Source organism: Salmo salar, chromosome 17, assembly GCF_965601325.2.
Source record: "Salmo salar chromosome 17, fSalSal1, whole genome shotgun sequence".
Classification (NCBI taxonomy): Eukaryota; Metazoa; Chordata; class Actinopteri; order Salmoniformes; family Salmonidae; genus Salmo; species Salmo salar.
In genome coordinates this window covers 6,768,700-6,901,079 of record NC_138307.1, presented here as the reverse complement: position 1 = coordinate 6,901,079, position 132,380 = coordinate 6,768,700, and the positions used below count along the sequence as shown (strand labels likewise).

Below are 132,380 nucleotides of genomic sequence, written 5' to 3'. Positions count from 1 at the left end.
AATCACAGTAATATATGGATGGATTAAATACTGTATGCAACAGGATCTCACAAACAAATTTCCAGTCTTGACGTCCGTCCAACTTGCAACCAAGGTCTAATTGCAAGTCAAACGCCAAATTATGCTGTCAAAAAGTGAGATTGGGTTGCAGCAACTGTCTGTTAGATACATTTTACATTTTAGTCATTTAGCAGACGCTCTTATCCACAGCGACTTACAGTTGGTGCATTCATCTTAAGATAGCTAGGTGAGACGACCACATATCACAGTAGTAGTAAGTCAATTCTTCCTCAATAAAGAAGCTATCAGCAAAGTCAGTGCTAGCAAGACAAGTGCAACTTTATTAAAAAATGTTGACATGGGAAAACTTGGGAAGGTTGAAAACCAGATGGGCTGTGGCATTCTGGATAAGTTGCAGGGGTTTGATAGCACAAGCGGGGAGCCCAGCCAACAGATAGTTGCAGTAGTCCAGACGCGATATGACTAGTGCCTGGATTAGGCCCTGCGTCACTAGTTGTTTGAGTTCGTGGGAGGCCTTGGTTGATTTGAGTTAAAGCGATATGAGAGTGGCTACCCAAGCCGAGGTATTACACATAGTTCAGTAGAAGGATGTTTAAATGTATGAAACTTTCTCTGTGCCCAATATTGAAGGTAGAGCTCTCATTAGACCCTAGCAAAGGGCACTGCAGCAGTTGAATCAATGTGATTTCCATAGGTCTGATCAAAATGTGCCACCCCCTCACCTCTCCACAGTCTGGACAGAGAGAGGACAGGCTCGACGTGCATCTATCAAAAGAGAGGAGGATGAAGGAGAAAGAAGGGGAGCAAAAAAGAGATGGAGAAGAGTGGCCAGAAACCAATGCATTCCTAAACGTACAGATCACGTCTATTACTGTGTAGCTGTATGTCCTGTCGCACCTTTATATAATAATAATGGGGTTAATTAATTAAACTCAATCTCTGATAATTATTCCTCCCTAACGGAGATAGACTCCCCATGGCGATGGGGGGGCACCTGCAGTTCCCTTCTTCCTGCTTCCATATGAGTCACCACGGCGATAAACATTCCTCCCTGCCCGTCGCCTGGTTACAGCTCAATGGCCTTCACCGTGCGTGCTCAGAGAGAGGGTCACACCATTGTCTGGGGTTCGACCCTCTGCTTGTGAATCATGCATAAACCAATGAATGCCCATGAGACATTAAGGCCAGTCCAGACCATACACAGTGTATTGGGACATTGAGGATTGCTGTGAAAGAAATCCTCACGCAAATGCAAAGTACAAATGCAAAGCAGGCCTACAATCGTCACTTTCTCAGATAAGCTGAGGAATTGAAGCTTGGGACAGGGCAGGGGTTTAGTTTCCCAGGCCCATGTTTCACCTCATGTGTTCTTTTATTTCTCAAATTGTAAATGAACTGTTCCAGTCAAAAGAGGTGCCTAGGCTAGTGGGTTTTATAACTGAGGAAGCCCGTCTACAGATGGAAGATGTTGTGAGCTGAAGGCGATGCTTGTCCCATTTACTAAATGTTGTTTGATTTCATATCCTGTCTCCCTGGGATCATGAATAATCACATCTGTCCCCGACTCCCTGTGTGTGTGTGTGTGTGTGTGTGTGTGTGTGTGTGTGTGTGTGTGTGTGTGTGTGTGTGTGTGTGTGTACACGTGTGTGTGTGTACACGTGTGCGCGTGTGCGCGTCCGTGCATGTATGCACGTGTGTATGTGACTCCATGGTGTGTGCCAGTGTGTCCATGTGCCAGTGTATGTGTGTTTACTCATAAAGTACTGTAATTTATAGGGAGGGAGAACATATTGGCTGAATGTGCTGCTTTGATGATTTGCTGTCTCCATGGTAACCTCTCCATATAAACACTTGCCAAGGGAGTGAGCTTGCCTCTGTCTGAGAACAGGGGGAAAGCACTTGAGTTTCTACTGCCAACAGCCTGACACTGAGGGAGAGAGAGGGGGAGGGTCTAGTCACTCTACAACACTACACACAGTGATCATCTTAAATCTTGTTGATTTCAATTCAATGTTTCTACAATATTCAAATATATTTTATCCGTGCAAAATAAATAACCTAACCAGGCAAAAAAAGCCTGCTAACCTAGTTTCAGGTGAAACCAGTGTAGGATAGTTATAGTAGTCTTACTCTCTAGGCCTGGTCATATAAAAATGCTGTGCTAAAGCAGTAAACCAAATGGCCTTGTTGTTACTTTTCCTGTTCACGTTCTCACTAATGTCCCATGGAGTCTTGTAAAGTTCTGTAAATTATACTGTCAGCACATGAGAGAAAGAGTACAGTCAGGAGGAGGACAGGACAGGAGGGAATGGCCAGAACACCCATGGCACAAAGGGGACACTCTTTAATTAAAGGTCTCACTGGTTCAGCAGCGAAGGGAGACTGGTACTCTCTCACACTCTCTCTCCCTCTCTCTCTCTCTCTCTCTCCCTCTCTGTCTGTCTCTCTCTCTCTTTCTCTCTACAATCCAGGCTGCATCACATCCGGCCGTGATTGGGAGTCCCATAGGGCGGCGCACAATTAGCCCAGTGTCTTCCAGGTCTGGCCGGGGTAGGCCGCTATTGTAAATAAGAATTTGTTCTTAACTGACTTACATTTAAAAATGTAAAATAATCAATAGGAGGTTATTAGACAATCCCCTCTTCTAACCTCTCCAAATGAGAAAGTGATTATTATACTAGGAGTGCTGTAGTAAATGTTTCTAAAAACATGACTGGAGTTTCATTTAGCCTACAGTAGATTTCTGCCACACATTCATTCTAAATAAGTTGACCTATTTGCTTATGGTTTTGCCTACACCTAGGGACCTGCTTCTTAAATTATACGAGCAAAGAATATTCAACTTCATTTGGAATGGCAAGCCAGACAAAATTAAAATGGCCTATTTATATAACGAATATGAATTCGGAGGGCAGAAATGATTAAATATTAAAGAATTAGACCTCTCACTAAAGGCATCAGTCATACAAAAGTTATACTTAAATCCGAAATGGTTCTCTAGTAAATTGGTAGGAATGTCTCACCCCATGTTCAGGAATGAATTCCCTTTATTCAGATTACAACTGCTCACTTTCGGTTGTTTGAAAACGAAATCATCTCCAAAAGATTGTTCTTTTTTTAAACAAGCCTTAGAAAGTTGGTTGCAATTTCAGTTTAATCCACCTGAAAAGACAGAACAAATAATACAACAAATATTGTGGTTTAACTTAAATATACTATACAAAATACATAATACAAAATTCTTGCAACCAATAGAATGTTATATATATATATATATATATCTGCAGCTCTGCAGAATGGAGCTGAAGGGTGGGACTAATAACAACAAGAGAACCAATGTAAAACATACAGGATCTGTAAAATGTATATAGGTTCAGAAATCTTGTGAAATAGCACAGTTACAAATAGAAATCAAACTGGATGGACATCAGAAATAGAGGAAGGACTAAAAACAAACAAAATATAACTATCGTAAAATAGATTGTGTCTGTAAAATGTGTATAATATGTATAAACTGAAGGTAGAAGTCTTAAGTGTTATTGTTTATTAGTTTACTCCAATTGGGGGAAAGGTGGTAGGGTTTGCGGGGAATAATAAAGGTATATTCTAAAAAAAGTATGTACTGTATCTGCATGTATGTATATATATATATATGAATGTTAATGTCATATATGGGGGATTGGAAATGATGGAGACAATTACATTGATGGAAGCAAAAATCCTTCCGCAATATTAAAGCTGATCCACCCCTTAAAATGTTTTATTAAATTAAATTAAAATTAAAAATAGGCTGTTCAGTGTTTTAGCCACAGAATGAATTTGCATTGTATTGCATTGCATCTCTATGGTTTTTAACCTTTGTCGTTGCTTAACTCTGAGCTCAAAACTAAGTCTACTGGGTGTTACTATTCTCCATTGATTGCATCCTTGTGTCTATACCTTGACACGTTTCCTTTCGTCTCAGGAACACTTCAAGGCTCTTGAAATTGCCAGTGCCTAGCAACAGAATGGGTCCCATGTGTTCAGATGTGTTGAGTGTTCTGCTTACCATTTCAATATGTATATTATTCTAATCCACACACCATTTCAAGCTCCTCTAAGAAAGTGTGTGTAGGTGACAGGCTGACACGTTTGATTTAATCTATAAACAAATATAATTTAATAGAATAGTATAGAATAGAGTAAAGTACATTTTTTCCTGTTAACTACATTTTTGGTTAAAGACGATATGCAAATCCTGCTTCACAACAGCTTGCATGTGTGTGTTTCTGTGCATGCGTGCGTGCTTGTGTGTGTGTGTGTGTGTGTGTGTGTGTGCATGTTTGCGCATGTGTTTGTGTGTGTGCGTGTGGTCTCCATTTTACTCCGGTTTACCTACTGAAAATAGCAGCAGTGTTTGAGCACTCTTTCTCCCTCCACCTGTAGTGTACCCTCTCCTCTGCAGGCAGGCTGTGTCCACTGGACCATAGCAGAGGCAGTACCAGGTACACTGGAAATGGAGTGGAAGACAAAGTGAAGGGACTTCTGAGTGTATGGGGGCAATTTCAGAGAAGGAGAAATGTCAAACCTCGCTGAACGTAGAACTAGATAAAGCAGAAGTTAGAACATTAAATGTATCCTCATTTAGCTGTTAATCAGGCTTTCAGGTGTAATATACAGAAACCGTAGGCTACTAAAATCACTTTGTTTGGCACCAAATGTTCTTTAAAAACTAACAAAAACGAACAGTCACAACTGCGTCCCAAATGGCCCCCTATTCCCTACATAGTGCCCTACTTTTGACCACATCCAATGGGGCTCTGCTAAAAAGTTGTGCACTTTATAGGGAAAAGACAGCCAGTTGAGACGCAAACTGAGAGAACTGGAAGGAAATCAATGTTGCTGATGTCTCTTTATGCCACTGAAGCACTTTACATCAGAGCTACTGTAAAATGCATGAGCTGGCCTGGCTGGAAGGATGTCTCAGGTGTCAGGCAGTAGGACTGCTTAAACACCAATAAAGAACAAGTGACATTTCACATGGAGAGAGAGAGGGGCAGAGAGAGAGAGAGAGAGAGGGAGAGAGAGAGAGAGAGAGAGAGAGAGCGAGAGAGAAAGAGACTCCTTTTGTCTTCCTATAGGGAGCTGGATAGGGCAACATTATTTGCAATGTGTTGATTTGTGATGAGCCTCAGCTTTCTTTCTTAATTTTATTGATCCCAGCTCCCACCACATGCTGCATCAATGAGCCACGCAAGGATAAAAAGCAATTCGTGGGGAACAGGGCCCTGTTGAGTCAGGTTGCACAGTTAGATAGTTAGAAAGGCTATAGGCCTCCCTTGACTGGATCCTAGTAGGAGCATCATTCTTTACTCTCTCTCTCGCTCGCTCGCTTGTCCTCTCTCTCTCTCTCTCTCTCGCTCTCTCTCACCTGCCTTGAGTTGAGCTGTATAATTAGTTTGCTCTTTGGGATAAAACGTTTTTGTATGAAGAAACAAAATATATAGCCTATTAGCCAAAAAGTCTATATGTTGCAGTGTGTGTATTTATGCATAAACTATTTAGTTACAAAGCATATGCATACAATAATAGACCTACCCTAAATAGTCTCATGTACAATTAGGAAAGGCTGATCCGAAAATAAAATGCAGCCCTGGCTGAACTGTGATAAATGGAGAAAATATGAATTAGGTGCTTAGTAAATAACCCCTGAGGCAGGCATTAAAGGCCCACACAATAAAACGGCGGCCCTGCCACTTGGTTTGTTATGGAAGCCTGCTGAGGAGTTGTCCTGACATCTAGTGGTGAATCATTGCAGCACATGCATTTTTTGTAATGTGATGTAAATGTAACTTGCCATGAGTCATAAAAAAAAGGCAAAAGGCCTACCTTGCAAAAAAAGAAAAACACCTGGTAAAAATGTGTCTAAACTCCACCTCCTCAATTATGGTGCAGTATTCATGTCATAGGCCTACATATTCTTCATTTGTATCTTTATTTGTATGTGTATGTCGTATGTCATAGCTTACATAGGTGTCAGGAATGTATTTTAATAAATAAATAAATATAACACTGTGCAAAGTTTTGTAACCTTGAAGTTTCGTTTCACTATTGACCGGCAAGCACATGGCACGGGTAATGGGAAGTTTCGCCCCTCCATACTGAAGTCTATAACATTTCTGATTCCTGATTTGTCTGCTGCGCGAAGGCGGAGTCTCCAAGTGTAGTAGACTAATATGTGTGCGCAACGCTGAACGGTAACCACTGTGGCAACCTTGTGAACCAAGTCTCTCCACAGCGCTGGGCTTCAGGATGTTCTTTTTTTCGCTGATAACAGAAATGTTCTGAATTTGGGCTACCTGGCCTCCTCAGAGAAGGTCGGCATTTGCATATTAATTCATTTCAAGATGAGACGTTAATACAACAACCCGTGGTGGATTGTTAGGCAGCATCCGATTATTGAATAAGCATTTGTTGGCTGCAGCTGTATGCGACGGGAGACAACGTGCCAGAGGTGACTGCATCTCATCGCAGCATTTATTGATAGATCAAGGGGGACTGATGACAATAACAATTTCAGATAGTATTTCATTGTGGTCGTCTACAATACATACAGGTTATCTACCTCGAGAAATGCGTGCTTGCAGAACGCAATAGCAGAAGATGGAACAACAATGACTTTTTTCATATAGATCTCAGAAAGATATAGCCTATAGCCCATGTGTATGCTTAGCATAAAGCAGGTCCCTCTTATTGGACTTCTCATTCACTAGTGCGTAAAATGGGCAACAGTTTTTCTAACATAGCTGCTTTTCAGTCCCTGCATATTGTAATGCTGGGTTTAGATTCTGCCGGTAAAACGACTGTCCTGTACCGCCTGAAATTCAACGAATTTGTGAACACTGTTCCCACAATCGGATTTAACACCGAGAGGATAAAACTGAGTAACGGTACCGCCAAAGGGATTAGTTGTCATTTTTGGGACGTCGGGGGACAGGAGAAGCTAAGACCGTTATGGAAATCGTACAGTAGGTGCACAGATGGCATTATTTACGTAGTGGACTCAGTGGACGTGGACAGACTCGAGGAAGCCAAAACAGAACTGCACAAAGTTACCAAATTCGCAGAAAACCAAGGGACTCCACTACTGGTGATAGCCAATAAGCAGGACTTGCCCAAGTCTCTACCCGTCCATGAGATTGAGAAGCAACTGGCGCTGCATGAGCTGAGCCCTTCTACCACTTACCATGTCCAGCCTGCATGTGCCATCATAGGTGAAGGGCTCCATGAAGGCATGGAGAAACTGTATGAAATGATTGTGAAACGAAGGAAATCATTGAAACAAAAGAAAAAGAGATAAAGACTCATTACTGAGAAGTTGACCGCTATCTTCTGAGCTGCCTGCTACTGTACCATGACTTTTACTATAGTAGGCACGTCAGGTGATTCTTGTTATGCAGACTGTTACACTCGCAGTGGTTTATTACGATACACTGTATAGCTTTGGGCTTATTGGTGAAGTTAGTCACTTTTAGCCGTGCTGTTACATTCAATCACACAGAGGGAGGAAAATAAAAACTTGCCTCTTGCTATCAGAAATGTACTTGACAGGCTGGTACCTGTTTGTTGCTGCGTCACAGTATTTTCTTGTCAATACTTTTCTTCTCCTGAAGAGTGAATGGCCTACACAGCACTTTTTGACAGACTGGAGTAGCCCACATTATTCCCTGATTGGAATGAACGTCATTAATCAATATCAATGTGCTTATAATTTTATTTTTCCACTTTGCACGCTCTGTTTATGTTACTAACACATTTTGAGATAGACCGTCCATTTCGTTCTAATATTTCCTCTACTCCTTTGATAACTGGGCAAACAATGCTGTTTTATAGTAGAATACAATATCCTATATTGGGTGTAAGGTGTCTTTCAAATAAAGCAGGCTATTCATATTTTGAACGTTTGTTTTATGACTGATGCCCATTCTACTCAATGCAGTGTCAATAAGTGCGGATGAAGATTTAGTCTGAAGTGCATTACTGTGGCTTGGAAACACATGACATTCCGAAAGGAGGCTAATAATTAGTAGGACAAGCTTTTGTCATTATTGTTATGTCGCCAGATTGACTTTAGATGCAGTATAACTTTAGCTAGCTAGCTAAGATTGAGGGGAGAGTGCAACGTTTTTGCTAGCTAACATTAGCATTGTTACCTATTTCTGACAAACGTTGCTATTTCACGGCAACATTGCCATCTCTCTCAGTAAACTTGACGACATCATAATGATGGCAACGTTGTTTTCTACTAATTATTTGTCTTCTTCAGCAATATCATCATATTTCCAGGCCACTATAGTGTAATTTTTATGAAACAGTCATTAGCCCTGTTCAGAAAGTCTGAGACTGCGATCCAAATACTTAAAAGACACACCCTAGTCCACTTACTTTCGGTTGCTTTGCAAAAATAAATGTAGAAATCTATATTATTCAATTATTGCACCCACAATAGAAATCAGTTCTATTTGTGACTAAGATCGTGCTGCAAGTCCTGCTTCTCCCATCTCCTCACTGGTTTATAGAAGCAGGTGCCATCTCGTCATTGGTTATACCCACGTGGGTGACTGAAAGGGCGGTAATGCACCCAGTTTATGAAAGTTGCCAATAGCAATATAGAATCCAGAGAAGAAAAGGCCTGGAAGGAGGAGAGATGACTAGAAACGATTCGGTTGACCGGTTTATGTGTGGATTAATTGTTGGAGTAGAGAACCATGTGCATTTCAGGTAAAACAATGTTTATATCCCAGGACAAATTAGCTAGCAACAGCAAGCAATCCAAATAGGACAAATTAGCTAACAAGTGCAAGCTAGCTAGCTAAATTGCCATAAATGTTTTATGCTCTTCGACCTGTCCCCAAATTAATGTAATTGGTTCAGAGTTTGTTTTGATATGTTAACCTACGTGTCGTAATCACATTTGGTATGAGGGGACAAAATAAATGTATACACGATGGCGCACGCGCGCAGCTGGTTTGGGTTCCGTGTTACATGCTGACCACACCGCTCGCGTTGCGTGCACGAGCGTCGCAAAATAAACTTAAACATACAGTTGAAGTCAGAAGTTACATACACCTTAGCTGAATACATTTAACCTCTATGGGCTAGGTGGGACGCTAGCGTGCCACCCGTGGTGCACTCCATCAACAGCAGGTGCATTTCAAGAGCGGCAAATTTGAATCCAAATAAATGTCAAAATTCAAATTTTTCAAACATACAACTATTTTACACCCTTTGAAAGATAAACATCTCCTTAATCTAACCACGTTTTACGATTTCAAAAAGGTTTTACGGCGAAAGCATAAATTTAGAGTATGTTAGGACAGTACATTTACAAGAGTTGTGTGTAATGTTTTGTCAATTCAAAGACAGCGTCACCAAAACCATAAAACCAGCTAAAATGATGCACTAACCTTTTACAATCTCCATCAGATGACACTCCTAGGACATTATGTTAGACAATGCATGCATTTTTAGTTCTATCAAGTTCATATTTATATCCAAAAACAGCGTTTTACTATGGCATTGATGTTGAGGAAATCGTTTCCCTCCAATAACCGGCAGTCAAGTCAGCGTCACAAATTAAATAATTAAAATTAGAAAACATTGGTAAAATATTATATTGTCATTTAAAGAATTATAGATTTACATCTCTTGAACGCAATCAACTTGCCAGATTTAAAAATAACCTTACTGGGAAATCACACTTTGCAATAATCTGAACACTGCGCCCAGAAAAATACGCGTTGCGATACAAACTAGACGTCATGTTGGGGAGATCTAAAATCGAAAATACTATGTAAATAATCCATTACCTTTGATTCTCTTCATCAGATGTCACTTCCAGGTATCACAGGTCCATAACGAATGTAGTTTTGTTCAAAAAAGCTCATCATTTATGTCCAAAAATCTCCGTCTTGTTAGCACATGATCTAAGCCAGCCGGACTTCTCGTCATGAACGAGGGGAAAAAATATATTTACGTTCGTTCAAACATGTCAAACGTTGTATAGCATAAATCATTAGGGCCTTTTTTAACCAGAACATGAATAATATTCAAGGTGGACGAATGCATACTCTTTTATAACGTATTGGAACGAGGGTACCCAACATGAACTCGCGCGCCAGGTGTCTAATGGGCCATCATCGTTCCATGGCTCTTGTTCGGTCAGATCTCCCTCCAGAAGACTCAAAACACTTTGTAAAGGCTGGTGACATCTAGTGGAAGCAATAGGAAGTGCCAAAATATTCCTCAGCCCCTGTGTTTTTCAATGGGATAGGTTTAAAGGTAATACAACACATCAGGTATCCACTTCCTGTCAGAAAATGTCTCAGGGTTTTGCCTGCCAAATGAGTTCTGTTATACTCACAGACACCATTCAAACAGTTTTAGAAAATTTAGGGTGTTTTCTATCCATATGTAATAAGTATATGCATATTCTAGTTACTGGGTAGGAGTGGTAACCTGATTAAATCGGGTATGTTTTTTTATCCAGCCGTGTCAATACTGCCCCCTAGCCCTAACAGGTTTTAAACTCCGTTTATCACAATTCCCTGACCTCAATCCGATAGAAAACTTGTGGGCAGACCTGAAAAAGCGTGTGCGAGCAAGGAGGCCTACAAACCTGACTCAGTTACATCAGCTCTGTCAGGAGGAATGGGCCAAAATTCACCCAACTTTTTGTGGGAAGCTTGTGGAAGGCTACCCGAAACGTTTGACCCAAGTTAAACAATTTAAAGGCAATGCTACCAAATACTAATTGAGTGAATGTAAACTTCTGACCCACTGGGAATGTGATGAAAGAAATAAAAGCTGAAATAAATAATTCTCTATTATTCTGACATTTCACATTCTTAAAATGAAGTGGTGATCCTAACTGACCTAAGTCAGGGAATCTTTACTAGGATTAAATGTCAGGAATTGTGAAAAACTGAGTTTAAATGTATTCAGCTAAGGTGCATGTAAACTTCTGACTTCGACTGTATTTATTGTAAGTAGACATGCACTTGTAATTGACTGTAGCCCATATAAAGCAACCACAAGCTACCGGTGGCTGAAAACGCAATCATTGTGGGATGAACGAGTATCGAATTTCCGGCCAAGGGTTGTCCATTTAAAAATCATTCCTTCCTCCCTCGCCCCTTGCCCTGCAAGCGTATACTCGTCAGAAGTCATGATACGTCGGCAGAAGTGTCCACTTAATTTCTGGCCTGAAGAGATAGGGTGTGTCTATTAAGTGTTTGGACCGCAGACTGAGCATTAAATAAGTCTGACATCAATATGTTGCAGTATCTTTAGAACGTTGATAACAATGGTAACGATGTGACCGAGTGACGGAGGTGCAACCCATGAGACATTATGGTTGCGGTCCAAACACTTTTTTGGTCCAAACACTTTTTTAAATGGACAACCCTTGGCCGGAAATTCGTCACTCGGTCATCCCGCGATGATTGTGTTTTCATATAATGATTGTGTTTTCATATATGCCATACAGTCAATTTTGAGTGCATGTCTACCTATATTAAATATAATTATTAATATACGCTTACTGTATGATAGCTAGCAAATTAATTAGCTAACTGATGTTAGCCTGCCTATTGTAGCTGGAACTTCTGAAGAAGGAAAATGTTTTATTTCTACAATTTCTAAAAGATAACCAACCAAAACATATGTACTTTTTACGAGACGTGCTTGTGCCTTCATGTGCATTAGTAGCACAATTTCAAACTTATTTGCATTAACTTTTACTTACACTTTTGGACTTCTCCATTGATGTTGTTTTTTGGTTTTCGCTGACTTTTCTTAGCAGATGTGCAATCGTCGCGAATTGAATTATGGGGAGTTTCAGGCCCCGGAGTGAACATAATTGTACACTCGCAAAGCCAACAAAACGAGGGCGAGGGGCTTAAGTTGCAAACTTCCCTTGCTTGGGTAATCATTTGGACCACCCGCCAAGATGGCGACGGGGATTCTCCCAAGGGCATAAGGCGAGGGCAAGTGGACGAGGGTGTGTCTTCTAAGTGTTGGGACCGTGAACTATGTGTTCTCACTTCAATAGCATGATACTTACCCCTGTTCTTGTTTCTACTTCCTCGTTTACATTGGTAGTAGTTAAATTAAGGTTAAAAAAACGATATATATATATATATATATATATATATATATATATATATATATATATATATATATATATATATATATATATATATATATATATAATAATTATTGGTAGAATAATAACTAGCCAACAATAGAAAAATCAAACTGTAAGACACATTCATTTTTTTTTTCGAAATTAAAATGTTTGTTAACAAAACTTGTACACTTTTATTTACTTCCCTGAGAGGTATTGACACTTAATGGTATGCTAGTAAGTGTGTGGAGGTAATTTTATTTTACTGAGTAATTTAAATGTGGAGATTGTCGGCTGATTGTCCAATGCAGATAGATTTGCATTGAAACTGTTTTTTTTCTGAGTATATCTATGCAACTGTGTTGTGACAGGATATCTTTTTAGTAGTAGGTAGAATATTTAAAAAGTGAAGAGGTATACAAAATAAATCATTAATTCTTACATTTTAAAACTGCTTGTACAGTGTGACAAAAATGTGTGCGCACAGTCACGTACAGAGGCCAACGATTTTTTATTTATTTTACCTTTATTTAACTAGGCAAGTCAGTTAAGAACAAATTCTCATTTACAATGACGGCCTACACCGGCCAAACCCGGACGACGCTGGGCCAATTGTGCACCGCCCTATGGGACTCCCAATCACAACCGGTTGTGATACAACCTGGATTCAAACCAGGTTGTCTGTAGTGATGCCTGTAGCACTGAGATGACCGCTGTGCCACTCAGGAGCCGGTGATGATGGGATGTCCCAGACCAGTTCATGCTAACCAACCACACACTTTACCTTTCAAAGAAAGGGGAGTTTAAAAGGAGGGACACAAAAATATATCACACCGTGATTTTAGTATTTATTATTTTCAGTATTATACAATAAACCGAATACTAAACTATTCATTATTAAAACAGTAAATTGCCGTAAGTTGCAATGGACTCTGGTTTTAGGCATAACTGGTAAATTATACAAAAAATGCCAAAGAACAGTAGTTGTTTAACAGTAAATTACTGTAAAGACGTGCTGTATTTCGAATGGTCCTGTAATTTCACTCCACAGAATACAGTACCCTACTGTATTTTCGGAGCGCCTAAAACCTTTTGGCTCATTAACATATTTTGAGGCGTGCCTTGTAAGAGGGTGCGTGTATTGCACCCGTTAGTGAGAGTGATGTTCCCATTTCATTGATATGTGGTACTGTAGTAGTGTACCAACAATTACATGTGTATTGGGGATAGATTGGAGTGTCAGTAAGTAATGATTGAGTATTTGCCATGTCCTTTGGTCTGTTTTGCACTGTAGTCATTGCTAGTTTGGAAGCCTTTGATAAGTCCTCTAAAAATGCAAGTGATATAAAAGACCAGATATTCATAAATATTTTATATATATTTTGGCCAGTTTATTAGGTACACCACCCTGTTCACGAAAATGGTTCACTCCTACAGACAATGAGTCACGTGACCGTGGCTTGCTATATAAAGCAGGCATTGAGGCATTCAGTTACTGTTCGATTGAATGTTAGAATGGGCAAAACGAGTGACCTAAGCGACTTTGAGCATGGTATGATCATCGGTGCGCTGGAGTGTGCAAAGCTGTCATCAAGGCAAAAGATGGCTACTTTGAAGAATCTATAATATAATATATATTTTGATTTGTTTAACACTTTTTTGGTTACTACATGATTCCATGTGTTATTCCATAGTTTTGATGTCTTCATTATTATTCTAAAATGTAGACAATCGTAAAAATAAAGAAATACCCTTGACTGAGTAGGTGTGTCCAAACTTTTGACTGGTACTGTATATTTAAGCAATAAGGCATGAGGGTGTGTGTATATGGCCAATATACCACGGCTAAGGGATGTTCTTAGGCACAACGCAACGTGGAGATCCTGGATACAGCCCTTTGCCGTGGTATATTGTCCATATACCACAAACCCCCGAGGTGCCTTATTGCTATTATAAACTTTTTACCAACGTAATTAGAGCAGTAAAAATAAATGTTTTGTCATACCTGTGACATACCACGGCTGTCAGCCAATCAGCATTCAGGGATCGAACCACCCAATTTCTAAATATATATATTAATATCATTATCTGTCACGCCTGCACCCGCTCCCTCTCTCTGGCGCTCGAGGACGCCAGGCTGCCCATCATTACGCACACCTGTCACCATCATTACGCGTATCAGCGCTTCATTGGACTCACCTGGACTTCTTCACTTTGTTTGATTGCCCACTCTATATCTGTCTGCTCCTCAGTTTGTTCCCCGTGCCAGCATTAATGTCATTTTGTTTCCCCTGGAAAGATGCTGTCTGTGTTCTGATTCATGTCCGTTATTTATTAAATGTTTACTCCCTGTACTTGCTTCTCATATCCCAGTGTCTGTCCTCACAATTATCAGTACCATTATCCTCACAAGGTGAGGTATTGAAAGGTATTGAAAACAGGGTTGTCAATCAATTTAACCTATATGAAATAAATAATACAAATACTGAGCTATATTGTATTCTTAAAAAAAGGGGGAAATTACATTTTTTTATACAAATTATTTTATTGCTCAGAGAAAGATTTTTTTGAACAGGTAATAAAAAAAAATCTTGAAAAGATAACGGTTAAATTTACTGGCACCCCTGTTTTCAATATATATAAATATATATTCAATATAATGAGCCTTTTTCAAAAATATTTTATGTGAAGACATTGGGAGGGATCTTAGACCATTTCTCCATACATAATCTTTCCAGATTCTTGATATCCTTTATCGTCGCTGTCTGATGAAAACCTTGTAACTCAATTTGTGCAAAATGTTGCATGTATTGAAAGCAGTAACTCTCCTCAATGTACTCTGATCATTTAATGACTCTAGGACCAAGACAATGTATGAAAAATAGCTTCTTCAGTTTGGTAATTTTATGTTTGTAAAATGTGGCCATTTTTTCAATTTCCTGAAAAGTTTCTGTTTTAGAGATGAGGTTGTCATCAGACAGAGACAATATTTTACAGTAGGTATGAGAGGCGTCGCTGGAGGCCCCGGGCTGAGAGGCGTCTCTGGAGGCCCCGGGCTGAGGGGCGTCGCTGGAGGCTCCGGGCTGAGGAGCGTCGCTGGAGGCTCTGGGCTGAGGAGCGTCGCTGGAGGCCTCCTGCATGGAGCTGGGACCGGTCTCCCCGGACTGGGGAGACTTACAGAAGACTGGGTGCGCAGAGCAGGCACGGGGCACACTGGGCCGTGGAGGCGCACCAGCGGTCTGGAACTCAGGGCTGGCACACCCCGTCCTGGCTGAGTGGTCACTGTAGCCCGGCACGGGTGGAGCACTGCCACAGGGCGAACTGGGCTGTGCTGGAGAGTGAGGGCTGCTGTGTGTAGAGCAGGCGCAGGGTAAGCTGGACCGAGGAGACGCACTGGTGGCCAGATGCGCTGCACCGGCGCACTTCTCCCTGGCTGGCGGCCAACTCTCTCCCGGCAACGCTGCGGAGCCCTTATTGACCGCACCGAACTGTGCGTGCGTATGGGCTACACCGTGCGCATTTCTGCATATCTTGGTGCTCTTTTGGTCACCCGCTCCCCACGGTAAGCACGGGGAGTTGGCTCAGGACTCCACCCTGACTCTGCCCAACTCCCCATGTGCCCCCTCAAAAAAATTTTTTGGGGCTGCCTCTCGCACTTGCCTTTGGGCCTATACAGCGCCTCATAGTAGCGCCGCTCTGCCTTTGCTGCCTCCAGTTCCTCCTTCGGTCGCCGGTACTCCCCAGCCTGCCTCCAGGGTCCTTTCCTGTCTAAGATCTCCTCCCTGTCCACGACTCCAAATATTTCTCCTGCTGCTCCTTCTTCCGATGCTTGGTCCTTTTTTGGTGGGTGGTTCTGTCACAGGTGTCGATGAAGGGGGACCAAAACGCAGCGGGTAAAGTGCTCATCTTCTTTTATTATTTAAATAAAGTGAACACTTAAACAAAAATAACAAACCGACAATAAACAGTTCCGTAAGGCACATAGGCTATACCGAAAACAACCACCCACAAAAACACAGGAAAAACAGGCTGCCTAAGTATGGCTTCCAATCAGAGACAATGAAAGACACCTGCCTCTGAATGGAAGCCATACCTGGCCACACATAGAAAAAGAAACATAGAAATAGAAAACTAGAACCAAAATCCCCTAGAACCAAAACCCCAAAACACACAAAACAAACACCCTCTGCCACGCCCTGACCATACTACAATTACAAATGACCCCTTTACTGGTCAGGACGTGACAGGGATCCAATCATTTTGACCCCCATTTTTCTAAAGATTTTTTTATTACTTGTTATACAAAAACTCTTTCTCTGAGCAATTGTATTAATATAGTAAAAAAAAAAAATGCATACAATAAAGCTGAGTATTTGTGTTATTTATTTTATACAGTCTTTTTTGCTCATCTTTATCAAGGGATCCAATAATTCCGTATATACAGTGCATTCGGTAAGTATTTAGACCCCTTGACCTTTTCCACATTTAGTTACGTTACAGCCTTATTCTAAAATGGATAAAAAAAATGTTTTTAAAATCCTCATCAATCTACACACAATAACCCATGAGGACAAAGTCAAAACAGGTTTTTATAAAAAATATCCTAATTTATACAAATTAAAACAGAAATACCTTATTTATATAAGTATTCAGACCCTTTGCCATGACACTCAAAACTGAGGTCAGGTGCATCCTGTTTCCATTGATCATTCTTGACATGTTTCTACAACTTGACTGGAGTCCACCTGTGGTAAATTCAATTGATTGGACATGATTTGGAAAGGCATACACCTGTTTATATAAGGTCCCACAGTTGACAGTCCACGTCAGAGTGAAAACCAAGCCAAGAGGTCAAGGGAATTGTCTGTAGAGCTCCTGGACAGGATTGTGTTGAGACACAGATCTGGGGAAGGGTAACAAAACATGTCTGCAGCATTGAAGTCCCCAAGAACACAGTGGCCTCCATCATTCTTAAATGGAAGAAGTTTGGAAGCACCAAGACTCTTCCTAGAGCTGGCCGCCCAGCCAAACTGAGCAATCGGGGGAGAAGGGCCTTGGTCAGGGAGATGACCAAGAACCCGATGTTCACTCTGAAAGAGCTCCAGAGTTCCTCTGTGGAGATGGGAGAACCTGCCCGAAGGACAACCATCTCTGCAGCACTCCACCAATTAGGACGTTATTGTAGAGTGTGGCCAGACGGAATCCACTGCTCAGTAAAAATGCACGACAGTCCACTTGGAGTTTGTCAAATGGCACCTAAAGGACTCTCAGACCATGAGAAACAAGATTCTCTGGTCTGTTTAACCTGTTTGGGATAGGGGGCAGTATTTTCACGGCTGGATGAAAAAAAAGTACCTGATTTAAACTGGTTACTACTCTTGCCCAGAAATGAGAATATGCATATTATTAGTAGATTTGGATAGAAAACACTCTAAAGTTTCTAAAACTGTTTGAATGGTGTCGGAGTATAACAGAACTCATATGGCAGGCAAAAACCTGAGAAGATTCCAAGCAGGAAGAGGCCTGTCTGCGAATTTGTAGTCCTTCTGTTGCTTCTCTATCGAAACTACAGTATCTGAGCTGTTACGTGACATTTTCTAAGGCTTCCATTGGCTCTCTAAAGCCTTCAGGAACCAGATTGAGGCGTCTCCTGTCTCTGGGCAGATAATAGCAGCTCAGTTTGTCAGTGGACTGCCTGGTGACAAAGAGATTGGAGATGCGCGTTCACATGATCACGCCATTTTTTTACATTCCTCTTTGAATGAATATAGCATTGTCCGGTTGGAATATTATCGCTATTTTATGAGAAAAATACCATAACATTTTATTTTAAACAGTGTTTGACATGCTTCTAGGTACGGTAATGGAACATTTAGATTTTTTTTTGTCTGGAAATGCGCTTGCGCGTTACCCTTTGGATAGTGACCTGAACGCACGAACAAAACGGGGGTATTTGGACATAACTATGGATTATTTGGAACAAAAACAACATTTGTTGTGGAAGTAGCAGTCCTGGGAGTGCATTCTGACGAAGAACAGCAAAGGTAATACAATTTTTCTAATACTAATTCTGAGTTTAGTGAGCCCCGAACTTGGCGGGTGTCAAAATAGCTAGCCCTGATGGCTGAGCTATGTACTCAGAATATTGCAAAATGTGCTTTCGCCGAAAAGCTATTTTAAAATCTGACATAGCGATTGCATAAAGGAGTTCTGTATGTATAATTCTTAAAATAATTGTTATGTATTTTGTCAACGTTTATCATGAGTAATTTAGTAAATTCACCGGAAGTTTTCGGTGGGAATACGATTTCTGAACATCACATGCTAATGTAAAAAGCTGTTTTTTTATATAAATATGAACTTGATTGAACAAAACATGCATGTATTGTATAACATAATGTCCTAGGAGTGTCATCTGATGAAGATCATCAAAGGTTAGTGCTGCATTTAGCTGTGTTTTGGGTTTTTGTGACATATATGCTTGCTTTGAAAATGGCTGTGTGATTATTTTTGGCTGTGTACTCTCCTAACATAATCTAATGTTTTGCTTTCGCTGTAAAGCCTTTTTGAAATCGGACAATGTGGTTGGATTAACGAGAGTCTTATCTTTCAAATGGTGTAAAGTAGTCGTATGGTTGAAAAATTGAAATTATAGCCTTTTTGAGGTATTTCGCGCCCCGTTCTTCCATTGGATATTTGGCGAGGCGTTCCGCTAGCGGAACGTCTAGATGCAAGAGGTTTTAAACCAATATTGAACTCTTTGGCCTAAATGCCAAGCGTCATGTCTGGACGGAATCTGGCACCATCCCTACAGTGAAGCATGATGGTGGCAGCATCATGCTGTGGGGATGTTTTTCAGCGGCAGGGACTCTGAAACTGGTCCTGATCGAGGGAAAGATGAACGGAGCAAAGTACAGAGAGATCCTTGATGAAAACCTGTTCCAGAGCGCTCAGGACCTCAGACTGGGTCGAAGGTTCACCTTCCAACAGGACAACAACCCTAAGCACACAGCCAAGACAATGCAGGTGTGGCTTTGGGACAAATCTCTGAATGTCCTTGAGTGGCCCAGCCAGAGCCATGACTTGAATGCAATCGAACATCTCTGGACAGACGTGAAAATAGCTGTGCAGTGACGCTCCCCATACAACCTGACTGAGCTTGAGAGGATCTGCAGAGAAGAATGGGAGAAACTTCCCAAGTACAGGTGTGCCAAGCTTGTAGCGTCATATCCTTGAAGACCCGAGGCTGTAATCACTGCCAAAGGCGCTTCAACAAAGTACTGAGTAAAGGGTCTGAATACTTATGTAAATGTGATATATATATATTTTTTTTCTTATATATTTGCAAACAAAAATAAAAACCTGTTTTTGCTTTGTCATTATGGGATTTTGTGTTTAGATTGATGAGAAAAAAAAACGATTTAATCAATTTTAGAATGATGCTGTAACCTAACAAAATGTGGAAAAGTCAAGGAGTCTTACTTTCCGAAGGCACAACATAGTATATTACACTGAGTGCACAAAACATTAGGAACACCGGCTCTTTCCATGACAGACTGACCAGGTGAATCCAGGTGGAAGCTATGATCCATTATTGATGTCACTTGTTAAATCCACAGGTTAAAGAAGCTTTGAGACATGAATTGTGTATGTGTGCCATTCAGAGTGTGAATGGGCAAGACTACGTTATTAAGTGTCTTTGAACGGGGTATGGCAGTACGTGCCAGGTGCACCGGTTTGAGTGTTTCAACAACTGCAACACTGCTGGGTTTTTCACGCTCAACAGTTTCCCGCGTGTATCAAGAATGATCTACCACCCATTGGAGTAAAAGCTCTGACGAAGGCCTTGAGGCTGATACGTAAAGCTTAATAAAGAGCAGTGATACAAGCAAGAGCAGTGTGCGGGTTTCTTCTTTTTTCTTAAGCATTAACATAGGCCAGCATCCCTGTGGAACGCTTTCGACACCTTGTAAAGTCCATGCCCCAACGAATTGAGGCTGTTGTGAGGGCAAAAAGGGTGCAACTCAATATTAGGAAGGTGTTCCTAACGTTTTGTACACTCAGTGTATATAAAATAAGATAGTACTTTATTAATGCCCCAGAGGAGAAATTTGATTGCACCAGCCAATACATAGAGTACATCACCAATAAACACACAATTAAAACACAACAAGGACACACAGACACTAATAGCAGCACATCATCAATGAATATAAAAAGTAAGAATTCATGTTAAAAAGTCTCATAGCATAACGTAAAAATGATCTACAGTATTTTGGACCTTGGTCAAATTAATCTGTCTGATATCACACTGTGATGCTCCAAGCAGAGACTGTTGGGTGGGTGGCCAGTGTTGGCCTCTATACTCAAATCAAATAAAATTGTATTTGTAACATGCGCCGAATACAACAGTGAAATGCTTACTTACAAGCCCTTAACCAACAATGAAAAATACAAAAGAAATTTACAGGAGGGAGGGACAATTCAAACAGTCTGGGTAGCCATTTGATTAGATGTTCAGTAGTCTTATGGCTTTGGGGTAGAAACTGTTTAGAAGCGTCTTGGACCTAGACTTGGCGCTCCGATACCACTTGCTGTGCGGTAGCAGAGAGAACACTCTATGAATAGGGTGGCTGGAGTCTTTGACAATTTTTCGAGCCTTCCTCTGACACCGCCTGGTATAGAGGTCCTGGATGGCAGGAAGCTTGCCACCAGTGATGTATTCACTACCCTCTGTAGTGCCTTGTGGTCGGAGACTGAGCAGTTGCCATACCAGGCAGTGATGCAACTAGTCAAGATGCTCTCGATGGTGCAGCAGTAGAACCTTTTGAGGATCTGAGGACCCATGCCAAATCTTTTCAGTCTCCTGATGGGGAATAGGTTTTGTCGTGCCCTCTTCACGACTGTCTTGATGTGCTTGGACCATGTTTGTTTGTTGGTGATATGGACACCAAGGAACTTGAAGCTCTCAACCTGCTCCACTACAGCCCTGTCGATGAGAATGGGGACGTGCTCGATCCTCCTTTTCCTGTAATCCACAATCATCTCCTTAGTCTTGATCACATTGAGGGAGAGGTTGTTGTCCTGGCTCCACACGGCCTCCCGTGTGGCTTACCACTGTTGTGTCATCTGCAAACTTAATGATGGTGTTGGAGTCGTGCCTGGCCGTGCAGTCATGAGTGAACAGGGAGTACAGGAGGGGACAGAGCATGCACCCCCCCCCCCCCCCCCCCCCCCCCCCCGAGGTGCCCTCGTGTTGAGGATCAGCGTGGCGGATGTGTTGTTACCTACCCTTACCACTTGGGGACGGCCCATTAGGAAGTCCAGGATCCAGTTGCAGAGGGAGGTGTTTAGTCCCAGGGTCCTTAGCTTGGTGATGAGCTTTGAGGGCACTATGGTGTTGAACGCTGAGCTGTAGTCAATGAATAGCATTCTCACATAGGTGTTCCTTTTTTCCAGGTGTGAAAGGGCAGTGTGGAGTGCAATAGAGATTGCATCATCTGTGGATCTGTTGGGGCGGTATGCAAATTGGAGTGGGTCTAGGGTTTCTGGGATAATGGTTTTGATGTGAGCCATGACCGGCCTTTCAAAGCACTTCATGGCTACCGTCGTGAGTGCTACGGGTCGGTAGTCATTTAGGCAGGTTACCTTAGTGTTCTTGGGCACAGGGACTATGGTGGTCTGCTTGAAACATGTTGGTATTACAGACTCTGACAGAGAGAGGTTGATAATGTCAGTGAAGACACTTGCCAGTTTGTCAGCGCATGCTCGGAGAACACGTCCTGGTAATCCATCTGGCCCTGCGGCCTTGTGAATGTTGACCTGTTTAAAGGTCTTACTCACATCAGCTGCGGAGAGCATGATCACACAGTCGTCCGGAACAGCTGATCCTCTCATGCATGTTTCAGTGTTTCTTGCCTCGAAGCGAGCATAGATGTAATTTAGCTCGTCTGGTAGGCTTGTGTCACTCGGCAGCTCTCGCCTGTGCTTCCGTTTGTAGTATGTAATAGTTTGCAAGCCCTGCCACATCCGACAATCGTCGGAGCCGGTGTAGTACGATTCGATCTTAGTGCTGTATTGACGCATTGCCTGAGCTTCTTGAGGATCCGATTATCCAGGATGGGCTCTAGATTTTCCTGGTGGGTGCCGATGACAGATCCAGCCTTCTTGATGATTTTGTTCAGCCTGTTGGCATCATCCCTTAGGAGGTTTTGTCATTTTTGTGCACCTTTTAATGAATCACATTGTCTGAAATTGTTGAAAATACACTGAAAGCATCAAAAATGTACAATGCCATGTAAAAACAAGTTGACATTGAGGTTAAAGAAAGTATGCTTCCTCAATTTAAAAAATGTTGCCAACTATTACTTCAGACAAATTTAAGACATCAATATTCTTGTAAAGATTTTTGTATAAAAAATCTTGAATTACAGCTCGCTTTGAGCAAATTCTGAATTTGCAATTAATCGCGATTAATCACAGCAAATTCTGCAATTAACTTGATTACATGTTTTTATCATTTGACAGCCCTAATACATATTTGTATGCTGTAAAATGAAAACACATTAGCTAGCAGCCAACAATGCTTGCACCAATCCCAAGTAATTACTGTAAAATACTGTAAAATACAAGCCTGACCTCCCCTCAATTAATTAAATTAATTAATCCATTCATTCATTACAATTAAAGTAGAATTTACGTTTTTACAGTATAATACAGTACATTTTACAATAGTGTACTGTGTGCTGTTGTTCAGATTTTACAGTAACTCTCTGGCACTTAAAGTAAAACAACGGTACCAAAGATTACCATAACAGTATTTGTTATTGTAAAGCGACTACAATATAATTATTGGTACTGTAAATCAATTACAGAAACAGTATGGATAGCGTAAAATACGGTATGGTAACATACAGTACCTTTTTTACGGTAACTTACAGACAACTGGCTGGCAGTAAGTTACCGTAAAAAGAACAGGACATTTTTGTACTGTGCAGGTTGCAAAGGGAGGTAATATAGCTTTCTTAACCTGACTTAGTCGACAATATTGTGTGTTCTTTTGAAAACCAAAGAGATATTGTTTTGTTTGCCATTATATACTACAAGATTACAGTCAAAGTGATATCCACTATTATTGTGGTGGTTATGCAATGTCTTGCACAAACAGCATTTAAAACCCCTATTGTCATCTTCAAATTGCATATATACATTTGGGTTGTGAAGCTGTTGTTTACAATGGGTTATTAAGTTTCTAGATTGAAATAGCAATGTGATAACATGTTTTCCTTCATACTCATGCATGCCAATTGAAAAACACAATGCTTGTCATTTGGCATTGCAATCACAATACATCTATTTAAAACTATGTACAACCATAACATTAGTGTACTAAATGCTTATTCCTCCTGGACTGTAGCTATTGGGTTACAGTCTAAAGTAAGACACCACAGCCAATTAAATACAACATGAAAGGGAATTCTGGATCTCTAAAGGAGTGGTTCCTCTAGGATAAACTACTGTAGGATACCATGGCTGAGTCCCAAATGGCACCCGATTGACTATTTAGTGCACTACTTTTGACCAGGACCTATAGGGCTCTGGTTAGAAGTAGTGCACTATATAGGGAATAGGGTGCCATTTGGGACACTACCCAGCTAGGGATTGGACTCGGGCACTCATTCTCACTTCCTGAAATATTCAGGAGCTATCGCTTCCCTCACATTCCATCACACAACTTTGCTACACTCGTATCTGAGTGAGAGTGGTGTGAAGGCAGCCCTCTAGTGCACATCTAGTGCACATTTTTGACACACTTTCTCTCTCTCTCTTGCTCTCTCTCTCTCCTCTCTCCTCTCTCTCCTCTCTCTTTCTCCCACAAACTCGTCCTGAAGTGCACACACTCTGCTCCTGTCTCCTCTCACATCCTTTCACCTGTCATCCATACTCTCTTCACTGCCTCTCACAGAGGCTTTTAACTCTCATCTCCTAACACACAGACTCCATCCTCCATCCCGGCCGTGCCATTTCCCCTTGGTAGGCTTGCCTTGCCCTGCCCTTACAGCAGGGCAAAGAAAGGGGATGTCAGTGAACACATGTATCTATGGGGGCATGTAGAGGAGATGCACTCACTTTCAGGAGTGAGGACTGAAAGGCCCCGGAGGTATGTCTGCCGGGAGAGTGCTGTTATTCTGCTATAAGGAGCCCATTAGATGTTGGAGTTGAGTACTAGTTTCTGCCCTCAATGCCCTTTTTCTCTTCTTCTACTTCTTCATCTTTAACTGAATTTCCTAGTAGATTTAAATAGCTTGATTTCTCTAATAGGTCTACTTCAGGTGGTAAGTATTTCTAATGACTCCATAGGAGTATAATTGTATATACTTTATGTTTCTCTATATAGTCAAGTACATGGCTGGTAAAAAGTGGCCATTTATTAAACTGCCTCCTCAGGTAGCTCCAGTGAGAGTCACAAAAACTCATGTTAAAACATTTCCTCACCTATTTCTCTCTGACTCAAGCAGAGACAGACAGGGGAGCTACAGAAAAAGATAATTCCAATTGACTGTGTTATTTTGTTGCCCTAGTTTTCCCTGCGTCATTTCCCACCCACTCACATATATAAAACTCTTTCTGTTTTGCTGTTTCTCTCTCTCACGCATTCATTCCTAACCTACTGTAAAATAAAGACCTACTTATCCACATTTATATACTGTACTCTCTCTTTTGTTTATCCATCCAGGTCTTACATATTGAATAATCTTGCTTTCTCAGCCCCCTCTTCTTATGGATTATGTCGGTGGTCATGAATGAATGTGGGGATATTTAAATCTCTCTTTTTATTTCTTCAGTAGATTAATCCATTGACTTTCATCTCCAGCGACATCAGCTGAGCTCGTTCCGAAAAGAGAAGAGAGACTGTGCTTTTTTTTTCACTGAGCTTGAGGCTGCTTTATTCTCCGCAAACAATGATGATAGGGATGGGAATTTGCTTAAGCCATGTGGTTCAGTGATTACGAAGACATCATAATGGTATAGTTGTAACGAGCAGATTGCACACGTTCTGTCACTCGGAGAACACGATGGCTGTTTTGACATGCAGGTTGTACATGTTTAGTCAGGACATTTTTATAGTCACTTGGACTACACATGTGTTGTCCTCTCGGGGCCTGATCATTCCGTTATTCCTCTATTCAAATAGAACACTACACTCTTCCCCTCATTCCTCTCCTCTTTTATATCTCAAACCATGAGTCTTAATCTTCACATTAGCCATTAATCATTTGCTGATCAAAGTGTAAGGAAAAGAGCCAGAGGAGACACTTGGACTCTGTCAAAGAGCCTTTGACTTGGTTGACTTGTTATAACCCTTTATAGACTATATACTAATTAAGGGCCCTAAAGCTCGTAACTATCCTGACCCTCGTTCTTTTGAGAATTTGCATAAAAGAATGTTAAAGTCCTTTCAATATGTTTTATTATGTATTTTTCCATGTTATGTAAGTTCCATTACCGGTCTGGGATTTTCCCATGTTTGCCAGAGGCTTTCAGACAAATACACCATTGAGAGATGAGGAAAGTATAGCCTGAAATCCAGTTTGCTATTTAGACAGGATAGAAATCAACTGCAGTGTTATGTAAGCAAAGTACATTTTGAGTAACTGCCTTGTGACAAACCCTAAGGATGTGACATATCAACAAACAGGGGCTTTAAGGACAGTTGTTATGAACCAAGAGTTCATAGGGAGACATAAAAGGTTATACAGGTTTATAGGGTTCATAGAGGGTCATAGAGGTGAGCATTGCTGGACAAACAATAACTGAGACTTCCTCCTTCATAAACAAGTACATGACATTAGACAGCCATTTGATGAAGCATGTTTCGAAGGGGGACAGAAGCATGATATAATTATATTCCAAAACACTTTTACGAGTTTTAACATAGTACACAAGCTGTAACAACTGAAGTCTGAGAGAAGGAGTATGATCTATGGCCAGTTCTGTGTTGAATTCCCCACAACAACTCAACAGATTATGAAGAGCAGAGGGAGAGAGAGGGGGGGGGAGACTTAATGTCATCTGTCTGTGGAGGCTCAGTCAGACTGAATCCAAACCCTTGCTGTCTCTCTGGAGTGTGGGTTAACACAAAGAGAAGAAAGACCAGCTCCTTTTATGTGGAGCTACTGTCTGCTTTGACAGCCACGGTAGGTTACATATGCAAGAGAAGTGAGGAAAGACTGTTAAAGTGAGGAAAGTCAGACTCTCACGGCTTTCTGGTGAAGCCTGATCTTGCCCATGCACTTCAGAGCAAACTATGGCATAACAGTGTTCCACGTGCAGAAACAAAAAAATCACTAAAGAGGTCACACTTTATTTTGATTTAACCTTCATTTAACTAGGCAAGTCAGTTAAGAACAAATTCTTATTTTACAATGACGGCCTACCAGGGCCAACCCCTCCCCTAACCCTGAAGACGCTGGGCCAATTGTGTGCAGCTCTATGGGACTTCCGATCACGGCCGATTGTGATACAGCCCCGGATCGAACCAGGATCTGTTGAACATCACAGTAGGCTCTGGTGGTAATCACTCTTATTAATATTCTCATCTATAATTCTGTTGAAGACAAGATGAATCAGAGTTCAGACGCAGGGTAACTCGCTGCTGGTGTATTTCTTGTTTCTCTGTTGATCCTCTCTGAGAAGCAGCAGTTGTGGGGAGTTTAGTTTGCTGGGGAGATGGAGTAGCATCGTTTGCGTCAGAGAGAGAGAGACAGACAGAGAGACAGAGAGAGAGAGAAAGAGCGAGAGAGAGCTATAAAAATTATCCGGAGCTATAAAAATTTCTCATCATTTTCATTATTAGCGTAGCAGAGACAGAGATGGGAATGGAGACGGAGATGATCCTTCACAGAGCCTTTAATTAGGTGGTAGTGGTGAAGGCTGCAAATCCTCTTCTCAGAGGCAACGAATAAAGACATGTGAGATGGGAGAGCAAGAAAAACAAGCTAAAAAGTGACTGAAGAATCAGTGATGAAGTCCATGTGATCTCCAAGTCAATGTGTACTCTTCTCTGTTGTGACAGTTTTGTCTTGTGATGTATCAGATATACAATTGCACATGCTTTACAGACCTGACCCAACAAGTATCTTAGCATGAGTTCTATTGTCAGATTTATCGTCTAAGCCGCAGGGGTGTCAAACTCAATTCCAGGAAGACCGTGTGTATGCTGTTTTTTATTATTTGCTTTCAGTTTGGGTCCAATTAAGACCTACACAACCAGGTGAGGGGAGTTCCTAATTAATCAATTACCTTAGTTGATCAATCATATACAAGGAAGGAGCGAAAACCCGCAGACACACAGCCCTTGAGGACTGGAGTTTGACATGTGTTCTAGGCCAATGTCATCTGGTTGAAATGTGCTGATACCACATTTCATGTTTTTGTAGTATGGCCCCTTTAGCCATATGTGACTGGTGCATTTTAGAGGTTTTAGTTATGCAGGATCTGCCGTTTACAGAAAACGGAAACAAGAGAGACCTCGTTTGAGTACCAAATGGCACCCTATTCCCTATATAGTGAGACTGTGCCCCATTGGGCTCTGGACAAAAGTGGGAATAGGGTACCATATGGAACTCAGTCCTCCTCTGCAGCTGTTATTCTCTGACATCTAGGTATTCCCTGGTTAGTGTCAGTTCAGGTTATCATTTTCCTATGTAGCCACTACATTTAAGCAGTATGAGCAGCACCAAGGTCTAATAGCATAAGGCAACATTCATGAATCTGACTCAAACTGATGCCATGCTGCCTCAAGACACTCATTTTGTGCATACATGTATCGTGATATGCATAGTAGTTTCTGATCTTTGATTCACTGCCACAAATTCACCCATCAATCTTGCTGCATATGGGAGTGGATACAGTAAGAGTCCTGAGGAGAGGAGAGTCGCCTAACTCTACTTCACAAGATGCCATCAATCTTCTCACAACACAGGCATTACTAAGTCATTTCAGGACCCATTCTATAAAGGGCAGGCTGAGTTAAATAAGGTAAGAGAGAGAGAGTAAGACATCAGTTGTCAACACTTTCTCTTTCCCCCCCAACAGTCCTGTCACGTCATGAGTGTATATCATGTGATGATTGTTTGGGATTGGGTTGATTTTTCCCTGAGCTCAGCTGAAATCATGCAGAAAAACTCTAACTCAATCTCCTAGTTTGTTTTATGCTTGATGAGTTACAGAACACGGTAGTAGTGTATCATAATTGCTTTTGTGTACAAGATATGTGGTCCAAATGGTATCCAATATCAAGGCACAAGGCGAGACCCAAATGCAGACACAGGAGGCAGATGGTTGGAGTTTTACAACGTTTATTAATCCAAGAGAATGGTTGTGGACAGGCAAAAAGGTCAAACCCAGATCAGAGTACAGGAGGTACAGCGTGACAGACAGGCCCGTGGTCAAGGCAGGCAGAATGGTCAGGCAGGCAGGTACAAAGTCCAGAAACAGGCAGAATGCAAAAAAGCAGGAGAACGGGAAAACCACTGGTTGACTTGGAAACATACAAGACAAACTGGCACTGAGAGACAGGAAACACGGGGATAAATACACTGGGGAAAACAAGCGACACCTGGAGGGGGTGGAGATAATAACGAGGACAGGTGAAACTGATCAGGGTGTGACAATCCAATATCTGTCTAGGTCAGCTGTTGGGTGAGTGTATTGTAAATGGAATGGACCAGAGGAAAGCTTGCTCTCAGAACGTCCCCGGTCATGAAAGTTCATATCCTAAAAAGCTCTCTTTTTCTCCTCTTACAGATATCTTGTTTAGAGGCAGGTGGATCATACTTCGCAATGAGACCAGGAAGGTGTCAGTACAATGCCCCTTCTCAGTCTCAGTGCTCCCAGCATTAACTAGTCATTTGGCAGGAATGTGAGATGTGAGTGTAGAGCAGAGCTATCTCCTTGGCTCCCTGTCAACAGCAGGGATAGACCAATCCCACCACACACACACACAATCCAGGTGGAGCCTGGTGAAAGCACTGTCTGTTCTGTACCCTCCAGAGGAATTCACTGCATGGGTAAAAGAGATAAAAAGAGATACACCGATACTCAGAATCCTACAGTGGTTTACGGGGCTTTGTACTTCATCAAAGGGGTATACTACAAAGCAGGATCAATGAGGAATAATCAGGAATAACTATAGATTTTCTGGTTCATTAAGAAAGCTACGCTTAGATATGTTGAGTCAATTAGACCATGCCCATTTCAAGCTTATTTTTCCCCAAAAATAAAAGTTATTTCAGAATATTTAGTTAACTTGCTAATTCATTGATCCTGCATTGGGGTATACCCCACCGGTTGTTTCACTTCATCCACCGCAGACATATTGTAATATTACAATGATCTGACCCTTGAGGTAGTTATACCTCAGGTGTTTAAGTATTCAACTCTTCCCAGTTTAGACAATACAGTGTCTGAGCTGTTTTGGTTCTTCACATTCTAAGGAATGGTAATCATGGGTTGATTATTGAGCTTATCTCTTTAATATTTTTTTTTAACATAATGATAGAGCAGTTTGTTCATCTAGGTCTAGGTCAGCTGTTGGGTGAGTGCATTGTAAATGGAATGGGCCGGAGGAAAGCCTTCTCTCAGAACGTCCCCGGACATGAAAGTTCATATCCTAGACCTAGATCCATGCCCACCATAATGCAGCTGCACTTGCAAAAGCTCTCTACTGTCACAAGTAGGCAGTAGGCAGGAGGCAGTCGCAGGTTTAGAACTACAGAATATATTAAAGCACTATATAAAAGCGGGACAAAACCCAAAGTGCAAAATAACAAAGTACTCAGGAAATAGTAGGATAGATTTCTCTCAGGGAAACAAGCAACATTTACAATGACCGACAAAAACAAATTACAGAGGAAGTGGATAGAGTGGGGATTGGAACCAAGGGTGTGTAATGATCGGTCGGGACGACATCCGGGTCGGTCGGGACGACGCCTGTGGAAGTCCTGAATGAGAGAATGGTCCAGGATGTCCCGCATCAGAACCCAGCACTGCTCTTCGGGACCGTATCCCTCCCAGTCGACCAGGTACTGGAGAGACCCCCCATGACGCCATGAGTCCAACAGGCTGAGGACGGAGTATGCTGGGGGCCCCCTCGACGTCCATGGGAGGGGGAGGTGTGTCGTGGGGTCCAGCACTAGCCAAGGGACCAGCTGCCACCGGCCTGAGGAGAGATACATGAAATGAGGGTGAGATACGGTAATTGACGGGGAGCTGTATGTCACCTCATTGGCTCTCCTCAGGACTTGGAACTGCCCCACAAACCTCGGGCTCAGCTTCCAGCAGGGCAGGCGAAGGGGCAGGTCCTTCATAGAAAGCCAGACCCTGTCACCGGGGTGAAAGACCGGGGCCACACTGCAGTGACGATCGGTCTGCCCCTTCTGCCGGAGGACGACATGCTGGAGACGGGTGTGTGCTGTGTTCCATACCTCCTCGGCGCGCCGGAGCCAATCATCCACCGCAGGAGCATCGGTCTGACTCCGGTGCCAGGGTGCCAGGGCCGGCTGATAGCCTAGAACACACTGAAAGTGAGGTTAGTGGAGGAGTGACGGAGTGATGGAGGGAGTTTTGTGCAGAAACGCAGCCCACTCCCCCGGCCGGTCCTGACCTTTAACTACGAAGGTACCTACCCAGTTCCTGATTTACCCTTTCCACCTGCCCATTAGATTGGGGACGGTACCCGGAGGTGAGGCTGACCGTCGCCCCCAGTCGTTCCATGAAGGCCTTCCAGACACGGGAGGTGAACTGAGGACTACGGTCAGACACGATGTCCTCTGGGATCCCGTAGTGCCAGAAGATGTGAGAGAAGAGAGCCTCCACGGTCTGCATGGCCATAGGGAGACCAGGCAGAGGAATCAAACGACAGGCTTTGGAAAACCGGTCCACAACAACTAGGATGGTGGTGTGCCCCTACGAGGGGGCAAGGTCTGTGACAAAGTCCACGGAGCGATAGGACCAGGGTCATTGTGGAACCGGCAGCGTGTGGAATTTGCCATAGGGGAGGTGTCTCTGTGTCTTGCTCTGTGCGCAGGTGGAGCAGGAAGAGACGTAAACCCGGACATCTTGGGCCAAGGTGGGCCACCAGTACTTGGCAGAGAGACAGTCGATAGTATGGCCTATACCCAGGTGCCCCGACACAGGTGCTGTGTGTGTCCAGGCGAGGAGACGGTCCTGCACATCAGAGGGGACGTAGGTACGCCCCTCGGGACAGTGAGCAGCCACAATGCAGAACAGGGGAACAATGGGTGTCACTTTCTCCCTCCGATCCTCTGTGTCATACACCCGGGACAACACATCAGCCTTGACGTTCTTAGATCCCGACCGGTAGGAGAGGGTAAAATCAAACCAGGCAAAGAATAGAGCCCACCTGGCCTGATGCAGGTTCAGCCTCCTCGCTGCTCGAATATACTCTAGGTTCCGGTGGTCTATCCAAACAAGGAATGGGTGTTGAGCACCCTCCAGCCAGTGCTGCCATGTTTTCAGCTCCTTCTTGACGGCCAGCAACTCACGATCCCCCACGTCATAATTCCGCTCCGCGGGAGACAGCTTCCATGAGTAGAAGGCGCATGGATGGAGTTTAGGTGGCGATCCAGTGCATTGGGAGAGAACAGTCCCTACTCCAACCTTGGAGGCATCCACCTCCATGATGAAGGGCAGAGACGGGTCAGGATGAGCTAGAACAGGTGTGTTTGTAAAACGTTCCTTGAGCGCATGGAAGGCTTCGTTGGCCTCATCAGTCCAACACAGCTGTCTAGGACCTCCCTTCAGGAGGGAGGTGAGAGGGGCCACCCCTGCGCTGAAACCCCTAATGAAGCACCTGAAATAGTTGGCAAAACCTAGGAAGCAAGGCACCGCCTTTATGTTGGATGGAACAGGCCACGACCATACTGCACTGACCCTCTGCCCTTCCATCTCCACTCCCGCGGTGGATATCCGATGGCCCAGGAAGGAGACCTCCCTGTCAGCCTCTCCAAAACGGTGATGCCCTGTCAGACTCTCCAAAACGGACCTGACATGAGAGAAATGTTGCTCGCGTGTAGTGGAGTACACCAAGATGTCGTTTATGTACACCCCTACACAGCGACCCAACATGTCTCTAAACACCTCGTTAATGAAGGATTGAAACACCAAGGGTGCATTTGTCATGCCGTAGGGAATTACCCTGTATTCATAGTGCCCGGTGCTGAAGGCGGTCTTCCATTCATCCCCCTCTCTGATGCGCACCAGGTTATAGGCACTGCGTAAATCCAATTTGGTAAAGTACTGAGCACCGTGCATCTGTTCGATCACAGTGGATATGAGAGGCAGGGGATAACTGAATTTAACAGTTGCCAATGTTAGGGGCTCGAAAGTAATTGGATAAACTAACATAATCATAAAATTGTGAGTTTTAATACTTGGTTGCAAATCCTTTGCAGTCAATGACTGCCTGAAGTATGGAACCCATAGACATCACCAGATGCTGGGTTTGTTCCCTGGTGATGCTCTGTCAGGCCTTTACTGCAGCTGTCTTCAGTTCCTGCTTGTTCTTGGGGCATTTTGCCTTCAGTTTTGCCTTCAGCAAGTTAAATGCATGCTCAATTGGATTCAGGTCAGGTGATTTTGGCCATTGCAGAACATTCCACTTCTTTGCCTTAAAAATGTATTGGGTTGCTTTCGCAGTATGCTTCGGGTCATTGTCCATCTGCACTGTGAAGCGCCTTCCAATGAGTTTTGAAGCATTTGGCTGAATCTAAGCAGATTATATAGCCCTAAACACTTCAGAATTCATCCTGCTGCTTTTGTCAGCAGTCACAGCATCAATAAATCCAAGGGAACCAGTTCCATTGGCAGCCATACATGACCACACCATAACCCTACCTCCACCATGTGTCACAGATGAGGTGGTATGCTTCGGATCATGAGCAGTTCCTTCCCTTCTCCATACTCTTCTCTTCCCATCATTCTGGTACAAGTTGATATTTGTCTCATCTGTCTATAGGATGTTGTTCCAGAACTGTACAAGCTTTTTTAGATGTTTTTTTGGCAAACTCTAATCTGGACTTCCTGTTTTGGAGGTTTACCAATGGGTTTACATCTTGTGGCAAACCCTCTGTATTTACTCTGGTGAAGTCTTCTCTCGATTGTTGTCTTTGACCCAGATATGCCTACCTCCTGGAGAGTGTTCCTGATCTGGCCAACTGTTGTGAACGGGTTTTTCTTCACCAGGGAAATAAATATTCTGTCATCCACCACAGTTGTTTTACGTTGGTCTTCCGGGCCTTTTGGTGTTCCTGAGCTCACCAGTGTGTTCTTTCTTTTTAAGAATGTACCAAATAGTTGATTTGGCCAAACCTAATGTTTTTGCTATCTCTCTGATGGGTTTGTTTAGATTTGTAAGCCTAATGATGGCTTGCTTCACTGGCAGTGACAGCTCTTTGGACTTCATATTGAGGGTTAATGCAAATGCCACACTTGAAATCAACTCTAGACCTTTTATCTGCTTACTTGTAAATGAACTAATGAGGGAATAACAGATGCCTGGCCATGCAACAGCTGAGCAGCCATTGTCCAATTACTTTTGGTCCCTTAAAAAGGGGCGGACCACATATAAAAAGTGCTGTAATTCCTACACCGTTAACCAGATTTGGATGTAAATACCCTCAAATTAAAGCTGAAAGTCTGCACTTTCAGCTCATATTCATTATTTAATTTCAATATGCTGTGGTAGACAGCTAAAACAATAATAACTTGGTCAATGTCCAAATATTTATGGACCTGACTGTATGCTATACCGTAGATGCATTTCTATCCTCCTCTCTCACGTGAAAGGGAGGAAGGAAATCCTTCAACAGGAAGAGTTTAAGATGTGTTTATTACCACTGCTGTGTAGGTGGTAGCCTGTTTCTCTCCCTCTCTCTCTCCCTGTCTATGTCAATTATTTCTGATGTGACACTAAAGGAAGGCCGGGGATGAATAATGAGGAGCTTTGCATGTAGACGTATGCTCAACGGAAATCCGATTTGCAGGGATGGAATGTAATAGTCGTTCAAAAATGGGCAGCCGCTCATAAGTCGACTCAGAAACATGAGAAATGTGGAAGTTGGGAGACAAGTGGATTGGAAGAGAATACACACACACAGCAGTAGAAGGATGCCTGAGGGTGCAGCACACCCACCTCTCTGCAGGGACACGGTGAGCAGTAAGTCAATGGAAATGGGGGATCTACAGCGTCAGATAAAAAACAGCTGCTGGGCTTTGCTACCCAAAGGTAAGTTCAATTACAGGTATTCGGCAGGCAAAGTGCTGCAAGATGAGAGAGACTGGCATCCCTTCAGAAAATGAATGAACCCCCTGGGTTAGACTACACACACACACGCATAGGCACGCACGCACACACACACAAACACACCCCTGTTTGCTGCCACCAAATGCCTTTACGTAGGTAGAGAGGAGTCTGGGATATGCTTCCCCTTCACACCAACACAGTGGGAATGATACTATTACAGCAACCAGCTCTGACGGCTGAGGTAAGCAAACGGGGAAGGGAGTGTAACCACAGCAACCACCATAAGCTCACCATATGCAGAGAGGTGGGATCCAATACTAACTGATTGACTGCAGATCCAGTGTATATGTTTGCATATGGGTGCAATGTGGTCTTCGGGTAGGCCTATAAGCTTTTGATCCTCAATGTTCTGTCTGTCTTTTCTGTTGGTTCCCTTCCTCCTATTGCTGATCATTCCATTGCGAGACATGAAACAAGTGAGCACACAAAAGCTTCTATTTTAATAACCCTTTCAAATCGACATAGATTTAATGCTTCCTATATTTCACGGTGGTTGTCGTTTAACCGTTGGTATCTTAGGTACTTTTAATATCACTCTAGCCATTATTGTTTGTGGATTTTCATTCCCAGATAAGATTTTAAGGTATGTGTAAAATTCTATGTCTGGTATGCAGTCACAACAACACAATACCCTAAAGTGTTCTTTGGCCAATTCCCTTTTCTGTCTGAAGGGCACACTTGTGTATCTTTTGTAAAAATAAAAAAAAGTAAAAAAAACAACAGAAAGATAACAGAGCTACGTTAAGTAAACAAAGCAAAGCACAGTATCTTGAATGTAGTTGACCAGCGTCATACATCAGGGAAGCGCTTTATGAATGTAAATGAAAGACAAAGTGTTATCGTGCTGCCTATATTTTCGCAAAAGCTTCACTCTCTGTGGCTTATGAATGATACCATGTTGCTGTGGAGGGGTGAAAGCATGTCATTTACATCCTACAAGCCTGAAGGCTCACCACCGCTGAATTCCCCCCAGATTAATTGTACAGCAGAGGACTGTAATTCAGAGGGTAGTATGTCAAGATTTAGGTGCACTCACACTCAATACGAGTCCCAGAGGGCTTGGAGTGAGGCTGTGAGAGAGATGAAATAGTGACTGACTCTAGTAGTGTCAGACTAGATAGTACCCCATACCCCCATTAACTATTATCATTAAGGTTATTACCTCTCTGGATAGAGCACTGCACAATGCAGAATGGGGATGGTGGTTGGTGTTCCACAATCACACTGCCCTACCCTGTGCTTTGACCTCTTTCTCCCCTCTCTCTCCAGATGAAATCTCGCGTCTTGTGACGGCCGGCCGCCCAACAACCTGCCCGCTTGACCCTATCACCTCCTCTCTTCTCCAGACCATTTCCGGAGACCTTCTCCCTTACCTCACCTCGCTCATCAACTCATCCTTGACCGCTGGCTACGTCCCTTCCGTCTTCTAGAGAGCGAGAGTTGCACCCCTTCTGAAAAAACCTACACTCGATCCCTCCGATGTCAACAACTACAGACCAGTATCCCTTCTTTCTTTTCTCTCCAAAACTCTTGAACGTGCCGTCCTTGGCCAGCTCTCCTGCTATCTCTCTCAGAATGAACTTCTTGATCCAAATCAGTCAGGTTTCAAGACTGGTCATTCAACTGAGACTGCTCTTCTCTGTGTCACGGAGGCTCTCCGCACTGCTAAAGCTAACTCTCTCTCCTCTGCTCTCATCCTTCTATACCTATCTGCTGCCTTTGATACTGTGAACCATCAGATCCTCCTCTCCACCCTCTCCGAGTTGGGCATCTCCGGCGCGGCTCACGCTTGGATTGCGTCCTACCTGACAGGTCGCTCCTACCAGGTGGCGTGGCGAGAATCTGTCTCCGCACCACGTGCTCTCACCACTGGTGTCCCCCAGGGCTCTGTTCTAGGCCCTCTCCTATTCTCGCTATACACCAAGTCACTTGGCTCTGTCATATCCTCACGTGGTCTCTCCTATCATTGCTATGCAGACGACACACAATTAATCTTCTCCTTTCCCCCTTCTGATAACCAGGTGGCGAATCGCATCTCTGCATGTCTGGCAGACATATCAGTGTGGATGACGGATCACCACCTCAAACTGAACCTCGGCAAGACGGAGCTGCTCTTCCTCCCGGGGAAGGACTGCCCGTTCCATGATCTCGCCATCACGGTTGACAACTCCATTGTGTCCTCCGCCCAGAGTGCTAAGAACCTTGGCGTGACCCTGGACAACACCCTGTCGTTCTCCACTAACATCAAGGCGGTGACCCGATCCTGTAGGTTCATGCTCTACAACATTCGCAGAGTACGACCCTGCCTCACACAGGAAGCGGCGCAGGTCCTAATCCAGGCACTTGACATCTCCCGTCTGGATTACTGCAACTCGCTGTTGGCTGGGCTCCCTACCTGTGCCATTAAACCCCTACAACTCATCCAGAACGCCGCAGCCCGTCTGGTGTTCAACCTTCCCAAGTTCTCTCACGTCACCCCGCTCCTCCGCTCTCTCCACTGGCTTCCAGTTGAAGCTCGCATCCGCTACAAGACCATGGTGCTTGCATACGGAGCTGTGAGGGGAACGGCACCTCCGTACCTTCAGGCTCTGATCAGGCCCTACACCCAAACAAGGGCACTGCGTTCATCCACCTCTGGCCTGCTCGCCTCCCTACCTCTGAGGAAGCACAGTTCCCGCTCAGCCCAGTCAAAACTGTTCGCTGCTCTGGCACCCCAATGGTGGAACAAGCTCCCTCACGAAGCCAGGACAGCGGAGTCAATCACCACCTTCCGGAGACACCTGAAACCCCACCTCTTTAAGGAATACCTAGGATAGGATAAAGTAATCCTTCTAACCCCCCCCCTTAAAAGATATAGATGTACTATTGTAAAGTGGTTGTTCCACTGGATATCATAAGGTGAATGCACCAATTTGTAAGTCGCTCTGGATAAGAGCGTCTGCTAAATGACTTAAATGTAAATGTAAATGTAAAAGTGTTTATCGAAACCAACCAACCACTGCCAAGTAGCTTTCAGTGATGCTCTGTCTTGACCTCTTCTGATGGGGCTGAGCCTTAAAGCCTCTGTCTAAAGCCCCTTTAATATGTGTAAACAGACAGTTTGGGCTGTAACTCTGAGATGAGGTGAGCTGGAGTGTATTCGTTAGGCACCAAAACCGACTGAAACCGGGAGGGACTACCTGAACTTGTCCAATAAGAAACGTTTGTTTTTTCGCTTTCCATTGCAAAGCGTTTTGCTACGGCGTGCCCTAATGAACACGACCCTGGATAGCTACTGTACCTACTGCAGCTGGAGCCAATCCGACCCTGCAGGCCAGCCCTAACCACAGCTCACAGGACCAGGCTGTGCAAACACCTGCAGCCCCACATCAAACAGCAACACTCATAGGACGGCCCATGAGAAGGACCTGAGAACTGGTAAAGCCTCGGGGCAACGTCTGGACTAGATTACCAGATCCCTCTGATCCTATAGGTCTAATGGGCTTTGCTACTTGTCCCCCCTGTTATTCACTTCACCCTCTGATCATGTAGCTTCCAGGCTTTCCCAAGGTGAGATGTTACTTCTCAAGACCAAAGGCTCGGGCTGGGCAGGTAGAACAAGAGCCACAGCTCTGTAAAGGGCTCTGAGTAGAACTGCAGTATGTAGCAGTATGATAGGCTTTGTGTGTTCCAAACTTTGTATGTTCCAAATATGATCCAGGAACAGATTGTCAATGTGAAGGAATTTTGTGTACGTACTGTATATCAAAAGTTGTCTCACATGGAACTGATACTGTATGTACAGCTATAGCAGCTGGGTTCTTCTTGAATGCTTTGATACTCTGGACTGCGAGGTTTATTGAGTTTCTTTGTAGTTTTGATCTTTTCATGGTATATTAAATCTTCAAAGAAATATCCATGCAGGCTTTCCTCTTATTTTTACATCATAAACTCCTGAGCTCTTTGAATAAATCTAGAAAAAGGCCTGTGATTGAGAAATATTTACCAGTCTCTCTCTTTCTTTGTCTTGTCTGATCAGGTTCTCAAAGCACTAGTACTTTTTATCTCCATCCTTCTCTCGCTCTCTCTCCGTCTCCGACTGTGTAAGCGGTCTCTTGCCTGCATGTGAGATTACACTGTGTACAGTGCACATCCTCAGGGCACTTCACTTCTTATTTAACATGCCCGTACACTGGCTGGCTGCTGACATTAAGCTGTTCTCCTCTGATCTAAATTAATTACAAATGGTCCCTGGCAGTGACCGTTTTGCCTCTTGCTACTTTCTCTCACTTTGCAATATCTTCATTCCCTTTCTGTCTCAATAACTCAGAGTAGACTTTCTGTTTGCAGCCTTGAATACTAGACTTCATAACTGAGAATACGAGGGACAGTTTGAGAGAACGAGCAAGAGAGAGCGAGTAGTAGAGCACTGCTCAAAGACTCTGTGATTGTAAATGCCACGACTGAGGCCTCTGTTTTGTGTCACTGTTTGCATGTTTTGAAAATAAAGTTAATTCTAACAGCCTTCGCCCCAGCTGAAGCTTTATAAGTTAGATTTGAGTGAGGGCGGGAAAGGGAATGCTCTCTAGCTAGCCACATGCAAGAGCTTTAATTAGTAAGTAATGCAGATCTGAGGTGCCTTCAGTTTGAGTGAATGTTTTCTACGTTGCGTAACGATTTGGACTGAATGACATGTTTCCCCAAAACGCTCTTGTCCTTTCTTGAACAGATTTGAGGTACATTTGCTCCATTTGGTGAATGTGGCAGGTGTGGCTTGAAACAATGAGTGATGTCTTTAAAGGGCAGCAGTGCATTTTGAACCCCCAACCCAACACCTCCCTGTTTTTCAACTGGTCACTCAGTGAGCAGCTTCATTTTTTTTAAATGTTGCACTGCGTGTTTGCGAACTGAACGCAGCCCAGATCTGTGTCTTGTTGGATGTGCAGCTGTTTCACCCTGGGAGAGAAGCTAAGACCATACATACATAAATATGTGGTGGAATGGGAAGCAGATGGGGATTTGGAAGGAGTGATGAGGTAATGGAAGGAGGAAACAACTATGCCAGGATGATAGATTGTAACGTTTCCGCGACACTGACCCACAGGGGCATGACTACAATACAGGGACCTTGTCACGCTATGCCATACACTTGAACAACACTGCCATCCTGAGAGAAAGAGAAACCGTACATATAGCTTTAAGTTAGAAAAGTAGATGTTTGAACTGAGGTTGAGAGAGACACAACAGACACAGTGGGCATGAGCAGTTGAGTACTAATCCCAGTATGCCTACAGTGAGGGAAAAAAGTATTTGATCCCATGCTGATTTTGTACGTTTGCCCACTGACAAAGAAATGATCAGTCTATAATTTTAATGGTAGGTTTATTTGAACAGTGAGAGACAGAATAACAACAAAACAATCCAGAAAAACGCATGTAAAAAATGTTATAAATCGATTTGCATTTTAATGAGGGAAATAAGTATTTGACCCCCTCTCAATCAGAAAGATTTCTGGCTCCCAGGTGTCTTTTACACAGGTAACGAGCTGAGATTAGGAGCACACTCTTAAAGGGAGTGCTCCTAATCGCAGCTTGTTACTTGTATAAAAGACACTGTCCACAGAAGCAATCAATCAATCAGATTCCAAACTCTCCACCATGGCCAAGACCAAAGAGCTCTCCAAGGATGTCAGGGACAAGATTGTAGACCTACACAAGGCTGGAATGGGCTACAAGACCATCGCCAAGCAGCTTGGTGAGAAGGTGACAACAGTTGGTGCGATTATTCGCAAATGGAGGAAACACAAAAGAACTGTCAATCTCCCTCGGCCTGTGGCTCCATGCAAGATCTCACCTCGTGGAGTTGCAATGATCATGAGAACGGTGAGGAATCAGCCCAGAACTACACGGGAGGATCTTGTCAATGATTTCAAGGCAGCTGGGACCATAGTCACCAAGAAAACAATTGGTAACACACTACGCCATGAAGGACTGAAATCCTGCAGCGCCCGCCAGGTCCCCCTGCTCAAGAAAGAACATATACATGCCCGTCTGAAGTTTGCCAATGAACATCTGAACGATTCAGAGGACAACTGGGTGAAAGTGTTGTGGTCAGATGAGACCAAAATGGAGCTCTTTGGCATCAACTCGACATGTTTGGAGGAGGAGGAATGCTGCCTATGACCCCAAGAACACCATCCCCACCATCAAACATGGAGGTGGAAACATGCTTTGGGGGTGTTTTTCTGCTAAGGGGACAGGACAACTTCACCGCATCAAAGGGACAATGGACGGGGCCATGTACTGTCAAATCTTGGGTGAGAACCTCCTTCCTTCAGCCAGGGCATTGAAAATGGGTCGTGGATGGGTATTCCAGCATGACAACGACCCAAAACACACGGCCAAGGCAACAAAGGAGTGGCTCAAGAAGAAGCACATTAAGGTCCTGAAGTGGTCTAGACAGTCGCCAGACCTTAATCCCATAGAAAATCTGTGGAGGGAGCTGAAGGTTCGAGTTGCCAAACGTCAGCCTCGAAACCTTAATGACTTGGAGAAGCTCTGCAAAGAGGAGTGGGACAAAATCCCTCCTGAGATGTGTGCAAACCTGGTGGCCAACTACAAGAAATGTCTGACCTCTGTGATTGCCAACAAGGGTTTTGCCACCAAGTACTAAGTCATGTTTTGCAGAGGGGTCAAATACTTATTTCCCTCATTAAAATGCAAATCAATTTTTAACATTTTTGATATGCGTTTTTCAGGATTTTTTTGTTGTTATTCTGTCTCTCACTGTTCAAATAAACCTACCATTAAAATTATAGACTGATCATTTCTTTGTCAGTGGGCAAACGTACAAAATCAGCAGGGGATCAAATACTTTTTTCCCTCACTGTATGTATGCTAGGCTAATCCCAGTCATCCCAGAGGAGAGCAGCCTTCCACAGCCTTACAGCACCATGAATTAGCAGCACTGTGATGAGCGCACCAGGAGGCACGCTGCCCATGATCATTCCCCAGCAGGGGGCCAGCAGGGAGCCAGTTGCAGTCTGGGGCTCATCCATAAACATGAAGCGTAGTCCCACTGAGCATCCATGGTGGTGCCCCACCACCACTACTCACTCAGCACCCAAAAGTGTCTACCCTGTCCTTCACCACTTAACATTGCTTTAATGGTTATTTTGATGTAAGTCTCCCCTTCATTTAGATCATGTTTCCCCTTCATTTCAATTCCAGAGTTTGGCTGAATAGTAACACCACTGGGTTAAATTCCCGAGTCTGGATTCCTGAGAGGGTTTGCTTCTTAAGTGAGGGAAAGAAATGAAGGAAAGAGGTTTTCAAGTCAAATTCAGAGTCATGTTCTTCACTCAACCTCTTGGTGAAGTCAGACTGAATTAGAAACAAGCTGTGAACTTCAATCCGTCTGACTGTGCTCTAGTCATCTGAGCATTATGTAATTGTGTTCTGCAGTCCTGATCCTATCTTCAAAGTTTACTGTTGAAACAGCATGTAAGACACCACATTAAACCCAGCAGCACGGCTGAAATCACTCAGATCTCCTAGCTGAGTAACCAAAGACAGAAGCTAGACTGTACTGTATGTACACTGATGTTGTTTTAGGTAGGGTACAACCAGTATCACAATAAAGGAATAATATCAATGTGAACCCCTTAGGGGAAAAGGGAAAAGCACACTGATGTGGTACCTACCATACCATAACATTATTCTATCTCCCTATTCACACAAACAACCCAGAAGAAGCTCATATTCAGCTGACATGCTAATTGTATGGTTTGGGGCTTATCTACAGTAACCCCTGGTACACAAAGTCATGAACTCGATGGGGTCACTTTAATGAATTAATAGATTTATTCATTAATACTAATTTCCGTGTCTTGTCATACAGAATTATTAGACACCATTTTCTTGTGAAAGTGCTCTCAGTGCATTCCTCATTCTCAGTCCCCTGGGACAGACCTGTCCTACAGAGCAGCAGAGAAGAGAGGGACCTGGCAACAAAACAACAGCCCACAGACAGGAAGCACAGTCTAGGTCAGCCTGTCTGACTGACTGGGAGACAATGTGCTGCTGAAGAGACACAGAGAGACACAGAGAGAGACAGAGAGAACAAGGTGACCTGCCAACACCCAAAAAGGCTATCTATCAGTCTTCCTCTGAGAGTGTGGAATTTAGTGCACATGGGCAGAATACATTTAACCCTAACCATGCCTCTATGAAATCAAAACAACACTCCACAAACATCATGATATTGGAAATGATTTATTGTACTTATTTTACTGCCCATCACATTATGATTTGGCACAGTCTCAGAAAGAAAATTGCTCAAAGGGCAATTGTTGTATATTATAAATGTCAGCTTTCTATATATATATATATATATATATATATATATATATATATATATACATATATTATTTATATTTATTTTACCTTTATTTAACTAGGCAAGTCAGTTAAGAACAAATTCTTATATGCAATGTCGTCCTAGGAACAGTGGGTTAACTGCCTTGTTTAGGGCCAAAACGACAGATTTGTACCTTGTTAGCTCGATCAATCAATGTGGTAGCCTAACAAGTGATTAGCAATGATTTCGTTGAGAGGATTTAGGTAGGTTAGGTTGTAGTGCCACCCTCTGGTTAGAAGTGCATAGTTTCATTCTCTTTGGTCAAAATTATGCGAAGAAAACAACATTTAATAGGTTATTTTTCCATTTAGGGCACCTTACGATACCAAGATGTCATTAATTGAAATGTATTAATCCTGTATCTGCATTCCATCAGTTAGTGTTGATTGAAGTAAGAGGGTTCAACTTTGTTGTTACACAACATTGACATTGGGAGGTGGAGTCAATTTACAGTAGGCTATGCACTCCAAATGTACTTTCTCCTCTGACTATCGTATCGATTTCAAATCAGTCATTATCAACGGGTTTAATAACGGGACTGTTTGTTGTATATCAACCACTAGGTGAAAGGTTCTACAAAACGGCAAGGAAAGCAGCTGAATTTGCTTTCGTCAAGGAGGCGTTTGAGTAGTCGCAGAAACCGTTAACACTGGACTTTAATGCGCAAATGAGAAGAAAATGAGCGAGAATAAAGAAACCGACTGCTTGTGTTTCTATGTCAACGGTAAAAAGGTAAATCATTTACTGTGTTATTGTATTGTGCATTAGCTGTATGTTGGTTTAAGGTGAAGCACTTTGCGATTATTTTGCACGTTGCCTAACTTTATCCAACTACGTACTGTTCCTGTACAAAACTGCATGGCTGCTAATGTTGTTGATCAATGATTACTTCCCGTCGTCTGTGTTTGTACCAAAGATACTGGATGTAGGCTTCAGGCCTACTGTCTCAGAATGACCGAAAAACTACTGCATGTGTTTTACACGATTTCTCTCCTGCTTTCAAACAGGTGACCGAAAACAATGCAGACCCAGAGACTATGTTACTGTCTTACCTCCGAGAGAGGTGTATCCTTTCCTTGCTGAAAATGTATAGATGAGAAGTGAAGCACCCACATTGAATTAAGTATTTACATTGAAATGAATAATATAGTGTACTATTTTTGTAGTGTACTCTTATTAATATTTATCCTGAAGAAAAACGGACAGATGTTGCGTAAACTATAGCCAACTGATTGCACAATCAGTAACTTAAAAGTTCATACTTTATGGGTAGCCTAGGGTGGTGCACTGATTTTTCTAAGTGTGTTTTGTTTACCACACAAGCCAGTCCAGAGTGAGGTGTGACAATAATGTTATAAGGCCTATCAGAGAGAGTTCCATGGTGCGTGTCACTGTGAGTGTGCACTTTCCTTTGATTAGGATTGACTGTATAATATATCCGTTGAAATCGTTTAATGTTATGGTATGTGGAAATATGGATACTGATAGATTGTCTAGCCCAAGCAGAGTGTCTCCTCAGCTGGTAACGTTGTGTGGGTTGAATTTCTGCATTGATCACATACTGAAAATGTATCCATCGATCACTCACTGTACTGTAAATCACTTTGGATAAAAATGTCTGCTGAGTGGCATGTACTATTATATTCCTTGACGGTGCCTGACTCCAGTGAGGTTGACTGGTACCAAGTACGGATGTGGAGGAGGAGGATGTGGAGCCTGTACTGTCATGGTGTCTCGCTACCAGCCTGGCACCAAGACCATCCTGTATCCTTTCATCCCTCAATAAATGATTGACTGATTTTTATGAACTTTACACTGTTGATGAATACTATAATTGGCATATTGAGACAGTAACTTTTAAGTAGGCCTTTTCTGTGGGGTGGCAGGTAGCCTAGTGGTTAGAGCGTTGGGCCAGTAACTGAAAGGTTGCTGGATTGAATCCCCGAGCTGACAAGGTAAAAATCTGTCGTTCTGCCCCTGAACAAGTTAACCAACCCACTGTTCCCTGGTAGGCCGTCATTGTAAATAAGAATTTGTATGAAGTGCATAGCGTGTCTGTATAGTTGTGGCAGAAGGTGCTTTTTGGACACAATTTGCATGAAGAAAAACTGATGCATGGACAAATCCAACATTTATCTTCCAGTGTCTTCAAAGCCCTACTTATGATGTTCTCTATAAAACTTGGATGATATATTACGTTCATATTGAAAATGTAAATGCCACTTAGGCCAGTTTACCTTCACCTACTAGCCATTACTCTGCCAACGCCTGCCTGCTGCCAGTCTGCCAGCTTCAGGGGGCAGCAGTCACCACTGTGGAGGGCATTGGCAACACCGAGACCAGGGTGCACCCAGTACAGGTAGGCCCTACGATGGATGGCTGAAGCTCTCATTCAGTGTGGCTGACTGGATTATATGCTTGTGTGTGTGCTTGCAGGAGCGTATAGCCAAGGCCCACGGGTCTCAGTGTGGGTTCTGTACTCCAGGCATGGTGATGTCCATGTACACTTTACTGAGGAACAAACCACAGCCCAACATGGAGGACATCACAGTGGCACTTGGAGGCAATTTGTGCCGGTGCACAGGATATCGTCCCATTGTTGATGGCTGCAAGACTTTTAGTCCGGTATAAATTATATTGCACATAACAGACACACGCATTGCATTTGTATTTACTGTCTGTAAAGTGAATGTATAACCCATCCTGTTATCCATCTTTAGGAATCAAACTGTTGTCAAGCCAATGGTAATGGTGCCGGATGTTGTCTGAATGGAGAGTCGTCTCCGGAGAGATCAGAGAATGTGAGTGACTCTTTCTATTCAGGCCATACGCATTTTATGAAATGTTTAACAGATTTTCCTTTTTTGAGAAGTGAGGCAACTGAGCGAATAAACATAAATAAAGTACAACCTCTTGTTAAAGTACTATATTAATCTTAGTTCAACACCTAGTGACCTAATCAAGAGATTCTTGCCTGACTTTAAGGCTTAAAGAGGCATGGTTCAGCCATAGCCCGATAGGAAGTATTTTGATCTCTTTACTGGAAGCTTGAGGACATTTTATTTTTGCTCTAAATCGTGCGACTTTAAAAAAATATATATATATATATTTGTGTGAAGAGGGGCAGCCATTAAAGGGTAATATGCAGTTGCTACATCAATTTTTGGACTTGAATCATGTGTACCCATTCATTCTTGAAAATATAACTTAGAAATGATTCATGGGCTTGGTTCAACTGTCGTACCGCATCAGTGCCCAAAATATAAGCTCCACTCCAATGTTTGTAAACAAAGTAATGTAAAGAAACACTATATACCCTCAACATGGTTAAAAACTATAATTTGGATGGATGGTCAGTCCTTGCATCCATTGCTCTGTCTATGCATTTGAGTGTTTCTCTAGCCCTATCCCTCAGCTTTTTACAGAAATGGGGGAAGCTGCTTTTTACTGTTTCAACTGCTGATTGCTCCTTTAAACACTACATTTAATTTGCATGGCTTAGCTGTATAATATAATTTAGTCATTGTATTGTCGAGTGGCGCAGCGGTCTTAGGCAGTGCATCTCAGTGCTAGAGGCCTCACTACAGACCCTGGTTCGATTCCAGGCTGTATCACAACCGGCCGTGATTGGGAGGCGCCCAATTGGCCCAGCATCGTTAGGGTTTGGCCGGGGTAGGCTGTCATTGTAAATAAGAATTTGTTCTTAACTGACTTGCCTAGTTAAAGGTTCAATTTAAACAAATGTTACCACCTCACTAATGACATTGTAAAGTTATAGTTCACAATTCCATGACATTGCTGCATTTAATCCGATTTAACACACTTGTTTTATAAAAAGCGAGACGTGTTTGTTGGCATACATGACATTGACTGTGTCTTCCAGGAGCTTCCACCACAGCTGTTTGACCAGGAGGACCTCCTCCCTCTGGACCCCACCCAAGATCTCATCTTCCCACCAGAACTCATAGTAAGGCAGCGGGACTAGTGGCCACTCAATGTACTAGTGGTCAAATAGTGAATTACACAGTTTGATATGCTCTCATCATATACTGTATGTCACTGTGTAACAGTCAAAAAGTACCATTCTTCAGTCTAAAATAGTTGAATTAACAACCTTTACACAAGACAGAATTATTAATTGACACCAAATTGGCAAAATACTGTTATTTTGCTATAAGAGTTGTCCGTCGAATGCCTCATAGGTCTTAGACTGTTTTAACGACATTAGACTATATCCTCGTTAGTCTATAACCTAGCGATATTTATATCCTGACAATCCTCCGCTATCCTCCACTCAGCTGATGGCAGAGACAGAGCCCCAGGTTAGTCAGCTGTTCCGTGGGGAAAGGATGGTGTGGGTCTCCCCTGTGTCTCTGGAGGAACTGATCCAGCTGAAGACCAGCCACCCTCAGGCACCGCTGGTCATGGGCAACACCAACATCGGCCCAGACATCAAGTTCAAAGGTGCCTGGCATCCCATAATAATATCACCCACCAGAGTCCAAGAGCTGTTCGAGGTTACCAAGACTCCGCAAGGTAAGCTCTCTTGTTCTTATTCTCTCTCTCTCGGTTTCGGTCTCAGTCTCTCTCGGTCTCTCAGAACTGTTCATGTTTGTCTGTTGTGTCTGTAGGTGTGTGTATCGGGGCTGGCTGCAGTCTGTCTGTGGTTAAGGCCCTGTTGGAGGGGCTGGTCCAGGAGATTCCTGAGGAGAAGACAGAGATATACAGATCCCTCCTACAGCAGCTGGGGAACCTGGGAGGACAGCAGATACGCAACGTTGCCGTGCGTATGAGTCATCTGTTTCTGTCATTCACTAACAGCTTTGTAGCCTGGTCCCAGATGGTGGCCTGGTTTGTCCGGTCTTGCCAGCACCTTTGGTCATTGTTGGCTATATAGCACAAACAGGTCTGGAACCAGGCTAACAGCTGTGCTGCACATTACTGTCCAAATCGCTACGTCTTAACTACCCTCAGGGGATCACTGGTAAACATGTATTTTTGCATTTGTTTGACTGTTAAACATATTTATGGTGTGTTTCTGTGTGTGTTAGTCCATAGGAGGCAATATTGTCAGTGCATATCCCAATTCAGACCTGAACCCTGTGTTCGCTGCTGGGAACTGCACACTTAATGTGGTGTCAAAGAGTGAGTTGTCAGTAGTGACCATTTTCATTCATTTCATTTATTCTGTGTCTAATTTAACCATGTTTTGTATTGAATTATTACAAATCATTGTGTTAATTGGTTCTATACCAGGGGGAAGACAAGAAATCCTGCTTAATAAAGATTTCTTTGTGGGGTTTGGAAAAACATCTCTAAAACCGGATGAGATTGTCCTGTCTGTGTTCATACCAGTATCTAGACAGGTATAGTAAGAAGCCACTTGGGAATGGAGAACCTCTTGAGAATCTCATGCATTTGACCTCACCAGGAAGAACTCCTGGCCTTAAGGTGAGTTGAATCCTGTGTTTGCAGGGAGAGTTCATGCGAGCGTTCCGCCAGGCCCCTCGTAAGGAGAATGCCCTGGCCACAGTGACCACTGGGATGAGGGTCATGTTCACAGAGGGTTCCAGCGTGGTCAAGGAGCTTAGTATCTACTACGGCGGTGTAGGGCCATGCACTGTCAGCGCCACCAAAACATGTGCTGCAGTCATCGGAAGGTACAGAGGGAATTTTTAACACAATTAGCAGGGTTTGGTTAATGGGCTATTTTTCTTTTGAGGAGAGCTAGCTAAACTTGTTTGTAATTCATATGTTTCCTTGTTACCCTCCTCAGTAATGTTCTTGTGTTACATTATCTGTGTTTTACATCCTTGCTTGTTTTGTACCCCCCACGTCCAAACACACACCCCTCCAGGAAGTGGGATGAGCAGACGCTGAGTGAAGCCTACACCCAACTCTTAGATGAGATATCCCTGTCTCCCTCCCACCCCGGTGGGCAGGTGGAGTTCCGCAGGTCCCTAACTCTCAGCCTCCTCTTCAAGTTCAATCTGCAGATGCTGCACAAGCTCTGGGAGATGGTATGGACTGGGTCACTCTTCGCCCAATTGGCAGCCTACTTGGCAAACTTGAAATTTCTAACGTGGATTTGCTAATGTTTCTCGAAATATAGATATGTTTTTGGTATTGTACAGAATGTGATCCAGGAGGACCTATCAGAAGAGATGAGCAGTGGAATACGTCCACTACCTAAACAGCTACAGCCCAGCCTACAAGAGTTCCAGGTCTGTTTGATTTTATTTTAGTCGGTTGAAGACGAATTTTGCGATTTCACCTACCCCAACCAGTGACTATTCCTCATTGTGCAGTACGTGTGATCTGACAACATGAACAAATGCTCCACAAACGCCCAAATCATCCTTTTAGAAACGTGATGCAGGTCTTTACGTGTTGTACACGTGCCATTGTCATTCTGAACGTTATATTCCATTTTGTTTTGCGACTCGAGCAATACCTCGCCGTCCCTTCTAGCAGCAGGCTTCACGGAGAATGGAACAGCTGGATAGGGGAAACGGCTCGAATCGTACCATTTCATGTGTGCAACACCTAAAGAACCTGCATCATTATACTGGGACATTTCTAAAAGGAAGTTTTTGGTTGTTTTTGGAGCATTTGTTCGTTTTTTTCAGAGCCCCCATACTGCATAACGAGGGTGAGGAAGTGAAGCGCTGGTTGGAGTAAATTGTAAAAAAAAGTGTCTGGACCCTAATCTAGCATGCAATTTACATTGAAAATGTTCATTTGTTTGTAAAAATGCAAACTTATTTTTTTAAGAACAAATTCTTATTAACAATCATGGTTTGATCATGTTAACCCAGGACTAAAATCTCACGTCATTTAGTCAGTTCACGAAAGATTACCCCTGCCTACAAACCAACATTTCCTCTGAGGACAATAAAGTTGGGTTGATTGGTGTGGAAACAAACATGGTTACATTTCAGGCTGTCATAAAAACATGTGTTTTGGTTTCAGGCTGTGGTGAAAGGCCAGAGTGGCGACGACCCAGTAGGTCGGCCGATCATGCACCGTTCAGCCATCAGCCAGGCTACTGGAGAAGCTGTTTACTGTGATGACATCCCCAAGATGGACGGAGAGCTCCACATAGTCCTGGTCACTAGCACCAGACCACACGCTAAGATCCTGTAAGTCCTGGAGAACATTGCAAAGTATTCATGGATAAGTTTCCTCACAAACCACTTTCTTAGTTCATAACATACTGAGCTCTATTTTAACAAACCTAAAGCAATGGTAAATCTAAGCACTGGCGGTAGCACTATAGGTCGAGGGGGGGGGGGGGGGGGGGTCAGAAATATTTGTGCTATTTTCACAGCCGGAATTGTGAGCGCATTAGCTAGTGGTGGCACGATGAATAAACAAGTTGTAGGTGTGACGAGGGCTTGGCCACTCACTGGCCAATCAAGGGCGTTCCATGGCTTAATACTGCATGCTTTTGTCAAGTTCTGTTGGTTATTGGCGGTCTGTGTGTTGTCATCAACTCTAATTCGGCTGGGGGAACGGAATATTCTCATCCTAGTCCCCCTTTTATTAAAAAATACATACATTTGGAACTCATTCGGGGTCTCAACTTATTGTTGAGAGTTAGAACAATAGAATGAACAAGGTGCAATTAAGAAATTTGGTTGTGCATAAGCAGTTACACAATTAGTCCATGTCAGCAATTTTTTTTTTCTTCCAGCAGCCAGCTATCTAAACTTGTAAGCGTGGTCAAATTACCGACCTGTGTGGTCCATTGGTCATCAGTTATCATATTAAAAAAAGTAGGACTTTCCTGTGGGGTGGCAGGTAGCCTAGTGGTTAGAGCGTTGGGCCAGTAACAGAAAGGTTGCTGGATCGAATCCCCGATCCGACAAGGTAAAAATCTGTCGTTCTGCCCCTGAGCAAGGCAGTTAACCCACTGTTCCCCGGGTGCCACCTCTCTGATTCAGAGGTTGGGTTAAATGCGGAAGATGCCTTATCTTACCTCATTTGCACTCACTGTACTTTTTGTTTTCTTTTGTTCTACTGTATTATTGACTGTATGTTTTGTTTATTCCATATGTAACTCTGTGTCGAATTGCTATGCTTTATCTTGGCCAGGTCGCAGTTGCAAATGAGAACTTGTTCTCAACTACCCTACCTGGTTAAATAAACATTAAATAAAATAAAAATTCAGTTGTACTTTCCCCTTTAACAGGCCGAAATTGCCAAAGAGCATGTGCTTGACAATTTGCGCTGGCTTAATGCTATCTGAAAATGGAGCCCACTGTGTAGCCCAGGGGTAGCCAAATAGATTCAGCTGCGGGGCAGTTTTTTGGGGGTCGGAGTTGGAGGTCAGTGGGGCCGGGATGTAATTATAATAATTTGTACTATGCAAATTGACCACAAGCCAATAAGAGATTGCATTAACTTCATACCTTGATTACATTGAGACACGATCACGTCTCTTTTTATTTGAGGGATTACTAAATCATTTTTCTAAATTAAAATCATTGTTTGTTTTCCTAAACTTTGGAGGGCCAAAAAGAATCTCTTGCAGGACGGTTTTGGCCCACGGGCCACCTGTTGTACACCCCTGGTGTAGATCATACAGTGAGCAGTCCCAATCATTCATATAATCACCAATACTGCCTCTCATTTAATGAGGAATCTTAAGATGTTCATTTGGCTGCACTGTGCTGAATCAATATCCCTAATAAATATTGAATGATAAAAATCTAATAGAACCATCTATCCACAGCCAACAGTAATAATGGGTTTTATCCAGGTTGTATAGAATACAAAGTATAGACCTTACTCACACATTCACAATTCATTGGACAGGAAGTGGGCTTCATAGACACACCAGTGTAGAGCGACTAGCTATTGTTAACCAGCATGGTGCGTCATGTGGTCCTCAATAGGTTGTTATCCTCATTGTTAAATGGGTATACACCACCATAGATCCTTACCTGAATGTCATTCACTGTAAATGAGTAATGGCCATATAAACACAATGCCATGTATAATCCTAACCTGTATGAAATGAGAGGTAGTATTGGTTAGTATGTGAATGACTGTCTCTCTACACACTGTATTTTTTTCCTCCCCCTCCTAACAGAGACATAGATATCAGTGAAGCTCTCCAGGTTCCAGGTGTGGTGGATGTCATCACTTCTAAAGACATCCCAGGGAAGAAGTTCAGGACATTTACAGGCATAGACGAGGACATTCTGGCTCAGAATGAGGTATTGTAGTGCTTTATCGAAGAGACACAACCAGAATCACACGTGTCGTGTCATGTCATATCATATGTGTTGTTGTTTTCATACAGTGTATGATATCATCAAAGGCTTGTCCAGTGTGTTGTCACACCGGAACTGAGTAGCCATGCTGTTTATTCACCTCACAATGCAGACTATACTGTGTATATACAAAAGTATGTGGACACCCCTTCAAATTAGTGTATTCTGCTATTTCAGCCACACCCGTTGCTGACAGGTGTGTAAAATCGAGCACACAGCCATGTAATCTCCATAGATTAACATTAGGCAGTAGAATGACCTTACTGAAGAGCTCCGTGACTTTCAAAGTGGCCCTGTCATAGGATGTCACCTTTCCAACAAGTCAGTTCTTGAAATGTATGCCCTGCAAGACCTGCCCCGGTCAACTGTTGGTGCTGTTATTGTGAAGTGGAACGTCTAGGAGCAACAATGGCTCAGCCGCGAAGTGTTAGGCCACACAAGCTCACAGAACGGGACCGCCGAGTGCTAAAGCGCATATCGTGTAAAAAATCATCTGTCCTTGGCTGCAACACTCACTACCGAGTTCCAACTGCCTCTGGAAGCATCGTCGCCGGGAGCTTCATGAAGTGGGTTTCCATGGCCGAGTAGCTGCACACAAGCTTAAGATCTCCATGCGCAATGCCAAGCGTCGGCTGGAGTGGTGTAAAGCTCGCCGCCATTGGACTCTGGAGCAGTGGAAACACATTCTCTGGAGTGATGAATCACGCTTCACAATCTGGCAGTCCGACGGACGAATTTGGGTATGGTGGATGTCAGGAGAATACTACCTGCCCGAAGGCAAAGTGCTAACTGTAACGTTTGGTGGAGGAGGAATAATGGCCTTGGGATGTTTTTCATGGTTTGGGCTAGGCCTCTTAGTTTCAGTGAAGAGAAATCTTAACGCTACAGCATACAATGACATTCTAGATGATTCTGTGCTTCCAACTTTGTGGCAACCGTTTGGGGAAGGCCTTTTCCTGTTTCAGCATGACAATGCCCCTGTGCACAAAGCAAGGTCTACAGGGAAATGGTTTGACTGGCCTGCACAGATCCCTGACCTCATCGAAAACCTTTGGGATAAATTGGAACGCCGACTGCGAGCCAGGCCTAATCGCCCAACATCAGTGCCTGACCTCACTAATGCTCTTTTGGCTGAATGGAAGCAAGTCCCCCAACTCCATATTAATGCCCATGATTTTGGAATGAGATGTTCGACGAGCAGGTCTCCACATACGTTTGGTCATGTATGAAGGCCATTCTCACACAGATGCATGACTGTTAGTTAATACGATGTTCACAAATGTTATTGCCAGGTTTATGTACGTCTCTCTTCCTCAGGTGTCATGCGTGGGTCACATGGTGTGTGCAGTGGTGGCTGACACCAGGAAGCAGGCTAAGAGAGGGGCGGCTCTAGTGAAGATCGGCTATGAGGATCTGCCAGGCCCAGTGTTCACTGTTGAGGAGGCTATTGAGAAACAGTCCTTCTTTCTGCCCCAGAGGATGATCGAGCGAGGCAACGTGGACGTGGCTTTTGATAAGGTTGACCATGTTTATGAAGGTACAGTATGTCTTAGTTTCGTATGCGTACCAGGTGTGTCAACCTGGTTCCTATCTTGAGTGTTTGTACCGGTTAAGTTTATGCACTGAGCCGTGCTGTGCTCTTTAATCTCAGGGGAGATCCGGCTTGGTGGTCAGGAGCATTTCTACATGGAAACACAGAGCATGGTTGTTGTGCCTTCTGGTGAAGACAGGGAGCTCAAAGTTTATCTCTCCTGTCAACACCCAACCTATACCCAGGTACAGTCAACTCTACTTCCTCAATCTCCATCCCTGAGGATAGGAAAATATCAAATAGTCACTGTTCAAGTGTAAGTCATTACTCCTAATTGCCAAATGAAATGTTTCTTGTCTGTGTCTTTTCTGTAGGAATCCATCGCAGAGACTCTTGGGATTCCCTCCAACCGAGTGTCCTGCCATGTGAAGAGGGTTGGCGGAGCGTTTGGAGGGAAAGTGACCAAAACGTCTATCATAGCCTGCATCACTTCTGTGGCTGCATGGAAGTAAGTAGAATACTTCTAAAATAACCTACTAGATCCAATGATACATTACATATTTAACCCAAATACAATGGTAATCTATAAATCCAAAACATAATTGATGTGTTTGTTTGAATCCCGGCCTGTTCTGATCTGTCTACCCAGGACTGGTCGGGCTGTGCGTTGTGTTCTGGAGAGAGGAGAGGACATGCTGATCACTGGGGCCCGCCACCCTGTCCTGGGCAAACACAAGGTGCTTCCCCTCTTAAGGCTTTGTGATGTGACTGACTCACAAAGGGAGGCATTTGAGGGATCTCTAAGTGGTACTATAGATTTGACTGATGGTGTGTTAATGTTTCCAGGTGGGCTTTATGAACGATGGGAGGATAATGGCTGCTGATCTACATTATTACGCCAACTCTGGAAACACTGCAGATGAGTCTTTGTTGGTGAGTCACTCTTCCTCTGCCTTTCACCGTTCAAGCCTTAACCCCAAGTCGTCCTTGACACCTAATACCAGACGCTGTCTCTATGCTTGTCATAGACAGTGTCTGAGCTCTTTGCCCCCTCCCTTTCTCCAGGTAATAGAGAAGATTCTCCTTCACCTGGACAATGCGTACAACGTGCCCAACCTTCGCGGTCGCTCGGTGGCGTGTAAAACCAACCTGCCCTCCAACACGGCGTTCCGAGGATTCGGTGTGCCCCAGAGCATGTTGGTCACTGAGAATATGATCAATGACGTGGCCATGAAGTTGGGCTGCAACGCTGAAGAGGTCAGGGGTGAAGTGTTAGGGGTCCGGGAGGGTAATGGGGACAGGGAGGAAAGCCATATAAATAGAACCTGGCTAATTGTCTATAATAATAGTGGGTGGTACCAGAGCCTTATAGAGGAAAATCGAATTGATATAAACAAAAATCTCTCAGTGGGTAGTCTCGTGACAGACATGCATAAATTAAGTCTGTTCAAAAACTGATGACGTCGGAGATTTTTAAGATAGCTGAATATGCTATAAAGTCAATATGCTATAAATGCCTTAGATTTCATAAAGTACTGTATACACTTCATAACACAGTTCTCTTAATAATTTCTCTTTCTTGAGCAGATCCGTGAGATAAACATGTACAAGGAGGTGTCCCTGACACATTACAAGTTTGAGTTTGATCCTAAGAACCTCCTGCGTTGCTGGGACGAATGCAAGGAGAAGTCTGACTACGGCAGCAGGCGCAAATCCATCGCCCAGTTTAACCAGCAGAACCGCTGGAAGAAGAGAGGCATGGCCACGATACCCATTAAGTATGGCATCGCATTCTCAGACGGCTTCCTGAACCAGGTTAGCTTTGCCTTTGCACTGTCAAATTAGCCAATCAAATTATACATAATGAATCGATAAAATAAAGGTATAAAGATATTTTCTGTGTGTGTGTGTGTCTGAGACAGGCTGCATCTCTGGTACACATCTACAAGGACGGTTCTGTTCTAGTCAGTCATGGTGGAACCGAGATGGGCCAGGGAATACACACTAAAATGCAACAGGTACTTACAGTATAGGTACTTACACTTAGCTTGACTAGTTGGAGTGAGACAATGATGTACTGCTTCTACTTGGCTGTATGTACTTTTGACATTCAATCAATTAATCTATCTCCAGGTGGCGAGTAGAGAGCTGCACATCCCCGCCTCTCTCATCCACATCACAGAGACCAACACCAGCGCTGTGCCCAACACCTGCCCCTCCGCCGCCTCCTTTGGCACGGATGCCAATGGCATGGCCGTGAAGGTACAGTATTACCTGGGATCTCCCCGGCTAGCCTGATCCCAGATCAGTTGGTGCTCCAACACCTGATGTGGATATTTTCCTGTTGGCGTGTTTAGTATGGATATTCAACCAATCGATCAGTCATATTCAACCGGTCTGTCGCGCGTTTTGTCTTGTCCCTTAGGATGCCTGTGAGACCCTGTACCAAAGACTAGAACCTGTCAGGAAACAGAACCCAGAAGGCACATGGCAGACCTGGGTATTTCATAACCACTTCCCATGACAAAATGATTTAAGTAGAACAGAGGGATATAAATCAGTTCATGAATAGCGACATGGTTCTAAATGACCTGTTTGTGTTCTGGAAAATAGGTGAACTCAGCATTCATCCAAAAGATCAGTCTGTCAGCTACTGGATACTACAGGTAATGAGATTCAGCATGCAGACCTAACACGTAGGAGTGTATAGAAGCCTTTCATATTATCTTTTATTTCACTATTGCAGATACAAACCATTGACCTTTAGAACTGTAGGGCCTATGTGTAAAATATTGCTACTCTTATCTAATGTGGAAAGATACAAACATGTATATATTTACAGTAGATAGCAATGTGGGTATAAATAATGTTTAACATAAACTGCTGACGTTTGCATAGGGGTCATGACCTCCACATGGACTGGGAGAAGCAGGAGGGCCGGCCGTATGCCTACTACACCTACGGTGCCTGCTGCAGTGAGGTGGAGGTCGACTGTCTCACTGGAGACTACAGGGTAACCTCACTTACACAACCAGTATCTCCTACATGCTTTTACTGTTGTTACACACTTTATCTTAGGTACTAGTCAGATGTTCAAATGAAGACATTCACTATTTCATACTATTAAATATGCACAATTTGACATTTGTTTTCTGCCCATGTCTAGACGGTGAGGACAGACATTGTTATGGATATTGGAAGGAGCATCAACCCCTCCGTAGACATTGGCCAGATTGAGGGCGCTTTCATCCAGGGTTTGGGTCTGTACACCATGGAGGAGCTGAAGTTCTCTCCCTCGGGAGTGTTGTACACACGTGGCCCGTCCCAGTACAAGATCCCTGCTGTCTGTGACATACCACTTCAGTTCAACGTCTACCTGCTTTCAGGCTCTGACAACCCACATGCCATCTACTCATCTAAGGTGAGAGAAGTGTGTGTGTGTGTGTGTGTGTGTGTGTGTGTGTGTGAGTGACCAGGAAAAACTATAGTTAAACTAGTTATAGCCTTTAAACAAGACCTTTGGTGTCTACAGTAGTCCGTAAAGAATGTTCTGTCGAGTTAATTTGACGATAAAGTAAATATTCTTCTCCACAGGGAATCGGAGAGCCAGTGCTGTTCCTGGGTAGCTCTGTGTTCTTCGCCATTAAAGACGCGGTGGCAGCAGCCCGGGTAGAGGCTGGTATGGTGGGACCCTTTACCCTGAACAGCCCTGCTACCCCAGAGAGGACCTGTCTGGCCTGTAACACCACCTTTACTCAGAAGGTAAGGCGACGCCACCAGCCAGTCTCAATTCACTCCCTACCCCAACCCATAATGCTTGACCCTAACCCATCAATGTTTGCCAATTTGAATATGGAGTTTTCATACTGCTTCCATCTTACAGATCTGCAAACATAAAGGAGTTAGGAACAGGAAGGGGTAGGGAGTGAAATGGAACCGGCAAGTCGCCAGTTCAATGTACTGTACCTTATTCACATGGCAGCCATGACTGTTTGAAATCCAACTTACTGCTCAGGAGTAATGGCAGCCATTGTTATTTTCCAGATTCCAGCCAGCAAACAAGGATCATTCCAACCATGGGCTTTGAATATTCCCTGAGTTAAAATAACATTCTGATTTGTCAGAGGTATTGATCACTGCCATAAGGAATACCACCTAATCATAGAATGTTACTAACATAGAAATTCTATATTTAGCTGAATAAGGATCAATAACACTGTATGATTGCAATACTTTAAATATCAAATTACAGAATAAGCCTATGCTTTTGCTGCCAACCTATACTTTGCTTAAAAAAACAAAAGTTTGTCTCAAATTAAATTTGATGTGAAAGGTAGGGTTGTCCAATTGTGAATCCATCCAATGCCATGTATGCCTTTCACTTTCAATAAATTGCATGTTTCTCAACTTGAATACATGCTTCAAAAATGTATACTTTATTAGTCAGACATCAGAATGCTTTACAGCACAGAATTAAACTAATGCTCAAAATTCAGTTCTATTTTTAGGTGAATCTGGGTTCTGTATGGTGAATGCTCTTGGCCGTAGGTCACAGATGCAGGATGTTAAAGTTAACAAACAGCCCAAAACATACACGACCAAACAACACCAGATGGTGTATTTATCTTAACCTTGGTTCCTAGGACAAAAGTGAAATTTCAAGCAACAGTCAAGCACATATTCTAGATAAATTTCCAAGTCATCCAGAAAGCACACAATCTGCAAAAAACCCACCAATACCGAACAATACATTAAGATGAGGTGAAGGATTAATAGTTGGAGCCAAGCCCAGGTCTGACGAGGCTACCAAGTCATATTCAGTTGACTCGTATGTTGATACTCCATGGTTTGAATGTTCCTTTCTTTGGAGATGGAGCCTTGAGGGGAAAAAAAGATGCTGTTAAACGAATGTTGTTGGCGAAAGGGTATTGGAGAGACCAAAACAGTAGACATGGGCCAGTTAGTGGACTCAGAATAAGCCTAGTCCTGAACTAAAAAGCACTTTTTCAATGGAGAATTTCCATCAAACTGCTTTTTAGTCTAGAACTAGACTTGATCTGTGTCCTCCGAAATGAAGTAAAGTTACCGTCTTAGTGAACTGGTCCTCACAGGCCATGCGTATCCTCTCAGCAGTAGCAGGGGAGCTTAGAGGGAAGCTGTCCCCTAACCCCCTCTCTCTACGGGCTGCAGCAACTGCCTCCTTTATGGCAAGAAGATGGTGCTGGCCAAGAACACTGGAGGCTCGCCTATACCCTGTAACAACTTGGTCTACCATCAATTACCACTTAGGAAGTGAATCCGCAGGAACCTTGAGTGAAAGCATTTTGTGTTTTACACAACGAACTTCACAATTTGGCATGGTGCAAATCATTGTCCAAAATATGATCTGTATTTAGGCCTAACTGATGCCTTTATTGATGTGTCAAGTGATATGTTTGTCTTGCCTTGGACATGTAGATGGCATGTGGGTTCTGTGCGTTGGCTAGCAGGTGGACATCAGAGGGCAGGAATCTTGTACTAGAACAGACCCCTGGTCATCAGAACCCCCTCAGGAGAGAACTGCAGCTCCTCTGGTGTACTGACCTATGCCCTGAACATATATACATATTGTACGAATTGCAATCTGTAATATATTGTACGAATTGCAATTTGTTACATATCATACAAATTGTCAATTGAAAAAAATCATACCATATGGCCTTCCCTGTGGCTCAGTTGGTAGAGCATGGTGTTTGCAACGCCAGCATGGTGTGTGCAATGCCAGGGTTGTGGGTTCGATTCCCACGGGGGGCCAGTACAAAAAAAAAATGCATGAAATAATGTATGCATTCACTACTGTAAGTCGCTCTGGATAAGAGCATCTGCTAAATGACAACAAAAAAAAATAAAAATAAAAAATGGATTATGGACATCCACAAATTAATAAATACGAAACGTAACATATCTGTAATGTGTGTATATGGGAGGCGAAGTCAAGTGCAGGAGAGCGGAGTATAATAAACAGGTGCACTTTAATACCGGTACCAAATGACAGCACATAACACATACAAGTGCCAAAACACGGTCTAAAACAAAAGTGCAACGCCTGACAAAAATCCACGTAACAAATAACAATCACTCACAAATACAACATGGGGAACAGAGGGTTAAATAATAAACAAGTGATTGGTGTGATAAGACAAAGACAGAACAAATGGAAAATGAAAAGTGGATCGGCGGTGGCTAGAAAGCCGGTGACGTCGAACGCGGCCCGAACAAGGAGAGGGACCGACTTTGGCGGAAGTCGTGACAATATCATACTAATTTGAGTGTCCCAGATTTACATTTACTATGTTACGTCTACCCTGGAGTCCAGGTTGAAATTCCAGATGATTCGGGCCACATTATTTGAAAATACTGAAATACACTGAAAATAACTATTTAAATAATCAAATACACATGTATTTGAACCCAGGTCTGTAAAGTGTGTTGTTGTCAGTCTACACACTGTCCAACAAGCTTCTGGCATGTGCGTCCAACCTTGACCAGTGTGGGTCCCACTCCTCCGTAGTAGATGTTGAGAGACTCCACTTTGTTGCTGCCCTCCCTGAAGACCACCTTCATCCCAGCGTTGACTATGGAGAAGGCAAACTCCCTCCTCTGGACCTGACAAAAGGCAGACACAAACTCTCAAAGTAAAAAAGAAATACTGTACTACAGTCAACAAACATAATACAGTCAAAAGACATAATACAGTCAATAATCAACAGTCATCCTCAATACGGTCAACAGATCAGTCAACAGATCATTTCTCCAACCTGAAAACCTCTCAACAGATTATTCATGTTCACTTACCAATTAACCAAATCCTCAGTACCCAAATGCTTTTGTGCTGACATCACATTCACAACAGAAAGAGGTTGGAGTTATGAGTTAAACCAAGGTCCTCATCAATATCCAGAGTGGTATGAGAGAGTAAAGCAGTTATTCCTCACTGGTTTGGAGTAGGGGATGTCAATGGACAGGAGGACTTCATCTGGTCTAAGCGCTGTCTTGCCAAAGCCAGTGAAGAGTTCTTCATTCAGAGTGATCTCCCTTGTCCCATTTTCTACAACAAAAAGACAGTTTCATACTATGAATCTAGGCATCACTCAATCAACCATGTCCTTCCCATTTAGGTCATGTGATATTGAATGATCACGAACTTAAAGAAAAGGATCAAATCAAGGAGAATCAATGCTTTGGCCGACAGTACCTTTAGACTGGACCTGTAGCGTGCAGTCCAAGGCAGCTACACGGGACATCATAAAACCGATCAAATAAAACACATCAATAAGGCTTTCAGGCAAGAGTAATGCAGTGGTCTAATGTCATACGACTGGCCTATTGCACGACAGTGACCCAGCGACACCCTTTTCACACTACATAGCCAAGCCAAGCTGTACTTTCTGTGCTTGCCTGGTTACGCATTGACCATCGTTGCTGGAACCATGCTAAAAGGGTGAGAAGAAATATCTGAGACACCACAGTTAAGTTTGTTGGGTACATACAGGTGTGCTATCTTAATTTGATCATCATGTTGTCACAGAGAATTTTCCTGTGCAGAAGGAAATACAAATTTGAGTGTATTCAAGGTTTAAAAAGGCTTCTAAAGTTGGTAATTTCAAATGTCAGACTTGATTTACCCTAACTAAAAATGTCTCAGCCAATACAAACATGTCCATTAATTATAATCCACATTATAATTAAAGTGTCCTGTTGCTGCAGGATTACTTTCCTGCTGTGAGAAACTGGTCAAATTATGATAGAACATCTGTATCCGTAGGTAACAGTTATAGGGCTTACAGCCATGTTGCGGATCTGTTTCCCTGCTAGACACTGTAGGGTCTGAAGCAGAGCCTGGTACCCCCTGGTTCTCTCTGCCTCCATCTCCCTCACAGCCCTTTCCATCTCCTCCTTCAGACTGGACAGGGTGCAGACAGCCCCCACACTCACACCTGCATGGACACGAACACAAGTAGATGACGAAAAGCTGAACAGTTATTTAAATGAACAGACAATAAATACACATCTAAACCTACCATCCTTCCCCCACGTCACAGTATGTAAATCTGAAACTAGATGATGAGAGAATGATGGACTCCTTTCACTTGCATTTTTGGTCCTGCTCAAAATAAATACATGCATAAAAGATACAATGTGGCTTAGTAGTCATCAGGATGAATATTTTTTGTTCCGTATACAACGTATGGGTCTAAACTCAGCAGAAAAAGAGACGTCCTCTCACTGTCAACTGCGTTTATTTTCAGCAAACTTAACATGTGTAAATATTTGTATGAACATAACAAGACCCTGGGCATGAGCAGGGACCCTGGGGATCTTTCTTTTGGTGTTTTTCAGAGTCAGTAGAAAGGCCTCTTTAGTGTCCTAAGTTTTCATAACTGTGACCTTTATTGAAAAAGCTACTTTGCCCCTTAGGGCCATGTAGTTACATGCTGTGATTACCTTTACATGAAGTAGTGTTAAGGTATTCTTTTGGTTAACCCTATCAGTCCCGAAACCCCAGCAAAAATCTGCTTTTCATTTATCGGACTTTCATTTATCTGCATGTCCAACCCTTATATTTAGCCTGACAATTAAATGTTTTACCATTTTATTTTCACAACAACCAGGGCTACAAGTAGAGTAGTACACAAAACAATGACATAAACAGTTGCATTCATGATTTTTATTGACATAAAATAAGGTCTGTGCAAAGCAAAAACCTGAAAAAGTGAATTTATATGAATGCAGAAATTGTTTGCTCACTGGGAAATTAATATCCAACTAATTATTAACAACTGTGTGGAGTTTGTGACAGCAACTATGTGAGCTTATTACAGTATTTTAGACACTATGTCACAATAGACACAAAACGTGCATATTTGTGAGTCTCAGCTTTTAATAGTTTGTAGCTGAAACCATTCGAACTCCAGACATTTATGTAAAAGACCCAGTCCCGCGCCCCTTCGGGATCCATCGTTGTCTCACAAACACCACTCTAGCTCAGCCCCCATTAATCACAAAGACTAACGGATGCACAACAAATATAAAAAGCCAAAGGTTCACCCCAGAAGTCTGTAGCTCAAACACACAATGTTTAAAAGGTGTTAAAAGTCCAAAACACGCCAGCGTTACGGTGGGACTCGTTGGGTTAAGGGGACTATACCATTCCCTAATGCATCTTGCGCAAGTATAAGGTTGGAATTCATTAGGTTAAAATGTAAAGTATTTAACTCACATCACTATCCATATGTTGCTTAGTTCCATTCTCTATACAGCACTTTCCCCCTTATTCTCCATTCTGGCCATTCTGGCAACATCCCTCTCCATTCTCTGTTACCTAGTGATATGTAACATGCATTTTACAGAACATGTGTCAAAGTAATAAAAAGACAAAACATGTGCATTTTGGTTAAGAGACATGTGCTTTGAATCAAACAACTAGCTTGTGGAAATGGGTTAAAGGCATTACTCACATCACAGAAAGTTTTGAATCCATCAATGATCAGCCTGTAGCCAGTACAGCGGCAGAGGTTTCCTTTGAGAATGTGGTCAAAAAACTGTCAATAGTGTTTGAAAATAGCTAGCTCCTACAACTAATGTTTTTGTAGAAACCTTTGGACTACTCAATATTATAAAAATAACAATAATAGTAAATAGCCTATGTTTTATATTTTATCTATAAAATATAGAGAAATTACCTCCTAGAAGCCTCTCTGATGTCCTCCATGTTGGGCTGTGGTTTGTTCCTCAGTAAAGTGTACATGGACATCACCATGCCTGGAGTACAGAACCCACACTGAGACCCATGGGCCTTGACTATACGCTCCTTGAAGAACATAGACATATCAGCTTTCCTTACAATGAATGGAGAGCTCCACTTGTAGGATTTAGGATCACAAAACCCTATATAACCCTATAGTTGCACCTATCTGAACCGGATGCAGTTTGGTTTTGGTGCTGCCGATACCCTCCACTGTTACCACAGCAGCCCCGTGCAGTGTGCAGATGGGCTGCAGATGGGCTGAAGACAGGCGTTAACAGTGTAGTGGCTAGGATCAGAGGTCAAGGATATTACAAGCAGTGCCGTCTCGAATGGAATAGAATAGTGTGACGCAAACTGAAGAAGATTCCAGTCACTTTACCCCAAAACTGGGTTTCTCAGTCATGATATTTTGTGGCGGTGTTATTTAGTAAAATATTAAATTAAATGGTTTGCTTCCCACATATAGTTGTGAGGGCAGTATTAGAACGAAAGGATACAGAACTCTGTTGGGGAGTTGGTCATATCTGGACACCATGACCGTGCAGGCCCCACAGCCACTCCCTCCACAACCATACTTAGTCCCAGTTAAAAGCACTATATAGAGAAGAGATACATGTAGATGATTTTGGCTAAGCATTTTGAAATGACTCACTGCGACTCAACCCTGCACCTTAGAGGCTGCTGCCCTATATACATATATACATGGTCCCGTGTGGCTCAGTTGGTAGAGCATGGTGTTTGCGATTCCAGGGTTGTGGGTTCGATTCCCACGGGGGACCAGTACGGAAAAATAAATAAATAAATGAAATGTATGCATTCACTACTGTAAGTCGCTCTGGATAAAAGCGTCTGCTAAGTGACTAAAATGTAAAAAAAAGACAGAATAACTGGCCACTTTAATAATGGAACACTAGTCACTTTAATAATGTTTACATACTGCTTTACTCACCTCATATGTATATACTGTATTTAGTCAATGTCACTCCATCATTGCTCGTCCTAATATTTATAGATTTCTTAATTCCATTCTTTTACTTTTAGATTTGTGTATTGTTGTGAATTGTTAGATACTACTGCACTGTTGGAGCTAGGAACACACGCATTTTGCTACACCCGCAATAACATCTGCTAAAAATGTGTATGTGACCAATAAAATTACATTTGATGAACATAGACATTATGTGCTGTTATTTACATAAAAAAGGTGTTGTTATTTTGTTGAGGAGAAGTACCTTTCCTTCTGAGGAATTTGAGGAGCACCTCCTCTGGATTGGCATTCCTCTCTAAGATCTGAAATATGTACATCCGTCAAAGCACACACACACACACACACACACACAAACACAATCTATTCTAAGACAACCAAGCCTCTGTCTGTGAGAAAACAGTAACAAGGCATATCTACATCAGGAGACAGGAAAGTCCCTGGAGACAGGAAAGGACCCTGGAGAGTCAAAATGATATCACGGGTGGCTTGAGAATGTCATACTCTCTGCATCTAATCTATAGTATTATCTGTGACTATAATCAGGGTATTGGTGTATCAGTCTGCTGACAATCATGTGCTTTACATAAAAGTGAACATTTTGAGGTGAGAGGACTGGAGGAATATGCATCAATATTTTGAATACTGCATAATAAATATGTCAATGCAGAAAAACTATAGATTATACAAAATTATACATTTTACAATGCAGCCTTTTGTTTAATATTTTCTTACAGTGTTGAAGTGATATGATTTCCTCATACTAACCATAGAAATAATAGAAAATATCACAAACACAATATATATTTACCAGACAACTGCATTGCGTAAATGACAATTACTATTCAATTTCAAATCAAATTTTATTTTATTTGTCACATACATATGGTTAGCAGATGTTAATGCGAGTGTAGCGAAATGCTTGTGCTTCTAGTTCCGACCATGCAGTAATATCTAACAAGTAATCTAACAATTCCACAACAACTACCTTATACACACAAGTGTAAAGGAATGAATAAGAATATGTACATAAAAATAGATGAATGAGCGATGGCCGAACGGCATAGGCAAGATGCAGTAGATGGTATAGAGTACAGTATATACATATGAGATGAGTAATGTAGGGTATGTAAACATTATATAAAGTGGCATTGTTTAAAGTGGCTAGTGATACATTTATTACATACATTTTTCATTAGTGGCTCGAGATGAGTCAGTATGTTGGCAGCAGCCACTCAAAGTTAGTGATGGCTGTTTAACAGTCTGATGGCCTTGAGATAGAAGCTGTTTTTCAGTCTCTCGGTCCCCGCTTTGATGCACCTGTACTGACCTCACCTTCTGGATGATAGCGGGGTGAACAGGCAGTGGCACGGGTGGTTGTTGTCCTTGATGATCTTTTTGGCCTTCCTGTGACATCGGGTGGTGTAGGTGTCCTGGAGGGCAGGTAGTTTGCCCTCAGTGATGCGTTGTGCAGACCTCACCACCCTCTGGAGAGCCTTACGGTTGTGGGCGGAGCAGTTTCCGTACCAGGCGGCGATACAGCCCGACAGGATGCTCTCGATTGTGCATCTGTAAAAGTTTGAGAGTGTTTTTGGTGACAAGCCGAATTTCTTCAGCCTCCTGAGGTTGAAGAGGCGCTGCTGCTCCTTCTTCACCACGCTGTCTGTGTGGGTGGACCATTTCAGTTTGTCCGTGATGTGTATGCCGTGGAACTTAAAACTTTCCACCTTCTCCACTACTGTCCCGTCGATGTGGATAGGGGGCTGCTCCCTCTGCTGTTTCCTGAAGTCCACGATCATCTCTTTTGTTTTGTTGACATTGATTGTGAGGTTATTTTCCTGACACCACACTCCGAGGGCCCTCACCTCCTCCCTGTAGGCCGTCTCGTTGTTGTTGTTAATCAAGCCTACCACTGTAGTGTCATCTGCAAACTTGATGATTGAGTTGGAGGCGTGCATGGACACGCAGTCATGGGTGAACAGGGAGTACAGGAGAGGGCTGAGAACGCACCCTTGCAGGGCCCCAGTGTTGAGGATCAGCGGGGTGGAGATGTTGTTTCCTACCCTCACCACCTGGGGGCGGCCCGTCAGGATGTCCAGAACCCAGTTGCACAGGGCGGGGTTGAGACCCAGGGTCTCAAGCTTAATGACGAGTTTGGAGGGTAGTATGTTGTTAAATGCTGAGCTGTAGTCGATGAGCAGCTTTCTTACATATGTATTCCTCTTGTCCAGATGGGTTAGGGCAGTGTGCAGTGTGATTGCGTCGTCTGTGGACCTATTGGGGCGGTAAGCAAATTGGAGTGGGTCTAGGGTGTCAGGTAGGGTGGAGGTGATATGGTCCTTGACTAGTTTCTCAAAGCACTTCATGATGACGGAAGTGAGTGCTACGGGGCGATAGTCATTTAGCTCAGTTACCTTAGCTTTCTTGGGAACAGGAACAATGGTGGCCCTCTTGAAGCATGTGGGAACAGCAGACTGGGATAAGGATTGATTGAATATGTCCGTAAACACACCAGCCAGCTGGTCTGCGCATGCTCTGAGGACGCGGCTGGGGATGCTGTCTGGGCCAGCAGCCTTGCGAGGGTTAACACGTTTAAATGTTTTACTCATGTTAGCTTCGGTGAAGGAGAGCCCACAGGTTTTGATAGCGGGCCGTGTCAGTGGCACTGTATTGTCCTGTCAATTGAGCTGCTCAGCAAAAGGAAAATATACTGTCCTCTGCAGTTTGAAAATGTAGCCTAATGTTATTCCAAAAGACCAGTACAGTATAAATGGTCAAACCAACATATAATGGAGAGTAAATACAGTGTTGATCCAATATGATTAAGCAGTCTGGCTTTTTTTTACACAGGCAGCCCCATTCGGATCTTTTGCTCCATTATTGGCAAAAGATCTGATTTTAAAAATATATATATTTAACCTTTATTTAACTAGACAAGTCAGTTAAGAAAAAAATATTATTTACAATGACGGCTGATCAAACCCGGACGACGCTGGGCCAATTGGGACTCAGTTGTGATACAGCCTGTATTCGAACCAGGGTATCTGTAGTGACGCCTCAAGCACTGAGACAGAGTACCATATTACCATACTAAGGTTTATATAATAGCCTCAGCTATGGGACTTGCATCTAAATGGTTGTATACAATGATTTAATAAGATTAAAGCTATTTGGAATATGTTGAGAGGCTTTGTACTGATGTTAATGTGATAGAATTGTATTTCTGTTCAAAGCTTAACTTAGTCATCGGCACGCCCCCAGGGACACAGACAAGACCTGGCGTCATGAGACAGCCTTTTTCTGTCATTCCGAATAAAACCCCCACCCAGGGTTACTTTCTTCAGACCAGGCCTCCACTCCATTACGAGTTGGCCAATAGGTTTGACCATGTATTCCTCTACTGAACTTTAACCATACCACATGGTTAAACTATCGATACAGAATAAGAACAAGTCTTTGATATTAAGTACTAGTCTGCAGCGAGAATTCGGTATCATCGAATGCGAAGACCGACGAAACATCCATTCTATAACGACGCTAATGAATGTCGCTTTGAAAGATCCATTGTAACCGAGAGAGAGAACGTGGACAAAAACTCTCCAACAGGACAAAAACTCTCCAACAAGGATCCCGACACACACTGAGCGTAAATATATATTGATTGCAATTGTTCCCGAATGAGTGAGCGTTCATGTGCGAAGAATTAGCATATCAATTGTTAATATTAATGAACTCTGTGTGCCTCATCAGCTGCCCTTTATGACCCTTTGTTTAACCAGACACCAGCCATGCCGGTTTAGCACACTAGGGCACATTTCTCTACCAATTCTTTGTGACGATAATTACTGTTTCTTTGCTTTCTGTGAATTACTTAGTTTAGTAAATAAATGATTTTAAGACAATTGATGTATGGATGACTTTTAGTAAAGACTGGGTTCGTGCACATACAACAATTTACGACGTTTGGAATGAGGCGCGCGCGAGGTAAAATACACCATTTAAACCAGAAGATAATCGACCTATACTATAATATAATATTTAATGTTATAATATAGGAAAGTTATATTAGGAAAATTATAACTTTGTAATCTGAATATTTTCCTTGGTGCCCCGATCTCCTAATTAATTACAGTTAAATGATTAATCAGTTTAATCGCGTGATAATAATTACAGGGAGTTATTTTGATAAACATGTATTCAGTTAATGGTGCCCAAAGACACGACACTGCTATGCTTATGACCGAAAATAACTTCTGGACATCAGAACAGAGATTACTCACCGTGGACTGGAAGAAACTTTTTCCTTTAACAAATCCGACAAGAAGGATATCCTGCTTTCACTGGAACAGGCCCAGATCCACGCCTTTTGTGTGAAGAAAAGACGCAGGAAAAGGGACCGCAGATCGGGCAGTCTTCTGAGAATCCGTAGGCGAGCGAGTAAACTCCCACTGCCATCCGTTCTTCGTGATAACGTGCAATCATTGGAAAATAAAATTGATGATCTATGAATAAGATTATCTTACCAACGGGACATCAAAAACTGTAACATCTTATGATTCACCGAGACGTGGCTGAACGACGATACAGACAATATAGAGCTAGCGGGATTTTCCATGCACAGGCAGAACAGAGGGGTGAGGGTGTAAGACGAGGGGGGGTGTGTGTGTCTATTTGTCAGCTGGTGCGCGATGTCTAATATTAAAGAAGTCTCGAGGTATTGCTCGCCTGAGGTAGAGTACCTTATGATAAACTGTAGACCACACTATCTACCAAGAGAGTTCTCATCGATATTATTCGTAGCAGTCTATTTACCACCACAGAACGAAGCTGGAACTAAGACTGCTCTCAACTAACTCTATAAGGCCATAAGCAAAGAAAACAATGCACCCAGAAGCGGCGCTCCTAGTGGCCGGGGACTTTAATGCAGGCAAACTTAAATCAGTTTTACCACATTTTTACCAGCATGTCACATGTGCAACCAGAGAAAAAAAATCCTAGACCACCTTTAATCCACACACAGAGATGCATACAAAGCTCTCCCCCACCCTCCATTTGGCACATCTGACCATAATTCTAGCCTCCTGATTCCTGCTTACAAGCAAAAACTAAAGCAGGAAATACCAGTGACTCGCTCAATATGGAAGTGGTCAGATGATGCGGATGCTACACTACAGGACTGTTTGGCTAGCACAGACTGGAATATGTTCCGGGATTCATCCAATGGCATTGAGGAGTACACCACCTCAGTCATCGGCTTCATCAATAAGTGCATTGACGATGTCGTCCCCACAGTGACTGTACGTACATATCCCAACCAGAAGCCATGGATTACAGGCAACATCCGCATCGAGCTAAAGGCTAGAGCTGCCGCTTTCAAGGAGCGGGAGACTAATCCAGACTCTTATAAGATATCCTGCTATGCTCTCAGACGAACCATCAAACAAGCAAAGCGGCAATACAGGATTAAGGATTAAGATTGAATCCTACTACACCGGCTCTAATGCTTGTCGGATGTGGCAGGGCTTGAAAACTATTACGGACTACAAACAAAACCCAGACGCGAGCTGCCCAGTGACGCGAGCCTACCAGATGAGCTAAATGCCTTTTATGCTTGCTTCGAGGCAAGCAACACTGAAGCATGCACGAGAGCACCAGCTGTTCTCGATGACTGTGTGATAACGCTCTCGGTAACCGATGTGAACAAAACCTTTAGACAGGTCAACATTCACAAATCTGCTGGGCCAGACGGATTACCAGGACGTGTACTCAAAGCATGCGTGGACCAACTGTCAAGTGTCTTCACAAACATTTTCAACCTCTCCCTGACCGAGTCTGTAATACCTACATGTTCCAAGCAGACCACCATAATCCCTCCCTTTTGTACACTGCTGCTACTCGCTGTTTATTATCTATGCATAGTCACTTCACCCCCACCTACATGTACAAATTACCTCAATGTAGCTGTACCCCCGCACACTGTGCCCTGTGTATATAGCCTCTTTATTCTTATTGTGTTACTTTTTTATTTTAGTATACTTGGTAAATATTTTCTTAACTCTTCTTGAACTGCGCTGTTGGTTAAGGGCTTGTAAGTAAGCATTTCACGGTAAAGTCTACACTTATATCCGCGCATGTGACAAATAAAGTTTAATTTGATATGACATAGAAAATCAATTCATAGCAACTGTTGGGGGAGGACATGATTGACGTTTACTCAAAAGCAGCAATCTGAAACTCGGAACTATCATTTGTGGCAGTTTAAATACCTTTGGAATTGACCAATGTCACATGGCTTGAGCTTGACAATCATTTACACACATTATCAAGAAAGTTATATCATGACAAAGAAACATTACATATACACTATAGAGCCGTATTTAAACACGCATGCGTACTTGCGAAAACCGGTCACTGGTTGGTTCCGGAAAGAGTATTTTTGTTAGGTCGATAGAACTGAAATCGGGTGTTTGAATTTGTTCTTTCTCTAACCGTTTTTTTATCTGCATAAATTTCGGTAGGTGACCTGCATACTTTGCACATTCGGTTGACAATTTAATCTACACGTGTCTGTTTAAACTAACATTGGCTAGCTAGAGTTCTTTTTCAGGCATTGTTCGCTAGCAAGCACAACTTGGCTAACGTTACCTAGCAAACTAAATAGCTAACAACGTTAGCTATCATGTCGGGAGAACTGACTTTGTTAGATATGGCACGTTGAAACACATGTTTTAAGGAACTACCCACTGTAGAGACACCTAGTTGCCATATAGACGTCCTTTGGTTCAAGTTTTGTTTGCATTACAGGAAAGGGTGACTTGTTAGCTGCTATGGGAGTTTAGCAGGTGCCACACGAACAAGCAAGGCCTGGCTGAACAGGCGCATGGGGGAAGGTCCCCGTGCTCACAATAAAGCCTACCATCTTGGATGGCAACTAAGCAGGCTAGCAAGCTAACTTCACCTAACTACATTTTGATTGTAATCTAGCTTTGTCATGATGAATATAAAACAATGTTAACTTTGCCAGTTATCCAAATTACCAGGTGTGGCTTGCTAAAAGATATCCAGAACAAGGCATAGCATAGCTCTGACTGGCTCGCATGGGCCTAACGTTACATAAATCCTGTTGGGCAGAGCACGTTTCCAACTAGCTATACATGGCCTGCTAATGTTTACTAGTTATCTTGACCGTGCTCACTCAGACGTTAATGTTAAACTTTTCTCATCCAGAGTGTCTTTTATGAATAATCAAAAGCAGCAAAAGCCAACGCTAACCGGCCAGCGTTTCAAAACGAGGAAAAGAGGTAAGTTGGGCATCTTCATTGTCGACCAATTGACCACTACTTTTTTTGGGTTCAACTAGTTATGTCAAAATGCTACCAGTGGTGAAATCCTGGCATGTTTTTCAACAGATGAAAAGGAGAGATTTGACCCTACTCAGTTTCAAGAAAGTATCGTACAAGGCTTGAATCAAACTGGCTCTGATTTGGAAGCTGTTGCAAAATTCCTTGATGCCTCTGGCGCCAAGCTTGACTACCGCCGGTATGCAGAGACACTCTTTGACATCCTGGTGGCTGGCGGAATGCTTGGTGAGTACAGATCTTTAAGTAGTGTTGAAAGTCAGTAACTTTCAGGGATCCCGTGCCTCCTTGCAAAGTCCCACCCATCTGACCTTCTTCTACAATGTGTTTTGAGAAGGAAAGAGGATTCAAGGAAAGTTTGAGGAAGTGGAGTGTTGGAAGTCAGTTTCCATACTGTTTGGAAAGCTGCTGTTGTCCAGATCAGCACGCTGACACTTTCCTTTCTCCCCCTTCACCTGTCTGCAGCCCCAGGAGGTAGTATATCTGATGACCTGACCCGCACAGAGTTCTGCCTCTTCACGGCACAAGAGGACCTTGAGACAATGCAAGCATATGCTCAGGTAAAAGGATGTGGAAATCATTTTATTAGGGGAAAGTATCTATATCCAACTATACATATACACATCTGTCTAGAAGCTCTACCCAGCTAATCAATGCTGTATAATGAATTTACCACAATTTCACATCTTCCTTTGTTTTGGACTTGTAGGTTTTTAACAAGCTGATCCGGCGTTACAAGTACCTGGAGAAAGGGTTTGAGGAGGAGATCAAGAAGGTGAGACAGTTGGTTTGAACTCTTGCTTGGCAGTTGGCACTGATGGAATGGGATATTTTATTTCCACAACAAAGAACTAAAACATTTACCCTGCAGGCTCATTATTATATCTACTCCACAGTTGCTGCTGTTTTTAAAAGGGTTCACCGAATCAGAACGCAACAAGCTGGCCATGCTCACTGGCATTCTGTTGGCCAATGGAAACATATCAGCCGCTGTCATTGGAAGTCTCTTCAACGAGAACGTGGTCAAAGAGGGTGAGTATCTGCCAGCCCACCACTGTCTTTACCTGGACCTGTCCAATAAGAGCTGCTTGTTTTTCATTTTGACAAATGTTTGGTTACGGTGGGACCTGATGAACATGACCCTATTCACTGGATAGCCACCTTTTTGTTAAATGGTCTCTGAAATGGACACAGTATTCAAACAACTTAAAACATTTTATGAACCCAATGTCTCTGAAATGAACGTTTTTAGTTCATACAAAATAGTGATTTGAGTGCTGTTCATTGCAGGGTACCTGCTACTTTGACTGTTGCTTTATGACTGTTTGCAGGGGTATCTGCAGCCTTTGCTGTGAAACTGTTCAAGTCCTGGATCTATGAAAGGGACATCAACGCTGTTGCTGTCGCTCTCCGCAAAGTTGGCATGGACAACAGGCTGATGGTAAAGCTACAATTCCTTACTTGATTTTTATTTGATTTTTTTCCCCCTCCAAGGATACCAATACATATAGAAGAGTATGTGGCGCTTTCCTCAACACAGATTAAAGGGATGGTTCTCCAAAGTGACATACGTTTCCTTACAACATTTAATGGAGCCGGAGAGGATGGCTGCTGTTTAATTGGCTCTTAACCAACTGTGCTATTGTTTTTTATTTTTGCGTTTGTAACTAATTTTGTAGATAATGTTGCAGCTACCATCTCTTATGACCGAATTGAGATTCTGGACATCAGAACAGCGATTACTCACCTGGAATTGGACAAATAATGTTTCTTTAATGAGTTGGACGAGAGGGATTTACTCCAGACACCCGAACAGGCCCTCATCCCTGTCGTTCACAACAAGAGAAAGATTTTGCGGAAGGAGATCGGGGGTGCCTTGTGAGGATTAGGCGACGAGTGGCTAATCTGCCTTTGCCATCCGTACTGTTAGCCAACGTACAATCACTGGAAAATAAATGGGACGAACTAAAAGCATGTATATCCTACCAACGGGACATTAACTGTCATCTTATGTTTCACCGAGTCCTGTGGCTGAACAACGACATGAATAACATACAGCTGGCGAGTTATACACTCTATCGGCAGGATAGAACAGCATCCTCTGGTAAGACAAGGGGTAGCGGCCTATGTATATTTGTAGGAAGGAAGTCTCAAGGTTTTGCTCGCCTGAGGTAGAGTATTTCATGATAAGCTGTAGACCACACGATCTACCTAGTTTTCATGTGTATTTTTTCATTGCTGTCTACATACCACCACAGACCGATGCTGCACTAAGACCGCACTCAATGAGCTGTATACCACCATAAGCAAACAGGAAACCGCTCATCCAGGGGCGGCGCTCCTAGTGGCCGGGAACCTTAAATGCATGGGAAACTTAAATCAGTTTTACCTAATTTCTATCAGCATATTAAATGTGCAACCAGAGGGGGGGGACGGACTCTAGACCACCGTTATTCCACAAAGCTCTCCCTCGCCTTCCTTCCTGATTCCTGCTTACAAGAGAAAATTATAGCAGGAAGTACCAGTGACTCGGTCAATATTTTTTTTTTTTTTAAGTGGTCAGATGACGAAGATGCTGAACTACAGGACTGTTTTTTTGTTAGCACCGACTGGAATGTGTTCCGAGATTCTTTCGATGGCATTGAGGAGTACACCACATCAGTCACTGGCTTTATCAATAAGTGCATCAATGACATCATCCCCACAGTGACTGTACGTACATACCCCAACTAGAAGCCATGGATTACAGGCAACATCCACACCTGGTTAAAGGGTAGAGCTACCGCTTTCAAGGAGCGGGACTCTAACCCGGAAGCTTATAAGATATCCCGCTATGCCCTCCGAACCATCAAACAGGCAAAGCGTCAATACAGGATTAAGATCGAATCGTACTACACCGGCTCTGACGCTAGTTGGATGTGGCAGGGCTTGCAAACTATTAGACTACAAAGGGAAGCACAGCTGAGAGGCTCGTGTCACTGGGCAGGTATCGGGCTAAATAACTTCGAGGCAAGTAACACTGAAACATGGATGAGGGCATCAGCTGTTGCGGACGACTGTGTGATCACGCTCTCCGCAGCCGTTGTAAGACTTTTAAACAGGTCAACATTCACAAGGCCGCAGGGCCAGACGGATTACCAGGACGTGTACTCTGAGCATGCGCTCACCAACTCAAGTCTTCACTGACACTTTCAACCTCTCCCTGTCAGTCTGTAGTACCAACATGTTTCAAGCAGGCCACCATTGTCCCTGTGCCCAAGAACACTAAGGTAACTTGCCTAAATGACTAGAGACCCGTAGCACTCACATCTGTAGCCATGAAGTGCTTTGAAAGGCTGGTCATGGCTCACATCAACATCATTATCCCAGAAACCCTAGACCCACTCAAATTTGCATACTGCCACAACAGATCCACAGATGATGCAATCTCCATTGCACTCCACACTGCCCTTTCACACCTGGACAAAAGGAACACCTATGCGAGAATGCAAATCATTGACTACAGCTCAGCGTTCAACACCGTAGTGCCCTCAAAGCTCATCACTAAGCTAAGGACCCTGGGACTAAACACCTCCCTCTGCAACTGGATCCTGGACTTCCTGACGCGTTTCCCCAGGTGGTAAGGGTAGGTAACAACACGTCCTCCACAATGATCCTCAACACAGGGACCCCTCAGGGATGTGTGCTCAGTCCCCTCCTGTACTCCCTGTTCACTCATGATTGCACGACTCCAACACCATTAAGTTTGCCATTGACACAACAGTGATAGGCCTGAACAGCGACGAGACAGCCTATAGGGAGGTCAGAGACTTGCCCGTGTGGTGCAAGGACAACCTCTCCCTCAGTGTGATCAAGACTAAGGAGATGATTGTGGACTACAGGAAAAGGAGGACTGAGCACACCCCCATTCTCATTGACCGGGCTGTAGTGGAGCAGGTTGAGAGCTTCAAGTTCCTTGGTGTCCATATCACCAACAAACTAACATGGTCCAAGCACACCAAGACTGTCGTGAAGAGGGCACGACAAAACCTATTCCCCCTCAGGAGACTGAAAAGATTTGGCATGGGTCTTCATATCCTCAAAAGTTTCTACAGCTGCACCATCGAGAGCATCCTGACAGTTGCATCACTGCCTGGTATGGCAACTGCCCGGCCTCCGACTGCAAGTCACTACAGAGGCTAGTGCGTACGACCCAGGCTTTTAAACAGCTTCTACCCCCAAGCCATAAGACATCTAATCAAATGACTACCCAGACTATTTGCATTTTGTGTCCCCTTCTACGCTGCTGCGACTCTGTTATCTATGCATAGTCACTTTAACTCTACCTACATATTACCTCAACTAACAGGTGCCCCTGCACATTGACTCATAGCCTCGCTATTGTTATTTTGCTGCTGCTCTTTAGTTATTTCAAACTTAAAAAAAGTGTTTTACTTATTTTCTTAACTATTGTTGGTTAAGGGCTTGTAAGTAAGCATTTCACTATAAGGTCTACACCTGTTGTATTCGGCGCATGTGACAAATAAAGTTTGATTTGATTACCATGTAAGCCCTGTGTCATACTAATTCCACGGAAGGCCGAGTGTCTGCGGGTTTTCGCTCGTCCCTTGTACTTGATTGACTCAAGGTCACTAATTAGTAAGGCACTCCCCTCACCTGTTTGTCTAGGTCTTAATTGAAAGGAAAAACCAGCAGGCGCTAGGCCCTCCATGGAAATAGTTTGATACACCTGCTATAAGCAGTCTATGGACAAGGCATGACAGCAATCCATGCTTTGGTTGTATCCCTGGCACTGTTTCCATATGTTAACATTTTAGCATTTGTGGCACAAATCCCATTAGTCAATGGGACCGATATTAACATTTCACACCACTTTCAAATCCTCTGAGTGACTTTGTTGAGCTTCACAGTCAATTTTAGATACTTTTGGATGATTTGGACATGACGTGTGAAAAATGCCCTTCGCTCCCATGACTTTAATGGGATTTGTGCCACAAATGCTGAAATGTTAGCATGTTGAAATTGTGAGAGGGATACTAAACCAAAGCATGGATATTTGTTGTACCTTATCCATAGACTGCTTACAGGGTAAGGAAGCAAGTATAATTTTGTAATTTGGGTGAACTATCCCTTGAAGACTAGTTATAGTCTAAAAAGCATGTTCAATGGAGATTGTCTGTTGAACCAGCCCTAAGAGTTTTTATATAGGCCTTTTAGATTTAAAACAAAATCTTGAATTGGAACTAATTACTTGTATTAATATCTGTCACAGGAGCTCTTTCCTGCCAACAAGCGGAGCTGTGAGCATTTTTCTAAGTACTTCACCGATGCGGGACTGAAGGAGCTGTCAGACTTTGCCAGGAACCAGGAGGCCATCGGGTCCCGTAAGGAGCTGCAGAAAGAGCTCCAGGAGATGATGGCCCGCGGGGACAACTTCAAAGATGTGAGGGCCGGCTTCTCTATTATTCTTATACAGTGGGCTCAAAGTATTGGGACAGTGACACATTTGTGTTTTTTGTCTCTACTGCATGCAGAACTTGGTATTTGAAATGATACAATGACCGGTTAAAGTGCACACTGTCAACTGAGACTGAGGACCAAAAGTATTGGGACAAATTCACTTGTGTATTAAAGTAGTCAACAATTTAGTATTTGGTCCCATATTCCTAGCATGCAACGATTCTAGCGTATTACTCAAGAAGCCTAGAGGCTGTAATCGCTACCAAAGGTGCTTCAACAAAGTACTGAGTAAAGGGTTTAAAGTTTTTGCTTTGTCATTATGGGATGTTGTGTGTAGATTGAGGAAAAACGTTTTAAATCCATTTTAGAGTAAGGCTGTAATGTAACAAAGTGGAAAAGTCAAGGGGTCCGAATGCACTGTACAGTTCATATAAGGAAATAAGTCAATTGAAATACATTTTAGGCTTTTTTTTATGGATTTCACATGACCATGGGTGGCCCTGGGAAGGCATCAGCCCACCCACTTGGGAGCCAGACCCAGCCAATCAGGAGTTTTCTTCCACAAAAGGACTTTATTATAGACAGAAACACTCGTCAGTTTCATCAGCGTTCCGGGTGGCTGGTCTCTACCGATCCTGCAGGCAAAGAACATGGTTGTGGAGGTGGATCTGGGCTCGCGTGGTTACACATGGTCTGCATTTCTGAGGCTGGAAGTACCTGCAAAACTCTCTAAAATGGCTTATGGTAGAGAAATAAACGTTAAATCCTCTGGCAACAGCTCTGGTGGCCATTCCTCTAGTCAGCAGAGGAATTGCACGCTCCCTCAACTTGAGACATCTGTGACATTGTGTTGTGTGACAACTGCACATTTTAGTGGCCTTTTGTCCTCAGCACAAGGTGCACCTGTGTAATAAGCATGCTGTTTAATCAGCTTCTTGATATAGTCCACACCTGTCGGGTAGATGGATTATTTTGGCAAAGGAGAAATGCTCACCTACAGGGAAGTAAACAAATTAAAATAAACTTTTTGTGCATACAGTATGGAGATTTTTTGTTAAAAAATGTCCACTCATGAAACATTGGGCCAACACTTTACATGCGTTTTTATATTTTGTGTGTGTATATACACACACACACACACACGATAGCTGGGCATTGTTCAGTGACATGTTCCCTGCTTTGTTTAGATAATTGCCTACGTCAGGGAGGAGATGAAGAAGACCAGCATCTCTGAACAACTGATGATCGGCATCGTGTGGTCCAGTGTCATGAGCTGTGTGGAATGGAACAAGAAGGAAGAGCTGGTCTGCGAACAATCTATCAAACACTTGAAGGTAAATGCTTTGTAACTGTAGACTTCTGCGTTCTTGAACAGGTCTCTTGCCAAAGATTTCTCAATGAGACAAACCTAGATGAAGGTTAAATGAGTTGCTGCTAAGTTAACTTCAGATTAGTGTTTGTGGAACTGTATTGGAAGAGGGTGGGGCGGTACTAATATGGGCCAGATTGGAGTGGGATTAGGTTTTAGTTCAGTCAACCACTTTTTGCCCCCCCCCCCCCCCCCCCCCGTATAGCGGTTAAGAGTGTTGGGCAAGTAACCGAAATGTCGCCGGTTCAAATCCACACGCTGACTAGGTGAAAGTACTGTCAATGTGCCCTTAAGCAAGGCACTTAACCCTAATTGCTGTGGATAAGAGCATCGGTTAAATGACTCAAATGTAAATGTAGGTGCTTATATTGCTGCTGTGCTTGCCCCTAACATCTTGTCATTGCAAACAAGAATCTGTTCTTAATTGACTTGCCTATTTAGTAAATTTAAGATTGGATACATGGAAACTAATTGGTCCTCTCTCCACCACAGCATTAGTCCTCTCCTGAAGGTGTTCACCTCCCAAGGAGGCGCTGAGATCATCTAGTCTCTAACCCTCCTGTACCCTAACCCTGTGTCTTTCTCTCTTCCCCACAGCAATACAGTCCTCTCCTGAAGGCATTCACCTCCCAGGGAGCCTCTGAGATCATCCTGCTGGTGAAGATCCAGGAGTACTGCTATGACAACATCCACTTCATGAAGGCCTTCCAGAAGATTGTGGTGCTCCTCTACAAAGGTGTGGGCCCTGGTTGAAAGTTGTGCACTCTAAAGGGAATAGGGTGCCATTTGGGATGGACTGTGTGTGGGGGCAGGGCACAATAGCTCTCATGTGACATGTCATTTTTGTACGTTCATTAGGTACCAAACGGAATAAAATAGACTGAAACGGGGACAGACTTCCCCAGACTTGTCTAATAAGAAACATTCAATTTTGTTTTCCATTGGGGCTTTATGGTGTGCCCTAATGAACCCTGGTCCCCTGGCTTTTATGACCTTTGACCTAACATTCTTATGTTCCTTGTTCTCGCCCCCTCTCCCAACACAGCTGATGTTTTGAGTGAAGAGGCCATTCTTAAGTGGTACACAGAGGCCCACGTTGCTAAAGGAAAGAGTGTTTTCCTCGAGCAGATGAAGAAATTTGTTGAGTGGCTGAAGCATGCAGAGGAAGGTAAAGAGAACACGTTTTCATAGTAAATAGTCACCTTTTTGAAAAACACAAGTTCTCTTTAATATTGATGTTGATGTGAATTGTAATGTTCTGATTTGAGTCGACTCTTTTCTGTCTTCCAGAGTCTGAGTCCGAGGAGGAGGAAGAGAACTGAGAACTCAAGCCTCCGTATGTGCATTTTAAACAGCACAGTAGGAGCAGTAGAATGTTACTGAAGTGCTAGACTCTCCCAGTCCTGTTTTTCTATTTTACCTTCTGGTTTCTTTCACCCCTCTTCAACATTTACATTTAATTCAAGAGCTGTGATATCAACAGTACACTCCTTATTAGATTTTATTTGAAACTTACCCTTAATAGTTCACATATATTGTGAATTAAAACCTCAATCATAAAATGAACAAATTAAGTGTTGATTTGTTTGGAAAGATGCAGAAATGAACCCCCTTTTTTTAATTAGTATTTCATTCTACTTGATGATTAAGATACTCTATTGATGTTGCTGCATCCAGTCTAAAGTCTGATAAACCATGATATCCCTGATACAGCAGTATCTGTTAATATTGCAGAAGTGCGCCTTCTTGCCGTGTGACTTAAAGGCACCCTAAAATGACAAGTCATTGCCTTCTCGCCAAAGGATTTACCGGTAGTCCTATCCTCATGTTAGCTCCTTTCCTTACCTTGGCCTTTTGGACAAACCTGTAATGAACAGTTGAATTGGTGATCAGATGAACGTTGTGCAGTGACTGTCATCTTGGTAGAACCACCTTTTGACCTGACTGACATCCTCTCTGGAAGATGAATTGCCAGCTAAGTAATTAATATTGGTTACTACTTTCTTGAATCTGATTAAACCAATTTACTTTTTTTTTAAGAAATAAAGATGACTTATTCATATTGTTTTGATTATTTATGGTATACATTGTATGTTTGGTGTGTAGCAATGCAATCAATTACTATACTTTAACATGGCTGCCTGCTGTGCTAATACATCTCTACCTGAGGTCCCAAATTCAAACACAGCTTAATGTTATTACTGGGTAAACCTGATGAGTGTACTACACAATCCACAGTAAATGGTCTTGTCTTGAGTGATTAAATATATATATATATATATATATATATCTATCACACACACACAAGGCTGTGTTTACACAGGCAGCACAATTCTGATCTTTTGCCCAATTATTGACAGAAGAGCTGATCTGATTGGTCAAGTTAGTGGAAAAAGATCAGAGTTGGACTGCCTCTGTAAACTTGGCCTAAAGGTCTTTTACATGCACATTCAAGCCGTCAGTCCAATATTATTTTGAAAGTAGTTTAATGATTGTTTACAAGTCAAATAATATATATTTTTAACTTATTGTACAAAAATACATTTTTTTTTTCTTCTCAAACAGCTTGTCATTGTTTATGTGCAGAGGACAATTGTCTTCCATAAGTTAGGAGAAATTCAAGTATGTTTACAACAATGCTACACATTACAATAGACTTGGAGGTAGGCCTATAATTCTATTAGGTTATATACATTCAGAGGTCTTCATTGAGGTAAAAGTGTATTGCAATCAGTGTGCAACAAGTTATTTGTTTTGGATAATTCATAAATAAGATTGTAATTTTTATCTTGCGTGATTTTAAAGTAATTTAATTTATACCCAAATCAATGCGTAAAATAAAAATATTGTGTTAAGCTTCAAGGTGTAGAAGGTCCAGTGCAGTCAATTCTGTTCCGGTCTTTTAAATTCTATTGTGCTGATGAAACTAACACTGTAAAAGTATGAAAACATTTGATCAGTGTTTTCCTGATAGTTGCTGGTTGAAAATACAATCTACACAGGACCTTCTGATCAGCAGGTTTGCATGGGTGGGAGTTTTGACTTTCCATGGTGATGTCACCATGCGGTTAATTGGCTAATACACCATGACCTATAAGAGTTCCAAACTTCTCTGCCAATAACGGCTAGTTTTCAGTTTACCCTTCCGACTCAGACCACTCCCAGACAGTCCTAGCAAAATTCTTGCTTGAGAAAGTTTTGTGCTAAAAAGCAGTTTTTTTTCCCATTTTAATGGAAATCTATTACATTAAGGTACTTTGTTAAGTAGAAATGATTTGATGGTGATATAAAAACAGCTGCATTGGGCCTTCAAAGGTGCAACCAGTACACATGCAGAACTATTGTGTTTGTGAATTGTGAAAAGGCTTGTGCAATACATGCAAGTAAACATTTCTCAACATACGGTATAACATTGAGCTCCCAAAAGCAGTGTTTACATATATGTATGTTACGTTTTCTTCTGTTCCACACCATGTTACATTTGACATGGAATATGATTTGATGTTGTGGTAAAGTTTGTAAACGCCAAGTGGGGTTGCTTCTGCTGTACTAGTGGGTTGAGGCCTACATATAACACTTTCATTCATCATATTTGAATTCAAGCACATTTATATTTGTTTTGCCTCCCCCATTTAGATTTCAAGACTCCCATGAAAGCAGTGGCTTATACTCATTTGCTAAGTGAACTATCCTGGTTAAAATGAAATACAATTTTACAGCTACCAAAGCATATTTGGGGCTATTGAATTGAGTTTGAATATATAATAATCAAGCAAGGCACCCTCTACTCAGTTGGCAAAAGATGAGTCAGTCAGGAGACAAGCCAACCAGTCCACTACTCTACTGACAGCAACCGCTGCATGGCCTAGGCTTGGGTTACAACCATGTGACTGGCTGCATGGGGGAGGCGAGACTGTGTTTTTAGGAGCGCGACACTAGGGCTTACTATTTCTGATACCGAAATAGCCCACAGTCAGGTGGAACCTTACACATTGTGCTCGAGTTACAATTTGACCAAAACACAGTGGATAAGACGCACGTGTAAGGAACGGAAAGTGCATTTCAGTGGGGGGGGGGGGTTTGTCCTAAGATTTAGCAAAAATATGTACAAAGTTATATCTTTTTTTTTTTTTTTACACTCGTAGGTACATGTAAACATCTGTGTGACTTGGTATGCTTCCTTGTTGCATCCTTGTCTTGACAGTAGTGCGTGCCCATGTCAAATGGCTGTGGGCTTTTCTCCATCTCTGAGCTGTGAGGGTAGAGAAATTGTAGTAGTTTACATTGAAATAAAACCGTTGAAATACTATTGATTGGGATGGCTGTTATGGAATTGCTCCAGTGTTAAATAAAGTACTGACCCATTATCTAAATGTAGCCAAATCCCATCCATTTTATTTTGTGGAGATTACGTGCAGCCTTCCATGATAGCCCACAGCCTGTCAACCAATATATACTGATTTATTTTGAGGACTCACCGTTTTCCTCTGGTTACTGAGACAGAAAGTGCATATGGGCCTTAGCGGGGGGCTGCTGCTACTGCTGTTGGTGCTGCTCTGCAGGATGCTGTGGTACCTGAGACAGGGCTGTCCGTCCAAACACTCGTCCCCCAGCAGCAGCACGTTGGCAAGGTGGGAGATGTAGCTGGACGCCAGGCGCAGCGTCTCGATCTTGGACAGTTTCCTGTCTGCCGGTTCTGTGGGGATGAGGGTGCGCAGCGCGGTGAACGCCGTGTTCACGCTGTGGGTCCTGTCCCGTTCCCGCGCGTTGGCTGCCTGTCTCTGTTTGCTAACGCCGGGCAGACGCCTGCTGCACCCCCTCTCCCTCTGCCTGGCTCCCTCCCGGCACCCTCCCTGAGGGCTACAGCCACCGCCCGTCGACTTGTTGTCGGAGCTCTCCTCGCTTCCGCTATCCAGCTCGTCCAGGTCGGAGGGGAAACCGTCCGGCGCGGCACCCTGTTCGCTCCCTGTGGACTTCATGGTGGACCTGACTGGGTGTCTAAGGCGGGGGACTGAGCTGGGGTTTGGGACTGGCTCTGCAACTGTGTCTGTTTCATGGCGCAGCCGACTGCTGCCAACCACTTTATAAAAGCAGAGTGAAAATAGCACCTGGGACCAGCTGCCGCCGTGTGATCCGGTGACTGGGGGTGGGGGATCCTGCGCTAACTGGGCTCACGCCATTCCCTTGGCAGAGCAGCATGCCATTTCTTGAATAACGGATCTGTTCTGGGCCCGGTCACCATGCATGCTGCCTCTGGAAAAGGAAAGACAGGTGGAGGCTAGAGAGGAGAGGCCACCTGTCGTGGTTCTTTGGGTGCTAGAGGTTTATATATATAACCCCCCCCCCCCCCCCCACAGAGCCAGCACACTTCCACTTTGCTCCTAACCCCTGCCCCTTGACCCCTAACCCTTCCATGTTTGCAGATCTGTAAGGTGGACGCAATATGGTGGAAGCTTGACCATTACACTGCTTATACTTATCCAGCACCTTCAGGGAGGGGTCAGGGTGTGACAGTGCGGATGCACTACATTAACCTTCTCCCACTCTCAGCCCAGGTAAAGACATGGTCATGCTGTGACTCTCTACTCCCACCTTCATCACGAAACCTTCATTTTCTCATCTCCTGTTTCCTGGAAGTCTTTCGTCTTCTCCCGCTGACTCAAACGCCGGTCTAACTACCGGAAGCCTCAACAACGTACACACATTCGCACAAACTTCTATTGCACGCAAAGGTGCAAAGGTCCCGAAATGATGATAATGCAAATCTGGACATAGTGAAAACATTCATCCGGTTTACGCTAGACCACTGTGTCAGTGAAATGACTGGTATTTAAAACACGTTGCACAGTTTCACGTTCGGATGTGTGTTCCTAGAAATCCTGTCAGTATGATTTGGTGAAGCGTTTCGGGGGAAGTGCTACTTCGTTACAGCATGTCAACAACTCTCAGAACTCAAATTCAAACTCCGTTTAAACCCCAGTGAAGGAATTACTTAGAGTCTTAAGAGTCATGACACCAGCTTTAGCGCCCGCCGACCAGGACCGTGAGTGAATAGTCCAGGTGTACCGGTCACCCTCCAGCTGTTCCTCCACCCCATGGCAGTCTCCCCATAACCTGTGCCGTCTTTAGCCTTGATATAAATATCTGTAAATGCACAAGTCACTTATATAGTGTTACTTCAGTAAACTTTAAGATCATCATACCAAGATTTTCGTCATGATACCAACAATAGTTTGTGTTCCCGAGAGCAATTGTGTGAAAATAGAATTCTAATCACAGCAATTTCATATCAATACGTTTGAATGATTTCAAAGGGCCAACTGAGCTAATCAATGCAGCCATAAATTGTGCAAATGAAAATATAAAAAATTGGGGGAGTTGATTTGTATGTGCATTGTCAAGTTGTTGTTTTGGTATTTCAGGTCTACACTATGGGTTATATAGCAATAGACTGCATGTCATCACTAGATGGCAATATAGCACTGGTGTGGAACTACAGTACTATGAGACATTTTGACAGAAGTACTTTTGACAGCCTTTCTTTGTGTAGGTGGGCACGGGCATACATGCACAGGAATGGTGCTGTGTCAGCCGTGTGTGGGCTGTGTGTGTGTGACAGCACATTGGTTGACTTACTAGTGACAAGTGCGTGACATGTTTGACGCAGCAGCTCTGTCACTAACACTGTTGACAGAGGGAGAGCTCAGAGGCAAACTGCTCCTGAGAGAGAGAGAGGGGGAACAGAGAGAGGAGAGGGATAGGGGAGAGAACCACAGGAGGTGGGAGAGACGAGGACGAAAGAGGAGAAAGATAGGGAGAGGAGAGGAGGGGGCTGAGAGATTCAAGGAACAAGGTGCAGGCCTACATGCTTGTCTGTCGGTGCTAAAAGAGAAGTGTGGTTAGGTGTAGTTTAGCTTTTTCTTTCATTTAGTAGGGTCATTCACAGCAGCTGCTTCTCCCCTTTGCTTCTGGACCATTATGCAACACTAGGAAACGTTGCACCTCCCAAATCACTTTGATTACCACCCATAGATATGTACAGGCACACTTTATTGGTAACTAAGAAGGGTTTAGAGAGATCAGACAGTGAGAGGGGGGACTGACAGAGTGAAAAGACAGAGAGAGAGAGAGAGAGAGAGAGAGAGAGAGAATAAAATAAAATACATTTGTATTTTGTCACATGCGTCGTAAACAACATGTGCGGACTAACAGTGAAATTGTAATTTACGGATCGTTTTCCAACAATGCAGAGTTAAACATAAAAAAATAGAAGTAGTGACACAAGGAATAAATACACATCGAATAACAATAACGAGTAAAAATAACATGGCTATTTACAGGCAGTGCCAGTACTGAGTCGATGTGCAGGGGTAAGAGGTAATTGAGGTAGCTATGTATATATAGGTAGGGGTAAAGTGACTAGGCAACAGGATAGATAACAGACAGTAGCAGCAGCGCATGTGTTTAGTGTGAAAGTGTGTGTGTGTGTGTGTGTGTTTGTGTGTGAGTGAGTGTGGTGTCACTATGCATGTGTGCGCATGTTAAGTGTGTGTGTGTGTGTGTGTGTGTGTGTGTGTGTGTGTGTGTGTGTGTGTGTGTGTGTGTGTGTGTGTGTGTGTGTGTGTGTGGTGTGTGTGTGTGTGTGTGTGTGTGGGGGGGGGGGGGGCGACGGATGTACATATTTCAGATCTTAGAGAGGAATGCCGATCCAGAGGAGGTGCTCCTCAAATTCCTCAGAAGGAAAGGTACTTCTCCTCAACAAAATAACAACACCTTTTTTATGTAAATAACAGCACATAATGTCTATGTTCATCAAATGTAATTTTATTGGTCACATACACATATTTAGCATATGTTATTGCGGGTGTAGCAAAATGCTTGTGTGTGTGTTGGGGTTTCAGTGTAAGTATGTGTGAATGTGTGGGTAGTCCAGTTTGTGTGCATAGAGTCAGTGCAACAGAGTTAGTGCGAAAAAGGGTCAATGCAGATAGTCCAGGTAGCGATTTGATTAGCTATTTAGCAGTCTTGTTTAGCAGTCTTATGGCTTGGGGTAGAAGCTGTTCACGGTGCTGTTGGTTCCAGACTTGGTGCACTGGTATTGCTTGCCGTGCAGTTGCAGAGAGAACACACTATGGCTGGACTGGCTGGAGTCTTTGACAATTTTTTGGGGCCTTCCTCTGACACCACCTGGTGTAGAGGTCCTGGATGGCAGGAAGCTTGGCCCCAGTGATGTACTGGGCCGTACGCACCACCCTCTGTAGCGCCTTTGCAGTCGGGTGGCTTGCAGTTGCCGTACCAAGTGGTGATACAGCCAGTCAAGATGCTCTCAGTGGTGCAGCTGTAGAACTGTTGAGGATCTGACAGAGACAGTCAGACAGAGACAGTCAGATAGACACAATCAGACAGAGACAGTCAGACAGACACAGTCAGACAGAGACAGTCAGACAGAGACAATCAGACACAATCAGACAGAGACAGTCAGACAGAGACAGTCAGACAGAGACAGTCAGACAGAGACAGTCAGACAGAGATCAGTCAGAGAGAGACAGTCAGACCGACGAGAGCAGTCAGAGAGAGACAGTCAGAGAGAGACAGTCAGACAGACACAGTCAGACAGAGACAGTCAGACAGAGACAGTCAGACAGAGACAGTCAGAGAGAGACAGTCAGACAGAGACAGTCAGACAGAGACAATCAGACAGACACAGTCAGACAGACACAGTCAGACAGACACAGTCAGACAGAGACAGAAAGGGAAGTTCTGACTAAATTTGTTGGAGAGGAAGATACGTTGTCATTTCTGTGACAAAATGAACAGTGTTTTTATTTAATGCAAGCAATTCTGTTATTCCAAAAGAAATACATTTCCATAAACTAATATCTTTCAGGATCTTGTGAGGGATAAACAGCAGAGAATACAACAGTAATTTCCATCACAAAGTTTGTTTCGCTTCTCAAAGTTTTAACTGTGAGAGACAATCGCTGAGGGTGGATCTCAGGCTTTCCCGTGATATTTATCATCCAGGAGTTAGTGAGGTTGCTACAGAATTATTCGGAACACTATTTCAAAAGCAGAGGCTGCTTGTTTGGGTTCAACTAGAATTAGCTGCCAGTATGCAGAGTACGGGGGATTAGAACAAAGATACGCAAACATCAACTGACTTGCAAAAAGACTAATCCTACTGAGCTCAAACAGGGCAACTAAGACTCATTTTAATGAGATTTGAAAACCAACGACAAAAGGCTGCTGGAGCAGAATAGCCTGTCGTAATTGGCTCAGAGTTGATGCAGTTGGGTGATGGTTTTATCTGTTTAATCCCCATTTCCTCCTCATCCTCCACCTCCAGTGACTCACATAGTGAATGTCTGTGGCCCCTGGGCTAGGTGAGGCATCCCTCTAACCCCTGTCCCCCTAACTCCCTCACTGCATCATTACCAGGGGCCTCATTTATAAATGGTTTGGTATGCCCAGATTTGATCATATATTGTTCATGGATATTACAAAAGGTGTACCACAGGGGTCAGTACTGGGAGCTGCTCTCTTTACTATTTATGTAAATAATAATGGTATATCTGTTAAAACTTGTATTATTCATCTGTATGCAAACAAGACTGTCATGTACGTCATTGCCCCAACTGTTGACCAGGCTTTGTTAGAGCTGCACAAAGCAAAAGGGGACCATCGCGCTCTTCCAGAAGCGTGGCTGGTGTGTGAAACCCATGAATTCAGACAAACAAAAGGTGTGATGGGACCGCACTCAAAAAGATGTTGCATGAAGCTTACTTAATGTGTAAAAGTAAGCTTTATGGGACATATTTTTGAGTGCGGACCCATCACACCTTTTGTGTGTTAGAGCTGCAATCTGACCTTGTTACCTTACAGAAAGCCTTGGTTGGCTTAAAACTTGTACTTATTGCAGGAAGGACTACATATATGTTGTTCTCTAGTTCTCACAAGAATGTTTCAGATGGACTACATATTTATTCATTGGACGGTTTGACAAAGACTTAATGCTTAAAAAACATACGGATGACCTAGTTAAAAAGCTAAGATTTAAAGTGGGCTCCTTTTTTATAAATACAATTGAAGACAGAAGTTTACATACACTTAGGTTGGAGTCATTAAAACTCGTTTTTCAACCACTCGACAAATTTCTTGTTAACAAACTATAGTTTTGGCAAGTCGGTTAGGACATCTACTTTGTGCATGACACAAGTAATTTTTCCAACAATTATTTACAGACAGATTATTTCACTTATTTCATTATTTCACTATATCACAATTCCATTGGGTCAGAAGTTTACATACAGTAAGTTGACTGTGCCTTTAAAAAGCTTGGAAAATTCCAAAAAATTATGTCATGGCTTTAGAAGCTTCTGATAGGCTAATTGACATCATTTGAGTCATTTGGAGGTGTACCTGTGGATGTATTTCAAGGCCTACCTTCAAACTCAGTGCCTCTTTGCTTGACATTATGGGAAAATCAAAAGAAATCAACCAAGACCTCAGAAAACAATTGTAGACCTCCACAAGTCTGGTTCATCCTTGGGAGCAATTTCCAAATGCCTGAAGGTACCACGTTCATCTGTACAAACAATAGGACGCAAGTATAAACACCATGGGACCACGCTGCCATCATACCGCTCAGGAAGGAGACGCGTTCTGTCTCCTAGAGATGAACGTACTTTGGTGCGAAAAGTGCAAATCAATCCCAGAACAACGGCAAAGGACCTTGTGAAGATGCTGGAGGAAACAGGTACAAAAGTATCTATATCCACAGTAAAACGAGTCCTATATCGACATAACCTGAAAGGCCGCTGAGCAAGGAAGAAGCCACTGCTCCAAAACTGCCATAAAAAGCTAGACTATGGTTTGCAACTGCACAAAGATTGTGCTTTTTGGAGAAATGTCCTCTGGTCTGATGAAACAAAAATAGAACTGTCTGGCCATAATGACCATCGTTATATTTGGAGGAAAAAGGGGGAGGCTTGCAAGTCGAAGAACACCATCCAAACTGTGAAGCACGGGGGTGGCAGCATCATGTTGTGGGGGTGCTTTGCTGCAGGAGGGACAGGTGCTCTTCACAAAATAGATGGCATCATGAGGAGGGAAATTATGTGGATATATTGAAGCAACATCTCAAGGCATCAGTCAGGAAGTTAAAGCTTGGTCGCAAATGGGTCTTCCAAATGGACAATGACCCCAAGCATACTTCCAAAGTTGTGGCAAAATGGCTTAAGGACAACAAAGGCAAGGTATTGGAGTGGCCATTACAAAGCCCTGACCTCAATCCTATAGAAAATTTGTGGGCAGAACTGAAAAAGTGTGTGCGAGCAAGGAGGCCTACAAACCCTGACTCAGTTACAACAGCTCTGTCAGGAGGTATGGGCCAAAATTTTGGGAAGCTTGTGGAAGGCTACACGAAACGTTTGACCCAAGCTAAACAATTTAAAGGCAATGCTAAATACTAATTGAGTGTATGTAAACTTCTGACCCACTGGGAATGTGATGAAAGAAATAAAAGCTGAAATAAATCATTCCCTCTACTATTATTCTGACATTTCACATTCTTAAAATAAAGTGGTGATCCTAACTGACCTAAGACAGGGAATGTTTACTAGGATATAAATGTCAGGAATTGTGAAAACTGAGTTTAAATGTATTTGGCTAAGGTGTATGTAAACTTCCGCCTTCAACTGTAGATCTTGCCTCTCCCTAAATAGCAGGAAGCAGGATGTATAGTCAACCTTCTTGCTTGTTCTTGATTATGGGGACACCCTTTACCAGATTGCAGCAGTCACTACTCTACTCTCTTTTGGATGCCGTCTACCATAGGGACATTTGTTTTATCACTGGTGACAGTTTTAATACTCATCACTGCATCCTTTATCAAAAGGTTGGCTGGTCCTCATTAAAGTCCCATAGATCAATTCATTACTCCCTATTTGTTCACAAAGCCCTACTACACAAGCTTTCAACTTACCTAACTTTGTTGTTAAAGTATAAAAATAAAAAAAACACGAGAGACCAAACCATGGTTGGTTAACTCTTGAGATTTCTCAGGGCTCCACCGAATTAGGTAAATCAGCTTTTAGTTTTAATGCACCTCATTACTGGAACCAACTGCAAAATACACTGGAATTGGATGCTCTGATGCCGCATAGGGAAAATGTAAATATTGATTGGGGAACGATTTGCTGTGGAATATGGCTGTTTTCTTGATTGTTTGTTGTGCTGTATTTTAGTTTGTTTTTCTGATTTCCATTTGATTTGGTCTATGAATTGTATGTGCAGATTGTTTGTGCAGGGCTCCTTTGCGAAAGAGACCCTGATCTCAATGGTGACCTGTTTAAATAAAGCTCAAATAAAAAATATAGACATTACACAAACCACATTTCTTCTCACATTTTAAGAAAGGAATTGTATGCAGAATGAGAATCAAGACTATGTATTGTACATAACAAATGGACTTTAATAGCATACATTGCCTGGGTTTGATTTGTGAGTAATACAAAACCTATTTGATGATATGTACAACAGCTTAAAATTATAAAACATCAGACAACCAAATAAATAACGATTCCAAGTGAGTTTTTAGTTTGATCGTAAACTGCCAACTTGGTGAGTTTGTTCCACAGTATACAGGACTGTTTTGTGCTTTGTTTTAATCTTGTAAAAAAGCCAGACTTTAATAGATAAAATACAGTATTATTGGTTCTAAGAAAAAAAAAATACAAATATTATACATATATTGGTCATGTACAGATCATAATCTTTGGAATTGTGACTATTATTTTGAAGAAACAAAAGCCATGGGCATTGAGAATCCAAATATTCAGTGTGGTGGTTCCATTAGGAGTATCATTGTCTTGTTTCAGCCCAGCATCTTCAGTACATAGTTCACAGTCCTGCATCAGCCACGTGGAATTGGGAGCTGAAAAAACACCATACATATTTTGTCCACACTTATTCCACCGTGCATTCATACAGTCTTGAAATGGACCAGCCAATGCAAAAAAGTGGAAAAGCCCCCATCAACAAGATATTCCTGACTTTCAAGCCTAAACTTGGTGCTCAGCTTTCAAATTATATTCCCAATTCCTCTCTTGATTCCAGTCACAGTAAGTGTTGGGGTGATGTATCTACTTACCTTATGGGAACACAGGACCCCTGAATATCCTTTCCTGCAGGCACAGACATTAGGGCGGATACAACGGCTCCCGTAAAGACACGTCTGTTCACAGTTTGCTGTAGAAATGACAGAGAAATCACAACGTAGCATTGAGAGAGCGAAAGAGAGAGAGAGAGAGAGAGAGAGAGAGAGAGAGAGAGAGAGAGAGAGAGAGAGAGAGAGAGAGGGAGAGAGAGAGAGAGAGAGAGAGGCAGCAGGTGAGGGACAAGTCCTATATCAGCCTAGCATCCTAATAATGACATCGTCATAATGACAGAACTGACACTAATCTCTCTCCACTCATATTACCACCCTGAGGATTCTGGGTAAGTCCCAGAGAGGGGCCAAAATGGAGCCATGAGAACACAGTTACCATAATCATCCCATCAAACCTCTGAATCATTACCATGCATAACTAAATGCGAACACTGGGACTGAGTCTGCCTTTGAATTTAAGGCAGGAATGACTTTATTATACACTTGAATACCCCTGTGTGGACTGAATTTTATAGATTTTATTACGCCGTATACTTGGGAGATTTACTTACAGCTATTAGTGGTTTGATAGAAAGAAAGAAATAAATAGGGCTGAGGCAGTGTAAACAGATAAACAGAAATGATGAATCATCTTTACGGACGGTGACTTCACTATAAAGGGAGTTAAGTACTTCCGTTCCTCTCATGACTCCCGAGTCATTCTTCAAAGTCATGTATTGGCTGCTTAATGCTGGGATGCTGAACAAGCTCATGCAGGAACTACTAGTGAACCTCTGATGAGATGTAGCTGTTAGTGTTTGTGTGTGTAACAAACACACATCGGATTGTTAACGTGGTTGTGGTTCTTGTTGCTGCTGCTGCTATGACCAGATGATACAAGTTGTTAACGGAGAGCTTCTTAAGTAAGCATGGTGGGGGTGAGAGTGAGCTGACGAGGGACGTTTAAGAGATATATGAAACTGGCAATAAACGTCAATAAAAGAGAACTATTGTAAAATATACTGTGTCCATAAAAATGTATATAGTGTGTATAACCTGGAAGTAGAAGCCTAAGGGTTGTTGTCCACTAGTTTACTCCAATTAGGGGAGGGGTGGTAGGGTCAGGGGAACATAATAAAGGAAATAAAATACAATTAAAATAAATATATGGGGGATTGGAAATGATGCAGACAATTACATTGATGGAAGCCACAATCTATCTGCAATATTAAAGCTGATCTACCCCCTTAGAAAATAAAGAAATAAATAAAGATGTTAATCAGCGGTAACTCTGGGGGAATAACCACCGTCTAAATCGGTATCTCATTGGTATCATAAACCAGCCCAGTACTGTCTAGAGCTGGTCTCAGGAGTCACCAGAGGAGGCTGGTGGGAGGAGCTATAGGAGGACGGGCTCATTGTAATGGCTGGAATGGATTGAATGGAACAGTGTCAAACACATCAAACATAAGGAAACCTCAGGTTTGACTTCTAGCCATTACAATGAGCCTGTCCTCCTATAGCTCCCCCCCACCAGCCTCCTCTGGTCTACACCTAACAATGTAATTGTAGTAGAGACTTGGCCTACGCCAGACACACATAACAGGGGAAGGAGACAGAACATTGATCACAGAGAGAGTTCCACTCTCCACAGAAGAACTAGGGTGGTGGGATGCAATTAACAGCTGATTTCAGATAGTTAACCTAAACACACCATTCTCTTCAGAGAGGAAGTAAGTGTGTGTGTGTGTGTGTGTGTGTGTGTGTGTGTGTGTGTGTGTGTGTGTGTGTGTGTGTGTGTGTGTGTGTGTGTGTGTGTGTGTGTGTGTGTGTGTGTGTGTGTGTGTGTGTGTGTGTGTGTGTGTGTGTGTGTTTGTGCGTGCGTGCGTGCGTGCGTGCACAAGCAGGCTCGCGTATGTAGGCATACTTACAGACTTGGCATAGCATGCCCTGCCAGCCTGGAGGACAGTGGCAAGTGTTATGGCCAACACACTCTCCTCCATTCAGACACTTCTGTAGACAAGTGGCTGGGGAACGACAACACAACATCAATCAATTCACTGCTGATGAATGAGTTAGCTATGGCTTATGAATGAGTTACGTATAGCTTATGAATGAGATGTATGGCTTATGAATGTTCTAAATGTATTGTTATGAATGTGTTATGAAGTCCTTATGTAGGAACCATTGAAATAAATAGTGTTACCAGAAAATCTTTTGGTATGTTATAATTGTGTCCATATTGTGCTATAAACAGCCTTGTACAAAGCGCTTTACAAGCTGGTAACATTCTATGTGACTACCTGCTGCTATTAAATGCTTGTTTGTGAGGGCATGACACAGCATGCCATCGGTGAACCACTACACATCCCAAACGCCATGATTAATTGTTTCCGTACGCACATGCCTCCACAGCTAGCATCTGTTTACAGGTAGCAGTGCAACAGAGGAACTCCTACGTGAGCCCACTTACGTTTATCGCACCGCTTCCCTCTTCATCCAGATGGACAGGCACACACATCTGGACCCACGCACCGCCCGCCGTTCATACACATGGGCTCACATACACCTGCGTAAGGGAGGGAGGGAGGGTGGGAAGGAGCGGGAGAGACTAGAACTTACCATCTCAGTCATACATATTGACCAGGAATAACTATCCACAGTATCTCACACGGCAGAGAGAGATTTTCAACTGACCCATTTACTGTACCTGATAGGCGTCATCAATGCAGTGGAGAGGAGAGCCAGTTCTACCATGAGCACATTGCCGAAGCTATCACGGCACTAATAACCCATTAGTAGCAGGTTGGTAATGTATAGCTAAATTAAAACCTTAACGTAAAAACCCCTGCATGCATCACTACTCTTAGTCAATAGCACTCCATAGCATCAATTTGACTATACCCAGTCTCCACATGAAGCTCTGAAATGTTGGTTCCTGCTCCCTCGGGTGGAGCCTCTTACTGGGTGCATCCATCAAATGCTCCCATCATCCATATGGCTCAATTTACCCGCCAATATGCTGTACATTAACAAGGCTCTGGAATTAACTGGCTCCACTGTGTTGAGGGCACTTTGTCAGACTGACACGCATATGGCGGTGGGTAATAGATGACGAGGAGGAGGAGGAGGGGGAGGAGGGGTAGAGGACGAAGAGAGGAGAGGGAGGCCGTGGAGGAGGAGGAGGTGGCGTGGCTTTGCTCACTTTTTTTCACCGCGCCACCCGGTGTATCCCTCGGCGCAGGAGCAGACGCTGTTCCTCATGCATACGCCCCCGTTCTTACAGGGAGGGCTGCAGACAGCTGGGAAACAGCAAGAGATAGAAAGAGAGGGGAGAGATGGAGAAAGAGAGCGATAAAGAGAGGCGGGGAGCGATGGAGGTGAGAGAGAGTGGGGGGGAGAGAGAGAGAGAGAGAGAGAGCGAGAGGCAGGGGGCGATGGAGGGGAGAGAGAGTGGGGGAGAGAGAGAGAGAGAGAGAGCGAGAGGCAGGGGGCGATGGAGGGGAGAGAGAGAGAGAGTGGGGGGAGAGAGAGAGTGGGGGGGGGAAGAAAAAGAGAGAGAGAGAGAGGTGGGAGAGAAAGAGATGTACCTGTCAATCTATTGTCTATTGGATTAGTTTTCCTTTCATCCAACAAGTAAATACACAAGTCAAAACTCCCACAGCAGGCCCATGACTCTGTGCGTCGTCAGGACAGTATGTGGACAAGGACATGGGCAGACTGAATGGTGTGTGTGTGGCTCATCTGGTAAGAGTGTGATGCTAGCAATGCCAAGGTTGTGGAGACCACACACTAAAAATGTATGCAACCACTTTACTGTAAGTCACGTTGGATAAAAGTGTCTCCTAAGTGCAACAATTAAATGAAGAGTGTAATTTACCGTTTTGACACTGGGCGCCGTAGAAGCCCTGGGGACAGCCACAGGTGTTCAGACGAAGACACGTCCCTCCGTTCAGACACATAGGGGAGCACACAGCTGGAGGACAGACACTCAGAACGGTCAACCAATCAACTGACCAATCAATCAATCAATCAATCAAATGTGTTTATAAAGGCCTTCATACATCGACATTTGTCACACAGTGCTTTACAGTAGCCCAACCTAGACCCCAAAGAGCAAGCAGAAGGACAGAAGAACACACCAGGAAGGGTAGCTGCTGCATGCACAACAGCTAATGGGGAGACTAATAAACTAAAAGAAAGTGCCCAGGACCAGAGCTGTACCTGTCTCACAGGAGGGTCCGGTCCAGCCAGGCAGACAGGAACACTCGTCAGGAGACACACACTCTCCTCCGTTGTGACAGTGGCGGTTACACACCACTGCGGAACAGATAGATGGGATAGAGTGAGCAACACAGAGATACCATATAATTGTAAGGTTCTACCTGGATTTTTGTGAAAACTGACTTGTTGACGTAGCATTGTTCTGGACAATGTTCTCAACCTATATAGTATGCCCCAATTCATGTTGTTAAGTTAAAAAGAATACAAGATTAAAACAAATGTTCACACCATTCAAAACAATGAGGGTTTGGAACTTTACAGCTAATTATCTCAGAATCATATTTTGGCAGATAAAACCATATAATTCCAAGGTCTCGATATCACTAGAGTGGTTCATGTCATAAACTTTTCTAACTCTAGCGATACAGTCCCATTTCATTCTGTGGTGAGGAGGGACACAGCCTTGGCAGTAACGCCATTGGTTTGCCAAGTCCAATCCAATTTCAATGTGAGTAACCTGACAAAGATCCATCTGGGAATAAAATACTAATTAAGGGTTGCAAATCAAATCAAATGTTATTTGTCACGTGCGCCAAATACAACAGGTGTAGACCTTACCGTGAAATGCTTACTTACAAGCCCTTAACCAACAATGCAGTTCAAGAAAGAGTTAAGAAAATATTTACTAAATAAACTAAAGTAAAACATTTTATAGAAAAGTAACACAATAAAATAAGAATAACGAGGCTATATACAGGGGGTACCGGTACTGAGTCAATGTGCGGGGGTACAGGTTAGTTGAGGTAATTTGTAGGTAGGGATAAAGTGACTATGCATAGATAATAAACAGTGAGTAGCAGCAGTGTAAAAACAAAGGGCGGGGGCTGTCAATGTAAATAGTCCGAGTGGCCACTTCATTAACCTCTTATAGTTGTTCAGCAGTCTTATGGCTTGGGGGTAGAAGCTGTTAAGGAGCCTTTTGGACCTCGACAGTACCACTTTCCGTGTAGTAGCAGAGGGAACAGTCTATGACTTGGGTGACTGGAGTCTTTTACAATTTTTTGGGGGCCTTCTTCTGACACCGCCTAGTATATAGGTCATGGATGGCAGGAAGCTTGGCCCCAGTGGTGTACTGGGCTGTACGCACTACCCTCTGTATGTGGTGAAGCAGTCCTACTGCGTGGGTCCTACTTCATTTGAACAATGTGTGAGTGATGGCATATTCAATTTGCATGATGAATGATTTGTGATGATGTGTGTTGAACTCACTGGTCTCACATCTGGGGCCCACAAATCCGTAGGGACAGGAGCAGGTGCCGGGTCCCACGCACGTTCCTCCGTGCTCACAGGGCAGACTGCACAGAGCTGTGGGTGGGGATGTTATGAATGTGTTATGCATGGGTTATGAACGTGTTATGCATAGGTTATGAATGTGCTATGAAGTTCTTATGTAGGTACCCTTCAAATAAAGTATTTAATGGGAAAATAATCATGAAAATAAGCAGCCGGGCTTTGCCCTCACATTTTCTACATCCGTCAGCTTGGACTAGGAACCAGTGTCTCACTACAGCTTGGTTTAACCTCATCTCCATTGCATTGGTGGGGTGGACTGTGATTCTGAGCTGTAGGTGGCAGTAGTGTTTCAAGCCTCTGTCAGTAATGTCCCAAACCAGATCAAGGAGAGAGGCCTTATCAAATGCCCACAACTGCTTCATTAGATCTGCACGCGCTCGCACGCAACACACCCAAATGTACAGTACCGGACATGGACCGGACTTCCCTCAGCAGTGCCTTCCCGTATTTGAGTGATGAGCTTGCGTTCTCTGTGTGACGACAAGCTCCTGTCTGTGGTCTGACACAGAGACAGTTCTGATTGGCCCCTAACGAGAACAGATAAGCCGCGGCCCACGTCACCCTATTCCCTACGTTACGCACTACGTTTGACCAGATCCCTGTGGGCAAATGTGCCATTTGGGATGCAGACGTATAATTACCTGTCTCACACGTCACCCCGTGGTAGCATTTCAGGCACTCACACGCCCCCGGGGCGACGCACTGGCCTCCGTTCCTACACTCAGGTTTACAGATCGCTGAAGAGAAGATTGGAAAGACGTCAAACGATATGGAAGGCCTGTCAGGTTAAGCAATGCATGGGAATCAAAAACAACAATATCAGGATGATGATGTGGTATTTTGAGAGACTAAGAGAGCGAGAGAGAGAGAGAGAGAGAGAGAGAGAGAGAGAGAGAGGAGAAGAGGGAGGGAGAAAGAGAGAGAGAGCGAGAGAGAGAGAGAGAGAGAGAAAGAGAGAGAGAGAGAGTGAGGGGAGAAGAGGGAGGGAGAAGGAAGAGAGAAAGCAAGAGAGAGAGAGAAAAAGTGATAGGGGAGAAGAGGGAGGGAGAAAGAGAGAGAGAGTGAGAGAGAGAGAGAGAGAAAGAGAAGAGAAGAGAGAGTTTTACCTGTTTGACAGTTGGTCCCGGCGAAGCCTGGTTTACAGCGGCATGTGTTGGGAGCAGCACACTCAATGTTCCTGCCATACGCATGCCTGCACACAGCTATAGATAACAGGCAGGCAGGCGACACACACACACACACACACACACACACACACACACACACACACACACACACACACACACACACACACACACACACACACACACACACACACACACACACACACACACACACACACACACACACACACACACACAGAGGCAGCACCATAGGCCAATTACAAGCTGCTTCCATCTATTCCAACTCCAACCTCCCTTACTGCATCTGCACAGAAACATCTATCGACTCAACCCAACCCACGCTGCTCTGGTACAGAGAGCACTCAGCTAGTCAGCTTGAAAAACGACCATCATTAGGAGGCCTTTTGGAGAGGCTAGAGAAAGGCATCACTTTCATTCATAGAAAAGGATTGATGCACAGGTGGTACTCAATACAGCCGGTTAATAGCAATGGTAATGGACCAGTGATAATAGATAATAGATAATAGATAATAGAGTTTCTCAAAGCAGTAGCTCTTTCTCAAGCAGTGATACAGTGATAACATATAGTGTTTCTCAAAGCAGTAGCTCTTTCTCAAGCAGTGATACAGTGGTACAGTAGCTCTTTCTCCAGAAGAGGAATCAACCTTGGGCCTACTTAACAAGCCTCTTAAATTTTTGCACCTCTCATGTTCCTTTTTGTCTTTTTGTCACATTGTTCCATAATCTTTTGTTTTTATATGAATAAATACAATAGAAATACCTCTGCATGTTTGTCTGTCTCCGGTGTATCCCAGGGGACACCTTCCACAGTGGAAGCCCCCGTCCCTGGTGGGTTCACAGGGGACCCCTGGGAAACAGGGCATGTCAGCGCAGGTCAGAGGCCGCTCCCGCTCCACTGCCACAGTATCACTGATCCTGGTCCCACGGTGGAAGTGGGGAGACGTGGCCATGTGGAGGGGGGGAGTAAAGGGGGTGGGTGTGGTGGTACTTTTGGGCAGAGGTGGTGAGGGTGAGGGAGAGCAGGGGTTCCTGTGGGTGGTCAGGTAGGTCAGAGGGGTTCGAGCCAGGCCCCGTCAGTGCTCCGTCGGCGAAGAACTCGGACTCGGAAAGGGAGTAGGTAAGGGAGGATAGGGCTGCGGTCAGCGGGGCCACAGCTTTAGGGAGGGTCCAGGGCTTGGTCAGGGTGGGCACCACTACCACATCTATGAGCTTCCCCTGGCTTGTCTGCCTGGACTCTGTGTTGGCTGAGGAATGGGGTGGAGTCACCTTGGATTGTGGTGGTGTAACCGTGGGGTAGGTGGAGTATGGAGGAGTAACCTTGGAAGAGGTGGCACTCCGCACGACAGCTACAAACTCTCTGGTTGTCACCTTGAGTGTGGTAGTGCTGGCATTGGTACCTGTTTTGGCACGAGTCCTAGTGAGGGCACTGATGGAATGATGACTGCCTGTGGTAAGGCTGTGGGAACCTTCAGGTGACATAGGGGTGTGTCTAGGAAATTGGGGCGTGGCCGCCTCTCTCCACCCAGTGATTGCCCCTCGGGCGGGCGAGAGGGGAGGGTGCGGGGGGCTCTGATAGGCTCCCCTGGAGACTGGCGAGGAGAGACGTTTGACTGTGTGCCTGGGGGGCAAGGTGGGAAGGTGGAGTTGGGACACTTTACTGTTGCTGTGGTGGTAGGGTTTGCTGCTCTTGGCTAGTGTCAGCTGCTGCTGGGTCAGGTGAGGGTTACCCGAGGAGAGATAATGATGTGACACAAAAAAAAAACTCTATACCTAATGTATAAGGTTACACTCTTAGCAAAAAGGATTCCAAAGGGTCCTTTGCCTGTCCCCATCCAGGTAGAAACCTTTTTGGTTCCAGGTAGAACTAGTTTGGGTTCCATGTAGAACCCTCTGCAGAAAGGGTTCTACATGGAACCAAATGGGTTCTACCTGGTCCTTCAATGGGTTCTCCTTTGGGGAAAGCTGAAGAACCCTTTTAGGTTCTAGATAGCACCTTTTTTAACAGTGTAGGGTTAGGGTTGTGGTTGAGGGTTAGGATTGAAGTGGAATGTAGACAAGCTGGACTCTCCAAATAAAAGTATTACAGCAGTATAAAATGTCATTACATCATCAGACACAGTGCAAAACAAAACAAAGATGATGATCTGTTCTAATTAACTTCTCTAAGGTAGGGGGCAGTATTCAGAAATTCAGATGAATAACGTGACCAAACTAAACTGCGTGCTTCTCGGGCCCAGAAGGTAGGATATGCATATTATTAGGAGATTTGGATAGAAAACACTCTGAAGTTTCTAAAACTGTTTCAATGATGTCTGTGAGTATAACAGAACTCATATGGCAGGCAAAAACCTGAGAAAAAATCCAACCAGGAAGTGACATGTAGTTTTTCCTATCTAATCCATATCGAAACTACAGTGTCTGTGGGGTCATTTTGCACTTCCTAAGGCTTCCATTGGCTGTCAACAGTCTTTAGAAACTTGTTTCATGGGTCTCCTGTTTCTGGGCAGAGAATAGGAGCTCAGTCAATCAGTGGACTGCCTGGGACCAGTGAGTTGTTTACTGTGCGGGCACACTGGCGCGCCGCTCCTTCTTTTTCCTCTGTAATGAATATGCTATTGTCTGGTTGGAATATTATCTAAGTTTTATGTTAAAAAGACCCTAAGGATTGATTGTAAACATCGTTTGACATGTTTCTACGAACGGTAATGGAACTATTTGACTTTTCGTCTCTGGTTTCACGCTCACGCGTTATGCCTTTGGATTAATGATCTGAACGCGCAAACAAAAGGAGGTATTTGGATATAAATATGGAGTTTTTCGAACAAAAATAACATTTCTTGTGGAAGTGGGAGTCCTGGGAGTGCATTCCGATGAAGATCAGCAAAGGTAAGGGAAGATTTATAATACTAATTCTGAGTTTAGTTGACTCCAGAACTTGGCGGGTAACTGTATAGCTTGCTTTGATGGCTGAGCTCTGTACTCAGCCATCAGCCATAGTTATTGAAAGAATATTGAAAAATGTGCTTTCGCCGTAAAGCTATTTTAAAATCTGACACAGCGGTTGCATTAAGGAGAAGTGTATCTATAATTCTTTCAATAACTGTTGTAAAGTTTATCAACGTTTATGATGAGTATTTTTGTAAATTGATGTGCTCATTCATCGGAGGTTTTGGTGGGAATACATTTTCTGAACATCACGCGCCAATGTAAAATGGGGTTTATGGATATAAATATGAACTTTATCGAACAAAACATACATGTATTTTGTAACATTGAGTCCTTTGAGTGTCATCTGATGAAGATCATCAAAGGTTAGTGATTCATTTTAGCTGTATTTCTGTTTTTTGTGACGCCTCTCCTTGCTTGGAAAATGACTGTGTGGTTTTTCTTGTTTAGGCGCTGTCCTAACATAATCTAATGTTATGCTTTCGCCGTAAAGCCTTTTTGAAATCGGATACTGTGGTTGGATTAAGGAGGATCTTATCTTTAAAATGGTGTATAATACTTGTGTGTTTGAGAAATTTGAATTATGAGATTTTTGTTGTTTTGAATTTGCCGCCCTGCTATTTCACTGGCTGTTGATAGTGTGTACCGCGGGTGGGACGGTCACGTCCCACATACCCAAGAGAGGTTAACAGCTGCTATAAACACTGATGTTGACACAGAACATGGTTGGAACAGAATCAAGACCACCATTGGACACCTCATGGGAACAATAAAGTTATTCAAATTCAAATTGAAATTAAATAAAAGTGTTATGGGTGTGGGGTCTCGACAAATATTACCCGACACCAGTTTTAATGACATCTTGAGAGACGCCACCCAACACTTCATTGATTTATTGTCCCCTACTGAGACTAACTGGAAACATCGCCTGTTTTGAAACCTCACAAAAGATGCCGAAATCACTTCATAGAGGAATCTGATACACAGTGAGGGAATTATAAACCACACACAAACGCATGCACACACACGCACATACTGAAGCAGCTGGACTGAAAGGGAACTGACTGTGTAGAAAGTCATGACAACAGGGGTTGGGTATTAAACACTAATGTGATTTAGAAAGGTGGCGGCACAAATTATGAGATGCACTAAAAGGATTTATTTAGTACAATTAAGAGAAATGTCATCACACTGGCTGGGTGAAGAAACAAAAGACATAAACACTGCCCAAAAATATTGAAACACTCTAAACTAGTCTGTGCTCTTCAAAACAGCCCGGCATGGGTCCCATCCACTCAATAGTAGGACTGACTATACTTTAACTCTCACTCAGAATAAATATGTTTTATTTTTTCACATCCTCATGAAAGATGAACACATGAGAAAAGCATATTCCACTGACATGAATTGATCATCTGGAAGTGCCTGCTGTTGACTTGGACAGTAGACACACAGGGACAGAGAGTCCAAAGAAGAAGGGACAAATACGGAGGATATAAAACAGAACTAAACTGAGAGGAAAAGATGGAGTGCAAAGCTCTCCACATTTCACTGATCTACAAAAAAACGTGATGATTAGCATATTAAGCTTATTAATAGGGCAGCCTGGCCTCGGAGCCATACGAAGCATACTATTTGTAATTTTATGGACCTCCAATACGTATGATATGTTCTAATGGTCTAGTTCAGGGTTCCCCAACTGGCGGCCCGCGGGCCGAATCCAGCTGAATTTGGCCAGCGGGTGGTTTTATTTGGCCCCCCAAGTTTTCAGAGAAAAAAATTATGAAGTTACATTTTATTTATATTTGTATTGCTGGACATACAGTTGAAGTCGGAAGTTTACATACACTTAGGTTGGAGTCATTAAAACTAGTTTTTCAACCACTCCACACATTTCTGTAGTTTTGGCAAGTCGGTTAGGGGTTGAGGTTGAATCTGTTTACAGACAGATTATTTCACTTATAATTCACTGTATCACAATTCCAGTGGGTCAGAAGTGTACATACACTAAATTGACAGTGCCTTTAAACAGCTTGGAAAATTGCAGAAAATGATGTCACAGCTTTAGAAGCTTCTGATAGGCTAATTGTGGATGTATTTCAAGGCCTACCTTCAAACTCAGTGCCTCTTTGCTTGACATCATGGGAAAATCAAAAGAAATCAGCCAAGACCTCAGAAAAAGAATTGTAGACCTCCACAAGTCTGGTTCATCCTTGGGAGCAATTTCCAAACTCCTGAAGGTACCATGTTCATCTGTACAAACAATAGTGTGCAAGTATAAACACCATGGGACCACGCAGCCGTCATACCACTCAGGAAGGAGATGCGTTCTGTCTCCTAGAGATGAACGTACTTTGGTGCAAATCAATCCCAGAACAACAGCAAAGGACCTTGTGAAGATGCTGGAGGAAACAGGTACAAAAGTATCTATATCCACAGTAAAACAAGTCCTATATCGACATAACCTGAAAGGCCGCTCAGCAAGGAAGAAGCCACTGCTCCAAAACCACCATAAAAAAGCCAGACAGCGGTTTGGAACTGCACATGGAGACAAACATCATACTTTTTGGAGAAATGTCCTCTGGTCTGATGAAACAGAAATAGAACTGTTTGGCCATAATGACCATTGTTATGTTTGGAGGAAAAAGGGGGAGGCTTGCAAGCCGAAGAACACCATCCCGGGGGTGTCAGCATCATGTTGTGGGGGTGATTTGCTGCAGGAGGGACTGGTGCACTTCACAAAATAGATGGCATCATGAGGAAGAAGAATTATTTGGATATATTGAAGCAACATCTCAAGACATCAGTCAGGAAGTTAAAGCTTGGTCGCAAATGGGTCTTCCAAATGGACAATGACCCCAAGCATACTTCCAAAGTTGTGGCAAAATGGCTTAAGGACAACAAAGTCAAGGTATTGGAGTGGCCATCACAAAGCCCTGACCTCAATCCCATAAAACATTTGTGGGCGGAACTGAAAAAGTGTGTGTGAGGAAGGAGGCCTAAAAACCTGACTCAGTTACACCAGCTCTGTCAGGAGGAATGGGCCAAAATTCACCCAACCCACTTATTGTGGGAAGCCTGTGGAAGGCTACCCAAAACGTTAGACCCAAGTTAAACAATTTAAAGGCAGTGCTACAAAATACTAATTGAGTGTATGTAAACTTCTGACCCACTGGGAATGTGATGAAAGAAACAAAAGCTGAAATAAATCATTCTCTCTACTATTACTCTGACATTTCACATTCTTAAAATAAAGTGGTGATCCTAACTGACCTAAGACAGGGGATTGTTTACTAGGATTAAATGTCAGGAATTGTGAAAAACTGAGTTTAAATGTTTTTGGCTAAGGTGTATGAAAACTACCGACTTCAACTGTAATAGACTGTAAAAACACCAGGAAATCAGCTCCAAGTGATTTTAATTTAAGAAATCTGTTCCCAAGTATTCCCACGCATAATAGAGAGAGACGTAATCGTATACAAATATAAGCAAGGCTTGAAATTAAATATTTGTTTGGAACTCTTGTGGTCAATTTACAGTCTCAGTTCCGGCCCTCAACCAGCCTCTCAAGGAAAAACCGTCCTGCGGCCTAATCTAGTTGATGATCCCTGTTCTAGTTACTTTAGACAGAAACTAAATTAGGGAGGTTGGTCAGGGAAGACGGGTGGGCATATACCGCGACCGTCTAGCAATCCAAAGGTTGCATGTTTGAGTCGTGTCGGGGACAACTGTAGCATTTTAGCTAACAGCAAAAAAGCTGTAAAAACTAAAATATATATTTGTGTCCTCTGAAGGTGGGGTTAATACAAATTTCATAATTCTCCTTGGTTGCTAGGATGCAACAAGCAACCTGGTCTCAGAAAAATACGTGTAATACTATACGTCCATCAAGAAGTATGATAACTCATCCAATTCGTACGCTATTGTACGACTGGGTAAGACGTTTGATGCTATACGTCCCCTAATTCGTCCGCTATTGTATAACCGCTATTCCATTCACAATGTAACCTAATATAATTAAATATACCACACTAAAAGCATGGATCATGTTTGCATACCAAATCTTACGAATTGCCCTGAGACCAGGTTGAATAGGGAGGTAACAGCACAGAGGCACTTCAGGACCATTCACACCACGTCAGATTGTTTTCAAATAGTTTTCCAACAGTGACAGTAGAATAACTACTAAAAAGCCAATGTGTGGTGCATGTACTAACATATTTAGATAGCCTGGTGCCAGATCTGTTTTTTGTCTTTCTGATTCCTATGGTCCTTGGCATAGGTAACAACAGGTGTTGGCTGTACAGCACATACAGATCTGGGACCAGGCTAGTAACTACGGCCAGGGAGATGGTGTAACACTTCAAGCCGACGTCTTACCTCGAGCGGTTTTGGTGCAGGTGCGTCCGTTGCCATTGAGGGGCGGTGGGCAGCGCCCGCAGACATAGCCCGTGTAGGGTGGACGTCGGTCGATGCACTGGACCCCCAGGAAGCACGGTCGGCTGGCACACGTACCTGTCACGTTGTTGTTGTTCCCTGCATGGGATGATAGCTCTGGGCCTGGAACACATAATCACTGTTATCAGCCCCAGGACATGTACATATTTATCAATTCATTCTCTTCCCCCTAGCCTTCACATGAAAAGCGATGATCACCCTTTGTTTATGCTCAGTGGGATGCTGTAATCAGTTGTCACTGCCTCTGCATCAACCACACCATGCTGTCTTAATCTGCATATTTCATGATTAGTCATAATTCAAATAAACACAGCCCCGTAGATGAAAACAGCTCACAAAAACCACTGACGTACAGTTGCCTACCGGGGTGATATATTCAACACTGCCTGACAAATTTTATGTGGCAGGACCCGCAGTTAAATCCAAAGCTGCTACAGTTGCTAATTGCTCAAATGTCTTTGATTAAAATACAAAGTCTTGGAAGACCAATTATATAAAGGCACTTTATAACTAAATTAGGGCTGTGGGGAAACTCTTAGTTGGCACTTTGTGTTTTGATGACAGGCGGCTCATTACGGTGCTTCAGGATGAAAGTCTCCTGAGCAATTGATTGATACGCTACCAAGGTCAGAAACCCCTTGGAGCGAGAGGTGTGTGTGAGACCCCGACTATGTCCCGTCTTCACCTCCAGACCCGCCCTCACCCCCAATCCAGCTGCATCAGCTTCTCTTTACCCATAGGCCTTCACTCCACTCCTGGGCTCCCCTCTAACCCCCACCCACAAAGAAGTGGGATGAAAATGCCAATTGCCCTATTAGTCTTAAACAAAGATATGTCCTTTAGAACTGAAACTGCTGGTATCATTGGCACTTTCTAGATGGATTCTTTTAAGTTTGTCCCATAACTTTGTCCTTTGTTTCTCACCTTGCACAGGCACCACATCAAACCACCACATCATCAAAAGTGTATTATGGCTAGACTATGCTGCATTATATTGGTATTGTACATTTATCAGCATATCTCTATTCTATGACGGATCTATGGAAGAGAGCAGACTGAGACCGAATGACTGTCATTGTAGTGCAGTTAGAAGCTTTGAAACGTGACACTGGCAACCCTTCTCTTTTTCCTATTTGCGTGCCACACAGCGATTCTTCTCCTCTCTCTCGCTATTAAAGCGTTTCGTCTTTGCGGTGACAAAAGATGAAAAAGAATGGACCATCTGTCTTTTATTAAGAAGTGATTTATCAGCGTTATGACTCCACATATTAAGGCTTATCGCCTGTGAATTTTGTCTCATTTTCGACTAGGGCAGCAGAATCCACTCAGACAATGGGTGGTTTTATCGGAACTGCAGGGCCGATGGGAGATGACATATGTTGCTGTGTGCCTTTCAATCCCATCTCCAGCCCTTTAGTGTGATGATGATGACAGGCAATTTTGCAAGGCCGCTAACTGGGCTGGCTATAGCTGCCAATGCCAATGAGGTACTCAGTCGTGGAGTAATGTGACACCCCTGATGGTCTATTATAGGAGCCCTGGTGTTAAGCAGCCTTTTGTAGGCGATCTGAAGAGGATTAGACAGAGGCTATGGGAAATACGGGGTATGGTAGTATGTGCCAGGTGCACCGGTTTGTGTCAAGAACTGCAATGCTGCTGGATTTTTAACGCTCAACAGTTTTCCATGTGCATCAAGGATGGTCCACCACCCAAAAAAACTTCCATCCAACTTGGCAAACGTGGGAAGGCATTGGAGTCCCTGTGGAACGCTTTCGACACCTTGTAGAGTCCATGTCCTGACGAATTGACACTGTTCGGTGGGAAAAAGGGGAGGGGGGTGCAATTCAATATTAGGAAGGTGTTCCTAATATTTGGTATACTCAGAGTACTTGCCAGTTTTTTGTCCATTCTTAGATGGTGTATGTACAACTGGGGCCTTGGCAGCTGCCCTGTTGGTCTCTGGAAGTCCAGGCATGTTGGTTTGTGGGAGTCCAGGCTTATTGGTCGGTGGGATTCCAGGTCTGCCAGAGTCCATCCTGGGTTGATTGTGTTGGTCTGGTCTGTTGTTGGGTGAGGTCTTAGAGGTGGTAGTGGCGGTGGTAGGGACAGTGGTGGGTCCAATGCTGGGGACATTTGGGATCGATCGTACAGGTGCTGCTGTGTAGAGACAGATGAGGACACATGGTGAGAGTAAGAGGTGGGCTTCATAGCACCTCAGTGCTTGTATGATGCTGGGAGAGAGATAGATAGACACTTCAGGTTCAGAGCCAGAAGTTTGTCTTATGGTGTCACATAACCAATACTGTTTTTATGATACATTTCATAGAATCTTGAGTTCTCAAACTCTATTCAAGAATGTTGGTCCACAGTTTATCAGCTCTTTTTTTTTTTTTACAACACTTTTCATCCCACACCTACACAGCTAGAAATCACAGCTCCTCAGTAGATCTGTGAGCAGAAGAATCGTAAAAAAAAAAAACGTAGAAAGGAAAGCAGAGCAGGAGGAGAGAGAAAGAGACGGTGTGATTGATGACGGCAGAGCGGAGCAATGGCAAGTGAAATAAACCTGGCAGTGTAACTCCTGCCGAGGCAGCATGGCACTATAATAAACAAAGCAGAGGACCACTCAGCCGAAACTCATTGCTCAGAGGGAGAAAAAGATTAGAGAGAGGGAAAGGCTAAGATGCTTGGAAAAGAAAAGCGGGGAGGTTGGTGGAAACATGGCATGGCTTTTTGGGAGCAAAATGGTGACTAAGTGTGTGTGTGTGTGTGTGTACAGTGGTTCTTCCTTTAAAAGTTGTGGCGTACTGCAGCACAGCTTGCGGGGTCATTTAAGTGTCAGCCATAGTTGCCAGAATGACGCAATTTATCACAATCTACCTCAAACGGTTGCAGCACAAAACTCAACACTTTTAAAGGAAGAAACACTGTATATGTGCAGGTTTGCCTGCACTCCTGCAGAATTCAAGTGGTTTACCCTGGACTACAGAAACAAACGTCTGCTGAATGAAAATTGCATTTCCCCCTAGGTTCAGTTATATGTGTGTTTTATGGATGGTGCTCCAGCTTAGCCTCTGCTCCCCCTAGTTCTGTTCCCCTCGCCCTGTGGCCCAGGCGGTAGATCACTCTGTATTCAACTAGGCCGTGCTCCTTCCATGCTCTCCCCCCTCACCGCTCCTCACTTCTCCTCACCTCAGCTTTAGGATCGGGCAGTACTGTTGATCACTCTGTATTTGACCAGGCCATGCTCTGTGCTCCCTGCTCACCCAGGCCCAACACCTCACCTCACCTTACATTACCTTGCCTCACCTCAGCTCTGTGGCCCAGGCGATAGATCACTTTGTATTCCACCAGGTCATGCTCCTCTTCCATCTCCCTGCTGCTAGCCCGGCCCCTTAGCTCATCACTGTGTTCAGCCATGCTCCTTCCTCCTTCCTGCCAGCCCTACTCCCTCCTCTGCACCCTTCCAGGTTCTCACACTTCACCTCTAATGGCCTTTGTCAGTTAGCTGTCAACAGAGAGAGGCACACCTGAGGTGCTGCGGAAGCACTCTGAGCCTGGGGCCGGGTGGCAGGATACACTCTGCTCTGCTCTCCCTCAGAGGGGAAGTGCTTCACCAATTAACTCAGCTCAACACCCCCCTGTAAAACCTCAAAAAATGAAGAAAAGAAAACACACACAAAAATAATTTATGGGGGAGAGAAGGGTCGAGCCATCACATGCCCTCTGGTTTCCATTGGACATGCATCCCTGTTGGTTATCATGTGAGCGGTTCAAAGTGCAGTGGTCAATTATTCCCATTATTGTCTGTGCAATGATATCCAGATATGGGAATTGTGGAATGCTGAGCTGGAATGTCATTGTTTCGGTTTGTCTTGTCAAAGATAATAGTGACTGACTGGTCTTCCCACAGTTACAGGTGTATGCAGCTTTACGTTTCCATCCACTTCCATATTACAGGTGGGAGAAAGTTGCCTCTGGAACATCTTTGTAACATTTCTTATTTTCATATCAAATCAATCCCTTTTCTATACTGATAAACAGGGCCCACAGTCTGTTTCTATGGAAGTGAATTGGCTAATTGATACAGTAGTGTAGTAGCACTAGTGATTTGATTGACCATGCCTACCTGTTGATGTAAAAAGTGTTGATAAATACATTTGATTGATTGACCATGCCTACCTGTTGATGTAAAAAGTGTTGATAAATACATTTGATTGATGTGCAGGTGGTCCCATCTCTCAGCATACCGTGGGGGCAGCCTCCACACCTGTAGGAGCCGAAGCTGTTGAAGCACTGGACTCCGGGCATGCAGGGCGTCCTCTCACACTCATTCACATCTTCCTGACAGGTAGCGCCTACACAGAGTCCCAGAGACGGACAGACATTATTATAACAGACAACACAAAGACAGACAGCCGAAGTCCATTACTACAACAGGTAGCCCTTACACCCACAAAGACAGAAAGACAAGGTATGAGCCAAGCTCACAGACACACAGACAGAAAGACAAGGTATGATGAGCCAAGCTCACAGACACACAGACAGAAAGCCAAGGTATGAGCCAAGCTCACAGACACACAGACAGAAAGCCAAGGTATGAGCCAAGCTCACAGACACACAGACAGAAAGCCAAGGTCTGAGCCAAGCTCACAGACACAAAGCCAAGGTCTGAGCCAAGCTCACAGACACACAGACAGAAAGCCAAGGTCTGAGCCAAGCTCACAGACACACAGACTGAAAGACAAGGTCTGAGCCAAGCTCACAGACACACAGACAGAAAGACAAGGTCTGAGCCAAGCTCACAGACAAAGATGCAAAAAGCCAAGGTTTGAGCCAAGCTCACAGACACAGAGGCATAGAGCCAAGGAAGCCCATTACAACAACAAACAGAGAGTTCATGTATTTTCAGCCAGTGACGTGCGGGTAGGCACAATGAAGGAAAGAAGAACTGCAATGAAAAAGAAATATACATTTGATCAATAATCATTTTGTCATCCTCATGTATTTTCTGCACGATAAAAATCCATTTCTGAACTAGCACTTTCCAAATTTGCAGTGATCTGGTAGAAAACGCACAAGGAGGCCAGGGGAAAGGCAGTCTCGCCCTGCGCCTTTCTCCTGCCTCTCAAACTCCAAACAGGCATTGACATGACTTGTGCATGCATGTTTCTACCTTATACTGCCAGCTAATGGACGCCAAAAGGCAGGCAGAGAGCTTCACTGCCTTTCAAGTGTCAATATGTCCCACTCATTTTCCATGCACTCAATTAATACATGCCCATGCATAACGGTGTGAAAAAATGTATGGGATAGGCAGGAGGACAGCCAGCTCCCGCCTATGGACGTCACACGTCATCTGCCAGTTACGTTTGTTTTACAGCTAGATAAAGTAAGCTGATCAGGATGGCTAACATATTGCATCTGAAACAGTATTCAAAGTTGGATTTTCTAGCGAAACAGCAGGTGATAAGGGATGGAAGACCAACACCTAAGCTTAGGGACATACATCAAAGGAAGGGACAGAAAAGAACACAATCATTTCAATATGAGTGGTATCAACAGAAAGACTGGCTCTGTGGCTGCGTTGCTAACAGCCAACTCTACTACTTCCCCTGCCTGCTTCTTCACCAGTGACAGCGTGTAGACAAGAGCCGGTTACTGCGAAAAACTTGCATACAGCACTCAACAAGCATGAGAAATCATGATTGTCTCATATCCAAAGCCAGAAAGTTCTTAAAACATTTGGCAATGAACGAACAACGGAGAGATTTTGAAACACCTAGCTAAATAATGCTACGTCATGCTACCTAGTTAGGAGTTGGCATTCCGTGGCAACGATGAGAGTGCCAGGTCATCAAACAGGCCCAGGGCCAACTATGTGGAACGATTAAACAGTTAGCAACCCATTTAGAGACCGCCAAACTGTTCGCTTTTTGCTCATAGCCTATGATGGAATTCTCTATGTGAAATTGTTTTTTCCGTGTTCTGCAGAACAAAGTGACGGATATGGGTTTCTGCTTCACCAGTATCAGAATCACAATGAAAGCACTGGAAAGGCAACGACAAACCTATGATAGTTTCTAGGAGCGATTCAAGCAGAGATGCAATGAACTGGGCCTGGCAGAAAGCGAAAACTCATAGTAAACAGTCGATCAGAGTAGAGAGGGGGCTAATCTACTATAACATAATGGACAATATCAATGTTCAGATGAGAGCTAGTGTAACACACGGGATACAAACCCAGGTCTCCCATGGGAGTAACCTATGTCTTAGACCATTAGACCAATAGGAAATTCCCTACTGGCCTGAGGGTCGACACTGGTTTTGAAGTTCGCAGGCAGGGTTCCCTCATCACATCACAATGATCGACTCATGTCTGCTACACCAGGTTTGACCCCTTTGCTGAACTTCATTTCCTTGGCTTAGTGGTCTGCAAAAAAATTGGAAACAATGTCACGAGACAAATCACCTGGACAGCTCCTCAGCTTTTTGTTCCAGCATGACCTGAAACAGACCGTCCCCGAGGCGGACAAAGTTACTGCAGCTGGTCCTCACTATACCAGCCACAACAGCAGCCGTTGAGAGGCCATTTTCTACGCTGAAACGGATAAAGACATACAGTCGAAACCGAACCGTCAAGGACGACTCTCATCCCTTGCCATCACCTCCACTGCACCGAGAACGACTTGTAAAACTGACGGCCAACAGGGACGAGTGTTACAGCTCAGTCACTGATGTCTTTACCCAGAAGGATAGACGGATGGACTTTGTATACAAGTGCAAGTGTTTATTTACAGTAGTGCCATCTACTATGATTACATTGCATGTCTACTGTGTAAGTACAGTATATCTCTCAATCAGTAGCACTGACTACTAGGCCTGTTGTGTTTGTAGCGTTGTCACAAGTAGGCCTTTTCGCTGGCATTTCGGTTGCTGTCCGTGGTGCTGAAAGTCGCCTGTTCATGCAGGGCAGTGGCTGAGAGGGGCACAACCTATTAGGGCCTGTGAATGTACGAGTGTCTAATGGTTAAGCCGCCAACCTGACGCTGTTTGATGGTGGTTGTTTGATGGTTGTCTTTGTGATCGTGCCACACCGATAAACACTGTAGCAGAAATCCGCTTCATGAGTGCGCGTGCATGTGTGAGTGAGTGACGGGGACCTCAATAGAAAGTGCCTGCATGCCGTCAGACCTCAACGCACGTCATTGTTTTCAGCTCTTAGCTACTCCCGACCCCCACCTCACCTCACCTCACCCCTGACCTTTCAACACTTACTAGCTACACACACAGCCTAGAGGGAGTGATCAGGATGTTTGGATCTAGCCCGCCACTGTTCGTTAACCCACGAGAGCACAGATCTGTGTTTTCAGCAGGGGTTATGAATACAGTGCAAACACCACTAAGACTCTGGGCTCTTTGTTTCTGCTAGTGGTGAACGGGGAGGGGAAAATGTATCAGATCTCTGGCAGTGTCAATACACACTTCTGGGTTTCTCTGTCTTGGTGTGTGTGCATGCGCACGCGTGTTCCTGCAGCCTACCTCTCAGGCCCGCAGGGCATTCACAGAGGAAGCCATGGACGGTACCAGCAAACACCCCGGCACCACACGGACCCGACGGACACGCGTCAATGTCCTCCTGACACAGGCCCCCTCCTATCCCCAGGGGACACACACACACAGGTACTCGCTGCTGCCCGCCGGGAAAGCCATGTTGGTCACACACGTCCCGCCGTTCAAACAACCGCAAGGCTTCACAGCCACCTGAAGAGAAGAGACAGACGGACGGACAGACAAACAGCTGTTACATTCATAGCTTCCCACATAGCCAATTAAATGTCATCATACTCAGCCTGTTATAGGAACAGAATAGCTTCATATGGTCTGCTTAATCACAGCGTATGGCTGTTTTCACTTTCCCTAGATCTTCAACTCCTCTCAACGCTAATAAAGAGATAAATACTCACTCTGACTCAACAATACCCTCAGATAGAAAACCACCATCTGCTTCCAGAGATCTTTGTATTACTGTTTTATACCATGGGAGTTGAGGGTGATTATCAGCATCATATCGATGTCTTCTTTATTACTGTCCGTACCAAGCCAGACGTGGGCTCACAGGGTAAGGTGCAGCTACTCACACAGCTTTTGGGGGTAAACTGTTTTATTACCACATAACCAACTATGGGCATGAGCCTGGGAATGTGAAAACCTTGGGTTGTCAACTTGTCACACACATCCCCATAGTAACCAGTGTCCTCTCCAGCTCTAAGCAGACAGACATCTCGTCAACAGAGGATAAGCATGTGTGGAGCTATGGTGTGGAGAGAAACACATCCGTAATGAATGCATATGTTGACTGAGGTCTGTTCGAGGTCTGTTTTCAGGATTTGGGGGCTAAACTGTGGTGCGCCACCCACCAAGGGAGGGAGAGAATGAGGGAGGTAGGAATAAACTGTCATCCCCCCCCCCTCTTCTCTCAACTCGACGGTGTAGCTGCTCTGGGCATTGCACTCGTCCGACAGCGTGAACTCGAAGCTCTGCCGAGTCTTCCCCTTCATCTCCACCGGATGGACTTTCCAGATGAGGAGGAGCGTGGAGTCGGGAGGGCCATGCTCCAGGAGGAAGAGGAGCGCCGAGACTTCGGGGTCCGCCGCTGTGAACTGGAACACAAAGTTCTCCCCCGCGAAGGTGCTGAGGCCCCCCTGAGGCTGGTGCAGGTTGGGGGGCTGGTTGACTGGGGGTAGGGGGGAGAGGGAAAGAGAGTGAGAGAGAGACAGAGAGAAAGATGGAGAGATAGAGATAGAGACAAAAGATAAAACAGTATAAAGTGTTCTCTTTTTATCAACTGTGGTTGATAGACGGTATTCATTATTGTGCTCCAGCTGTTTGAGAGGGTAGTTCCTGGAAAACAGGGGAATTGAGGGGGAGCTGGTGTACTGTAGTCTACTGCAGACAGCATCACTGACACTGTGAAGCCCCAAAAGGCTGTCACAACACGTTAGTGTCAGGGGTGGGACGCAGGGAGGGAAGGAGAAAGGGAGAGAGAGGGTTGGAATGGCGGGAGGGAGGGGAGAGGAAGATGAAGGGTGGGAGGAAGAAGGAGGTTTACAGTCTCTCTACAGGGACACAGAGACATGTGAAGACAGGCTCCTCTGTTGCAGAGTGCTGTTAGACAGGTCCTGACAGGTATAGAAACAGAGCCCCTGCAGATGGCCTGCTCTCCTTTGATCTAACACTGGGATAGAGACTGCTGACACAGCTAATGAGACCAGGCATCTTCCTCAAAGCTGAGACCGAATGACATAGACAGTAACACAGGGACAGGCTGCTTCAGAAACACAGAGCCCTTGAGAAGTGAGAAAGACAGGGCCTGTTCAAGGCCTACTAAGAGACTATTTTCTCATTTGTGTGTGTGTGTGTGTGTGTGTGTGTGTGTGTGTGTGTGTGTGTGTGTGTGTGTGTGTGTGTGTGTGTGTGTGTGTGCCTGGGTGTGTGTGCCTGGGTGTGTGTGCCTGGGTGTGTGTGCCTGGGTGTGTTTGCCTGGGTGTGTTTGCAAGTATAATCCAACAATATAACCTTCAAAGGGAAAGCTGTTCAAAGCCCAGAAAGGAAACTTCCTGACCTATAACTCAACGAAAAGAGATTCACTTCGTCTGTCATAAAACTCATAAAACTCCAAAGTTCTTCACTCCATCAAAAGTGCCCTGTGCCAATCATGATCAATCTTGTCTGACTGTCCATTATTAATACCTATTAAATGGTGTTAAGGAAGTGAACCATGCAGCGTAAAGATATGGGAAGCATCTGTAGCCCTCAGTGGGTGGGTGTGCTGCAGGCCGGGAGTCAGACTGTAAATATACCTGAGGAGGGGTAGAAAGGTGGGGGGGAGGGAGAGAGGGAGAGAGGGAGAGAGGGAGAGAGACACTGTATATACACATAATATGACATTTGTAATGTCTTTATTCTTTTAGAACTTCTGTGAGTGTAATGTTTACAGTTCATTTTTATTGTTTATTTCACTTTTGTATATTATCTACTTTACTTGCTTAGGCAATGTTAACATATGTTTCCCATGCCAATAAAGCCCCTGAATTGAATTGAATTGAGAGATATAGAGAGAGAGAGGGAGGGAGAAAGAGTGAGTGAGAGTGAGAGTGAGAGAGAGAGAGAGAGAGAGAGAGGGAGAAAGAGTGAGAGTGAGTGAGTGAGAGTGAGAGTGAGAGAGAGAGAGAGAGAAAGAGAGAGAGAGGGGGAGGGAGGGAGAGAGAGAAGGAAGGAGAGAAAAGGGAGAGAGGGAGAGATTGTCTCCCCTCTCTATACCAGTGTGTCAGCCCCCCTCCAAGTGAAAATGAATGACCGTGGCAAGAGCACCGCTATCTATCGTTTCCTTCTCTCATTCCTCAAGACGATCACCTTCCCACTTTAGTCTTGCGGAGAATCTGAATTGCATTTCTTTGATCCTTCGCGTCCTCCCTCCTCGCCTCCTTCTCGAAACCCATTGGATGAGAAGGTCAGAGGGGAGGGATATCTGACCTTCTCATCGAATGGTTTTTGAAAAAGAGGAGAGAGGACGAAAGGAATCAAGGATATGCAATTGATATTCTCCGATTGTCAAGATGTTGATCCTTTTTCAAACCTTACATGCCGATCACGATTACCATAGCTGTTTGCAGTCTGTTGTATCAGTGTGGAGTTTGAGACTTTTCAAGCATATTTTGTTCCACAATATTCAGCAGTCATTTCCAATTGAGTATGCATTAGACTGATTTTATTTACCTTCATTTATGGACCATGTGAATTTGGATGTGTTTACAGAGGAGGCAGGGGCTGGCAGGATTGGAGTCTCCTTTAGCAAAACACATTCCATCTATATTACATGTCCTCTCCTGACAGAGACAGAGACAGAGACAGAGACAGAGAGAGAGAGAGAGAGAGAGACAGAGAGAGAGAGAGAGACAGAGAGAGAGACAAACAGAGAGAGAGAGAGAGACAGACAGAGAGAGAGAAAGACGTTCACTATTACTACATTTACTGAGATAATAAATAGGAATGAAAAGGTTCAAGGAAGAGTGTGTGACAGACATGAACTAGTACACATTTATGAAGCAACTCTTTTTTTTATAGAGTGTCATGCAATGTGATCTTCTCAAAAAAATTTGCACTAGGACATCTGAGCCTCTCTCTGGAGACCCTAGAATAAAATCACAGCAGGAAATGAACAGAAAACAAACGCTAACAAATCCATCTCTTCCCAATGTAACTCAATTTGATTAAAACATAATTGGCAGGAGTAGCTACAGTAGTCCTCTGTGTGTGTGTGTGTGTGTGTGTGTGTGTGTGTGTGTGTGTGTGTGTGTGTGTGTGTGTGTGTGTGTGTGTGTGTGTGTGTGTGTGTGTGTGTGTGTGTACTGTATGCTGTGTGTGGTGAGGACATTCATAACGTCTGTGGTTTTGAACAAACATCCATGGACGTAGGGAGCTCTGAAAGTGATGTTGTGTGTCTGTTTAGTCATCCCATAGACAACTGGTATTCCAGAGCTCGGTTCCCACTGTACACTAAACCCAAGAGTAAAGATGTACAACAATACTTCACGAAACATGTTGGACAACAAGTTCAACAACAACTACCCTGCAGACATTACGAGACGGCCTGGTTTTCACTTCTCGTTATATGAATATCGTAAGTCTTTCTCAGTGGTGAGGTTTTCCTAATACTGCATGGTTTTTGAGGAGATGCACTGTGTCTTTTAGGGGAAATATGAATGTGTGTGTGTGTCAGCGTATGTGTGTGTGTAGTCGTGCGTGCATGTGTGCCTGTGTTTGTGTGGTGTATAGTAGTTACCTTTAACTTACAGAGTCCGGAGTGGGTTGGTTCACACAGCTGGCACACGCCATCGAAGATTGTTAGCACCTTAGGCTCACTGTACTGAGAGCCGTCATTGGTCACCTGATACAGGAAGGAACAACACTGTAACCAACCAATACTCAACCCACACTAGTGCTAACCAGTTCAAGACACTGCACCTGTACATAGCCCATCTATAATTTAGCCCAAACTACTACCTCTTCCCCTACTTTATTTATTTATTTAATTTATTTAGCTCCTTTGCACCATATTATTTATATTTTAACTTTGAACTTTCTTCAAATAACAACTCTACCATTCCAGTGTTTTACTTGCTATATTGTATTTACTCTGCCACCATGGCCTTTTTTGCCTTTACCTCCCTTATCTCACATCATTTGCTCACATTGTATATAGTCTTATTTTTTTCTACTGTATCATTGATTGTATGTTGTTTTACTCCATGTGTAACTCTGTGTTTTTGTATGTTGTCGAACTGCTTTGCTTTGTCTTGGCCAGGTCGCAATTGTAAATGAGTACTTGTTCTCAACTTGTCTACCTGGTTAAATAAAGGTGAAATAAAAAATAAAAATAAATAAAAATTCCTATCATACTGGAGGGCTTCCTTGTCTTGAGCTTGGTTTGGATGGTCAAATTGTTAGGTGGTTTAACTAAGTAAATCATTTAATATGATTTCAGAAGTTTTTAGCTCACATACTGTAAAAAAAAACGATAACAATTTGAAACTCACGCTTATGTACACTTGGACATTTTCACAGCATCCAATACAAATATACCTCACATTCCTAAGGGACGGGTGACTCAAACTCCCCTAAACCTTGTAAATTAATGGCAGAGCCTGGGCTAAGGTAGGTAATATTGGGCTCATCCTCTAACCCCACTTACCCAGGCTCACATAATCCAGACAGACCTGACTTTGGGCTAACCTTGGGGGTGAGGAGAGAAGCCCCACGGCTCTGTCTCCTACATTGAGATTTATGCTAATGTCTTCTAATACAGCAGTAAACAAACAGCGATCCCAAACCACTCAGGGACATGCTGGAACATGATATATAGGCTGTATACGAGGAGGAGGAGAAGATCAGGAACAGGGCAACGTGGAAAGACTTCAAGTTGACTTTGAAAAAGTGAGCCATAATCCCGGGTTCTTGCAAGGAAATGAGGTGACTTTCCATGTGCTTTAGTAAAACGAATTAGTTCACTTTATTGACGGAGCTTCCCCAGATGGGAAATACTGTACATAACTTTACCTTGACTTCCCAGCGAGCGTAGGGTTGGTCATCCACCATAAAGTCTACAGCATTGACAGTCATGCTGTTCAGCGAAGGGACGGAACAGTCTAAAGCCTTGGAGCTCAGGAAGGTAGCTCTGGTCCTCTGCTTCTCTCCTGGAACCCGCTCACCATTCAGGTTCTAGAGGAGATAGATTAGATTAGATTAGATTAGATTAGATAGATAGATAGATAGATAGATAGATAGATAGATAGATAGATAGATAGATAGATAGATGATAGATAGATAGATATAGATAGATAGATCACCATCAGAGCATGTGAATAATGTGTGTCTAACGTGTAATTACACGTTGATAACGACTGAACCCCAGTCCTGTAGAGCGGTAGTTTGTTAGACCAACACACAGCTTACTGTGAAATAGACACAAATTACTAATTCGAAATACGTGACAGGCACACGGAAACGTTTTTCAAGTGTATTATACAATTTTTATCACAACGCATTTCGTGTGTATTACACAATTTTCTTTCTTGATAACGCATTGGTGTACATTAAACAAATTCCATTTTTTGTGTGGCTAATGTTAGGTAGTCTAGCTAGGTGGCTAATGTTAGCTAGGCTAGGGGTTAAAGGTTAGGGGTTAAGGTTAGGGTTAGGTTTAGGGGTTAAGGTTAGTTAACATGTTAAGTAGTTAACAGGTTAGGTTTAGGAGTCAGGATAAAGGGTTAAGGTTAGGGGAAGGGTTAGCATTTTCAAAAATGCTAAAGTTATCCGCGATCAGATTTGAACATACAATCTTTGGGTTGCGAGACATTCACGTTATATGCCAACCCATCCTCCCTGACCAACCTCCCTCCTATCGTTTCTGTCTTAAGTAACCTACTGTCTTTATCTGTGATTGAAATGCACTGAAATGAAAATCGTACACTGCACACGAAAAAAATATACTTTGGGATATTGAAGTCCTGTTGTGAACTAGCAGTTTACCAGTCTGTCTGAGGGATGATTATAAGGCATACAGCAATGAGCCCTCCTCCTATGATCGGAAAAGGGAATCTAGAGCATCATAGTTTTGCTGAACTCTTTCAATTAAAAAATACTGGTTTGGATCCTCAGAGAGATTTCAGCACCCTGTCTGTTTTTTTCTGTGTTCCCCACTCTGTTTAACACGGCAACACTTTGGGGTATGTCCTTGTATGACCGTGACCATTGTCTGAGTTATTTCTCTCACCATCAGTCGTGTGAGGTGGCAGCCCAGGTTGGGAGAGTCGATGAAGCAGAGGCCGAAGACCCGGACGCTGCGACAGTCGAACGCTCTGATGTCACACAGACCACTGTTCTCCAGGTCTGTCAACTCCACATGCTGACCTGAGGATGGACGAGAGAGGGATGAGAGGGGAGAGGAGAGATAGATCATCAGACAGGAGGAAACAAGGAGTGGAATATGGTTTAGGAGAGGAAGCTCCAAACAGAAAGAGTCAATATGCAAGTCTAGTGCAATACAAGCCCACTCGCTGACAAACCAAAATGGAAGATTCATGAATTCGAGGGTACTCATGTATACATAACGTATGACGTGACAAAATGGCACGTTGTCCTTGACTACAACACAGTTAGTAAATTCACAGAGACGGTCGCAATAAATACATCACCAGCCAGACACAAAGTCATAGCATTGGGAGGTCATGTTCAAGTACATTGTCATGACGCAGCGAACTGTTTTATAACTGCCAGAATGAGTTTAACACTTGGAAAAAGTCACTTTGACTCTGTCTGCATAAAGTACAGTACTAGTATGTCTGCCTTCTTTGATTCTAGTTTGATTCTACGTTCTACATATTAAACTTGGTGGCATTTGCTTGAATAACATACATAACAACAAACAATCAACACAAAAGAGGAGACAATGCCCCTTCAATGTCCCCTCCCTGATCTGTGCTGTGGCCCAGGGGGAGACTTGATGCTCGCCTGTGATCAGCTATTAGCTGGATTTATTGGCGTGCCCTGATGTGTTCCCCAAGGACCCTGATCCCAGATCAACTACTATAAATCACACAACACACAGGGAGATGTCACGGATGGATGCCCGGACCTCTTCCTGGTAATAAACTGCATCCTACTATCTCCCATCTCTCAATCAGGGTCTGTGTTCACAAAGCATACCAGAGTAGGAGTACTGATCTAGGGACAGTTTTGTCTTTTAGATTAGAATTATATGGACCATAGGGACCTGATCCTAAATCAGCACTCCTTTGTGGATGTGGATTAGGATTACTCACTGTATCCACTATCAACAATAACTTGAGAGTGCAGTAGTCTAATGTTGTAGACTTAACAACAAAATGACCAATAAGCTGATTAAATCCAATTTCAAGATAAGCTGTTTTGACGCCAAATGATGCCCAACCTCTGAGCAGCTTGCAAGTGAACACTCACTGAGTACCGTCCCAGCGATCCCCTCAAACCCCTCCATCTCGGCCCTGGCCATGGACTCCCCCAGCTCCAGGGCCCTCTGGGTCGTGTCCTCCAATAGCTTCCTCTCACACTCGTTCTCCAGGTAGGGCACCAGAGCATCCTCCCAGGCCAGGTCATCCTACATCAAGTTCAAGAAGTTCAAGTTTAACTGCACTCACATTGCAGTCAATGGAAACTGAAATCCATGCGCACACTGTACAACTGGCTTGACAAAAGGGCAGACAAAACATATACTTACAAGTTACAAAATCAACAACGGTAGTGTCCGAAATGGCACCATATTTCCCTGCCCTATGGGCTCTGGTCAAAAGTAGTGAACTATATAGGGAATAGGGCGTCATTCAGATGCAGACATAAACAGAAATACCTTGAGCTGCAGGTCCAGCATGCACAGGTCCACTGCCTTTTCCAGCCTCCAGCCCAGCAGCCCTCTACACACTGCTCCCACCGTGGAGTTCCCCAGGGCTAGCTGGCACACCTCCAGGGCCTTGACCGAGGTAAGCCCGCTCGGGGTGGGCCACACAGGCTTGGCCGCTGGTCGCTCTGCAGACAGGTGGTGGTCCTCAGGGAAGAAATAGGCTAAGCTCTCCAGGTCCGCTTGGCTCAGGGACTGAGAGGTGAAGATGGGCTGGAACTCGTACAGTGCCTAATAATGACAATAATAACAATAGAAAAATGCTTAAATAATATCAAGGGTCATTCAAATAAACTCAAGGACACTATACAACAAGAAAAACAAAAATAGAAGATAAAATCCAAAGGAAGAACACCTGTCTCTTTGGCTTGGGCATGTTGTCGTCTACGGCAACCAGGAAGTCTCTTCTCTGCTCCCTGTCAATCTCTCTCTCACTCTTATCCCCGTGGTCCCCAAAACCACCATAGTCCACCATCTGGGAACTAGGCTGTTTGTGTATCTCCATAGGTAGAGCTGGGACGTTCAGGATGGACACTCCCTGGTGGCCACTTTGTTCTGGCTCAGCGCTCCTAATGTACTCAGAGGTAGTGTCCACCCAGGGGAAGACGGAGGTGTCATCCACGTTGTCGTGAGACTGGCACTGGGCCTGGTGCTGGGGCGACAAGGGGTTAAAGTTATAGTGGCTATCTCTGGTGTGGCCCGTGGCGAAATGCAGAGACATGCTGTAGCCCTCCTGACACGACAGAAAGGCCGTAGTTCCTCCACCTCCATTAACAGGGGGCATGGTGTCAAATATGCTCTCCCCCGCGGCTAGCCTGACACAAAGAAGAAACAGAGGGATATGGATCAGACAATGAGCTATCTCATCAGACTCTGACTTAGAGTAAGCCTTGGGGATAACACAGAATTTGATAAAGGCTTTCTTTTCTCATGCCAGCTAAAATAGAAAAGGTAACCCAAGGTTGTTACGGAACAACAATTCACTTACAAACTAAATGACCAAAAGGAAAGGGGTGTGGGAATGTACACTGAACAGCTACAAGCTCAGGGGAACTCTCTCAGATCTATATAGAATCATTAATAGTTACCTCCATTCCTGCACAAAGCATTCTTGTTCAGTGCTCCCATTGGTGGTCCCATCAGGTCCATGGAAGTCGTTGTGACCGTTCCGGTCAAACGTCCCACAGAGTCCTGTAGTACTGCTGTAGTCCACACTGGGAGCTCTGATTGACAGGCTCATCCCCCAATCACTGACGTCCGCCCTCACAAAGGCCCCAGATGGTAAGATCAACTACATAAGGAATAAAAAGGGATAAAAGCATCTGCTAAATGGAATATATTATTATATATTATAAAAGTAAGAGTTAACCTTTATTTCACCCAGATGCCAATTCTAACAGATCTTAATGCAAACTGCATATTACAGAAAGAGTTCACTCATAGTTTTCTTGTGTGGATCAGTGTAGTAGATAAAGGAACCCATCAAAACAACAACATCAATCTCCAGATCTTTCTATCTGGAGAACTAGTGTTGGACATTACATTACATCAATCGTACAGTGTTGTAGATTGCCCCTAGCAGAAAGGTGTTTTTCCATGACTGGTAAAAGTTGTTTCATGCAATATTGGGCTCAGTGGGCTCACAAAGTCACACATCCCCAAACCTGTCTAGACAGTGAGGGAGGTAACAGCCCATAAAAGTGGTGGTAATGACTTTAGTAAAAAGCATGAGCTGACGCATACCCAAAAATGCTTGTAGAGGTGCTGACTACCCGAGAAAAAACTGTACAAAAAGAAAGTCACACAAGCTATGTATGCTCCCAACAATTGAATGGGTAAACCTACTTGGTAAAAGTAATCACTTTAAATGAACCAATGCCTACTGTGATTTTCTTCCCCTGATGAGATTCATGGATCTTGATCCGATACTGACTGGAGCCGCTGGTCCCTCTGGACCCACTGTTATATCCTCCCAGGTTCTTCAGAGAGAGCTGGGGCCTGGTCTCCTGAAGCTGACCGTTACACATGTCCAGCATGACCACCTTAAGGACCACAAAATAAAAATAGGTAATTGACTGTATTGTGTTATCCTTATAGTTTTCTACTGTTTTTACAAGCTGTATATATATGCATTTCTTTAACCCTAAAAGCGGCAACTTATTTTTAGTATGTTTTTACCGCAAATTGGTAATGATTGCAAAGAGACACTGTCTGTCAAGCAGTACCACTTTCTATTTTATTAACCTTTCGTAACACAAGTAAATTGTAAGGGGTGCGTAACCAGTGGCAGGGAAGTCAGATGCAGGAAAGCAGAACTAGGTAATAGCCGGAGCAGTTTAATTGCAAAACCAACGGCATAAAGAATAACAAGACATGGGTACAAAACCCGTCGCGCACCAGTCAACATGTGCACAAGCACTTACAATAAACAATTCCACACAAAGACATGGGGGGAACAGAGGGTTAAATACACAATACGTAATGAAGGAAATGAGAACCAGGTGTGTAGGAAAACAAGACAAAACAAATGGAAAATGAAAAGTGGATCAACGATGGCTAGAAGACCGGTGACGCCGACCGCCGAACGCCGCCCGAACAAGGAGAGGAACCGACTTCGGTGGAAGTCGTGACATAAATGGTTTAAATTCTCCACAATAAGCGTATATCAAAAAATGGTCATACATTTACAGTCAAATATAATATTTCAAAATATAAGTCTTTGTATATTTTAAGAGATATTTTGATCAATTTCATCCATTGCCACTTGTTATGAACATTTGTTTGTTATTCATTCAAAGTGTTATGTTTCTGTGGTACTCAAAGGCTGACAAATTGGCGATTGAGCCACCAATATGGGTGATATAGGCGATATGGGCGCCGGTGCCATCAGACTTTTAGCTCTATGGGCTATCAACTCAGTTTAATTTGCATATCAAAGATGAGACTCTCAAATTGGTATAGAGATATTGAATGAAAGGTAATTTATGTTTTATTTATACTGGCTGCCACGCCCTCCCAGGATCCAGATCTGGGGTGGCTCCATATCTATATCTTTTAGGGGTACATACATCTACCTCTGTGCCAAATTTGGTGCTTTTATCAGAAAGTTGACTATTGAGTCGACATTTACATTTGATTTTGTAAATAGGGATCTTTTAGCCTATAGTTTGTTAAAGACAGAGGTTGATGGGAAATTTTATCAAGCAATCCAGTCTCTTTACAAAGTGCCAATTGCTTGTGTGCATGTTAATGAATATCGTACAGATTGGTTTCCCACACCCTCGGGTATAAAACAAGGAGACGCCTTATCACCGACTTTGTTTGCTTTGTTTATAAATGATTTGGCAAAAGAAATTGAACAGTTAAATATTGGAGTAAGATATGATGAGGAAATGCTTAGTATCCTTTTATATGCTGATGATACTATTTTGATGGCAGAAACTGGAAAAGTCCTTCAGAACATGTTATTATGTGCAGTCTGTTGGTGTAAAAGATGGAGACTTATGATCAACCAGACAAAAACACAGATAATGACTTTTAGAAAAGAGACGTGTTTTTCAGTTTTGTTTTGGTGAAGACATTCTGGAGTTTACTAGCATTTATAAATATCTGGGTCTTTTTATTGATGAACATATTACCTTTCTATATGCAACATCTGCCCTGCTCGACTCAGCAAGTAGAGCTCTTGGGGGAGTTATAGGAAAAACTAAAACAATCAAAGATATTGGTTATGCCACGTATTCCAAACTGTATCAGATGTGCGTGTGTCCTGTTCTGGACTATTCAGCAGGTGTGTGGGGCGCTAAGAGGTATTTTAAAGAAAGAACATGTTCATAACAGAGCAGTACCTTGCTTTTTAGATGTCCACAAGTTTGCACCTCTGCTTGCAATAACTAATGACATGGGCTGGGACCCCTGTGATGTGAGATGGAAGGCGCGTATGGTGATACTTCGGAATAGACTGTTGGATACGCCAACTGCCAGAAACGTTTTTCAATGGGATCTATCCATAGGGGGAGCCTGGGCAACTGAAATGTCTGACCTTCTTCAACAGTCTGACTGTGAACGTCAGTATGAAAACCAAATTAAGGGAGACATTAAAAAAAACAACTGTTGATGCAATATGAAAACAATTGGGTGGAGGAGATTAATCATAAACCCAAACTGAGAAACTTTTGTTTGAGTAAAGGTTAATTAGTGTGTGAGAGATATATTATGTATAACCTACCTAAAAACAAGAGATCGCTATGTGCACAGGTAAGATCAGGGATATTGCCTCTGCGTATTGAAACAGGTCAGATCAGGGATATTGCCTCTGCGTATTGAAACAGGTCAGATCAGGGATATTTCCTCTGCGTATTGAAACAGGTCAGATCAGGGATATTGCCTCTGCGTATTGAAACAGGTCAGATCAGGGATATTGCCTCTGCGTATTGAAACAGGTCAGATCAGGGATATTGCCTCTGTGTATTGAAACAGGTCAGATCAGGGATATTGCCTCTGCGTATTGAAACAGGTCAGATCAGGGATATTGCCTCTGCGTATTGAAACAGGTAAGATCAAGGATATTGCCTCTGTGTATTGAAACAGGTCAGATCAGGGATATTGCCTCTGCGCATTGAAACAGGTAAGATCAGGGATATTACCTCTGCGCATTGAAACAGGTAAGATCAGGGATATTGCCTCTGCGCATTGAAACAGGTAAGATCAGGGATATTGCCTCTGCGTATTGAAACAGGTCAGATCAGGGATATTGCCTCTGCGTATTGAAACAGGTAAGATCAGGGATATTGCCTCTGCGTATTGAAACAGGTCAGATCAGGGATATTGCCTCTGCGTATTGAAACAGGTAAGATCAGGGATATTGCCTCTGCGTATTGAAACAGGTCAGATCAGGGATATTGCCTCTGCATATTGAAACAGGTAAGATCAGGGATATTGTCTCTGCGTATTGAAACAGGTAAGATCAGGGATATTGTTTCTGCGTATTGAAACAGGTAAGATCAGGGATATTGCCTCTGCGTATTGAAACAGGTCAGTATTATGGTGAAATGGAAGAGGAAAGACTATGTAATTATTGTGACCTCAATGAAATAGAGAATGAAACTCATTTTATCCTCTATTGCCCTTTCTACCTCGATATAGGCTTGCTCTTACTCCAGAAAGCACATCAGGTATACCCTGCCATTATGTGGCTGAGTGATGAGGAGAAATTGAAATGTTTTTTGTCTATTGTGTATTTCCGTTTGCAGAATATTTACATATAGCATGGAATAAAAGAAAACGGCTACCGATAATTAAATAGTAAAAATATTTAGCTTCTATGTGGTTAATGATGCGTGTATATATATTGTGTATAGGCTTGTCTACCATATGAATCTTCTCTTTGTGTCAGACTGGGTTCAAGTGACTTCTGTTTCTTTTCTGTATTTATTTGTCTGTATGTACAGTTGAAGTCGGAAGTTTACATACACCTTAGCCAAATACATTTAAACTCAGTTTTTCACAATTCCTGACATTTAATCCTAGTAAAAATTCCCTGTCTTAGGCCAGTTAGGATCACCACTTTATTTTAAGAATGTGAAATGACAGAATAATAGTAGAGAGAAATATTAATTTCTGCTTTTATTTCTTTCATCACATTCCCAGTGGGTCAGAAGTTTACATACACTCAATTAGTATTTGGTAGCTTTGCATTTAAATTGTTTAACTTGGGTCAAACCTTACGGGTAGCCTTCGACAAGCTTCCCACAATGAGTTGGGTGAGTTTTGGCCCATTCCTCCTGACAGAGCTGGTGTAACTGAATCAGGTTTGTAGGCGTCCTTGCTCGCACATGCTTTTTCAGTTCTGCCCACACATTTTCTATAGGCTTGAGGTTAGGGCTTTGTGATGGCCACTCCAATACCTTGACTTTGTTGTCTTTAAGCCATTTTGCCACAACTTTGGAAGTATGCTTGGGGCCATTGTCCATTTGGAAGACCCATTTGCGACCAAGCTTTAACTTCCTGACTGATGTCTTGAGATTTTGCTTCAATATATCCACATAATATATCCTCATGATGCCATCTATTTTGTGAAGTGCACCAGTCCCTCCTGCAGCACAGCACCCCCACAACATGATGCTGCCACCCCCGTGCTTCATGGTTGGGATGGTGTTCTTCGGCTTGCAAACCTCCCCCTTTTTCCTCCAAACATAACGATGGTCATTATGGCCAAACAGTTCTATTTTTGTTTCATCAGACCAGAGGACATTTCTCCAAAAAGTACGATCTTTGTCCCCATGTGCAGTGGCAAACCGTAGTCTGGCTTTTTTATGGCAGTTTTGGAGCAGTGGCTTTATCCTTGCTGAGGGCCTTTCAGGTTAGGTCGATATAGGACTCGTTTTTCTGTGGATATAGATACTATTGTACCTATATCCTCCAGCATCTTCACAAGGTCCTTTGCTGTTGTTCTGGGATTGATTTGCACTTTTCGCACCTAAGTACGTTCATCTCTAGGAGACAGAACACGTCTCCTTCCTGAGCGGTATGACGGCAGCGTGGTGTTTATACTTGAGTACTATTGTTTGTACAGATGAACGTGGTACCTTCAGGTGTTTGGAAATTGCTCCCAAGGATGAACCAGACTTGTGGAGGGCTACAATTATTTTTTCTGAGGTCTTGGCTGATTTCTTTTGATTTTCCCATGCTGTCAAGCAAAGAGGCACTGAGTTTGAAGGTAGGTATTGAAATACATCCACAGATATACCTCCAATTGACTCAAATTATGTCAATTAGCCTATCAGAAGCTTCTAAAGCCATGACAACCTTTCCTGGAATTGTCCAAGCTGTTTAAAGACACAGTCAACTTAGTGTATGTAAACTTCTGACCCACTAGAATTGTGATACAGTGAATTATAAGTGAAATAATCTGTCTGTAAATAATTGTTGGAAAAATTAATTGTGTCATGCACAAAGTAGATGTCCTAACTGACTTGCCAAAACTATAGTTTGTCAACAATACATTTGTGGAGTGGTTGAAAAACGAGTTTTAATGACTCCAACCTAAGTGTATGTAAACTTCTGACTTCAACTGTATGTTTTTATGTGTATATATGCAGTGTGTATGTATGTATGTATGTATATTATTGTACTGCTCTAGGGATGTAATTATTGTTTGGATAACCTTATTGACTATTATGTATTGATGTATTGTATTTTTTTCACTCTGTGATGCACAATGCAGAGAACGCCGGAAGAAGAATTATCATTGAATTACCATAGTGAATTATTGTAATGTTTGTTAATGTGTCAATTAATCCCATAAGGGATGGGTTGCCAAATGACGATTTGACACGAAAATAAAAATGTCATTCATTCATACAGCTTAGCCATGCACCCCTAGTATACAAAAGAGTGATTACGTTTCATTCCTCCTTTTGACCTCTGTTAGCACTTTTAGGGTTAATTTTCAAATAAATTAAATCAATCTATCATTCATTCAATCAATTAGTGATTTCCCCAAAGCATCTTGCCTGCTCAATGTGTAAATTGATGTGTTAAACTGTAGCGCTTTGTGTTTTATGTTGTAATTGTGTCTTTGTATTAAACTTTTTGTGCTGCTGTTTTGGCCAGGTCTCTCTTGTAAAATCGATGTTTAATCTCAATGAGACGAACTTGGTAAAATAAAGGTAAAAAAAAAAAATGTCATCAATCAATCTCGTTTCCCTCCCTGGCCGCCATTCCACAGTTACAGGACACAGCATAATGGCGGCTGCCACAGTCCCACTGACGAGCCTGGACCTTGAACGCTCGGTGAAGGCTCTTGTAGAGGATGAAGGTACCCGTCTGCTGGTTCTCATAGTGTCTGGTGGGGAGAAACAGGTCTTAAAACAATGATGATAAATTGGACTGATATCATAGCTGTGATGTTCTTACTTAAAATACCAAAACAACATTTATGTATTGTGCATCTTGCTCGTGAAACATTTGCGACAATTTCTTAGAATTGAACATGTGCATCAAATAAGTTATTTTAAAGTTATTTTACTGGTAAGTTCAAATAAATGGTAAGACCTAGTTTCCAATAATTGTCACGTTGGTATGAATGATTCGGGAGACAGGTGCAGGAATACGTCATAGTTTTTTTTATTTCACCCAAATTACAGCGTGCCATGTAATCGGGGACGAAGACCAAACAAACACATATACCACACACAGGGTTGAAACCCAAACAAAAGAGCGATGAGTACCTTGAATAAATAACACAAGCGCACAATGATTAACACACAGGATTAGACCCGTAAGCATATGCGCAATCCACAATGGTACGAAAGCCAAAACACACAGCACAGGTACTCACACGACCAACGGACATAGTAACAATAATCAACAGCCCAATGGAAACCAAAGGGCACATATATACAAATGCAATCAGTGGGAATAGGGGACAGGTGTGCGTAATGAAAGTTCCGGAGGGATCGGTGACAATAATTATCATATAAAAAACACTTTTCCATCTAATCAAGCAAAAAATGTATTTTGATTATGGGATCTAGAGATTGCATAAGCACAATGAAGGTGAAGCAATTATTTAAAAATAAATAGGCTTTAAAATGTTCTATCCATTTAGAAAGTTATGGACTGGTCCCCTTCGGACCTGTTCGGTCTGAAAAACATTTTTAACATATTTATCTCTGAGTATTGGGTGTTGCAATGTTTTCAAGTACCAGCATTGACCAAACTCTCACGTAGTGAGCTGTGAGAGGATAGTTAATAATAATAATTACAGTAAAGAACTTAATCAGTTAGCAGGAGGTGGAGTGGTGATTTAAATAGCTCTTCTTGATCATTAACATTTTTTGAAACACACTGTATTTCAATGTACATGAAGGCCTATTGGAGGAAAGAATGGGGATGTGAAATGTGAAGTGGGTACTCGTCTCCAAGTCTGTGTGTAACACTAATATATAATAATAACATAGGCCATTTAGCAGATGCTTTTATCCAAAGTTACATAAATCGTAAATCCAAAGTGTATTTCAGTGTACATGAAGGCCTATTGGGGGAAAGAATGGGGATGTGAAATGTGAAGTGGGTACTCGTCTCCAAGTCTGTGTGTAACACTAATATATACTGCTCAAAAAAATAAAGGGAACACTTGAACAACACAATGTAACTCCAAGTCAATCACACTTCTGTGAAATCAAACTGTCCACTTAGGAAGCAACACTGATTGACAATAAATTTCACATGCTGTTGTGCAAATGGAATAGACAACAGGTGGAAATTATAGGCAATAAGCAAGACACCCCCAATAAAGGAGTGGTTGTGCAGGTGGAGACCACAGACCACTTCTCAGTTCCTATGCTTCCTGGCTGATGTTTTGGTCACTTTTGAATGCTGGCGGTGCTTTCACTCTAGTGGTAGCATGAGACGGAGTCTACAACCCACACAAGTGGCTCAGGTAGTGCAGCTCATCCAGGATGGCACATCAATGCGAGCTGTGGCAAGAAGGTTTGCTGTGTCAGTCAGCGTAGTGTCCAGAGCATGGAGGCGCTACCAGGAGACAGGCCAGTACATCAGGAGACGTGGAGGAGGCCGTAGGAGGGCAACAACCCAGCAGCAGGACCGCTACCTCCGCCTTTGTGCAAGGAGGAGCAGGAGGAGCACTGCCAGAGCCCTGCAAAATGACCTCCAGCAGGCCACAAATGTGCATGTGTCTGCTCAAACGGTCAGAAACAGACTCCATGAGGGTGGTATGAGGGCCCGACGTCCACAGGTGGGGGTTGTGCTTACAGCCCAACACCATGCAGGACGTTTGTCATTTGCCAGAGAACACCAAGATTGGCAAATTCGCCACTGGCGCCCTGTGCCTTCACAGATGAAAGCAGGTTCACACTGAGCACGTGAAAGACGTGACAGAGTCTGGAGACGCCGTGGAGAATGTTCTGCCTGCAACATCCTCCAGCATAACCGGTTTGGCGGTGGGTCAGTCATGGTGTGGGGTGGCATTTCTTTGGGGGGCCGCACAGCCCTCCATGTGCTCGCCAGAGGTAGCCTGACTGCCATTAGGTCCCGAGATGAGATCCTCAGACCCCTTGTGAGACCATATGCTGGTGCGGTTGGCCCTGGGTTCCTCCTAATGCAAGACAATGCTAGACCTCATGTGGCTGGAGTGTGTCAGCAGTTCCTGCAAGAGGAAGGCATTGATGCTATGGACTGGCCCGCCCATTCCCCAGACCTGAATCCAATTGAGCACATCTGGGACATCATGTCTCGCTCCATCCACCAACGCCACGTTGCACCACAGACTGTCCAGGAGTTGGCGGATGCTTTAGTCCAAGTCTGGAAGGAGATCCCTCAGGAGACCATCCGCCACCTCATCAGGAG

The 132,380-nt window shown here is 43.4% G+C and overlaps 5 protein-coding genes across 5 annotated transcripts; 3 read left to right on the top strand and 2 right to left on the bottom strand.

Moving 5' to 3' along the window:
• The first annotated feature begins 6,251 nt into the window (after positions 1-6,251).
• Positions 6,252-7,960, top strand: arl4ca (ARF like GTPase 4Ca). Its single transcript, XM_014151594.2, has one exon. It carries the CDS (start codon positions 6,782-6,784, stop codon positions 7,358-7,360), a length of 579 nt encoding a protein of 192 aa, XP_014007069.1. The 5' UTR covers positions 6,252-6,781; the 3' UTR covers positions 7,361-7,960.
• A 35,438-nt stretch (positions 7,961-43,398) lies between these two features.
• aox6 (aldehyde oxidase 6) lies at positions 43,399-58,196 on the top strand. The gene is made up of 31 exons (XM_014151595.3): positions 43,399-43,703; positions 43,979-44,036; positions 44,639-44,735; positions 45,222-45,330; positions 45,408-45,596; positions 45,692-45,772; positions 46,855-46,938; positions 47,270-47,507; positions 47,603-47,754; positions 48,023-48,116; positions 48,228-48,337; positions 48,447-48,631; positions 48,829-48,991; positions 49,106-49,195; positions 49,944-50,113; positions 52,069-52,195; positions 53,570-53,789; positions 53,904-54,028; positions 54,158-54,291; positions 54,433-54,520; positions 54,630-54,716; positions 54,849-55,040; positions 55,371-55,598; positions 55,706-55,801; positions 55,917-56,045; positions 56,209-56,283; positions 56,397-56,449; positions 56,682-56,796; positions 56,950-57,204; positions 57,378-57,545; positions 57,828-58,196. The coding sequence occupies exons 1-31, from the start codon at positions 43,650-43,652 to the stop codon at positions 57,879-57,881; spliced, it is 4,020 nt and encodes a 1,339-aa protein (XP_014007070.2). The 5' UTR covers positions 43,399-43,649; the 3' UTR covers positions 57,882-58,196.
• Positions 58,197-70,933: 12,737 nt separating this feature from the next.
• On the top strand, positions 70,934-80,802 carry LOC106575225 (eIF5-mimic protein 2-A). The gene is made up of 12 exons (XM_014151596.3): positions 70,934-71,069; positions 71,783-71,856; positions 71,965-72,141; positions 72,379-72,473; positions 72,623-72,688; positions 72,810-72,945; positions 73,245-73,354; positions 77,186-77,356; positions 78,561-78,707; positions 79,340-79,478; positions 79,788-79,910; positions 80,033-80,802. Exons 2-12 carry the CDS (start codon positions 71,793-71,795, stop codon positions 80,062-80,064), a joined length of 1,260 nt encoding a protein of 419 aa, XP_014007071.1. The 5' UTR covers positions 70,934-71,069; positions 71,783-71,792; the 3' UTR covers positions 80,065-80,802.
• Positions 80,803-82,824: 2,022 nt separating this feature from the next.
• On the bottom strand, positions 82,825-83,872 carry LOC106575227 (transcription factor 15-like). Its single transcript, XM_014151597.3, has 2 exons — positions 83,221-83,872; positions 82,825-82,994 (listed from the first exon to the last, which is right to left on the bottom strand). Exons 1-2 carry the CDS (start codon positions 83,719-83,721, stop codon positions 82,962-82,964), a joined length of 534 nt encoding a protein of 177 aa, XP_014007072.1. The 5' UTR covers positions 83,722-83,872; the 3' UTR covers positions 82,825-82,961.
• A 7,264-nt stretch (positions 83,873-91,136) lies between these two features.
• On the bottom strand, positions 91,137-124,045 carry LOC106575228 (von Willebrand factor D and EGF domain-containing protein). The gene is made up of 22 exons (XM_082964379.1): positions 123,893-124,045; positions 123,098-123,300; positions 122,365-122,824; positions 121,962-122,240; positions 121,556-121,712; positions 120,351-120,487; positions 119,135-119,296; positions 117,861-117,965; positions 116,802-116,904; positions 105,938-106,117; positions 99,554-100,077; positions 99,372-99,458; positions 98,573-98,729; positions 98,108-98,203; positions 97,383-97,478; positions 96,114-96,209; positions 95,770-95,865; positions 95,095-95,191; positions 94,363-94,458; positions 93,821-93,916; positions 91,893-91,990; positions 91,137-91,676 (listed from the first exon to the last, which is right to left on the bottom strand). Exons 1-19 carry the CDS (start codon positions 124,043-124,045, stop codon positions 94,449-94,451), a joined length of 3,198 nt encoding a protein of 1,065 aa, XP_082820505.1. The 3' UTR covers positions 91,137-91,676; positions 91,893-91,990; positions 93,821-93,916; positions 94,363-94,448.
• Positions 124,046-132,380: the final 8,335 nt, after the last annotated feature.

Coding starts and splice junctions, on each gene's coding strand:
- LOC106575227 (XM_014151597.3), bottom strand. CDS start 83,721: ATGAAGTCCACAGGGAGCGAACAGGGTGCCGCGCCGGACGGTTTCCCC. Junction 82,995..83,220: donor TCAGTAACCAGAGGAAAACG/GTGAGTCCTCAA, acceptor CTACCCTCACAG/CTCAGAGATGGAGAAAAGCC.
- LOC106575228 (XM_082964379.1), bottom strand. CDS start 124,045: ATGCTGGACATGTGTAACGGTCAGCTTCAGGAGACCAGGCCCCAGCTC. Junction 121,713..121,961: donor TGCTGGACCTGCAGCTCAAG/GTATTTCTGTTT, acceptor AACTTGATGTAG/GATGACCTGGCCTGGGAGGA. Junction 95,192..95,769: donor CGGCGCCCAGTGTCAAAACG/GTAAATTACACT, acceptor GCTGTTTCCCAG/CTGTCTGCAGCCCTCCCTGT.
- aox6 (XM_014151595.3), top strand. CDS start 43,650: ATGAGCGAGAATAAAGAAACCGACTGCTTGTGTTTCTATGTCAACGGT. Junction 45,773..46,854: donor CTCCGGAGAGATCAGAGAAT/GTGAGTGACTCT, acceptor TGTGTCTTCCAG/GAGCTTCCACCACAGCTGTT. Junction 56,284..56,396: donor AAGGCACATGGCAGACCTGG/GTATTTCATAAC, acceptor TCTGGAAAATAG/GTGAACTCAGCATTCATCCA.
- LOC106575225 (XM_014151596.3), top strand. CDS start 71,793: ATGAATAATCAAAAGCAGCAAAAGCCAACGCTAACCGGCCAGCGTTTC. Junction 72,142..72,378: donor GGTGGCTGGCGGAATGCTTG/GTGAGTACAGAT, acceptor ACCTGTCTGCAG/CCCCAGGAGGTAGTATATCT. Junction 79,911..80,032: donor GCTGAAGCATGCAGAGGAAG/GTAAAGAGAACA, acceptor TCTGTCTTCCAG/AGTCTGAGTCCGAGGAGGAG.
- arl4ca (XM_014151594.2), top strand. CDS start 6,782: ATGGGCAACAGTTTTTCTAACATAGCTGCTTTTCAGTCCCTGCATATT.